We start from the raw sequence: 144,179 nt of genomic DNA on the forward strand, positions 1-144,179 counted from the left end.
CTCATAAGCATATGAATCTCTTTGACTATGCTACTGTTCAATCTGCCTGTTCATAACTCAGCCTCTTATTCCATTATAGTGCTTGAATGATTCACATGCAATGTTTCCAATCCACTTTTCCTATCTTGTGAAACTTTTTAACAAAATGTTAGCATTTGCAGGCACCAGATGTTTTGACATAAGGAGAAGCAATATGTAAATTTTAATCCATGGTAGGAACAATAGCCTGGAGGCATCTTCTTCTTATTACATGAATCATATACTTAACCACAATGTGGTGGATTATATCAAAATCATCACCACCCTGAATATAGAACACTTGTCTTGTGGTTTCCAGTTAATGAAACTGATATATATTTAACTTGATGGGTACCAGTGATTTAACCAATAAGCCTTAGCATACTTCACTGCTGCAGTCTCCTTTATAATTAGACTTTTGATCTGATTATTACCACAACTTCATACATTTTCCCCTAATCTCCCATTGGTTGTCACCACAAATGATGCTGACATTAAATCTGTTTGTCTGTCAGTTGAAAACCTCACTACTTTTATTCAAGAAGTGTTTCACATAGGGCTTTTATAATCTCTGAAATAACTTCTGATTCTATTTTCTGATGTTGTTTATTCAATCATTAAGTGTCTGAGTCCTAAACAGGATAAGCACTGGCTTTCTACAAAGCAAAGGGGGGATCTCAGTCCCTTCACAAAGGAGCTGAGTACCTTTTATGGTCAAATCCTAAGTACATAATAAATATGTAAAAAAGCAAAGCTTCTTTCCATAGATAATCACTGAACTTTAAATAATATTTATAATAATATTCAATTTTAATACTGATGGGGTGTCTTAATGATTTGACAAAATAAAGAGACTGAAGAAAACTTTAGTACAAATAAAATGTTTATCTGATGTACACAAACAATGAGCACTATTTTACATTAAATGATAAACTATTACAAAACTATAGTTTAAATTTATATTACTACTCAACAACTTTTACATCATTTCATGCACAGAAAGTACCAAATATCTTCTAAAGAAGGCAGCACTTTTGATATTAGGAATTCAAAATGAAATCCGAATCCTTACTTACTTCTTTAAGTGAGTATCTTTTAGTGCCAAATGCTACCTAATTATCAGCTTTAAAAAATGTTTTACATCTTAAAATACAATATTCTGTTTATCCTAGATTGTCTGGGGAACATCTAGTACATTAAAAGGTTTTTGTAGAGCTTCTTAGTGATTTAACTGATATCATCATGCCTGCTAGCAATTTTGCAACATTCTGAAACACTTTCCATAAATCAAAGCCTTAGCAGCAGGAATAAGCAGATGGCAGGAGACCATATTAAAGAATGTATCAATTATTTTTATTAATGGGATGCTACTGGATCATGATGTATCATAATGGACTAAATGTTTAGCAGTTGTGAAGTGTTTTGTCTGTTAGGTATCTCAGATGTTATTGGATGTTACTATATTGCCTTTTGGTGGCATTTTTGAGGGTCTGGACAGTGAAGTTCCACAAGGGACATATAAAAAAGATGTTTTCAGTCTTTTAATAATATTCATACAATAAACAATAAATGCCAGCAAGTATAAAATGTAATTTTAAAAAATTGCATATATAGTGTGTAATAAAGTACATTCTGTCTCCATACGACGACTTAGAAAACAAGATACTATATGGTTAACAATGAAAAATAGCAATTATTATAAAAATATTCTACAGTCTCATAGTAGCAATGTAAATGCCTTTACTTATCTAAGAAACTTAACATAATTTTAAATTACAATAATTTTACATCCTCCATTTATATATACAGTTCTATTAAATTCAGGAAGTATTATAATATCAATGTTCTTATTAAGATTAAGCAACTGAATTATATTTAGTTATTTTATTATATAAAGCAACTGTTCCTGTTTGTTAAAACTGTTTGCACTTACGGTAGCTATTCACACTATTCATGCTATGCACAATGAAATAATTTAGTTTTCTTGCCTTAGTATAGCATCTATGTCCATGAATTAAACAGGATGTTAATATTTCAACTCCCTTTCCTTTTGTGTAAGTGCTGTTTTGTGGATTCTGGAGGAATATGTCCACCAGCTTTGAACAGCTGCTACTGAAAACAAGCTGTAACTCCTCAATTAATACATCTTGACAAAAATAGCCAGTTCTTCTACCCCCTGCCCTGCTTGAGGTCAAGATCTGTAAGACTTCAAACTCTTTTCTAGGCTCAGAGCCACAGGCATATTATGGATCTCTTTCATAAGATTTCACTAAATAGTTCTCCGCTAGAAAAAGCTAAAAAGTGTATTTTGCTTGCACCACAACTCAACCAATAAAGCTTGCATAGACAGCAAAGAAATTCTGCCCAACAGAAAATGTCAGAATTTGTCCCTGTAGCTGTGAAATCCCTTTCCTCTGCAGAAGCGGGTAGGACTGGGCTTGCCTCTGCCCTAGAAGTCCTATCAGCTTAACAGCACCATTTCCAAGACTGTGGCGGGAGAGGGAGTGTTTATTCCAGAAAGTTTGGGACGTGACTGCCAGCACATGCATCTCCTAAATACCTTCAATAGCACCTATTAATCCCCAGAATGTCCTAGTCTGTAGGTTTTGTAGTCTGTACCACCATTAAATTTCAAGGGTGAACCTGTAATCTGGGCCATAATTATTAACTGAAATACTAACTGTGATGACTTCCTATTATCAAAAATGCAATGTTGGTGAAATACCAGAAAGATTGATGCATTTATTGTTTTGGGAAAGGGAGCTGGAGGCTTTGTGTGAAGGAGAACAACTTGTGTATTTTTAATGATAGATACAATACAGTGCCTTGCAAAAAGAGCTTTGACTATCTTAAGTTTCTCATGCAAGAAGAGAGAAAAAATCTGGTGTTTTAGACTGAAGAAATTGTCAGAAGAATGAAAATCAACTTTAAAAAAATAATGGATGCACTATAATGTTTTTTTAGAACAGTGCTTATAAAAGTGATTAAATTCAGGATTTTATTTAAAGTCAGTATAGTTCGGAAGTATGGTCTAACTCACATGTAAAAGTTCAATGGGAAAATCATGTAATACATTCATATTTAATTTCTTTTTCTCCATTATGAGCAATCCACACTGGTGTATTTAAAACTAATGTAGTAGAAACTGCAGTACAAGGACAAATGGCATTTGATATCAACCAAATAACCCTTCCTTTCATCAGCTGAAATGGACAATATTCATACTATGCTGGACATAATATGCGCATAAAAGTTACTTTTAATTTATCATGTTTTGTATTCAATGTCAATATTAGCAACTGTCTTTGACAAAACTATGACAAAGTGTTTCCTCTTTTAATTAATCCAATTAAAATGGCGGTCAGTCCTATATCCAGTTATCTTTGGTTAACACTTCTTTGCCTTATTGATATGCTACAAAATCAGAAAATCCCCAACCAACCAAAAAAAAACCCCCAAAAAACCCTAAACAAAACAAACAAACAAACAAACAAACAAAACCACCAAAACAAAACAAAATTACCAGAACCCTGTCTGTTGTAATTTTTTCATACATGAAGTGTGAGTGTATCAAAGCCTATTCTAATGGTCAGGCCTGTGCTACAGGTCACCTTACATCCAAGTAGTCTGCACAAACTCATAGAAAACCTTGAGATTCCTAAAATTATAAATATTCTTGTGAAATTGGACACACCATCATATTACATAGCCATCTGGGTGTGATTTATTATCCAGCTCCTAATTTTCCAATTATGAAACTGTTGTGACACTGCCAAGGCTGGTCAGGCATGTGCTATGGCCTGGTAGGAGCACAAACCTCACAATGACTGTAAGGAGGCCCCAGGTACCAATAACAAAAGAGGCAATAATAAGAAACAATTGCTCTGGTTTTGGATAGTATGTTTTTAAAAACTTAAAATGTTCATGCAAGATGTAATCCACTTTAATGTCTTCTTACTGTTTCCAAACCTGTGACACTTCTGGAGTGAGGCAGGCTCAGTGACAGAAAAATAAATATGCACTTTTGAAACACATTTTGAATCATTACAGAACTCCTATGGTAGCTTCAGCTGGGGTAGAGTTAATTTTCTTGACAGTTGCTAGTAGGAGACTGTGTTTTGGATTTGTGCTGAACACAGTGTTGATAATAGCTGTTTTTGTTGTTGCTGATCTGGGCTTTCACAGAGCCAAGGCCTTTTCTGCATTCATACTGGCACACTGGCAGTGGAGCATGGGAGGTTGGGAGGAGACACAGCCAGAACAGGTATCCCAAACTGACCAAGGGATATTCCACACCACATCAAATCATGCTCAATATATAAAGTGGAGGGAAGAAGGAGGAAGAGGGGACACTTGGAGTGATGGCATTTGACTTTCCAAGTTACCTTTACATGTGATGGGGCTCTGCTCTTTTGGACATGGCTGAACAGCTGCCTGCCCCTGGGAAGCAGTGACTTAATGCCTTGTTTTGCTTCACTTCTGTGCACAGCTTTTGCCTTCCTTATTAAACTGTCTTTATCTCAACCCAAGAGCCTTCCAGATTTTATCCTTCCAATTCTCTCCCTAATCACTCTGGCTAGGCAGCGACCAAATGGCTGAGTGAGGCTTGGTTTCTGCATGGGGTTAAACCATAACAATCCCCTAATGTGATTTTTGGTTTTGATTGAGGAAGAGTTATGAAGAACCTGTTACAGTTTATTTTCACATGTTTTAATATTACAGTTGGAATTATTGCATTTAATGTTCTTCAGGAACGTACATCACTGTCCAGAATTTCACTGTGTATAGGAGTGAATTTTCTGAATGCCCCCTCCTAGCAAGCTGGTTATGAGAGGTAGTGCATCACATCAGTGTTTCTGAATATTCCCTTCAGTTCAACGAATCTTCCTTTCCAGCTTTTCTTCAGGGAATCCAAAGCCAAATATGAAATTAAATTCTGTTGTTTATGGTCTATGCAATGGGAATCTTGTCATTTTCTTCTGCTTCCAAATGGTTCAAAAGCACATGAATGGATAGAGTCCCTTTGGAAAAACCTCAATGTGCTGTCAAAGAACACTGAAAGTGTCACCCAACAGCCCAGTGTTGTATCTGAATTCTAATTTCTTCCACATAAAAAAGGACACAGTTTGAATATTCTTGGAATAAGTAGCTGACATAACACTGTCACAACTAGCGCTTGTTTTAAATTGTGCTAACTTTAACATGGAGTGTCTATACTGTCTTGTATATCCACACAGACTTTCTGCTGCAATGCTGTCTTTTTCTGTCTGAGTTCATTTGAATCACTGTCGTTATGTTAGTTTCCATAAAAAAAATGTTCTTTTTCTACAAATGAAATCAGAAAAACTAATGGAATTCCATGGAAAGCTTAATGGACTTTCTCCTTTTAAAAAGAAGACCACACAGCTTAAACTTCATGCTTACTTGTGTGAAAGCATTACCATTTGACTTTTTTAGATTTTAAAACCTGTAACAACTCCAGAGTTTCCAGCTTAAATAGTTCTCTGTTGCTTCACATTTTGTAGAATTTTTAGTTACAAAAAAAATAAAGAAATTAACAAATTACTAAAACTCATATTTGTAGCAGAGAAAAGTATAAGAAGATTGAAAAGAGTTTGAATACAGTTTTGCAAAATGGATATACCTTTTGTGGTAATGATTTTCATAGTACTATAAAAAGTCACAAAGTGATAGTAAAAATATTCCCAGTGAAGAGAGATTTATGCAAACATCAGCTGTGAACAGAGGGTGAATTTGGGGCAGAGTGATATGAGTTCATGTCCATCTTATTTTCTTGTGAAGTAAGGGCTGATTGAAACCCTTGTCATGTAGTAATTGATTTTTACAGTGTGTCTCCTTATAGGTATTTAGAATAAGAGCAAACACCATGCTTATGTTCAACTCAGTCTTTTAACATATGGTTTAGAGAAGTATGAGACCCTTTCTGCTTTTATAAATCATCTCCATCATCTGTGCTAAAGCTGCTTCTTCTGCTGCTCTCTTTTGATGCAGCTGGAGATGTGGAGGACAAGAGTGGGTCTGTTCCAAATGGTGACACTGTGTCATCCAATAAAATTTCCTCTAGTCGTTGCTCTTCTTTTAAAGCTGCGCTGAAGGACAGATCTGTGAAGTGTGAAAGTGGATCAGAAAAGGCTGTGGATCCATCACAAACATCAGAATTTTGTCCATGTACCAGAGGCATTGGTTGAGAGTAGTCTACAGAGTTCTCCTCTGGGTAAGACTGTTGCTTGATGACCTGTGCAGCTAAATCGACAGCACTGAGTGAAGACATGACTGGAAGGCCATGTGCACGTGCCTGGATCTCCAGTTCCTAACATTTCAAACAAAAATAATTAGACAACAATTCTAAAAGAGAAAACAGTCTCTTCAGAACAACTGCAGAAATATTCAAATCATGTATGAAAATTTATTATACCTGTAGCCCACTTGTGAGATTAAATTTTTAAATATTAATTTTTTACCTAAGAAAATTTGTCACTCAAGTGTTTTTGTATCCCTTTCTGTCATTAAGCAGCTATTCTACAAGAACAGGAGGGGTAGGACAGCCTCTCTAAAACCATTGCATACTGAATCCAATGAAGGTAGCACAAGAATGCTGCAACTTGATAGTTCGTTATAAAGCTGCTATTCAACAAAAAAGAAGATGCTTTACTTGATAATGCTTATATTATGCAGATATATGAGTAAATCAACATATATAAGATGATCAGTTTTATGTCTACCTACCTATCTACCCATCCCATTTCCATAGGTGTATGTCAATACTAGAATCTTTCAAACAATGAAGGGTTATATTCTGCCTCTGTGTCAAAAGCAGATACAACATAAGACACTCTTACTGGGGAGTGTAATGCATTAAATAGTTTGAAAGGGAAAATTAAAATACTGAAGGGAACTTTGTGTCCAGTATTGATTTTTTGGCTGCAGGAATATTCTTATTTCCTTATTATTTTTGTCTTTGTTTCTAACACATGCATCATTAAACAGTTAGTACAAACACTTTATTATTTTTCCACTAGTTACCTTATGTAAGGTACAATTATCAAAGAAATTTCCTAGAAATCTAAAGAATACCCCCTCACCAATATATACAGAAAAAAATGGGCAAAGTCAATTTATTTTTAATAAAGGTCATTTGACAAAAAATTATATAGATGAACAAATTTTGATGGGGGATAAGTACTGAGAAAGCTTTGTAGTTCATGGCAACACTTATACAAACCTGAATTCGGAGTAGAAGTCTTCTGTTAGCATGCTCTAATTTCTTCTGCCTGTGTTCTAATTCTCTGGCTCTCTGTTGTTCTTTTTGTAGCCACTTGATGTACTCTACCGATGCTTTTAAAATAGTTCCTTTGTTCCAGCGCATATCACTGCAGAATGTAGAGATAACCTTTTCACAATTGTGCATGTCAGCAGAATTCATAAGAACTTACAAAATCTTTTACATTAATATGAAATAATGATTTACATGACTATTATTCACTCTTAGATATTATTGCTTCTGAATGGAAATTTTAATAGAATAGTTAAGAAGCCCTTATATAGTAAAATTAATCCCAGAATGAAAATAAGTGTCAAAAGAAAGTAATAAAGTGACTTTTTGTGGGAGAGCTAAATGCAATATCATGATTCTACCATTACAGTTTTTATATTTTTAGTGAAAATTGCTTTTATTATTAACTCTAAGATTAAAATCTATGTGCAGTATTTCTGCATTAATGAACTAGGAAATATACATTACTGAGGACTTAAGCCTAAATTTTTAAAGATCATTTTGAATATACTACTCCTTTTACCTGACTTACTAATGAGGTTGCTTTTATGCTTGTACAGAAAAAAATGATCTGTGCTGAATGCCACTCCTCATTGATGACAGACCAGAAAAATCATGCTTTTATAATCATAATGACTAGGGAATGACAAAAATCATGTTCAAAAATCTTGAAACAATATAAAAAAACCAAGTTAAAATCTACAGCTACATGCAGACCCCAACTCAAAAAAAAAAGCTTCGCAAAGAAATGAGATTAAACCTGCCTATCATTCAGGGAATCATTGTTTGACTTCTAGCTTACAAACAGCCTTACTAGCAACAAAACACTTGTTCAGATGCAATTGTCCGAAGACTTTCCATGTATCCATTTATCAAATTTTCATGCATTCCTTTAAGTAAGGTCTTGGAACAAGAAACAATATTACTGAAAATGTTTTATTTCTAATAAATTTCAGTATTATATGATACAGGATGGGTTCACTGTGTTAAATATACAGATATATGGGCTTTATCCAAACTATTTACTTCACTGCAAGATTGGTTAGGCTGAGTGGGTGGTTAGCCAAGCTTCTGGTCCCAAACACAGCTGTGGGAAAGAAAATCTGTTAAAACAAGAATCTGATGTTGGGAGAAACAAGCATATTTTCAATACCTATTCCAAAGACATATATTTACATGCTATTATTTATGGAGTGAAAAAAAATATAAATTATATGCCCAACTATTATCACTTTCCCTTATTCATAGAATCATAGAACATGCTGAGTTGGAAAGCACCCATCACAATTAGTGAGTCCAACTCCTGGCCTTATACAGGACATCTCAAGGATCACACCATGTGCCTGGGAGCATTGTCCAAACAGTCCTTGAGCTCTGCTAGGCATGGTGCTATGACCACTGCTCTGGAGAACCTGTTTCCAGGGCTCAGCTACCCACTGGGTGAAAACCTTTTCCTCATATCCAGCCTAAAGCTCCCCTGACTCAGCCTCATGTCATTTCCTTGAGTCCTGTTGCTGGTCATGAGAGTGAAGAGATTGGTACTTGCCCCTCCATTTCTCCTCATTAGGCTAAACACAATTAGAGATTTCTTTTTCTTCTGAATGTATAGTGCAAAAGCGATGCAGGTACAGGATTTAGGGATCCAGACCACCCAGATTTCCTGCTGCTGTAATAGGGATAAAATCATATGGAGCTGACAACTTTAAGACACTAAGAAGAATACACAAAATTATTTTTTATAAAGCATCACAGTGTTTAACCATACCATAGAATTTAGATAATTTGCTAGAGATTTGGGAGTAACATTTTTTTGATTCAAGAGTGTTCAAATTCAGATATCAGCTCTTGCTGGACAGCACACAAACTGTGAGGCTCCAGTATACTGGGACCTCCCTTCCTCTCAGTGCTGCAGGCCAGAAATGCACAGCTTTTGGGATTAGAAGGTAAGGAGGTCAGAGAGAAATTAATTGTTATTTACAAGCCTGCTGTCTACAAAGCCAAAACATCTTTGGGTATGTATTCTGATTTAGACACTGCCTGGTTAAAAAAGCTAGAGCAGAGGTGTGACCAGGATCTAAGAGCAGAATAAATCTCCCCCACGATGGCTGAACCATCTATTGGCAGTTCCTCTGCCTTCTCCTTCCTGTACCTCTAGAGCAGGTGGGAGGACAGAATTTCTTGCCAGCATTCCATGGGCGGGCACCCTCCTAGGAGAGGACTTTGTTCTCTCAGATGGCTTACCTATGTTCAAATTGTAATGGGTAAGGAAGCTCTTAGTACAAGTATTTTCTGGACAAATCTTTGACTGCCATCACCATGCCACAATTTCATTTTTGTCACACCTCTTTGGAAAGTCAGGTAAAATACTGAGAGGTCCCTGTTTATGACTAAATTGCGGTGGAGTTTGAAAGACAGTGAAGTTTCTGTCTGCCTATGCCAGACCACTCATGAATAAAGAAGCTAAATAAATAAATAAAGTTATCAGGACAAGAATTTTCAAACTGGGACTCTCCACTGCCATCTCAGATATGAGCTTTGTATGCTATATGGAGAAACACAGTCTACCTTGACAAGAAAGTTAGTCTCTAATAAGTACTAAAAACAAAACTAAGACAGCTTTGATCTGATGGTCTGAATCTAAAGATATAGTACTATGAAATTAAAAACAAAACCATAACTTGAAAATAGAAATAAGTGAGGAAATGTAACAGCAGCAGAAAAATTTCACTATATCATGTATTTAGAAAATATTTCATAGTGTTTTCACCAAAAAAAATCATGTCAGTTATGATATTTTACTAATTCAAATTCAGAAAAAAAAAAATTGGTTGATTTTTCTGATTGACATATGAATAATCATATATTCATGACTGTATTTGAAATATTTTTTTATTAAATTCATTCCTGTTACACTTAATTGTTACACTGAATATCACCTTGTGATATGGCTTTCTTTAAGTTCATGTTTCCTAGATACTTTTAATTTTTATTTCTATGGTAATGATTTTTTTTTCTTAGTTTTAAATAAATCTTCACTGAAAGACTAATTCCTATATTCAAACTGCTGGAGAGATGGACCTGGTCAGCTTTTGCATGAGATACATATTGATAGATATCTCTTATGGTAATATTTACAGATCTGAGGGGCAAAACTCTAATGGAAAGCTAGGACAAAAAGGCAGTGGTTACTCTTGTTTTTTAAGAGACTGCTCTTTAACCTGTGTACATGTATGTGTGTGTGTCTGTGCATGTGTGTGTATCCCACATATGGCTTCTACATCACTTCTCATATGTACATATACTGGTTGGTGTCTTATTAAACGAGGAATATTGAAGTTAAACCATCCCATGCCTGAAGGCAACACAGCAAAGGAACAGCTGATGGCCTTAAAAGTCAACGTGTGTTTCACTTTGTGTCTCTCTTTCCCAGGATCTAACCAAAACACTGGGGGTGTCTGTGCTGATTCTGCATCCCCAGCACTCTCCATTCATTGTAGCCCAGAGCAGCACACAGCAGCCACAGGACAGTGCTGCAGAGAAACCCTGCTCTGTGCAGATGCACGGGGCCGGAAGAGCAACACTGCAGCTGGTGAGGATGAAGGCAAATTTGGGCTGGTGAGATTCCTGCATACCAACTGGCTGAAGTGCATCTAGCTCTACATATCAGGCAGGCAAGCAGATTAATCTATGATGGGAAGGAAAAAACAACTCGGCATTTGAAAATTGATTAACTCAAAGCACAAGAAGCACATAAGAATTCAGAAATTCTCTGATCAGTTATTTTGTTTCTGTTATTTCTCTGAAAACAATAAATTCTAGATAAAACAACCTGAAAAGTTATAAAAATATCACCAGGAAATTGTAGTTTTCACTTTTTAGAGATTTGTGGATTGTGCTTAGAAATAAAAACTGAAATGAAAAGGCCTACAATTACATTTTTAGAAACTTTAAAAACTGAGGAATCACTAGCACTTGTTCATCATTTAACTTGAAGCTTCTGTATAAAAACAGACAAAATACTTGCGCCCTTAACTGTTTTGATCCTAAAAATTTAGATATAGACCTACTGATGTTCAGATATGGCAGGAATTCTCTTCTTCATTTTGATCTTTCAATTCTATTAATTTGCTTTGTTTTTGTTTTTTTTTAATATATTTTTATTTTGCTTTTGTTTTTCTTAGTCTTTATTTTTATTAAATGCATGCATGGCCCCAGCCTGTAAATACTGAAATACATGGGAAATTCTACATCCAAGCCAAGTAATTTGAGAGCGGTAAGATGTTTGTAGGTCTGTTCATCAGAAATGGCCTCTGCAAAGGAGGATTTCTTCTTTTTTTCCTGTGAGTCCATGTGATGGATAAATTAGAAGTTTCTAGCAAGCTACAGATGTGTTAGTGAGTTTAATTAACAGAGGTTTAACAAAAATTACAAGATTTGTATGGAAAATAAAAAAAAAAAAGTAAAAAACACATTAGTCTCTGAATCTTGTCTCCTCCTAACTTTAACATCTGATTCTGTCTACAAAACTCAAATGCCCAGAACAAAGCATGTAACTCTCACCAAGCAGAGCTTCCCACTTTGGAGAAACAAAAAATAGAAAAGAAACTTCAGCTCATTTCCATTAATTTAACTTTGTTGAAGTCAAAGAAGCTTCATTAGCTTACAGAAGTCGAACTCCTGTAGGAAGGATGGGAGCATCTGATCAGCTAAGGTTAGAACTAATTAATAAAAGCAGTGTTTGAAAGAATGTGATAGTTACAGAGTTTGCAAGACACAGATCAGTTACCAATAACAAATACATTTGTAAAGTTAAAACTGTGTTTGCAGAACATTTCTTTCCCTATTTCTGAGAAATTAGCTTTAAACTAAAGAAATTTGCTCAAAGAAGTACTTGGAAGGACTTTGTTTTGAGGATTTGCACCATTGCCAAGTGTATTATTCTGAAAGAGGCAGCAAGTTTTCACTCTATACCAGCATGAGTGTACACAATTTTTCCTTTGCAAGAAGTGTGTCTGTGCTGGCTGCTAGAGGGTCTGTCCACAGAGGTCAGGCACAGATAGATGCAGAGAGTAGAAAGGAGAGAGTGAGAGCAACCCACTGCTTCTGCCAAAATCCTCAGCAGTTCTCTTAACATTCCAGTTCTGTAAAACTACTAGAATTCTTGAAGGAAAGGGCTTTATCTCGCTTAGCTTTCTGGCAATTTAAGCCCGACTACCATTAAACTGTTCTTGTGTAGGCATTGCCAGACTCCATCACAATAAGAAATCCTGTTAGCCACCTAAAAGGCGGATTCTGAAAGGTTGAACACAAATGGAAAGGCGGGTATAATTAAAGGAGCAGGTTATGAGTTTTTCAGCAGAAAGGACTGAGTATTTCTGGCATTTTTAAAATTCTATTTTTGAATTATTCTGTAAAACTGATTTGCATTTCTGAATCATCTAGCACTTGGATATATAAGCATTGAAAATTAAACAAAAGAGTCATAGTTCTTTGTAACTTATCTTCATTTTCTAATGCTGATGAAGTGAACTTAAAACACCCATTCATTTATGTAATGTAATCCACACTTTTCATCATTAAATTAGAAAAAAAAAAATAAAAAATGGAAAGAATAGGGGTTTAATCCAGTCAAAAGAAAGACCCTGCAGAAGCTCTGCAGGAGCCAAACAAGTTCACTATATAACCAACAAAACAAAAGTGAAATAAAAACCCCACACAGCTCTTCTAAGAAATATAAATCACAAAAGGTTTTCAAGTGGCATAAAAAATGTCCTTTTTCTTTTTCTTATTCTGAATGTAATCTTTTTGAAGCAAGCCATCTGGGACAGGCATGCTAACCACAATGGCTTAGTTATAGTAGTATTTGCTCTTCAATGCAGAGGCTGATTTTCTTCACTGTCATTAGACTAAGTATCAGGAAGCTTTCTCCTTTTACAACCAAGTTTCCACTATAAGAAGAATCTTCTAACATCAATATGAGGCAAAAATGCTATGTGTGATAAAAATGTTACAGATAAAGTATTGTAAGCCATGATAAATCTCTTTCTTTCAAAGAAGAGGGGGCAGACCGGGGGCACAGTAAGGTGTTATGAAGTAAAAAGCAGGAACTGAAAGAAAGAATAAGGATGCTGAGTTATGATTTGTCAAAACAAGACCACACCAAAAGGTAATAATAATTTTGACCTCCTCAGCCAACAAAACAATACATTCAAATTATATTTTCCACCTAAAAATACAATTTTTTTAAAAAAAGTGCTTACACTTCTTTGAATTAATTTATCTTTTCACTAAGCTATACCTCAATTATGTTGCAACCTGGTTTTTCAAAAGCCCTGCATGTGTTGATGCCTTTTTTTCCTTAGCACCAACTTAAAAGCTTTTCAGTAGGCCTGCTTTCCAAAGGAGTACTGATTATCAGCCTTTTGAAGACAGCAGTCTTCAGAATGTGAGGTACTTAAGTTCACCTTGTTCTTTTGTAAACATAAACCACTCCGGGTCTGGTCACACGGCTGAATTCAGTCACGGGTTTGCAAACTAAAACAAGATAAGGCAGTGATTTCAGAATCTATACCTGAAACATTTTCATCAGGGTGAAGTCTGTCATCCACTTACTGGAGAAGAGCTGCATGTTCAGGTAAATCATTTTAAGAACAGCTTAAATGATTACTCTAGGGACTAATATTTTGATAGAGTTCACAAAGTCAATCTGAATCCAGACCAAAACATGTAAGTGAAACACCTTTATAGACAATCAAAAAGTGCAGCTGGAATTTGTACCCCATGCTCGTCTCTAATTGCAGCATAACCAGTTCCTATTTTTGCTTTATAGCTGCAAACCAACAGTGCCATCCACTGTTTTTCTGAGAAATCTTTCAATTACTTGCCCAAATGGCATGAATACTGAAAGATGCACAACAAAATTAAAACACTTCTATCAGTTTCTGCTTGCAATGGATCACATGTCTAAAACTTTATTTAGGTCCTTAAAGCACTTTTTTTTCCATATTCAGCTTTAACACCTAATTTCTTATTAATAATAAAAAACATGCCCATTTATCCAATCTTTGGCAGATGCTACAGAAGGAACTGAGTTTGTGAATTCTCTAAAATGGATGCAGTATGTTAACTTTCTGGCCTCACTTCAGGTAAAGCCAACCTTCTACTTGCGTAATTCTCACACAGCTTTTTATTGTTGCAGAAATCCTTAAAGTAATCAAAAGTTTCTTAGTCCTAAGGTTAAAAAAGCTGAAATATCAATAGATGTTTTAATTTGAAGTATCATGCACATCTGTATTGACATGCAAATGATAAAGACAAAATCTTTATAATCAATTTTATGCAAGTCACAATCATGCTGGTGCATTGTATTAAGTCTTCCCTAAGTGACAAGAGAAATCCAAGGCTAAAGTTCTGCATTAAAAATCACTCTGAATTGTTATTGTTAATCTTGCAATGGGCTTTTCTACAAGGCAGCTTTTTTCCTGTTGATGACAAATATAAGCTTTAAGGGAATGCACATATAGTTCAAGCAATATGCATTTTTTGTTTCTGTAAGTATATGCATTAGTATAAAATGATATTATTATAGCAATTATAGCAATTATTACTTTTATCCATGCATTCTAGGACTGGTGCTTTCCCTGCACTAAATTGAATACTTTTGAAAAATGCTCAGTCTACAGACTCTTAAACTGATTGTATTTTTATCTTCATCAAAGGGCAGACAGTGACAACATAAACTTCATGTTATCCCACTAGAGGGCCATGGCAAGAGCTGAAAGCATCACTACTTCCTTCTCCAGAGACACCGCACAATTGTGCTCAGAGACAGAGAGATGGACTTTCTGTTGTTTGGCTTGTCTTCTTTTTTCTTTTTTTTTTTTCTTTTTTTTCTTTTTTGTTTGTTTATTTGTTTGTTTGTTTTCCCTTGACGTGGAAGTCTCTCTTAAACATCCTGAAATTTCTTTCATATTATTATGCTTTCACATAGGATTTTCCAGCAGGCACGAAAAACCTGTCAAGAGTTTTTTACTTCACCAGCCTGATCTGAGCCAGTGACCTGGCATGGAAGTTTGTACCCCATTACTCAATCCTATAGCCAGTATACACAACTGTCTCTTTTTTCCTGTATTAATACTATAAACATTATTATTATTATTAGAAAGACAGTTGAACTCACGGATCATTAGACTTGGGGATGAGTGTGCCAAGCTCCTTGATTCGGTAATTAATATTATACCTTCTTCTTCTCTCAACTGTTAAAAAGAAACAGTTACTATTTTTATGGTGAAATATTTTTGGAGAAATTCAACATAAAACATTTTAATTAATTAAAAGCATGTTAGTCAATATACAGAAAAAAATCTTCCTCAAATAGCAGTCCCAACACGAGCTCCTATCTGTCTCTGATTTGCTCTCAGGACAAACTCTATCATTAGTACTGTCCGTTATCTTACCTTAACTATAGGGTTTTCCTCCATTTACAATTAGATTTCTAGAGAATTAAATAGTCATATATTGTCTAAATGTGAGCTAACATTTTTTTTGTAGTGATGTTTATATATTCTTTCTCCACCGTGCTCCCACAGAACAGAGATTTCAGCTTAGTGGAGTCTTGATGGTGACTTCAACAGGGAGATAAGACAATTCATCCAACAATTGGTATTTTGGCAGAACTCCTGTTGCAGACCACAAAGTAACAGCTTCACTATCCCTTATTTACAATCACCAGCATTTAAACCCAAAGAGCAACCACAACCATATTCCCTCAGTGAAACAGAGCAAGATTATGTCCCAAATGCACTTCATCCCCCTGGATGTCTGTTTCTTTTGGTGATGGACAGCACAAAAAATATTTATGGTAATTTTTAAAACAGAGAAAATGGAAAAAACTCAGCATGGCTTAAACAATCAAATATATTTTTGGATTTAAATTTATGGTTATCCTAGGACAAGCTATGTAGGGTGTCTTGGTTCACTTTGTAGTTTAGTTAGAAGGAAAAAAGAGAAAATAAACCTCTTAAAATTAGTACCCTCTTTATGTGCTCTCAGTTCACTTTATCAGCATTGTACTGATATACAGGCTGATGTATGTCAGAAACTTCACACTTTTCTAGTGGATAGGTACAGAGGATATCTCATTTCTTTGGAGAATTACTTGTATATAATTTTGACCCAGAAAGTGTATTCAGTGAGACTGTAGTCCCATTAGGGTACTGCTGGGTGTCAGAAAACAGCAATCTCTACTGGTGTTCTTCTGGTGTGAGCTCACAATTTGTTTGCTGCCTCCACTTTAATTCAATCCAAATCTCATTGAATAAGCAGGATTCAGACTTTCTCCATCACTAAAATCACACTGAGCTCTGTCTCTTGTCCTCTGCACTTTGGAAGACCTTACCTTGGGCTCAACATGCTCATGCCACTGTACTGTTAGACCAGCCCTGGCCAGCCTAGAACATGAGCAGAATGAATGTGTGTTCTGTGTTTGGAGATGTTCACTTAAAGTCTAATGGCCCAGTTTTGAATATAAATACAAAAAGCCCAGTAGAGCTAAGTTATAAGTGTCCAGCCAATCCTTGTGAGTCTTCCAAGACTGACTTCAATCTTCTCATAGTCATATGAGCATGCCACTTCCAGTCTCAGCCCCACAACCTGGATGATTTTTAGTGCTCTTCTTCCTGTACATAAAATGGTTTGCTTCCTCTCGGTGTGAGGCTCCTAGGTTTGTGCAGCAGTCAGTTATTTCCTCCCTAGCAGATTCAAGCTCCAGGAACAACCTGAGTGTTACTATTTACTCTGATAAAGTACTCTACCTTGGTGGGTTATATTACCTTGTCTTGCTCTCTATAGAAATAGGAATTTCACTTAACAGATTAAAGCATCTCAGGTTTTTTGGTGATGAGTCACATGTTCAGAAGACAGTGTTATAATCCTCCTGAGTGTACTGTTTAGTGAACCCCGACATCACATTGGAATGAATGTGCTGGATCTTGTAGGAGAGCCCAGTGTACAAAGACACGTAACAACTGAAAAATTTCAAAAATATATTTCAGTTGTGTTGGAAAAATGGCAATGCAAACAAAATTGAAGAATATGCTTTAATTATAGTGCTATGGTGTAATAGCTGTTGCTTAATTAATATTTACACTGTGGAAAACTCTGTAAGATATTCATCAAAAAGTAGTCAACTGATCATTAGCTATAAAACAATGCAAAGAAAAAATGATCCTTACAAGTTAACACTTACAGAATTCTTTTTTCTTTATATTTTTGCATTTTTTCCTGCAAAGAAATTTCCAGTGGTTATGTCAATGAGATTGGGGGGGAGATTTTTAAGCTTGGAAACATGTTGCAATAAAACTTTCCTGATGTATGTCTGTAACCTTTCCAGACATATCCTGAGTTATCAGTAATATTTCAAGCATCAAATTTTACATAAGCCAAATCAGAAAATTATTTTTCAAAATGCATGGACAGGATTATGATCCAAAAACTCCAAAGTCAAAAAACATTAAATAATGTTTTAAACTGTCTGTTGCATGAAGGGATTCCACTTCTTAAATCTAAATCCCTTTTAATGGTTTCATTCAATATAGTCTTTCAAAAAGAACTTTTTTCCAGTGCCTATACTACTCCTTGTTATTAGAATGCACAAGAACATTCTCATGAAATGTAAACCTTAGTTCAATCTGAAAATTCAAAGTTTGTATAATTCCAATCAACTTTCAAAAACTGATTTTTCAGACCATCACTAAGAAACCTGATCCTCATAAAAGAGTAAATCACACTGATAAAGCCTTTATATTTGATTCATTATTATGTCCAAGCCTTTAGATAGTAGAGCTATGTCCAGAGAGCCTTTGAGCTCTGTAGCATACATCTGGAGCCAAGCCAAAACAGATGCTGCCTGTCTGCAGTGGTATCTTCACGTCCTTCAGTTTAGTTGCCAGGGGTGAGAGAAAGTTCTCAGGTATTTCTTCTGTGATCACGAAGGACAATGACAAGCCAAAGCAAGCAATGGAGGCAATAGTAAGACCAGGCATCCCTAATGCATCTATGATGAGCCTCTCTTTCCCCATGCAGCTCCAAATAACTAGTACCACCCCCTTTCTTAGTCCAGCAAAACTCCCCATTTCTGCCCTACCAAGACAGATAGCAGCTGAATTGGCATTCCAGAGATCATGTGCTAAAAACATGTCTAAAAATTTCATGGTCTGTCTGTAATCCACAAAAAAATTACAGACAGATATAAGGATGCCTTCTGGAAATTCTAAGTAGCAGAAGATTGTCCACAGTGATTGCTAGCAGACTGTGCCAGTGGATGTATACTTTCAGGTAAGTCAGTTCATGCAAGTAAAGCTATAAATACCTCTGATTATTGGAATAGCCAGACAAATAAGATAGAAGTAAGAGAATAAAGATATAAAAAGTGGCTATTAACTAATTACCAATTTAGGTTTAAATTCATAGAATCATAGAATAATATCTCAAGTTGGAAGTGATTCATAATGATCATTGAATCTAACTCCCATAGTATTTTTGCTGGAAGAACTGGAAAGGAGAACTAGAAAATTGTAACTACTTTATTCAGCACTTTCCAAAGAGTCCTGCAGGCTTTTTGTTTCAAATTATGCTTTAGAGGAAAAATTGTGTAATTTTATAGGCAATTTTCTCCCAGTAATGAAACTTATTTTTTTGTATTCTCTTCTATATAAACTAAAATGTTTTTTTATTTTTGTAATTCTAATACTTGGACACTTAACTATGAATTTCACTGTGCTCTAATACTGTTAATCCAGGACAAACATGCCTCTCATCTGTACATAGCTGCACTCTTGTCCATAAAGGGAACAATTATGGCAGGGGTTATGGGGCTTGTGTGACAGAGTCAGAACACTGGTGAGTCTCACATAGTCCTGCACTGATCTCCTTTCAATAAGGAGCATAATTTCAAAACTTTCAATAACTTTAAGAGGTTAGAAACCACTCAGAAGTTGTCTGATATCCTATGCAAATTTTTTTCTTCCCCTTCACCCATAAGGAGATATAGACTCTTGCTTTGGTGCTTCAGTAAATAATGTGTGAAGACTGGACTTTCACATGGTTGTTTTTCTTATAATCTGCCTCTTTTCTTGTCTGCTTCGCACTGTAATTCTTAGAGAAATCATCAAGTTGCTACCATGAAAAAATAATAGCAGGAGATTATATAGAAATAAATTAATTGCAATATGCAAAGTATTTTGAAAGACAAAAGTCAGAAATTAATTTCAAGAAGGAAAGCTTTATGGTTGTATGTTTGCAGTCTGAGTTCAATTTGATTAACCTGCTGAGATGCTGGTCTAGAAGAAGAGCAGAGATGTGGTAGCTAATGTATAATGGTTTTGCATTCTCCATACATACTATTTAATGAGATGGAAGATGAACATATACTTACTGAGATTGTGGTTATCCTTTTTTTGTCTCTCCTTTGCCATTGCTCTTGTATCTGCTTCTGACAGAAAGTAACATTTATTAAAATATTCCTTAAGATACAATTCCAGTACTTCTTTCATCTTTTGAAAATGGCCTCTTGTCACAAAGACCAGACTTCCAGTCCTTTTACTGCATTACTATTTTTATTATTAAAACAGATCATAGGCAAATCTTTATTCCACCAGTACTAAACTCTGAGCAAGTCTGGCAGGTTGTTTAACATTTTTTTTATGGCACTTTTTTAAATTTAAGAATGTAGAAATGCTGTAGAGGGGTATTTTTCTCCAATTTCCTATATTTTACATCAGGATAAAACTTACAACACACTAAGGTGAATATGGATTTTCTATATCCCATAATGCAAGAGTTAATCAGATTTGTAAGATATTGAATAAACTCACTGTTTCTTCTGAGTGACATTAATAAACTGTACATGATTTTTAGCATTCTTTGGATTAATTGAATGTAACTTTTAAAGTTCTTAATCCACTAATATAGCTTTACCTTGAATAGCCTTATTGTAAGATTTTAAAAGAACTATTTGTTCTACCCTGGAACAAATTCAATAGATGATAATTTATTTATGTTGTTGGTCAGGAGCCGACAAGTGGAAGAATATATTGTTTTCTAAAATGTGACATTTTTTTCAGAAGCATGATGTTCATAAAAACAGGGGGCAAATATGGTTTCTGAATTGCTAAAAAGAACAGAAAGAAAACATTTCTCCTTGATCTTTGTTCGTTTCCTTAAATTAAACCAAAAACTGAAAATTCTCAGGAATTTAATTACGTATATCTTTTTCATGGATAAGATCTATTCAACTTTTAAGACACACACCATCACTTATGCAGTTATATACTAAAATCTGAGAGTTCTTTTACCTGTGAGCTCCCTTTTTACTGGTAGATTAGCTGGGCAAGAAGCATTTGTGAGACCCATATTAGCTGGTGCCATTCCCTGGTCACTGTTATATATATCCAAAATGCTGCTAGATAGCTTGAGGGGTAGGGAAGGAAAGAAGAATAAGGGAAAAAAATATAAAATAAGTAACAGGCTTAAAAGATTAAAAAAAAAGAAAAAAAAGAAAAACCAAAAAACACCATCATGCATGCAACAAGCAAATATCTTTGGATATGAGTCTGAGTCTGGTTTTCTTTAGAAGGAGAGTATGCTCATAAACATAAGGGGAAGGTTTTCTGTTACACAATATTAACTAAAATTGAAAGAAAAGCAAAGGGTCACTAAAATGGGCCTGCTATTTTTCTACAGGTGCCATTTGTGTGGGCTTCAGATCTACAGTGATGACCAGATATGAGCCAGAGTGCCTCTTTCTCAATTGCTTCTACACTATATTTTCTAAATCCAGGGTTTCCATGACTGCACTTCAAATATGCATTAGGTTGAAAGTCAACTTTACTGTGCTGATTTTGACCATACTCCCCTGTATGATTTTTTAACCACAACTCTAAACTCTGAATTGGTACCTCATATAGGGTCTGGTCCAGCAATATACTCAGGGACCTAGTTATATGTAGCAGTTAAAATTAGAGTGGATAGAACATCAGAGAACATGCTTTGAAGAACTGTACTGTTGTCATGATAGAGCAGATAATCTAATGGCTTTAACATGCATAATGTATACCAATATCCTTATTCCCTTAAAAATATAATAAAATATTATTTAAATAAGCCAAAGAATGCACTCTAAGAAAAGTAAGGGTAAAGTATGTGGATTTCAGGTAACTGCACAATTACCTTTACGTGTATAACTATACATCTATGAAAGAACTGTAAAATATGTAAAAGTTTACTGAAGAAATGTGTTGTTACAGATTTCCGCAGCACCTATGGATCCTGAATCAACCTGAATTTTCCAGGCAGGTCATCAAGACACCAACCATAGGTCTGCTGGGAACCAGCTTTTTTCGGACTCTTACAATTTCTCTCTTCGTAGAAACTGAGAACTTCACCACAAGTTACTTTGAATGGAAAAAATTTTCCCAATTACTTGCTCAGTGTGAAGTTGTTCCATGGTAGTGCTTCCTATATTTTATGTTAAAACTAAAATTTTAAATTATTTTATTTTATATTTTGTTTTAAATAATAATTTTATTAAATTAACTAATAATTTTACTGTTATTAGTTAATTCTAGATGACCTAGTTAATTAGAATTAGTTAACTCAGGATGACCTGAGAATCTAGTTTCAGTGAAATTCTCCCAGTTCTATTACATACAATGAAATGAAACAATCAGAATTCTTACTGAGCACTCATAAATAACATGCTCATTTTTAAACTAGAGCTTCATTACTTAGGAAAACTGAAAATTCTTGAATACCATTGGAAATCATAACACCAAGTCAGTTTTGAAAATCTGCTTATATATTTGATCTCTCAATGAAAATACTTTTTAAAAGAACGTTTGGAATTCAGATGAGTATTACTCAGAACAAGCTATGTTTAATATGCAGGATTTGAATGCTAAGAGCATTCTCACGTTAAGTACCTTTGTTTCATTTGAGGGGTAAACTGACAAGTATTACAGAATTTACTGCAGTTTTACCTTTGCATTTTCTTTATTCCAGTGATAGGATAACTACATTACAAGAGTGAACTCATATCAGGTCTAGTCATATTTAATTACTTCTTACATTCATGTAAATGAATTTAGTTTATTCAAATGATATGAAAACAGAATGACATAAAAAATTGAGAATCAATGTGACTCCTACTCTCCTACACGTCCAGGTTCTAGTGCACTTTGGCAAGAATATTATGTGATAGAGGCTACATTTTGTGAAGTGCTAGGAAATAGCAACCACTGAAAATAATATAAACTAATAAATAATCTATCAAATGAGTAATACATATCTGTCATTCATTACATATTTCACACTGCTGTGTATATAAGTTCAATAATTTACATGAAACTGGTGGCAATCTTTAATTTAGTAGATTGTCAATGCCATTAGTGAAAAAAACAAGCTTTACAAGCTTTTTTGGCTGTGTACACCACAATTCGACACGAACATGAGATACTTAGTTGATTACTTCTAATTCTAAACAGAAATTCAAATTTTTCCTTGAAAGAAAGTTAAATTTCTATAGTCCATTCACAAAGGTGTGAATTTAAATTACAATCTCCAAATCAAAGAGAAAGGTTTATGAATGGCCAATTCAGCAGGCAAGGAAAAAATAATACCAACACACATAAAAGTTCAAAATTATGTGATGGTTCAAAAGAGCATGAGTAAATTCAATTTGACATGCTTGGCCCTCCTGGCTGCCAGGGCACTGCTGGCTCAGATTCAGCTTGCCACTGACCAGGACCCTCAGGGCCCTTCCTGTGGCACTGCTTTTCAGCGTCTCATTCCTCACTCACTATATACATGCAAGGTTGCCCCATTCCAGGTGAAGAATCCAAGCCTTGTCTTTGTTAAACTTCATTCAGTGACTGTCCAGCCCAGTAATTTGTCTAATTCTCTTCACAGAGCATCTCTGCCAAATGCCCCATATCATCTTTGTTTCATGCAGATGCTCTCCAGCATTCTGCCGCTAGTCATTTCACCATTTTTATCAGCCATTGAAAATAGAATCACCACTCCATATGTAGATGATGAAAATGAAGCCCAAACCTAAGTCATCCAGCTACTGATGACTAGAATCCTATCAACTCACTCTCAAATAGGGGGTACATAAGTGTTACTCCCAAAGGGATGGGCAGGGAAGAAGAGACAGTGGGGCAGCTCTGCATTTTTGGGAGTGTTTCGATCATCTAGAGCTTAATGATGAGATGATAAGGTTGAATGTTTATGGGTAAGAATCAGAGGGAAGGCCAGCAAGGCAGTTTTCCTAGTTGGACTTTGTTATAGACCACCCAACCAGGATGAAGAGGCAAATGAAGTACTCTATAAGCAGCTGAGAGAAGTCTTGCATTGCTGGCCCTTGTTCCTGAGGGGAACTTCAACTTACCAGATGTCTGGAAGTACAACAGCCTAGAGGAAACAGTGCAGAAGATCCCTGGGTGTGTGACAGCTAACTTCCTGACAGCTGGTGAGAAAACCAGCTAGGGAAGGTGACCGATGGATCTGCTGTTTGTGAACAGACAAGCAGTGCAGAGACGTGACCATTGGTGGCCACCTTGGGCACTGCTATCATGAAAAATTAAAGTTTTTGATTCTTGGGGACGTGAGGAGAGGGGTCATCAAGACTTGGATTTTCAGAGGGCAGATTTTGGCCTGTTTAGGAGGCTGTTGAAAGACTCCCTTGGGAGGCAGTTCTGAAGGGGAAAGGAGTCCAGGAAGTCTGAACCATGAAGATGCAGGAGCAAAAAATGTTCATGTGCGAAAAGATGAGCCAGTGAGGAAGACTAGCCTGGCTGAACAGAGAGCTTTGGCTGGAACTGAGGGGGAAAAAAGCATAGTGGAGGTAAATGCAGGCAACGCAGGAAGACAGCAACAATGTTGGGAGGTTATGCAGGGAGAAAATTAGAAGGTCCAAAACCTAATTAGAACTTAATCTGGCCACTGCTCTAAAAGACAAGTATAAATATTTCTATAAACAAATCAGCAACAAAAAGAGGGGTAAGGAGAATCTCCATGTTTGTATTGGATGCTGAAGAAAACACAGTGACAAAGGATGAGGAAAAGGCTAAAGTACTCAATGCCTTCTTTGCTTCAGTCTTTAATACTACTGGTTCCTTGGGTACCCAGCCATCTGACCTGGGAGACAGAGCAGAATGAAGACATCACAATCCAAGGGAAATGGTCAGTGACCTGCTATACCACTTAGACACGCACAGGTTCATGAGGCCAGACAGAATACACCTGAGTGCCCTGGGGGAGCTGGCACAAGAGCTCAGAGTGCCATCTTTAGTCATTTACCAGAAGTCCTGACTAACTGAGGAGGCTGCAGCTACTGGAGCAAATGCGATGCCCATCTACAAGGTGGAACAAGAAGAGGATGGAAGAACTACAGGCCTGTCATCTTAACCAAGATGACAGGAAATGTTATGGAAAGTTAGTGCCAATTGCACTATCAACTGTGAATTTAGTAGAAATTCTTCTGTGAATTTAGTAGAAATCTCAATTCTATTGTAATGGCCACTATGACAGATAAGCGGCTTTGTGGATACGGTCACTGGTGTCCTTTGGCACACTGTCTTCATTCACAGTTAGCACAAAATATCTACTATGAATTAGGGTGCAAAGAAGAATTCTCAGTGTCAGGATTCAGGATCAGAAGAAATGGAGAGTGATTAATGTGATTTGTTTTGGACACTTGAATGTGTCCAAATGAACTGAATGATCTCTGTCTCTTATTCTTGACTCTGAAGGAAGTTTGGGGTGAATGTTGCAGGCCTCCCATGTGTACCTTCTGAGGAAACCTCACTGGGCTCCTAACGTGAACATTTCCAAAAAAACTCTTATTTTAAAAATCACATTAGAACGATTTCCTTTAAAATTACTCATTTTTCTGATTGCCAGAGACTTTTATAAAATAGTCAAATAATGTGTCAAAGTATTTTGTTGAAACTCTCTACCTGAATTTGCTCTGCATTGATATCAAGCACAGAAAATGCCAAGGAATTTATTTGCAAATGATACTGAGAGCAATCTTATAGTAGAAATTGGCTGATTTTGATACAACATGAGGAAACATACTTTTTGTCTGACAAAACAGGAAGTTCTTTTAGAAATGCAGACATCTGTAAACAACTAATTTTTAAATTATAAAATCAAAATATATAGCACAATATATTATAGAAATTGTGAGTCAAAATACATCTGGCTGTTTGGATGTGTACCAAAATTTCATACATCGTAACAGAATTTATTGTTTATCATGTCATTTAAGCAGGGAAAGTTTTTGCAGTACTGAGGGTTCAAATAGCTTCCAGGCCTACATCAAAAGATACATATATATATATACATAATTTCATAAAATACAACACAATGTTACTGAAAGTACAAATCATTTAAAATAGCACAATTATACAATATGTGTACAATGATGATCTTAAAATTCTGTAGCACTGTGAAACCTGATGAATCCCAAAATGCTTTAAAAATCCAGCTGATTCCACCATATCAAAAGCATGTTCTTGTTTTCAGTTTAGATGTGGAAACACAGACATTTGGGTATGAAAATTCCTCAGGACCAGCAAATCATTTATCTTGCAGGTGTCATATTGGTTCGCACCTTTGTTGTTCTGAGAAATCCTTGTAAGTCACATAATTTCCAAACCTTGCATTCATGATACTTATATTTATGTATATGTATCTAGGAATTTAGATGCAAGTGTCTCATAAGGAATGAGAACATAAATATTAAAAATAGCAGAATATAATACACTATCTTTCCCAGTTCTGAAATACAGCCAGCTTTGGACAAAAGATCAACAACCTTGAGCACAACAAATGGTTAACTGTGAACAACCAGTGACAATGTAGTACAGGAAGAGAATAATACAATTTCTAATTAAAACTGCAAGGAGCATTAAAGAAAGAAGACTGTAATTAACGAAGTTAGCATTTGGCAAGGACATTAGGGTTAACATTCTTCCTTTTGTATAAAGTGTCATGGGATCTTCAATGCCTGTGTGCAAAGACTGGAACATGAGAATTTCCATTCATGGGGCTCAGTCCTAAAAGATACTCAACTTTGAAGCTTAGACCAATTATAAAAGCCATCTTCAGCTGGACTACCTGAGTGAATACACCTCACAGGCGCCTGTGACCTTGTGCTTGCTGACAGTGTCCAAGGGAAGTGCTGTGGAGGTCTCATCAAGAGAAGACTGTTATGTTCAATAACTTGGGTCTGAACTGCTGTGCAGACAGGATTGTGTAGCAAATACTAAGGGTTTATTAACAGCATGGATGACTAGCAATGGACAACTGTGATCACAATTTGCACTCTCTAATACCAAGTTTGAGGAGTTTTATAAAGGAAAACATTACATGAAAGGCATTGCCTTATTAAAGGAAATTATGTGGTATTCCAAATCTTATAGCATGACAGCTGTTGGCAAATATCATGTAATTCTAAGGAAGACTTAAACCAAAAACATTTCCATATCTTCCAAGAGAAGGATTCTGAATGCAGACATAAAAATGTATGAATATAGGTTGTCTGTGTTTATTCACTTGTAGTCCTGAAACAGGTCTATATCACAATAGTATTCACTTGCATGATCACATATTATTTAAGTATTTTTTTCCATTTTGGCAAATCTCTGCATGATGTGTTTGCCTTATAGTAACATTCAAGTCTGTAAGGATCACAGTTGTATCACAATCAGTGTTGCACAGCTAGAAAATATCGGCCCAGCCATTTTCCAAATTCAGCTAGAATTTTCTTAATTTAAGAATTCTGCTGACAATGGTAAGGCCCAGTCTGGACTAGAAAACATTTCCTGAACATTGAGGTCACTTAACATATTACATAATCTAGTTCATGAGCCAATAATACTCTGTCAAAAATCATTAGGTTTCATATTCCAAATATTTTTATTTGGAGTATGTAAAAAATGCTGAATGATTGCAAATTGTTGTTAAAAAGCTTATATTATATTTTCATTTGTAGATAAATTTTATTTTGCTTTGTGTCTCTTTAATGCATATGTCATTGTTTAAGATCCCTGGTGACTATTGGGAGTGAACATGACTCCCTTAAGGCTGTGCTTTGCTAAATTGGACAGGCCATGATTCTTTAGATAGACTTCCCATGTAGTGATACGTTCTAACAAGAGCCTCTCTTTCCTGCTTTGAATTAGTTTTTCTGAAGGGAGGACACCCTTTTTTTGCCTATAGCATTCAAGGAGTTTTGTGCCCAGTGAATCCCACACTGGATATTTCCTCATGTCTCTTGGAAAACAGTCTCATGATGGATACTGAGATCATATTTGTCTCCTTTATGCAGTCCCATCATTTTGATGGCTTATAGTTATCCACTGAACAACTAATGTAACCAGATCTTTTTCTGTCATCTCCAGTTAATGAGCTCTCAGCTTACTGAAGACATTCCTGTTATTAGTATTTAAATGAATGACCTTCCACTCAGTACTATTACATTCCTTCCATTTAGACCATTCTGTCATCACAGTCATATAATTCTTCCTCAATGCTATCCTCATCCTTCTTTGTATTGGCAGTACTTTTTACTTTTGCTACCTCCATAAATTCCATCAGCATAAATGTATTTTCTGTACCAAGATCACTAATGAAAATATAAGTAAACTGAGATCAGGGATTGGTTATTGGTACACTACATTAATATCTTCTTATTTTAAATAAAAACCTTTATTGTCTCTATAGCTTGCTCCTTAGCCTGAAAGGAATTCTGTCAGTTACTTTCTAAAGAACATGTACTGCATTTTATTAAAATGTGTTCATACACAGTTCTCACCAGCAAACCTTGGATATGCAGGACTAGCTAAAAAAAATTAATTCCAGTAGGAAACAGATCTCCATACACCCAAAGGATGCCACTAACAAGGATGATAAAGGGTGTGTCTATCTCTAAAGAGCAGGCACCTGACATATTCTAGTTGTCTAAAATGGCTAAACCCAAGGATATCAAGAGCTCCTCATCAAAAGTATCCAGAGTGTCCTGACAGGTCAGAACAGTTCATCAGCGAGCCTGCTTTCCCTTGGGGAACCTGTAAACAGACAACAGGATAGACTGTCCTGTTATCCAGCTGACATTTCTCCAAGGGGCTTTCTTCCTTACAGGCACACTCACAAGCCCAAGTGCAATTAGAAAGGGCAAGATGTCCACAGAGAAGACAGAGGTCAGCACCACGCAAATTCATTCTTCCTGGACAGAAGTGCTCATGAAAAGAGGCAAGTGGGAAGCAAGTTGAAGGAATAGTCCTGCTAGCAGAAACTTCCTTTGCTACCCTTTTTTCCAGGGTTAATAACTGCAGACAAACAACCCACCAAGTGTGCCTGTTTCCTGCAGTAACGATGTATGGCATGTTTCCACAGCAGCTGCTGTGCCCTACAGACCACTCTGAGCATTGCTGACCCTATTACACAAGGTCAGATCGCCTGTACCGCACCTGCAGACTCGGCAAACTTAACAGGGAGCCACAACACATGCGGCTTGACTTGTCACAAGAAGAGAGAGACTATGCAGCTGCCTAACCTGAAAGGCTGAGTACTGTATCTGCAAGAGAAAATTTGTTTTGGTTCCTGGTAAAAACTGGTACTTTCTCAGACTGCATCTAAAACAAAAGATTAGTGCAGTATTTTATCATTTCCCACTCCTAAATATTAAACATAAATCACATTTTCACAAGCTTAATTTATAACAACACTTCAAAGAACAGTTTTGTAAAATGAGGCTACTTCTCCTTCTTAGCCACAAAAAAATTTAAGCACCCATCTATTTCAAAGTGTTTCTTGCTTATTCATTTTAATTAAAGAAAAAAAGAGAAAAAAATAAAAATGGGAACTTTGCAAAATGTTTACATTATTATCCCATATATGCATCCCAAATAAAAAAACCTCAATATGGATTTGTGTCTACAGTTCATTTTACATATCTTGTAAAAGACTGTGTTTGTGTTACTGGGGTTCCAAACATCAAAACACAGTCAATTGGTTGTCATGCATTTACAATTTATTCATGACAGGTAAACAAAACTTTTTTTCAATCTTTCAAGTTCACAGATTGACATCAAAATGTGCACTGAATTCGTCCAAATAATAAGTTGATTAATAAATGCATATTAACACATATTAACAAATCCATTTTTTAAATAACACCTGGTGTAATGGGTTTTGACAAGGGGAAAACTGAGGCAGCTCTTGTATCTTAAATGTGTGTTTTAATAAGCTGTGACTTTTCATCTTTTCAAATTTATTGCAGACAGGATGCTTAATCTTTTCAATACAAGTGTTGTGTTTGAAAGACTAGGGTTCAGCTTTCTTTTTCAATTGCTGTGCTGCTGGAAGAAAGTTAAACATAAGTTGCATTATTCTTTTTATTTGTAAGGATGTGTTTGCACTATTGATTGCCAAAGAAGTTGTAGTATACTGTTTTTAGAATCTAGAAGATCCCATTTACAGCTAAATTTTTTTGGTCCTTTTGTAATTGCAATACAAAATACCTATATTTGAGTACATATGGTCTTAGCAATAATGATTGAAAAATGTTTCAGTTTATCTTTTTATTATGTAGATACACTAGCAGAAAATACTATCCTTCTCAGATTTGTTTTCATCTGAACAAATTGTATTTCCTTCTATATTTATCTTTAACATGTTTCATAATTACACAATCCTCAACCAGGGACCTAATGTTCAGATATATTATATCAGATATTATATATTATGCATGAAAACTGGTTCATTTTTTATCTTCCAATAATGATCATCAAGATGGTTCATTATTCATCAGAGAAAAATGAACTCTCTTCATATTCCAGTCATAGTACATTTCTGCCCTGATCATATACATAGAAGTCCATTGTCTAGATAAATGTCTAATCAAATATGACCAAGCAAAGGAATTTTCTGGAGAATCAGCCCTTTGCAAGACGTATATGCTCTTTCCAATTTCCACCTTTTAATTGTATGGTTTTAGCTTTTTCTGTCTTTTCTGGTCACAAAATTGATAGACACAGCCCAGAAGTGAAATGATGCGCTGATAACGTCATCATCCAATTTGCAGATGGAAATCAAGTCATGAGAGTACTGCCCACTAAACCCCAGGTTCTGAAAACCAAAGATGACAATTAAATGACAGATCTTTTAGCTGTTTTACTGTTGTTTCACAAGTAACACCAGCCAATGTACTAATTCCTGCTTCCACCTTACTTTAATTTTGTTGGATATGGCGTGTAAATACATATAACAAATCATTCAAATTCTCCCTCTAAAAGCAATGACCAAATGTCAGTACAAAAAAAAAGTGAAGAAACTGAGGCTGGGGGAGAAGTGAAAAACATATTTATTTATATCACATACTCTATGTATTATATGCTTTATATTATGTCCTTTGAGATGTCATCTAACACCTAAGTCTCTGATCATATTGCAGTAAGGTTTCTGTGTTCTAGTGTGTTCATATGGGTGTACCATGCAGAACTTCTTTTTGGCTGAAAACCTTTCTGCAGTGTTTGATTTCAGATAAATACACAAATGCATATTTCTAGTGTAAATATAAATATGTATAAGTATAAATTTAAATAAAGTGTAAATAGTCAGCTACTTCATAAACTACTTTACATATATATTAAAGATCATTGAAAGCCTAGGCTGATGTAAAATTAAGTGCTAAGACAATCAGTTCTACTTTCAGTTTATTTATCAAAATGGACTTCGAGAAATCTTTGTTTTCCACAAGCTTGTTTTGTCTTGCAGTGAAAAACTTGACTGTGCCTAGAGAACAAAGTGGCCACTGTTGCTGCCTCTGAGCTCAAAAGTTCTTTATTCAACCTATGTAAATGCCGCTGTCAGAAATTTGTAAAGTTTCTCTCCAGAAGGCATCATAACCATGCTGCAGACAGCAGTGAGCTTACTATAATCTTCTTTATGGCCTGTCACATTCTGAGTGTCTTGCATTGCTGTATACAGACAACAACACAACATGCAGCAGAGGCTTTGGGATAAAACAGAATCTTCTTGTTGGCCCCAAACAGCAGGAATTTGCTGGCAGATCCTGCTGCACAAGAGCTTAGAATTAATAATAAATGAATATTGGGAAAATTAGAAACTTGTTTTAACTTGTTTTAACATTTATTGTTAAATAAATGTTAAGGTTTGAGATAAAGACCATGTTTGTAAAAGGTATTTGCATACAAACAACTGTATATTTCTGAATAATACTTTAATTTCTGTCTATTTACCTTTTAGAAAGAGAAAACCAGAAAGGAAAAAATAAATTTTCTATTCGTTTCAGAGTTATGGAAACTTTACTACAGTTGCATGAAGGTTGAGTCTTTTGTCTCCCTTTAGCCAGAGAGTTCTATCCCCAAAATAGAAAAGGATTAGTAGACATTGGTCTGTTAGCATAATAGAGACAGAGCTGAACTTTTTGGTCATTTTGCACAGCTTTTGAATGCTGCAGCTATGTAAAAGTAGACCACAGTTCTTCTCCTGACCCAAAGTAATGCATGCTCTGTTCTAGGAAGACCTTTTCTACAGCATGAGGTTAATTGTGCAGGCAAGAGGGCTGTATGTACACTGCCCATTTCCACCTGAAACCACTAAATTGTGAGAAATACCAAAAGCAAACCTTCATCTGACATTCGTATGACATTCAAAACAGCAGTGGCAGTGATAACAAAAGATAGTTCCAGCTGCAGGAAACAGGCCTGAGGAGTTCTGAATTTGTGCTTTTCAGAGTTAGTTTTTTTTGCAACTTGAACAACTGAGAGTCACAATTTCCTACCTAACACTTTTATAGTATTGAAGGAAGGAATTGAAAGAAAATATTTGCTCACCAGTTTTATTTTTGAGGCGTCTATTATTTCATCAATAGCTACTGACTGTTCCTTCTCCTTCATTTTTCTTTTTTGTGAAACTTGTAAATGATACCAGAGAATGCTAGACAGAAGTTTATATACTTAAGTGAACTTTGATTCTTCCTTGGACTTTAAGACTAATCTAGTGTAGAATGTGATTGACAAAGCATTTTCATTGATGTTATGCAGCCTTTTCAAGTTAGCCAACCTAAGCAAATGAGGTTGTTAATGTTTACTCTGGCCCTTTCTCTAAAATGGTTTTGAACTTTAGCAGATTTTATCAACTTACAAGGGTTGCCAAATTACATCAGTATTCACTAAATAAAAAATACTCATGTTTATGCAGCAGGGGGCTGCCTAGATCAGCAGTGCTACATGCACCTCTAAGAGAAAGCTGGGTTTACTTCATGTCTGAATAATTGCAGCTCTTATTGAACTAAATACTTTGGAGCATACCTATTTGAATTTCTTCCTTCTGTATGATTTCTGAGAATGGGACAGACAGCAGCTTTTGCAATCCATCCAGATGGTCACCATCAATATTTAACAAATAATTAATACAAATACAAATTATTAATGTCATGATGAGAAACTGTGCCCTCAAAGACCTTGTAATAGCAATGAGATTTTGCAGACAGAGTGAGTCATGCTTTTACTAATAAATAGTGTCTCCCTAAAAATCAGATGCAGAGTTAACAGATTTAATCAGAACTTTATAGCAGCTGTAGTTAATAGAATCATAAAAATTAAGGAAGAAAACATCTTTCTGTCCTGTCCCAATCTAATTTCTACTCCATACCTGTACAAAACAAGATTTTTTTCCAAATGCCAAAGGAGCAAAACAAATACAAGCAAGCCATGCAGCAACTAAAGATTTTCCCCACAAGCTCTTTTCCTGCAAGAGTGGCAGAAGTGAAGCAATCCCACTGACTTGACTCCCAAGCAGACTGGAAATACACAGTAGCTCCCAACTTTGGTAAATAGTGAACTATGAGTATTTGAAATGAAGTCAAGAAAGTGAAGCAGTGAAGCCTCAGAAGATCCCTGAAGAGGTGACCCATTGCAAGGCACCCCCTTTACAGAGTATTGCCACCTTTTCCCTGCCCAGCCGTTTCCCCAACTCACAGCTGGCACAACCTCTGACTTCTAGCACGCCCAGGTGCTTTGGCCTCCCTTCTCTGGTAGTGATTTAATTATTATTTTCTCAACATTTCATTCAAGGGGATAGTTAAAGAAAACATTTCTTAAATATTACAAATAAATCACAGTATCATAGAATGTTAATGGGTTGGTATGGACCTTAAAGACCATCTAGTCCCAACCCTCCCTGCCGCGGGCAGAGACACCTCCCACCAAACCAGGTTGCTCAAGGCCTTAATCAGCCTGGCCTTAAACACTGCTGGGGTTGGGGCATTCACAACTTCCCAGGACAACCTATTCCAGTGTCTCACCACACTCACAGTAAAGAATTTCTTCCTACATCAGCTTGGAAATATTTTTTTCTTGCCTTTATTTAGTACTGGACATGGAAAAAAAATTCATGGAAAGGTTTCCTATGAAAAAGCTTTCAATTTTCTTCCAAGCAACCTGAAAGGAACTGCTCCATTTAGTTAAGTCATTCAGTATTGACTACTCCAGCAACATGGAGCTGAACTGATTGCACATATCAGCAGCTGGGCCTCTCCTGGTGACTTTTTGAAATCCAATTTCATGGTAGTGCTCCGCCTGCAGCATTGCTCTGCAGCTACTTCTTAGTTCTCATTTCCAGCCATCTAACTGCTAAAGAGCCTCTCTCCCCAGGCTTCTTCAAAAACAGTACTGAAAGCTCAGTTTTCTTGTGCACCAGAAAAAAAGACAACTTAGAATCCTTGAAAATGTTCCCAGGATTATATTATTTTTCCTACCCAGGTCTGTGCAAGAGAGGCTCGTGTCATTGCAGAACATTAACTTCCTCTCACTTCATTCTCATTCTAAGCCAGTCAATCTCCTAATGCTTTGGACATAAGTTTTAGTGGACTGCATGTCAAGTAGAGAGCATTATCCCAGTTGTACAGTGATTATTTGGACTGCAACAGTTATTTCTGAATGAAAGTACTGGTAAATTGCCAACAGCTTTCATACAGATCTCCATTGTAATTGCTAGATTACTGGGTTTACTGGTGAGTCCTAGGGGTGTATATGTATATTATCAAAACAACATTTGGTACAAATAAGTGATTCATAAGATCACACGCTGTTAAATCACACCATGAAAAGAATGGAGATCCTGTTATTTCCTGTTTTTATTCTTTCTTCACTGTGATTAATGCTCTCCACATCTGCTTTAATATGTTTCTTAAATTTCTCCCTTTGCTGATATTAAAAGCAATGTAGAGCAGAGCTTTTTACTATCTGCCCTAAAATATTAATGGTGGTGTAATACACACTTTGTATTAACAGACCTAAACATCTACACTTCCTGTGTTCTGAACATTTGGAAGTATTGATATACTTTAAATTCACTACAGAATGTTAAATAGACTGTGAAGATTTTGAATGAGAATGAACTTATAATAAAAATGAAAAGTATTTACTTTTCAAATGTTTGTCACCATATCTGACTTACATGACAGTAGTTAACTTCTAAAACTCATATAATATTTGTTTAATTTTTTCAATGATTCCTATATGGTCAGGCACAAACCCGTTGCTCCTAATATGATACTTAGAGAAAAAATATTTTCTTATAATAAATAAATACTCTGCTGTCTTTTAATACAAATTTCATAAAACTAAATTATTACAAGGAAAAATTACTTTAAATTGGTGCCATCTTCAAAGGTCCTTTTTTTATTAAATCTTACCTTCTCCATAATGAACAAACAGTTGTCATTAAATGATAGTTATTATTTTATATCAGTTATGCTATATGAACAAAGATATAATTTGATTTACAAATTTCTTCAGGAGAATCAAGACCTCTTTTACGTAGGGAGGACCTTGTCATACATTTTAACTGAACTACTAAAAAAACTGCTATAAAAGGTAAGTTTCTGCCATTAGGGTACTCTGAAGAGCAACAGAAACACAGCCAGAAAATTCCCTAGTTTGAACAATTCATAAGTGACCATTCAAAACCAGAAAGTTTCATGAAATTATAAATTTGGATCCAAACACAATAAAAGCCAGATAATCCACTCCTCAAAAGCTGTAATTATTTTGATGAGAGATGGAGGGATGTTCTTATTTTCACTTCTCTGATTCTACTAATACATAACTGTAATTCATTAATTCAGGGTCAGACAATGAGCCTTTGAGCAATTATTCACATGACTGGTCTCACAGAATTCAATGTCTTCATTTAATGTGCCATTAAAATGGTACATGGGTGCATTTAACTAAAGCAAACATTAGCTCACTGCAACACACAACAGGTTGCACTGTAAAAAGTGGAAATTACTCAGCCACTATCCACTGAGAACACTGAGACAGGAATATGGCATCATGAATTTGACTTTTTTGCTGAAAAAACACCTGAGCCTCTTGCCACATTCTGAAAATGAAGTTGGTCCATTTCAGAATTTCAGACACTACTCTGCACAGTTTGCAAAATCAAGATAATCTCAAGTAAGGAAAGCCTAAGAAGAAATTCCAGAAATTCTTAGGCATTATGCTGGAGAATTTGAAAAGAAAACCAACGCAATATCAGCCAGATACAGAGGCAACTCAGTCTCACCTGTAATCTCACTTGCTCTATGTTTGTGTCAGCCACCACAGCAAGGCACCTTGTGCAGGTGTCAGAGCTACTATGGGTCCTTGCTGAAGTACAGCACAGACTCAGCACATCTTCTCTAATTAGATGTTCGCTCATTCTTGATCGTGCCTCCTAGTCCAATACTCTTGTAATACATATATGTTTGGCTCAGATAAGGAAATTTCATTATGTTTAATGTGATAATGGAAAACTCGATAGAAAAATTATTTTCTACCTGTGCCTCTATCTTTCTCTATTACACAGCTTATGACCAAAACTTTGCTGGGAGATTTAGGATGTTGCCTGAAAGATGGCATAAAACCAAGTGGTATGAGCTAAATGCCTGAGATCATCATCTCCATATACCTAATTCTTCTGTATATTTTTAAAGTACACAATGCTAAAAGAGAAGACAGAAGAAGCAGAGACAATCTCCAATCAATTTCCTCACACAGATGCAGTTTGCATGCCTTGCTGAAGGCAGCCTTTATTTTGCCACAGTACTGAACGGAGAGATTTGGAAATGCGTGCTACCGCCTGGCTTACCTAGCAGCCTGCTGATTTCCTCAGCACAAATGAAAATCCAAATATTATTGCTTGTCCCAGAGGCACTCCAAGAGTCCCAAATCTTTGCAAGTAAAGTGCCATCAAGGTCTAAAAGACTTTGCATATTTCCTTCCTCATCAACAGTAGGGCATTCAAAAAAATTTAGAGACAAATGTCCTTCAAGGCTGAAGATAGAGGCTAATGAACCTGGAATTAGCATAGATTAACATCATCCAGTTTTAAAAGGTTTTGAGGGAGTATAGCTTCAACCCAAAACCCAGAATTCATGCCTCTCATCACCATGCCACACTATCATACCTGAAATTATCCTCCCCTGCCTCACATTAATTTGAGCTAAAATATTAATTCACTCTGTAGGGACCATTCCTTTGCTGTGTTCTGTACTGAGTGAGATATGTGTAATTCAGTCCAGCTGCATTAATTCTGTAGTTGGCATGTAAATGTCAACTACAAGTGTATCAGGTGTTAATTGAAATGATAATTGGCATTAATGATGGACTCTATAGTAGGCAGCATAGAAGAATAAAGAACTTGTCTCCTAAGGTATTTTTGGAGCCAGTGAAGTTCTGTAAATCAGAAAACAGATGTTCCTCCAGGCGGCGATAAAGAGCAAGCACCTGACTGTTCTGAAGTGAGCTTGGTAGAGTGTCAAAGCCTGCGGAAATCCTTCTGCCTTCATCAGGGTGAAGTTCCCCTCTATCGGCGTACAGTTTAAATCCCTGAGGACAAACAGTTCTGGACATAAATTAGGGTAGAGAGGACAACATACACCCTTCTGCAAAGTGCATTACAGTTATTGATATGTATTACTTTCATAAATTACACTTTATGTGTTGTAGTGTCCAGAAGAGCTCCATCCTTCCTCTTCAAAATGTAATATATATGGAAATGTAAATAGTCTTTGTTAGTCCTCTCACATTTATTCACAAACAGACATCACAAAATCGAAGTTTATTACAGTAATCCTTGTGAAGAAGTCACATTCCTCTTATTTGTCCTTGAAATTATTCAACTAAACTCAACTTGTCTGTATGAAAACCCAGAACTAGAGCCTTGCTTCAGGATAAGACAGTGGAGAACTATTACATGGGTAAGTTTTGATTTTTCTTTTTAGTTGAGGTAGATGGATCTTTAAGCAAGGTTTTAAAAGGTTTTCTAGGGTCCAGACACTTTTTATCCTTATTATTTTTAGCACTGCACAGAAATCTGTAATTCCAATGGGTTATGCACCAGATATTTTGCTGGGCTAGAACCCCAAATGCTATTCAGACCACATAAAACACCAGTGTGGTCTCACCACACTGGGGTCCTTTTCTGTAATATTATTGACAAAAAGGCAATCAACTGAAGAGAAAGGAGAACAGTCCACTGATACTATTCCTTAGTCTCTGAACTGTGATGTCCTTGAATCATTCAAAGAAGTTTTCTAGTATAAAAAGCAAGATAAAATTCAACAAAATACTTACAGTTCTTTGCATTAGTAAAGGAGTTTCAGAACAACCTATCACTTCATCATTAAAATTTGATTCCATATTGATTATGTCTTCAATAACTTCTTCCATCTGATAAAATAATATTTTAAGACAAATCACTACAAATAATAATGGAAAAAAAAGTTATTTTTAAAATACAGAGGAATTAATATTGAATATCTTTAACAGCAATGAAACTGAATTTCAGAAGCTTATATCTTAAAATTCAAACAATTCCAACACTTCTATACAATATTCACGGTTTTTTACCTCTTGTGAAAACAGTTGTGGTTTAGATAAGAGAAAGATACATCTTTCTCTAAAACTCCAGCCCATGGTCCTATTTTAACCCCTTATTGCAGCACCACAATCAGGTGTCTGGAGTGCATTGTTAAGCTGTAACTGTGACCTGTCATCTTGATCAAATGTGTCATATCCATAGTGCATTGCTGCATTCCTGCAGGAAGACTGGAAGGAACCTGTGGCTCTGCAATTGTATGAGACACTAGAGGTTTGGTGCTACATGCTTCCCTCTTCTGCAGGTAGAGGTTTTTTTGTTTAACAGTACATGGGATAATTTTCGAGACAGCCTTCTGGTCTCACTTCTGATCTAATCTGAGCCAAAAAATATCAAGGCAGAGGGAATAGGTCAATAATTACTTGGGATGAAAGAATGAATACTTTGAAGGCCTATAGATATATATAGATTTGGACAAAGTACAACATGAGTTTTCAATGATAGTTATGGTCTGGTTTCATTCACAATATAATTTTGGGAGAGATCCCCATGACAAGCATGTCACTTTTAATTCTACTATCTGCAGCTCTTGGGAGCTGAAGGAATTGTAGGTGGTTCTGTGCAATGAAAGTATCACACAGACGTGGGACCTTTCAACACAGACTTTTAGGCCACAAGGCCCAACACAGCTCATGCCTTCCTCTCCCCCTCTAAAACCAAAGTACTGTGCCAGGAAATGTGTTCAGACTTATCTAGGGAAATGCCATCAGGGCCAAAATGATACCAAGAAATGCTGGCAGTTAAACAACATGAAGAAGTGCAGTTTACTGCACCAGCCTGGGTGTTGGCTCTATGTTATTTACTAATATAACTATAGCCTACTCTCAACCACAGGGCACACCCACATTAAGAAATTACACTGTGACAGTCATCCCCCTGAGTCTGAGATGAGATTATCCAAATCATTGCAAAGTTGCCAGGATCTTGCCACTGCCCGCTATCACCCTCCCAGTCTTCACCAGGTGCCCTCTTGCTCACCAGGACAGAGGGTGACACAAGGGCAGATCAGACCCAAAATGCCTGAGAACACTTCCAGAACACTGCACTTTGCCAGCATGGAAGTGGTCACACAGGTGTCCACAAAGGCCATTTAAAATAGCATTTTAAAGTAGCTCCAGTGATCCATAAACCTGATTTTAAATGTCAGTTGTCAATGCCGAAGGAATGGAGAGGCACTGGATGAACTCTCCAAGAAGCTTTATGGGCTCCCTCATGCTTAGCTACATAACACCCAAATGCTCAAATGAGTCATGGTGTATTTGTAAGATTCTTCTGTTCTATTAAAGTCAAAGACATGAACAGCATCTCCATTTCTCATTTCTGTGGGAACTCCCCTTTTACCTAATAAACAGTCCCTTTTGAAATCCATTGAAGTATTAAAAGCCATAATGACCTACATCTCACACTGGCTAAGAATCTGATATTATATTATAGCTGCACCTCTATTAAAATCCATGGTGGCACTAAAGTTGGCTATCTTTGCCAATTTACTCGAGATAACCTATACAAAAATATAACAGTTAACTGAAAAATGAGTGATTGATTTTCTTTCAGTAATATATTTAAGGTAATCAGTGTTTAACTTTTTTATGCAGCTAGATGAATATCTTTAGACAGAAACAACTCCCATCTGAGAAAAGAATGTTTTTCCTTTGCAAACTGCATATTCAGAAAATGTACAGCAACATATGATGCATGTATAAAAAGATGCAATGTTACATTTTATCTGGCAAGAGTCTAAAAGCTTGATCCTGCAGTAAGCTATTCACAGACACACAAGGGAATAACCCACATAATTCAAATGGATACAGAAAGCAAGTGCCATAACCAAAGGCCCCTTGAAAGTTTAAAAAGTCATCTCTTGCCCACTTGTAGTGCAAGGTGGGTCATGTAACATTTTTGTAGAAGTAGACAAAGCCCAGCTCCCCTTTCCTCAACCCAGCTCTGCCCTACCGCATTTTGGTGTTCTCCTCCAAGGGCCAGCAGCTTGGTGACAGGGCTTTCTGGAGCGCCAGTGCTGCTCACTGGAGGCATGTGTGCGTTCCGGAGAATGGAGCTCACTCCCACCGGCTGGATTGTGTGAGAGTGGGACAGGGAGAGTGTCTGGCTGGACAGCTTGGTATCAAGGGTCAGGTACTGCTTCACCTGGTGCCTCTGGCTCTGCTGTATGTGGTATCTAGACTGATTTTCCAAGTGTGTTTGTACCTGGGAAGGAATGGAAATAATTGCTGAAGATTCAAGTTGCTTGTATCAGTATTTATACATGTGCTTACTTAAAAATACTTCAAAACAATAGATTCAACTTTAGTAAGTCTTGGATAGAATTATGATTTTTTTTTTTCAGTTTCACACACACATTTTATATTTGTTTGCCATTTTCCCCTTACACAGCTGAACAAACAGTCTGAATAATTTTAAAGAAAAACAGAATTAGAAAAGATAACCATGATCCTGAGAAAAGACCAGAAATGTGCTACACATTTTTCTCAATTAAAAGTGATCTCTCTTGAGATCCCTGCAATCAAATCTACATGCATATATGTACTGTAAAATTAATATTGACTCTTTTGTACATGAATGAGTAAATAAATGCACAAAGATTTATATCACCAACCAATTTTAAATAATATCAACAGCAGCATTCATTCGCACCTCAATCCACATTTGTCTCACCTTGTAATAAGTACAGTCACTAAAATGAGGCATTGCTGTACTTTTGCAATAGAGTCCAAGCTATAGCTCTGAATTACTGCACACTATCCACAAACTGTGCAGACCTCTTGAAGCACCTCTTGAGGACAGATCACTTTTTTTAGTGGATTTGGCTTTATAAACTGAGTGGTTGTGCCAAAATGGCTGATTTAGACTTTGGGCCATCCTTTGATTACAGAGATTGACAGTTGCTACTTCAAACAGCTCCCAGTTCAGATCAATGTCACATCCCTACAATATAACTACCAGAGGAGCACTGCATACACAAACCTTTCTGTCATTTCAGCCCTGTGGCTCTCTCCTCTTCCTATGGCATGACTGGTCACAAGTGTCTTGTTATAAATTTTTCTCAAGTGGCCTCTGTGTAAGCATGATTAATATTTGTTAAATAATAGCCACACTTGCTTTGAAGACTTTTTCTAAAAGAAATGTAGTCATTTAAGCAAATTAAACAATTTATGCAAACTTCTTTTTGATTCCCCTAAAATATATAAGCAGAGATAGATAGCCATAAAAGCAGTTTTCATTTGAAGTAGTTATATTTTTGTACAATGTTGCAGTACCTAGTTTATTTTTAATCATTATAGTATAATTTTAATTATGTTTCTTTAAACTAATTTTCCATTCATATAAAAAAGACTAAGCCATGCAGTAATGAATATGAGATTAATTATTTTGATGTAAGGCCTAAAGTTATTAAATAATATTCCATTAAAATAATGATAAAATCTTAAATGCACTGTTTGAATTTTCCCCAGGTTTATATTAGGAAGGTATGCATAATATATGAGATTGCAAAAATTACATGTATCTTTGGAATTTACTTGCATCATTATTTGTCTTAACTTAGATTTTTGTGTTAGTTTTAGAAAGTGCATAATGCGCTGTTAGTTTAAGCTCTGATTTATCATGTGTAAGGATACATGTAAAATCATAACAAATAATTCCGATACTTATGCATCTATTTAGTCCTTCATACTTAAGCTCACACTGAAAATTAGATACTCAATATTTTCTTAAATGATAATCCAATTAAATCTATTGCATGTCAGTTTAACCATAGTACTATTTCTGGGCAAAATCAAATCTACTAAGGGAACTGGATGGCTGGAACAGGGATTCTCTGTGTACCCTCATTTCTGCTGCTCTCCCAGTAGCATCCATGGACAAGTCATGATTGGACTCTCACTGACTGAACCCACACAAAGTCACCACTACCCAGAGCCTTCTGGTAGCTAAACTGATGAAGATCTCTTTGCAGTAGTGCAGAACTCTGCACTCAACAGCTTTAAAAAGCACAGATTCTTTATGCGGCATAAATGGGACCAGCAGATAGGCAACAATTGAAATGACTGCATTTCACCCCTACTAATTTTTTATATTAAATGAAGCTGATGAACCCTTTGTAACGTGCAATGAATTTCTGCCTTAGAATTTCTACAGGCCTACCTGAAGCTTAAAATCAAGATTATCTTACAACTTCAAATTAAATGGGAAACATAAGAAAATTTCAGTGCCCAAAATCTATATTATCTTGTTTTAATTTGTTTTTAATAAGGAATTTTTATAGGTCTGCTACAAGAAAACTGCTGAAAAATCAATGGCTTGCTTTTTTTTTTTTTCCTCTGGGCCCCAGATTGCTAGTGGCAGACCAAAATCTCAGTACATCCTGTTTTCTAAGTGAACCACCACAGGGCCATCCCACTGGACAAAGGGAAGATCTTTGAAAGTCATTCAGCTAACTGCTGATGAGGCAAAAAGTAGTTCATCACAAGTGCTTATTTAGTATGATAATTTTTCAGTGATTAGATCCTGTCCTGAATTTACACAGGCAGAAAAAGAATCACAGCTTTGCTGATGTGATCTATGTTGCTGTGGTTTTGGAAACCTTTCCACCCCTTTTCTGTGCCAGCCACAGTCATTACAAAGCAGAATCTTTGAGGTTAAAAATGGATCTATGCCCTGATTTTCATCTTTATACATTCTAAATAAACCTCAGTACTTTAAAAAGTAAAGCGCTTTTTAAAATCAGACCACAATGTAAAGACAAAGCAGAATGTGAAACCTATTTTGTAATCATATTGTTAATGTACAATAAAAGCGAGGTGGGGGAGAGGAAATTCATACTATGAGAAAGAAATACTGAGATTGCAAGTCAAGCTCTCTAAACACAGAACATATTTTTAAAACTGTGCATATAATATGTGTGAACTGGTAGCAAAAACTCAAATCCTTGTAATTTTATAAAACCAGATAGCATGGTGTCTCATTACAAGTATGACTGATTTATTCTCCATTAGGATGTTGCATGACTTCTGTTATCAGTGGTATGAAGGTATGTTTCAACTTAGATTTTCTGAATATTGCAGATGACTTTAATTCTTTTAAGTAAGTATTGCCAAAATTCCAAATGTTAAACTTTGACTTGATTTTGAGCTTCATTTTGATGGTGCACAAGGAGCAGTTAAGCACTGGCACATGTTGCCCTGGGAGGCTATGGAATCTCCAGCCTTGGAGATTCACAACACTTTTCTGGACAAGGCCCTGAGAACCTGAAGAAGCAAAAGAAATCTAAAAACAGACAAGGAAATTTGAGTTGATAATTTACATATAGAAACTGAATAACCATTATCAAGTCTGGTAGAAAAAGGATGGTGTCAGGTTAGGAAGTTCAGTGAAATAAATGCAAAAAGCAGAAGACCTGAAATATCAGTTCCACAAAAAGTAATATCACAAATAAAATAAAATAAAATAAAATAAAATAAGATCAATACAGACTTAGCTGCTTAGAGACCTTAATCATGTGCATGTTTTAGATCTGCAAAACACAATCCTTCTCAAAAAGTACAGGGGGAAAAAAAAAGATTTTCCAGAGTAGAAGAATTTTTATTTTTCCCAATAATCCTAGTGTGGTATCCTCCAGCAGTACTGGGAGACCGATTTTTCAATTCAGAATCTTTTGAGCAATTCCCATAACCTGTGATAATATTTTACTAGAGCCTATGTGGAATTTTATGATTCAGATGTTGATGCTGATATACCTTTTACTGCCATAACAGTCTGAATATAGGGTCGCCTTCCTTTTTTTATCTCTGTGGGACAATGAATATTTAATCCTTTGTTTTAAACTGAAAAGAATGAAGGATTTTCAGGATAGTGCATTCAATAATCTGGCACATCTGTGGAACCTGGATTCTCACCTCTGACAGAAATTAAGCAGTGTAATTTGATAAAGCATATCTCCTAGCTCTCAGCAAACCATTTTCTATTAAATGTCTCGCTGCCATCCAATCGTTTTGTGGGATGGATGACCTTGTTGGCATACCTGATTTCTAGGAATCCCTAGGTTAAAAAATTGGCACTCAGTGACCACCTTATGATCCAAATCCTGACTCAGACAAGCCTCAAACACAGCCCAGGACTCAGTGTTGTTCTACTGGTACATCTGCTCTAGCCCATGGTACAGTCTCTTACCTGGCCCTTCCTGCCACGCGCTCCTGGCACCACATGTACAAAGTGTAACAAGGTGATGGATTTGTGCAGATGAAGTGCTGGTTCTCCTCCCAGACATTCTCTTGCAGCAGCCATCTACTTTAAATGCTATTTATCCCAGATTATTTGAGGAATGAAAGGAAATTAACTCCCTTAATAGGCACTGCTTTTGTTTAATACCTTGCTTTCCTAAACATAGTGAATTTAAAGTATACACAGAACCAGAAGGTTCAAGCATAAAGGGAATCAAAAGCACCCAACACAAATGCAAATATTATAACTCCACCAGTTCCAAAAAGTTGAAACAGAAATGAAAACTTTGAGATGGATTTTGTAATCCAGAAAAAGATCTCAATGCACAGGAAACTGATTGTACCTATTTCTATTTTATATCTCACTGCCAAGCCAGTTCTGGGAACAAGAACATAACAGCCTTTCAGAATTACAGATGCATATTCAGACTTCTTCAATTGCTCCTTCTAATTTGAGCACACATCATCCTGTTGTAACACTGCAGTGCAGTTGTGCAACATCTTTTCCCATATTCACACTAAGTTTGTTTTCATTTTTAATACATTGCACAGTGGCATAGCGAGACTTTCAGTAGTTTATTTACATAAAATGTTTTGCTTCACAATTTGCTGATGGAATTTTTCTTCTGCTAGTAAAACAATATATAGCATGTCAAAATTAGCAAAAAATACCTATTTAGGGGACCTAAAGAAGGAATGAAAAATGCCATTGATATTCCATTAAGCAGCAGTGCTACATCTTTCTTGGTGTTCCACTAAGAGCAAGCAGGTGACATCTGTATTCCCAGGCTGCTCAGCCCAACATCATTCCCGAGAGAAATAATAGGAAAACTGAAAAGAGATTCAATTAATAAATTATTAAAAGATAGGAATATAATTAATGCTAGTCAACATAGCTCTGTGCAAAATAAGCCTTGTCAAACAAATCTACTTCTGCTCTTTGATGAGATTTTAAGTTAGGTTGCCAAAGGTAACGATGTAGGTATAATACACTTCAACTTTTGTGTGCCTTTTGACTTAGTATCATTCAATATTCTAATTAAAAACATAGCACTGCACAGTATCAATAAAGCATGTTTTAACTGGATTAAGCATTGGCTAACGAACATGCATAAGAGAGTGATCAGCAAAGGCTTGGCATCAGAAAGAGGGGCTGTTCAGTCTTGTATTACTGAATTTACTCTATTTTACCATCAGTGATTTGGAACTAATGAAAAATAAACTAAAAAGCATAAATATTTTTAGTTCCCAGTCAGAGTAATACAAATCTGTGTATACTGGAGGTAGAAATACAGGATGCAACAATGATGTGAATACCTTGAGCAATGAGTCTGTAAAAAATTTGGGGTCATAACAAGCCAGCAACTCAGCAGGAGTGTCCCACTCATGTTATAGAAGGAAAGAAAAAATTGCATTAAAAATAGTGAATAGGAGTCTGGCTTTACTTTGCTTTTATTTATAGATCAGGAAAGATCAATAATGGTAGCCTAAAAATATTTCTACCCTAAATATTTTTGAAACATTGTTGAAAAATAGAAAGTGTGTAGAAAAGAGCTATGGAAACAATTGAAAACTGAGAAAAGGGTATTTCAATGAAAGCTTAAAGCTCAGTTATGTTCTTGTTGTCAGTTTGTGAAAAAAAATTGTGAAATTCATGGGACATGCTGAATGTGAAAGCTAGCACAAAGAGCATGTTAAGAGCCACTAGCCACAAGCTGAAGTGAGACACGGAAGAAATTGTGTGCATAAACACTGAAGTACTCAAAAGGAAGTGCTCTAACTACTGTTTTCTTCAAACAAAGGATCAATAAGTTTCTGGGAGAGACAGATTATCCAAATCCAAGGTGTGCTTTTATCAAACATATTCCTGGACTCAAAGCTGAGTACTAAGGTAATAACTGGATGCAATACAAAAGGCAATGACTTTATAGGAATTAGAATGAGGGGTCTAATAACTCTTGCTGTGTTTAAGTTTTATGGGGTTTTGGACCTGAGAGTTGGTTATTTTAATGGCAACCTTTGATGTAAATTCACTCTGAATTTAATAAATGCTTAAATGTCTGCTACAAAACAATAAGCTTAAAGATGACCATAGAATACTCCACAGAACTCAGCAGACTTCACTGAAGTTTGCCATTTATGCTGGATATTACTTTGTTTCAGTGTTTTTAATAGCTTCTGAAGAAATTTTTTTACCCTGATAGGATTGCATCATTTATCATCAGTCCTGAACACAACGCCTCTCTGCAAATGAGTGATGGGACTTCATGTTCTTTTCAGCCACTGTACTAGAAAATAAGCAATTAATTATCCACTCTTAATTATTAAAATGTTCTGTAAGTACCCAGAAATTTTAATTCCATTTTAAGATAAGAAACACAGTCAAAACACAGACTATTTTTACTCTGTATCTGAGGACTTTCAAATGTATTTTAAGGGTTAGGAAAAGAAAGCATTTTTAGTTATGAAATAATCCTTTTTAACATCTATTACAAATAAATATCAGTTGTTTGTTTCTCCTGCTCTCTTTATTAATTGCTTCTGAGGAAAGACTATTTGCAAAATTATTCCATAATAAAATGAAAATTCAATTTAACTTGGGAATTATACACTTCTGTTCTATCCTAAAGACTATCACCAAATACTGTAGTTGCTCACTTTAATGTTTCATTTATAAAAGCATGTGTGATTATGCCAATTAATTACTTAAGCTAAACACAGTAATTAATTTTTAAATGTGAATATTTTTCCTATAGGAACTTTGATCTGACTAGATGAGACCTTCCCATTAATATGCATGAAGAAAGAATACAAAAGACATCTAGTCTGGAAACTTGCATATACCCAACTGTATTTAGTTGATGTCTTACAGTAGCTTTCAGGTTAAGAAAAAATTCTCATATGACTATAATGCACTATTTCTCATCTTATTTAACCTTTGACATCATATCCATCAGGAACTTGTGAATATTCTTTCAAGGGTGGAGGGACTGAAGAAGAAACATTTAAAAGTTCATTGACAAAGACCATGTCTTCAATGATGACTACTTCTTGTATATTTTGGTATCTCAATGTCTAAAAATAGCTGATAAATGTAGGGTAGAGTGGGAGTAATTGGAAATTCTCCATCACACTTTCAAGTATTATGAAAAGCAAGAGGAATGTGGGAGCAAAACAACTGCAAAACAGATTTTCAGAAATCAGTGCTGGGTGAGAAAACATTCTTTGCACAGAATAGGGAGCAAAACAGCATTTCTCTGAGGAGGAGAAAGGCAGCAGAGCTCTCAGGGATGTGGCTAATAGAAGCTAGATCTTACAGCTAACCATTTCCTGACAAATCCCTGTGCAGGCACTGGGATTTTGATAACATTTCCCCATTGTGGTATTCTCTAGCACTCACTGAACATTGATGGAGCTCAGTCCTTTCAGGTATTCCTCTGTGCTAACCTCCTTGTGCAATCAGAAATGACTTGGGGGAAGCCAACTACCTGCACTGAGCAACTACAGAGACATTATCAAAGAGAGCACTTCCATTTGCACCCGTGTACCTGAGACACTCTTGGCTTCTTAATTGAACTCCTGCAGTTAAGATACACACAGCTCTGATGGCTCCTTATCCATCACCAGCTTGACTTCTGAAGAAAGGATCCCTAAGGTCTTAAGGCCAGCTTGTCATGTTTTAAAATAACAATGAGTCTCGATGACTTTATGGTCTTCACTGGTAGAAAAGAATCAAGTTTTTAACATTGCACTATAAAAACATCTTATAAAGTTAAGCAAAGCAAACTACAGGAAGTATTTTTACAAAACCATCCCTTTGATTTAACTTGGAATTTAAGTTGAAAATCTAAACTGTGAATAAAACCAACCACTACAAGTAATAGGCCACACAAGCATAACAATGGTTCACAATCAAATTAAGAAACCCCAGCTAATATCCTTACTTCTACTCTGCACAGTGACCCTGTCCATGCTCTCACTGATTCATGAAATCTGTGAATATAATAAATCTTTACTGTTCCTGTTCCTCTTTATTGTTGGTGTTATTACAGGACAGTGAATATGACTGTTGCATTTCAAGAATGTAAAGAAACTTTTTGTATGGCTAGCTATAATTTAAAGAGCTGGGTCTTGATACCTTTGTTTGACTACTTGTCTCTGCCTCCAGAAGTTATTCAGATTAGGTCAGCTACTAAGTTGCTATTAAATGGAGAAGAGCACACCACAAACAGGCTCAAAAACAATAAGTTTTGAATATAGAAAGCACAATCATCTCCTTTTGAATTAAAAATGTTAGTGTCAGTGAATTTCCATCAGTGTGGGTTGTTCAGTCCTTGCAGGAGAAACTAAATAGCAACATTAAAAGTTCTGTATTTGTCAACTCCAATGACTAGCACACACCCGCAGAAATTAGTTATAGCAGCATGGGAAATCTGTCACCATCAGAATGATGTATTTTATTCAGCAGTTCCAGATTTTCTGGTAAGTGTCATACATCTAAAAGAAATCTGCTCCAAAATATAGGACTCATATAACACAGGCTAATAGAAAACAAGGAAAATTATTGTGGACATAAAAGCTTATATTTTAATTTCAGCATTTTTAACCATTTGACTTCCAATGAAAGAACTCAGACAAGACAACTGTATTTGTCTGTACACCTGTACAACTGACTGTATTATAAATACACATATAGTCTATTTTGTTATTCATCTCTAAAGTTTATAATATGAGTCTAACATTGGAGAAATGCAGCTGGTATGTGTACTACACTTATGTGTAATAATTTCAAAATACTTAGGTTTGTTCTTTGATTTCTAATTTTTTTCATGTGGCAACTATATTTTTTTTCAATTTTGTCTCACTTTAAAGGTTAAGAGAACTCAGAAATGAGTCAGCCTTAAAAAGTATGAAGACGCATCATGAAGTAACAATTTTGTCATTGTTTGCTGTAGACTTTCTCTGGCTCCCCAGAGGAGTATACACTGTGTCATTTGAGATTAAGTGATGGCAGTAATATCCCTCTTGTTCAGTTACATCCCACAAAACAGATCTAAAGCCTTGAAGCTAAACCTGAAAGGTGTATTTTCCTGGTATGCAAAGATACACATCAACTATAACGTGGCAGGAAAGTACTGATGGTAAAACTGTAAGAGTGGCAAACAGCACTTTCACATTTAAATATATATCTGAGGGAGAGGTGTCTTTTTGTCCTTACTTCCTCTTTCCTTTGGACTCTGTTGTTTTGGCAGTGAGAGCTGAAGAAAATTTCAAAGCCTGAACATAGTAAACCTAACTCTGGTGTGCTATTCTTCCACAAAAATAAAGTTTGAAAAGTTTAGTGTTTTGTATCACCGGCTTTGCCTGTTTCTAATATGAAAGCTTCATGAATGTATGCCAAGGGACTATGCCAACATCCTCAATAAAAAAAAAAAAGAAGCTTATTGGTTGGAAAGCATGGTCAGTTTGTTAAAAGTGGTAACAATTTCACCACCAGATGACAGCACTGCTTGTTAGTGCCCCTTTTTTGTGTGTTTCAATCCTCCCTCATTTTGAAAACAAACTAAAGAAATATGCACCCCCCAGCCCATGCACTGCAAGAACAGAGGAAAAACTTGTGCCATAAGGTGGTTTGGTGAGACAGTCACATCAGGGAGGCTAATCTGTGGGACAAGATATTTTAAGACTGTGAAGGGTTATATCTTCTGTAAAGGCACAGACAAAACTAGCTTCAGTCTGAGAAATGTGCTATTTCTATTTCTTCAGTCTCAGAATGATAGAGAGGGCAAGGGGGGAAGCTTTCAAAGTAGGCATCTTAGGTTCAGGTTCACAACATGGTTTTTGTGAAGTCAAGGCAGTAGCATCATTTTAAGCCAGCTTAGGATCTGGCCACAGAGTGTGCTTTCATACAAAGGGAGCAGATTGGGTTAGCTGACAGCAGTAGGTGATGCCTCTGTCAAAAACAGGAATGGCACTTCAAGGGTAGCTATATGAGAAAAAAGTAAAAAAAAAAAAAAATAATTTCATATCAGCTGGCAAAAGCATTTTTTAAAAACCTACCTGGCCTATTTTTGTACCCAAATACGTTTTCTGTCTGTAAGTGGCAATGAGTCTGAGTGTGTTCATGGCCCAAGGATGCTGCTGACATGCTGTTCATGGGGCTGGCAAATATTACCTTCATTACCTGAACATCAGCCAGAAATCTGTGTACTCTGGCAATCTGTGTACTTCGGCAATAAACATCCACTTATGGACTGAGAGTAGTAGCAGTTTATTTAAAATGCATTAAGCACATGGCCCTTGAAATATTTTAATAACTTCAAAGAATTTGTGTGTCACTATTCTTAAAAATAAGAGTTAAATAAAGAGCCTAGCTGTAAGTGAAAAAATACATAATATTACCAGAAATTATCATGAATATAAAAGCTAGCCTAAAAATTTGTAATTGATTTTGAGGAATATTTTCTGAACTATAATTTTGTGTATCTGAGTCAGAAAACATCCATTTCAGACTAACACTGATGAGCATCTGCTGAAGACAAGGCAAGCAAAAAATTTATTCAGGGAGCACTTACAACATACAAAGCTCCAAACACTTAAGTTTTGCTGCACTCTGCAGCTGATGGGAAAGCTCACAAAAATAGCATAATTGGTACTTTCAGTACTGAACTGAGAAAGCAGTCTCGCCTTTTGATGTGTACTAAAACTAATCTTAGTTCACAATATGTTCCACAGTACTAACTCATTTAGTAAAGAAAAGTTAATACCATTTCTGATATGCAAAGATCAAAATTCAGCCTTAACATTCTGAAATCAGCCTTTAAAAAAAACTTAGAACCAGAACTGCTGAAAAACCACCATAAATAGAATCAAAAGTCAGCCTAGCAGAAACAAGCACATGTTCTTCAGTATTAGAGTTGTACTCTGCAGAATTTCCGTCTCAATTTAGGTACAACAAACCTTTTTGCACTCACTAGACACTATAGAATTGGAGTTGTAGGAGTGATATTAGGCTAAGCTCAAACTACTTAACAGTTTCCACCTAATAGCCACTAAATAAAAACATTAATTAACAAAAGATGATTGATTTTACTGGGATTAATCAAGAGAAACTCCCACTTAGTTTAAATGAGAGTTCTGTGTGAATATGGAATTAAAGCTTTCTACTGGTAAGCCATTATTAAGAGCATTATTTATAAGCTGTATTGTACAGAACAAGTCTTTCAAATTAAACGATCCTAATGTGGAAAGGAATGTTCAACTTAAAAAGAAGTTGTTAGGGTTGCCTAGAAAAATTATTGTGATATCTATGTATCTGTGTGAAGTACTTTTGATTGAAAGAAAGAATATTTAATAACAATAGGTATTTTAAAGAATCCTCTAGTATTTTTCCACAGAACTTTCAGCAGGAAAACGTCACAGTCTTTGGTTTGTGCTGCAACAAAATGGTGTACTGTGAATGTTAACGCTATGATTCAGTAAGGGTGTTTATCAGTATTAACAAATTTATTTAATTATCAAGTGAGTTAATTAGCGTTTTGCTGCATAATGGCTAGGCCATGTTACAGAGAGAAGGCAAATGCTAGTCTCTGTGGTCTAGCTTAAGAAGCTGGCAGATAAAACAGTGATTCCATCACATGTGCAGAATAAAGTATGAATCAGTTAGCCTTATTTCCATCAGAAAGCTAAAAACACAGAATTATTGATTGGTCAGCATCATCACCTACCTGCAGTGCCTGGACTTCTATCAGTTTTATCACCTCTACACAACAGCACTGCCCCAGAGCCTGGGTACCCAAACACAGAAGGGCAAACAAGAAAAGACTAGTACAAATCTGGCCATGAATAATGCATGTCTATCTATATCCAGTCGGTTGGAGGGGAAGAAAGAAGAAACTATTCATAAGGGCATTTCCTTAACTCTGGCTGGAATTTCAGCTAAAGAATAAGTGATATGGAACATTTAAGGAAATAAACTTCTTATCTGTGTCTTAAATGCGTTATTAACTGAACAGTATGTGCCATAAGAAATCAATAGCGTAACAGTATGGCTGTGTTAGTAGTTTCCTTCAATCTTTTTTTTGTCATTCTGTCATCACTGTTGCCATTCAAAAGACCACAATGCCTAAATGGTTTGTGACACAGAACTCTTCCTATTGTAGTTTTTTGTTATTATTGTTGTCTGGAATGAGATAATTATCTTCAACATAAAACACTAGGGTTATTCTCAACCCAGTTCACAATCACAGTTTATTCAGCACTGTCTCAAAGTAGTTTAACAACACAGTTCACTGAGATTTACTCAGGCTCATCACACTTCTGTTAGCTGGATGCAGAGCATATACCTAAGACAATTAAATTTTGGTAATGCTCTTATTTTTCTCACTCAAGTCCAGATTTATCCTTACATTAGTGGCCCTCAGGACTCTCCCACTGAATTAACAGATGGATAAGTGCTTGTCAATGGGAGGAAGGCTTTCTTACAGAAAATTAACACAAAGTACAGCATAGGTAAACATGGTTTCAGACTATAGCTGTGCTGATCTCTGAGATTTTCTTTCCTTTTTCCTCCTTCTTTGACCACACATGCATGAGTGCACAGCCTACAGTTAGTCAGGATGATCTCTTCATTAGGCAGGAGTATCCTCCTCTAAAGATTACAAAATCCCACTACTTGAAGTGCAAAATTGATGCCGTCCCGCTTCGTGGCTGGATTTTCAGCCGAAGAATTTAGCTTGTCACATTAATCTCTGAGTCTCCAGCCAAGCTAATTTAACCTACATTTTCAATTCTTGAAGCAAGATTTTCATGGAGAGTACTGAACATTCATATTCACTTCTGAAAATTTTAAATTATTGTAGATTTTCTCTCTTCAAAAATATTTAGAGTGCAGTTCAGTGGAAATTTACATTTAACAAGGTAAATGAAAACGTCTTTTTCATTTATGTCAGCAAGCCCCTTTTCCCTGGTAAAGTCACTGTAAACCTTGAATGAGAAACTAACCACAGTATCAACAAAGAATACTCAAGTCACCTCAGATTTGCAGATGGCATTATCCTTCTATTTACTGGAAAGCTTTGAGGCAAAGTTCAGAGTAGCTGGAAGAAGAGGATATGCTGACACAGGATGAGTAGCCACAAAACAAGAACTGGGTTTAGTACAATTTCAAAAGAGGAAAACACTATGACAAATTAAAAATAGAAAATGTAGATGATCTAGATTAAGCTGATAAAGTAAGCATTAAAAAATGGGCCTTGAAAAGAAAGCTATCAGAATACAAAGCAATAGGAAAAACATTAAGATCACTTCCTACTTAGAGGGCATTTTGGGTCTCCCTCTATTCGTAACTGTAACACTTGAGGGGAAAGAAAAGCCCTTGAAAAGAAAACAAGTAGAATAAAACTAAAGTCCTGGCTGAGATAATTTTCTTCTCAGTAGCTGGTACAGTGCTGTGTGTTGGGTTAAGTATGAGGATAATGTTGATAATACACAGATATTGTTCCTAAGTTGTAGCTACTGTAAGTCAGGGACTTTTCAGTGACTCGTGCTCTGCAAGTGAGGAGTTGCCCAAGAAGCTGGGAGGGAGTATGGCCAGGACAGCTGACATTAAATGGCCAAAAGAATATTCCTCACCACAAAACAACATGCCCAGTATTGCTCTTCCCATCTCTAACCAACAACTCCTTAATGTAATATAAATAAGGGAAGATTTACCTGCAGGGGAGAGCCAGTTGTGGCTCAGAGACAACATCATTGAGCAGGTGATGAGAAACTGTATTGTGCATCACTTGTTTATCTCCCTCTCTCCCTCTCCTTTCTACGACAATTATTAGAAGTAGTATCAGAACTGTCGTCCTTGTTATGGTTATTATCTTTTATTTGCTTCAATTATTAAATTTCTTTATGTCAACCCATGAGTTGTATTTTTTTTTCTTTTCTTCCTGATTTTTCTCCCCTTCACATCACTGGGTGGAGAGGAAGGGGAAGGAGAAGTGAGCAAGCAGCTGTGTGGTATTTAGTTGCCTGCTGGGGTTAAACCACAGCAACTGTAAAGGAAAAGACAGATTAGTCTGTCATCATAATGAAAACTTAAACAAGCCTTAACAGAATTAAAGGAAAACTGGAGCAGAGAAGACTTCTGTGTATTTTTACAGAACAAAGTGTCATGATGTTAGATATGAAGCTCAAGACACCACAGGAGTATATCAGCCAGAAAGTTCTTTGCCAGCATGAGCTGGGAATCATACAAAAGACTAGCAGCAAAATAAGAAACAGTCATACTCCCAGCAGGAGTTTTGATCATCTTATGGATCCAAACAATATGTAGGTTTTTTGTTGCTAAGCTTTTCTTCAAGGTGGTAAATTTTGGACAGACAGAGGATAGGCAGGTAAATAATTTAAAGCTTTTATTGCTTCATTAAAGTAAATTTCAGCCTATTTCACAAACAAGAAGACAGTACCAGCAGCATGGTTTCACTGTTAAGAGGATGCACACAGAAACTTTCTTGAAACAGTTTTTATGTTAAAGTGTGAAAGGTGTGTGTCCACTGTGTAAAAACTACTGTGGGTTGGACGGGAATAGTGTCTCATGGAAGAGAAGTCCTGGGCAGAAATTAATTTTTTTACTAACTATACTTCAAATACTGAGCAGTAAGGGACCTGCAAATTTTTATATTTTTTTTGGCTGAGGAGTCATTAAGAGTCACAGAAAATTCCAGTTAACATTTTTAATCTTGATTCCTCTTTGCAGATCTCAGTTTCAGTATATGGGGTGTCCTGTAGTCCTAGGATTTAGAATACAGTGAAGAGTGTTTAGAAGATTGATGAACATGGATATTAATTTCCTAAACCTACTTTTAAAGTCCACCATTTGGGGGGTCTGATATAAGGCACTCTGGGGTTCCCTTGATGTGACAGGTAGAGAAAAAAGTCTGCACAGAAGCAAGACAAGTTAAAAGGATTCATGGTGCTCATGGCTGCTGTAGAGTAAAATTCTAAATCATTTCACTGTAGGCTTCAGATCTGGACATTGTCTCTGAAGATAATGTGTGGAGGGTAAGCAAAAGAGAAAGGCTGGTAAGCAGGTGTCCTACACAGCCACCGGAAATAGAAATCTACATATAATCCTTGACATATAGAGATTGTTTACAGCCTGATAAATGAAACATATTACAGATTCTGTTTTATAGCTGAACAGTAAAATCAATCAGTATTAAAATAGCATATATAGAATATTGCAGATGAAAAATGGGGTGTGGTTTTAGTGGTTCTCTACTAGTGATCAACAGATGTTGACCTCCTCGGGCCACATCTCCTTCCTCCTATGTCTGAACTTTCGCTTTAGCAACACAGAGAACACAGAAGGTGGACACAAAAGCAGTAAATTATTTGTAGAAGGGTAAGAAGTAAATGTATTTAATAAATATTAATTCTCAATTTTTCCGTCCATTTTTCTGTTCCTCTAGAACTTTTTATAATTGAATAGTTTTTGATTCCACAGATAAATAGAAGGGGGGTTTTACCCACTTATTTCCAATTCCCAGATTTCCCTGTTAAGTAGCAAGGAAATTATTTCCCTTTATTTTAATTATTTTATTTCCATCCATCTCATTGGAGGTGTGATGGTGAAAGTGTTTGTTTTGGTTTTATCATTGCTTATAAGTTCAAGATGTCCTTATCCTTGCTAATACTTTTCTTCCCCTGATGCTGCAACTATCTATAGTTTTCCATTGTATCCTGAGAAGGGCTTTCACTGATTTCAGGGAAAATAGTCATACGGACAATTGCTTGTAGGACTGCAGCTTTAATCAGTAATTGTCCACAGCATCCTGCATTAGTGAGCTATGAAAAAAGTCTTTAAGAAGTATGCCATGCTTCATTTGTGTGAAAAAGAAGGAATATACTATCCCTATTTGCATGAAATTCTATCCCTATTGAACATGAAACTTGGAATAGCCAAACGATATGTATGTCTTGGAAGACATAAGACAACTAACTGGCTTTTTTGGCTTGAGTTAACATTTTTTAATCACCAGACCATGATGTGGCTCCACTACACTAGGTTCTTCTTGAATGCAGCAAAACAATCATGCCATTCACAGGAAAATCACTCTTTCCACAATACTTGCCAGTAATTTAAATTACAGTGGATTGGCACTCAAGAATGCTGTGTTCCCTGCCCTTGCTACATCTTCCCTGTACAGCCTTGTGCAAGACTTTGAATCTATTTTCCTTGATAAGTTTGAACAACAGTGTCTATTTATCACTATTAGTATATCTTTTTCATCTTGGAAAATTCTGAGGGCAACAATTATTCCAGTCCCCTTGGGACAATGTCACCACCTCTTCACTGGGATCTTGAATTGATACATTTCTTCTTCTACTACTATTACTACCACCACCAATAATAATAATAATGCCTTACTTATTTGCAGTAGAAAAAACCAAACAGATTAAGCAACTTTATTTTTAACAATACAATGTAAGACTTTGAGGCTAAATATAAAAATTCCGTCTTTTCTCTTGGATAATAAACTATAAATCCCTGTTAAGAAATTGTTAGTTTATAGACAAGAACAGACAGTAAAATACTTTCTTGCCACTGTAAGATTTATTTTTCCAGTTTATTAGAAAATTAATTGTTACTTCACAAGAAAATTTATGGCAGCCAAGATTAGTTTTTCTTCTTTAACTAATGAAATATTATATTTTCTCTAATATATTTAGAAATTTTCATCTATAAGGGCTTCAAAAGAGTATATAAAACTCTAGATATAGCTTCTCATTTTATCTTTTTATTGATAGAACTTGATGTTTCTATCCTTAACTAGAAATGTCTTGTCTGTTCATGTTTATGCAAAACAGATTTTTTGGAAGAGAAGAAAAAAAAGGTACTGTAACATCAGAAGGAAACATCAAAGGACTAGTGGCAACATCTTAAGGCTTTTATCAAAGTAGTGAGAGAATGCATTAAAGCAACAATATACGTAGCGTACAAATGATAGGTCTATCAAATTCAGCAGTATGTCTGATGAATATAGAGGACACATTTTTACATGCATTCTTTGTTTTAAAAGAAAGAGTTTATCAGTGGGTTTCTTTTCAAAACTATGAGAGAAAAAAGAATATTTATACATGGGTCTTTAGGTTGTGTCATTTAATGCAGCTGCAGTGGAACCACAGGCAGCCAAGCCCACTTACACCTGATGACAAGTTACACTTCTTATATTTTTCAAAGCCAGCATCTTCAACACACACAAAAAACGTATTTTGGGCTTTTTATTCCCTTTCATTTTTGTACCTCTACGAGAGCTGTGAAACAAGATACTGGGACTTGGCCTAATGAAAAAGAAGTGTAGCTCTTGTTCTCTGTAGTTCTAGTAGCTCAAAACAAGTCTGTTATGAAATGGTGCAGCATGTCCATAAAAAACCTTTCTGTTAATTGTTTCCCAAAAATGTTTCAAGAGTCTCTAAGTTGGCTTCACTTACTAGGGAAATGTTGTTCTTTTTTTCCTGCTTTACTCTACAACTTAAATTTAAAAGCTTTGTTTACACAAGTAGCACCACCACATGATAAATTCCACAAATAAATTATAGCCTCACCTTGACCCCTAACCTCTGTGTGGAGAACAGCTGCCTGTTTTGTTCTAATTCATATGTTTTTCAGCCTACTGTAGGAAAAAATGTATGCTATGAATCTACCCCAGGAAGATATGACTCCACTTACAATCCTTGCGGTAGTAGTCAGCTTCAAGTCCTAGATAAGTCCAGCACCCAACACCGCAGCTTTTGGTCCCAGCAGGCCCATCAAATGCTCCTAATATTTCAATAATGCTGCCATTACTATGCAAAAATGCTTAGTGCATTGATAGATAGCAAACATTCACAAGTTTTGCAACTAAAATAACTGAGAGTTCCTGCACAGCTAGTTCAGACACTAAGATTAAACCCTAGTTCTATGCGTGTGTGTGTGCACACTATTACATACATAGATATATATGCAACTGTGTATGAATGTATGTATTTTAAAAGCCTAATCTGACTCACAGTATCAAGAATTTAGGATTAAGCCTTCCCTTCATAGCAGCAACAGCAGCAAGACAATATACAGGGAGACAGGAGAACAAATAATTTCCTCAATAAGAGGAGTTTCCTTGTCCATTTAGTTTATGTCCATGTAAAAAATGTTCTAGGTCTAGTTCTGGCAAATTACTCCTGCTGGATCATCATAACCACAGTTACGTTTTCTAAGTATCCTTGAACCCCTGGTCAAAAACCAGGAATAGCTAACAAATGATCAGCATCCCTAAACTCCCTCTGCATGTCTGCTTGACCCCCCCAGTGATGTGCCATGAGTGAGTTGCTCTGGATAGGGTGCTAAGCAGCTATTTCTATTGATTTGCAGCTCTTGCAACTCATTCTATGGATCTGTAGGCTGAAAGTTCACAGACAGATGCTAGTCTACATGGAGGTGAAAAGCAGTGGATAAAAATTATCGTAGGGACTTGGAAAGCACAAACCTCAACTGCTGGAGTTTTACTGAAAATTATATAATTAAAAAAACAATCTGATGATTCATCTTCACTGTGTTATTTTTATTTTCTTTTAATAAGGACAGTCTCTTTTTCATTATAGGATGTGACAGAGTTAGGGTGTATTTGAGGCTGGCAGCAGTGCCTGTATAGCCAGATACCAGAAGGTTTTTCTGGGGTAAGAGGCTAAAATTCAGGAATTAGTTATTATTCTTGAAAGCATAACTGAAGTTCATGGGAAAATCAGAATATTTGCTTATATGCATTAGATATCCAGACTGACGAATGCTCACAACAGCAGGGATTTATGGACCTCCCTTTCTCATACTTTTGTGAGTGCAATACAGGATGATTTTTGCACTTCAACACTCATCATAAGTTCTCTACCCATTTATAATACTTCAAAATATCAGCAGGCAAAATCTGTCCATTGCAGTTTATTATTATTTATGTATTGCCTTATAGAAACACAAAGCAGTAGTGGAGCACATGAAAGGAATGGAATGTGGTTCCAACCCATCATATACTTACTTTCAGGCATCCAGTATCTGTCACCTCCTTGATCCATACAGCTGCACCCTTCAGTAGCCCTATTATTCCTAAAATCCCATGGTACATCAGTAGCCCTTCACACTATATATTTTGCAAGCTTGGAAGAGAATTTCAGGCTCTGTGCCATGTCACAAGTTTCCCAGGAGGAATAATCAGCCAATAGTTATAAACACCTTGCGGTTGTACTACAACGTGTCAGATTTCCTGATTTTTTAAATATACTGGAATATTAGGGGCTCCTATAGTGAAATTCTAATTTTGGAATACATTCTGAAACTTGTTTCTGTAATACTGGTAAAAAATCCTTTTATATAAAAACCTCTTTGTTAAAACTGAGGAACTCAAAAGGGATGAGAAATTTAACACCCATTTCTGTCTTTTGGAGTGCTTGATTGGGTCCTTACACATTTATGAAAGATGTAAAAATCAATACAACTCTGAACTAACAAGAGAACAGAAATAGTCTGGGAATACACGTTCCATGCCTATTAATTGCCTTGCTATATGGTCCTCCATGCTTGTGGGAAGTCATGTTTTAGAAACATTCATGGAGATATCCAGCAGAGAACATGATACTCTTTTCAGTAGGCTTACTTGTAGACCAGCAACAGCTAATGAAATAATGTCAACCTTTTAAGAATATTCAGAGCTCTTTTTTTAATGAAAAAAAGGAGGCACTATAATAGCCAGACATTATGTAGGCTGGTACCAACTGCTTAACTTTTCTAACAGAAAAAATAATATTGTGCAAAATTGTTGTGCTCATGAAAGTGAGACAGATGTGGGAGGAGGTCAGACAGACACTACAACATCTGCATCCCACCTCAGGCTCCACCTGGAACACCAGTTATTCAATTAGCAGAGCTGACCTCTACAGTCCCCACAACCTTATGCAGCTTTGCACTGTAGGGTTTCCTGGATAATGGTTAACATAGGTAGACAATTTTCAAAACTACAGCACAGGTTTGTACACCTGCATCTTTCAATGTAGGAATGTTGAAAAAATAGTACTCAATAAGGCTGAGACTAAATAAAAACTAATATTGCCCATTTATGGACTAGTTTAGATTCAAAATTTTATGTGAAGTTTTGCACTCCCAGAACAAGTATATCAACAAGTTTTTGGTTTCTAAATGTATCTAAGAGGCATGGTAAACATACAAAGAACACAAGGATTCCTACTTAAGTGTGGCTTCCCCTCTTCTAGAAAGAGGAGTGGATAAGTTGCTGATGTGCAAAAAAGCTGTCTCTGTCTACTTTCCCTGCAAAAAGTGATTTTCATTTTTAGATGAGGGAATTCTTAATTTGCATACATAAATGGATGTAGTTGTCTTACAGCTGATCAGGCAGTGCCTAACTTGAAGATATCTGCTACTCCTTTTCCTCACCTTCCTGTTTTGCAAAGGAGAGCTCTGTCCCTGAGCACAGAGCAAACACGATAGACATTTAGAGCATTCAAATATTTAATTTAATTTTTTATTCTAACCAAAAGTTAGTAGTGGTAAAATAGGAAGTTCTAAATAAGAGTTCTCTGAATTCATTTTACTTTAACATTTCATAACATTCAGTTATGAATATCCCTCACTTGCACAAATTCTGCACATCTATATGCATATTAAGTGAAGCTCAAAAAACTTGAATAACAATATTTATATGATATTTTTTATTTCCTTGATGCTTCTCCTTGTACTATGTGACAAAAATGAGCAAAACAACAATGGTGCACCCAGGCTTTCAGTAGCTGCTAAATAAGTATATATTTGAAGCTATCTTATTGAATTTCATTTAATAAATTTGTTGACATTTTACAGATATTAAATCATTCCTGTCCTCGCTGACATGCATGTTTTTTGGCAGGTTCTGGCACAGTTTGCTAACATAAAAAATGTAACATAGCTCAAAATAAAATCAAATTGAAATAGTATGAATTCAGAAATAACAATGTGGAGAAAAATAATGAACCACTGGAATTAACTCAAAAGATCTTTAAACATAAAGTCCTTTGAAAAAAACTGATAGAAAAATGTTTGTGCATAAAAAATAGTCAGCTTAAGCAATATTCAAACAAACAGAAAATAAATTGTTTCAATTATTTTCTGACATAAGTAATTATGGTAATTCCAAAAATTGAATTTACAAGAATAAAGTTTTATCATTATGTATGAAGAAGTTACATTATTAAATATAACAGGAAATCTACAATTTGACTTTAACCCTGTGGAAAGGCTTTTTATCATTTAAATATGATTTGAAGGAGGGGGAGGTTATCCTGCATGTTTCTGTGTTCTATTTCATCTTTAATTTAACCCTTTGAGCATTTTGCAGAAACAACAGGATTCATGTGCATCAAAGAAAAAGATAGCTTTGATTAATTAAGTTTGGTTTAAAAAGTAGGAGTATTTTAACATGTTATTATGTTAGCAACTATAAAGATAAGATAAATTCTTGTTGGTGCTTATAACTGGTTGGACATCTGTTTTCGAAGACTTCACTGTAAGGTAAGAGAAGCTGCAGACCTCATCAAACATCTGTAGGCACTAAGGTAACACATGCACTTCCTTTACCTGTGGGAGCACAGGCTCTCTCAAAATTCTTTATTCCTAGGAGGAGAAAGACAATATTTTGGCTCTGTCTGTTCTCAGGGCTCATTTTCAGAAAAATCAATTTTTTTCCAGCTGTTGAACAGCTCATGGGTGCCCTGAACAGCAACCAGATCATCCACTGTGAGGGGGAGCAGAAAGCACCCCAGAGACATTAGACAGGCATGTGCAGAGTCAATATCAGTTGTCTGTAGTTCCCTAAAGAGAACAGGAAACTCTCACTGTGTGTCAGCTTCACCCACCTCAAGACATTACTACTTGAGGGGGTCTTGAGTGACCAGATATCAGCAGCAGGAATTATGTTACCCCAAAGGTCCTGAAACATTTCTGGGAAAAGAACTTGAAAATTTCCCACACTGCAGTGGAAAGGTTTTGTTTTGTCATCGTTACATATATTAATGCTGTTGAGCTACAAATTGTATGGTTCTGGAATTATCTCATATGAGTAAGGTAAATGACCACCCTTTTTTTGTATGCTGGTCACATTGGCTGAGATCATGACATATTATAACTCATTTCATTAAATAGTGAGATATAGCAGCTGAGTATCTGCACCTCTTTAATTAAAGTTTCTATGGCATCATAATTTATACAACAAAAATTGCGCCTGTCTTTACCGAAGTTCTGCCAGAACGATAGCTTAGTATTAGAAACTAAAACTGAACAGAGTCCATCCTTAGTTTGAGATAACAGTGGACTCTAAGAAAAAGTAGTCTGAGTCATGCTGTTATTGCTCAAAGTCATTATACTTCACTTTCCTATTTTTAGTCCTTTTTTTAAAATAGATGTCAAGCCCAGAGACTGAAGATTTAGGAACATTGAAATTAAAAAGAAGATTGACTTCTTTTATTAGAAGATTCAGTTTAGAACAGGGAGGTAACATGTATTTGATTCACAGGTTAAATTTTGTGTAAGTAAACATCTGGACTACAGATGTTTATAAATTTTACTAACATCTTTGTTTTTTATTTCATTCACCACATCAGTCCTAGCTCTCATCTTTTAAGTCTGCCATCTCATTCATATTTCTGTCAGGTGATGAACTTCCTGGTTTTCAATCTATTCTCATATTATTTCTGCACTCCCTTCTTTTTCCCCCCAGTGTGAAACACATTTCATGTTGAATACTGTCAGTATAGTCCACTGACAGCTTGTATTTACATTTACATATTGTTCATAATGCTGCTAAAGCTATTGCATTTCTGCAAAAAACAGCAGAAATTATAAAATAATATTTCATGGTTCTCAGACATATTGATTACATTTATGGAATTTGTGAAGAGAAAGGGTTGTTATGTTGTTAACAGAATGGAAGATGTGAAAAGTGTGAAGTGATATCAAAGATATTTCCACATTTTCAATCCACAAATTATGTGGTAGAGATTCTGAATTTACACTTACAGTGCTGTCATGATCAGTTCATATAATAATCAGAAAAAATCCAAATTTTCCTGTTTATTTTCATATCCTGGGCATTTTCATATCAGTACAACTGAAAGCATATGTGGTAAAATCTATTGCTGAACTGGTTCACAGTGGAATTGTGTTTGGCTCCCTACTTCCCTTAAACAGTGTCTGAAATTGGTTGTAAAACAAACCGAAAGTTTGTTTTGGTTTTTCTTGGGGTTTTTTTGAAGGCCTGATTATCTTGCAAAATGTCCTGCTCTTCCTTTTCCAGAAAAGCCCTTCCCCATCCCAAACCTTCAGCTGTTGCTTAAGACTGACTCAAGAAGGAAGTTCAGAGGAGTATGACAAAATCAGTAACACACAATTAAAATTGATCCAAGATATATGATGAAGAATTTTATCTTAGGACAGTGAGGGTGTATTCCCATGCAATGACTGAGGGACTGGATCCTTTTGGAAGATGAAGTGCCTCTAACACAGCTTGTGTAGCCATTTAGACTTAATAAATCTCTAAGTAAAGTTTTATTTGAGTTTGGTTGGACTTACATTAATTGAACAGAATTACTCTTCATTTCAATGTCACAAGTCATTAAACACCCAAAAAAGGGGAAAATTATTTTGCACTACAATATTTCACTTCATCCCCTAAAGATAATCCAGCCATTGCAGGGAGTTGAAGAGGGGGATCCCACTTATGGAAAGGCAAACCACTCGATTGAACATTCTCTGAAGAAGTGAGGCTTTGAAACATCATGTGAAACTGGGGAAAACAATTAGTACCTCCTACAAGATGTCTAGCCTGACACTTAAGAAGCAGCTTCCCCTATCCTAGCTTAACTTTTCCTGAAATAAACATCAAACCAACAGGTTTTGAACACACCTATATAGTCTCTGCCAAGATGAAAAGTTAATAGATCCCAACGGGTACGGCTGTTTGATCAGTAAGGTTATTTTGTGCTTCACTCCACTGGGCTTTGCAAGTGCTCCTTTACTGAACCATGGTATAATTATTGCTTGCAGAAAAGAGTTTGTTCAGTTCCCAGTCTTGTGCTGACAACAGCCTGTAGGCCTGTGCTTTCACAGCTCAGCAGAATCTGTCCCATTGGAACAAGGCCAGTGACAGGCAGATGTAACCACAATATTGACCAGCCCTGCTTACATATCATCTAGATGGGCAACGTACTGGTACAGTACTGGTACAGTACTGGTACAGTTCCAAGAAGCTTCCCAAAGTAAAAGAATGACTGTGAGACAAATCCTGTATCCCTGCTCACTTGCTCCTCGCTTACTGCTCCAAGGTAGCTTCGCAGCACAACCCTACTACACCTTTTTGCCAAAGGATCCTCGCGGTGCTCCTGTAGCTTTTGGTGCAGGGAAAACAACTGTTTGGGAACATTCACTGTCTCATGTACTGGCAGGACAACTCTATCAAAGTGAAGCAGCTTAGAGTGGTGGATTAAAACAAAACACACCAGGAAAACACACAGCTCAAGGGAAATTTTGCCTTTTACCAACCTGATTTACACCTTTGTTTCCTTAAACACATTACATTTACAATTATGTATACCCTCACCCCAGCATTCACCCAACAGTTACCCTGGAGAGTATGGAAGTGTGTTTCTAGTCAGCAAGTGTTATTCCTCACAGCTCCTGGTCACATTTGTCACCTCCCCCTCAGCAGAGGTGTTGGGTGTTCCTGACCTTGGGGAACAGGTAGCATGTCAACATGAAGAGAAACAATGGATTCAAATATAGCATTGTTACTTTTTACTTTTCTTTTACTTTTTTTTTTTTGCTATGTTTCTTTCTTACAAATTCATGCAAGTTTTGTATTTTAAAATAAATTAGGAATTGTGTCCTGATTATGTCTAAAATAGGCAGGTGAATTGGTCTGTGTTACATCTTGCTTGTCCACAACAACTGGCTCAGCTCATATGTCAATCCTTTAAAATGATACAGATAAGATGAGCTAACTAGAAGCAGCTTTATTTTATTATTTGAGATAAATAACTGTGGAATATTTAAGTTAACCTTGATTTAAAATTAGGCATCTAAATTAGTACTTAATCCTGTAAGTTGCCACGGTAGTGCCAGAATATCTTTATGTATAGCTCTCCAAAAATCAGTTGCACTGCTCAGCATTTCAGGGAGCATACTGACTTTGATATGAAAGTATATATTCAGGATATTCTTGTGAGAACCACAAAAGTGACTAAAGAATGTCAGTCTCCACTGATCTTATCAAGGACCATGCTCTTAAATCACTCTCAGGCTTTGAAAATTCATTTACATATTGGACATCCAAATTTGAGAGATTTGTCCATGGCTGTGGAGGCAAAAAGACCAAATATCATTAAATTCTTTAGATACCAAATTGTAATTATAGGTTAGGAGGACAGAGGGCCATTATTAGGGTTTTTTTAGATCACTGGGTTTTATTTTCCTTTCCCTTGAGGACAAATCACCTGTACTTAACATCGAGTTTTTATGGTGGAGAGTTTAGTTGTGAATGAATATAGCTGTCTATACATCCATAAACATGGACTTAACATCTGTACATGCCATCATTAAAGTCACTATAGTTCTAAAAATTATTTAATAATCAAATATAAAATGGATCAGTGAAAGCAGTAAACTGAACAGTGAAAAAATGTGCTGTCATGCGAATATTGTTTGAATAGAGTCTTGCTCTGAATTAATCGGCAAAGCTTCCACTGAACTCCACAGAAGATCTGTGTAAATAAGCAGTAAAAATCATTTACTCTTTTCTGTAGTACAAGTTTAATTTTATAGAACAGTGAAATCAAATCTTCTTTTCTCCTCAGAAAGCAGTTTATTAAGTTAATGGTCTAACATAAACCCCATTAGCTGTGGAGCAACACTATGGCTATAGAAGTACAATATTTTAATTGTAATGTGGTCTGAATAGAGAAGGCATTGAAATAGCTTTTTAACCAACCAGTTCCTTCCACAAAAATATACTGCAGCTTCAATGGCAATTAAAATACAAGCATTAAAATTGATTGTTAATGACTACACAGTTGAGCCCTGTTGTGCAGTTGCTGCTCTCACACGCACTCGCTCAACAGCCTGGTGCTGCCTGCCAGGCTTGAAGAGATTCTCGGGCCCTCCTCAGAGCTGCCACCACCACTGCAAGGTCCTGCATCCTCTCCTGCAGTCCCTGAATCCAGGTTACTTCCTGCTAGCTGGTTTTCCCCAACACTAAGAAGTAGAATAATCCCTAGAAGCAAATAGTTGTCTCTCCCAGTACTCACCCGAGCTCCTCAGCCATAGCACGGGTGGCAGACATGACCACACAGCTGGAGGTCAGTAATGCCAAGAGAAGCAAGCACGGGGGTTTCACAGCCCCCACTTCCCTTCCCATGAAGGGTGGGGACAAAGTTTGCTTCTTAAGGAACCACTAGAAATTTGCTTCTCTATTTGATTTTCAAAGGCTGTTATAGACAGGACAAAGCTTGCATAAAACCACCCTCTTCTCACAAACACATTTTTTTGCAGAGAGGTGGAAGGTTTGAGTATTACTTTAACAGTTTAAAATTCTCAAAAATATATGAGGAAACCTTCCCCAGAAGCTATAGCATAATAATATTCATAATATATACATATCTAGACAAAATTAATACAAGATGAGATAACACTTTCATCACAGCAAGGAGACTCAAGAAAAGAACTTGAATATGGATCAAGGCTTTCTTTATTTAATAGGAGAACTCAGGTCTATGTTGTGTTGAAGACGTGATTACCTCAGATTGAGATTAAAAAATTCTGTGGTCAGGATAGCCTCATATAATGCAATTAATTCCTCCAAATTAGGAATCACTAGAAATCACGCTAAGACCCCTAAGATTTTTTTTTTTAATTATTATCCTTACAGTAGTAGGTATATATTACAGCCTTAAAGGAGGTATGTTCACCTCTTTAAAGCCTAGTTTTAACACTGCTGTAAGTGCTATGGACATATTTGAATCTTCATATTCAAATACTTTCAAAGGTGGGAGCTTCATCCACAAATTTTGTTTGGGGAACATGCATTTTTTCACACACTGTATTATTCTCAGTGTAATATTAAAGGATTCATCTAACCCTTCATGAGAGGCAAGTATTGGAGGACACCAGTAATGACAAATGAGCTACAATTAACATGGCATTTTCCTGGTTTAATTGTTCTCTACTTACTTGAAAGCTACAAAAATACTTTGAAATTTCTCACAAACAAGTTTTTATTGCATTGCACAAAACCAAATGCAAGGAGGCAGGGGTTCAAACAGCAGTTTACAATTTTTAGCAACAATACTGGGAAAAGTTAATAGTGCTTCTGATATCAGGCAAGCAAGGAAGAGATCCAATATACCAAAAGTTTTTCAGGGACAAAAACTTCAGACAGATAAAACACTTGGGCATTGAAACAGAGATGCCTTCTTAAGTGCTGAAGATGTCACTGCTATCCTCACAGCATTGCAAAACTTAAAAAGAGATAGTAGGACATGCACTTGCCTTCCCCTGAGCTCTACTCCTGACAGGGACAGCCTAGCTCCCCACAGAGCACTTGAAAATCTTAGATGGATTCAAAGGTCTACAAACAAGACAACATTCACAGAAGTTTATTTTTTTTTCATGAGAAAACTCGTTTGAACTTCCAGCCAGAAAAATTCTGGCAAGTGATATAAAAGCCATCATGGCAGAGACCAGGAGGCAAAGGGCACAAAAAATTGAAGGCCTGGCCCTAGGGGAGAGGGGAGAGATGGGTTAGTCACACTCTTCTTGGCTGGGCAAGACATGTTAGCTTAGATATAATATCTAAAACATTCAGCTCAGCTCTTCCCTGTTTCTGTCCTCCACCTCAATAATTTCCACGAGAAGTGGCTGGTCAGGATTCTTTTTTCATCTTCCTTGTGCCCTTTCACATCCTGCCATTCTTTTCCCTAACATCTAGACATGATTTCTTATTCTTTTGTATAAATAACACACTTTGCAAGGGGGTACAAACATTATTGATCACAGAAGTCAGCTCCCTCCCAAAACTATGAACATTTCCTTTAATCACTTTTAGAGAAATAATTAAATTTAAATACCATTATCATATTATTTTCCTACTATATAAACCTTTCACCTATTAAACTCAGAGGGCTTTGTCATGGTGAATATTGTTATCTTTGGAAGACTTGGTAATAAATTTGGTATATGAAAGTTTAGGAATAAAGCTTAGAAACACAGATTCTCCCTGAGTCTAGTTACTGACATCCTATGTTTTTCCCTTTCTGATACCTAAAAATTTGAGAAAAAAAAAATTATTTTCTCTCCTAGACCATTTCAGCCCATATTTTGCTGATAGTTCCTGTAAGGCATTGTGCAGTAGATATCAGGCCAAATGAAACCATACCAAGTTAAGATAAAAAAATTACAGCAAAGACTAATTCGGATTTTGCAAAGTTTACAGCCTTTGAGATTTTCAAGCACATAATATCAGCCAAATGAAGACCCTGCTTCAGAAAGTATCTGGATCTTAGTCAAAGACACCTAAGGTTGCACTGAAATGCTTTTTCTTTCAGGGAACAGTGATTTGAACGGAAGCTCAGCTCTTCCCTGACCGCAGGCCAGCATGAATCCAGCCCCTGGGTCCCTTCCTATGGGAACACTAGGCAGAGAGACCCTTTTCAAAGGAGGTCAGCCTTTGAAACACGAGCTGACCTTCAGCAACCAAGACTCCCTTCTCTTTTGCAGGCTTTGTGCACTCTCTATTAGAAAGCAATGCAATGAGTTATATTTTAATTCTGAACCGCTAAACGTCCTTAAAAGTCTCAAGTTGTTCCTGTTCTCACTTAAAGACAGGAACTGAGCATGTTTGAGAGATACAACTGTCCCTCGGCCCCTCTTCCTCCTCATTTCCCATTTACAGTTAGTTCTGCTACCAGACAAAATCCATTTTTAGTGCATAAAAGTAATTTTGATAATCACGAGAAGATCCCTGAGTGTTTCAGGGAAATTTTCTTTGGTCCAAAAGGATCCAGTCTGCTGCACAATCACATGCAGCTTTCTACCATTCCTCTGGAGTGCCATTACTTGCAGGAGAGAGAGAGTGGGGAATAGGCTTCTACTGTTGTCAAACTACTACTTCCATCAGAGAGTAGAAAAGCAGAGGGTACCTGATGGAAAGAATGCCCTCAAAGGGGTAGAGGTCCCACAGTCTGGCCTAGGATCCAGACTTATCCAGCTGCTACAGTGAAAACTCCAACCCTAAATAAAGATAGTCTGTCTTTCCTAGTCACATAAAGGGGAGCTGTTTAGTTAAGCCCCACATCATAAACGTGTTGTGATATCTGAACTGAGAATAACACTTTTCCCTGCAAGAGCACCTCCTTTTTTTATGGAGGCTGGTAGGTGAGAAAATGGAGAAGTTTTACATTTCACTTAAAATTGAGTGGCAGAGCTTTCTAAATCAATATTGGTGCTCTCAAATCTCAGACAAAAAAATCTGTCAAAGGAAGAGAATGACTGTATTCATCATTCTAACCATCAAAGTTATTTTGATCAAGTCTGTGTGTATTTTTAATAACGATTTTCCTTCTCTCCCAAAGTCTTGTTATTCACTTGAAGGCAAAATTATACAAAAAGAGGAGCAACTTTCTGAAAAAGTGTAAGAACCTCTGAGACAAGATCAATCAGTATTTTGTCAACTCAGGATCTTGAAATATATATGTGACAGATGGCACTTGGAGCATGGCTCTTCACAATACAAGTGGTTTTTAAATATTTATTTTAACAACATATAACGGTGGCAAGACTAAAAATCACAGTTTACTCTTTATTTGCCATCCTGAAGTTATTATTGTGAATATATATATATTCATGGCATTCATGTCCTGGTGTGAACAAATGGAAAAGACTTCCTCAGTGCTATGAAAAGCCTCAGAAAGAACTACATTTTGAACTTAACAATTCTGAAATACTCTCAAAGTGTTTCATATATCATCTAAGTCATGCTGAGATTTTCACAAGAAACCTCTGCCGAAACCACTTGGAATCACAAAGAGCAGAGAGCAAACGTTCTGACTAACAGCCTTGTCACACCAGGCTTGGAGCACTGCTCCCAGTGTTAAGCAGTGTTTTAAAACAAACATTTAAAATCTTAAAATTCTAAGAAATGTTGCTTAGAATTTATCAGAAGATAGCTGTTCAGTTTAGAATACACACAAATAAAGCCTTTCCAAAACTGCAGTACTTTTGCCTACAGCACAAGTAAAGCTATTGATAAGGCATGTGTTCTGATGGAGGAACAGCTGCAATAGAAGACAACAACAAAAACAGCTACACACAGATCAGTGACATCATTATTTCAATTTCATTATTTCAGTATGACTGCACTTATAGGGTTGAGGCTGTTGGTCATGCATCGCATAATTGTATTTATAGCTGCATTTATACACTGGTAATTCATATATGCATTTGAATATTTAATACATAGTTGCTATTCTCTGAAATATGACTAAAATAAAAATGAAATACGACAGGTTGTATCAGAAACTTTTTATCTAGCTTTATAATTACTCAATATTCTATTGTATGATTTCACAATCATAAAATGTAGTTGTCTTGAAATGAAATTCTGCATAAAGTTCACTCAAGCTCTTTCAGATCAACAGTGGTATAATGGAGATCAGAATCTGATCTGTAAGACTTAGACAGAAAATAGTTGCACCAGCAGCTACCTCCTCACAGACTGTCAAAGGAAATGGGAAGTTTTTATATTGCTATATATTATATGAGAATAAGGAGCACAGTTTGCTATTTAAAACACTTACACCACTTTGTGTGTTTGCTAGGAACCTAAATTTAGAATAACACCATTAACCAAGAAGAAAAATAATTTTACACCCATTTTTGCTTATAAACAAGCTCATAAATTTAAACCACTTCTCACATTTCTCAAATACTACATCAAATGGGCAATTTTTAGCTATAGTCATACAGATAGCCATACAGATTTTAACCATAAATGCAACTGTATTTACTACAATAGTTAGAAAATAACAATATTTACTAGCGAAAAATGACAATGGCAAAATGACAGCAGAGAAAAAAATACACATCATTCACGCTTTGAAGATGACTGCTGTAATATCCTGCTTCTTCTTCTTCTGTTCTTTATCAAAAGCCATTCTAATTAATTATCTCCTCAACAGTTATATGAATGTTTTACAACAACATTTACACTAGAAACAAACAGAAGAGTGGATATTCCATTTCTGATTTCAGAGAGAAAAAAAGCCAAAAAACAAAACAAAACCCTCAAGTAAAATTTTGCAGATCAGAAATATATTTTATGTATTCAAAAGAATAAATTTTCCCTTTACTGCAATGCCACCAAAATAGAGAGAGAAAAGTCTCTAAACTGTCTCCACTAGTATGCAAATAATGTCAAGTACATGTGACACATGATGTCAGGAATTCTATTTCATTTCTTACGGCTGAAGGAACAGAATATAGATGCTGCCACTACAATAGCGTTTGAAGTGGAGTTATACATACCTGCCCATACCAACTGTATTCCAGCATTGTAACCTCGGCGGACACCAAGTCTTAGAAAACTCGGAGCAAATTCGTGAATACCAACAGTTTCATGTAAGACAAAGCCGGTGACTATGCTGCTACTTTCCCTTTCAAGGGAGTGTGCTACACTCTACAACTTTTGCTTAGCCACCAGCACTGCTACAATCATAGCTTTGTTGAAGTGTTGTGCTCTTGCAGCTAAAACCTGTTGATAATGAACCTGAACCCATTATTTTGAGTCAATGAATTGAAAGAAATAGGGCAAAGAATGAAAGCCACAGGGCCAATTACCAGCATTCTTTGATGTATTACTTGCTAGCACCCACCAAATCACTTTGTGTCTTTGTCTTGATCCCCTCTGTTATTCATTAATTATTCTGGAAGGGTTAGAGTTCAGATAGCTAATTGCACAGACAGTCTTACTTGGTGGGGATTCTCCCTACACTGACACTTTCCCCAGCTGTGCCCAGCCACCTTGCATTATGCCAATTAATCCAATTCTTGGCATTTTTGTACAGTCCTCCAGGTTCTTTTAAAGCTTTGCCTAAAATGTTTTTCTTAAGCTTGTAAACAGAGACTGAAGAAGGTTTGTGAACTGGACAGATAATGTTTACAACTGACTTGTTCATTCTTTGTGGAGGTCACTGGCCCTAGTGACCCTCTTTTCCTCCCCCCGTCCCTGTGGCTTTATTTACAAGCATGGTGTCTAGTACTCTTTTTGCATTTGTAGAAATAAGAATTATTTTACAATATTGAATTTTCATTTTCAGTTTTTTCCCTGTCCTTACTCATTCTTCACTTTTTTCAGAAGTGGTCTTTGTTAAATTGAGAGGTAGATATAACTTTACATATTAAGAGACAATTTCTGGGAGAATAGTCTTCTAGTTAACAAAAGGAAAATACCTGATTTCTTTGTTGGTCTTAGTGCTAGGAATATTTCCATACAAAATTTTGTAACAAAGAAGGAATGAATTTTAATAAAGAGAATACAAAAAAGGGAACTAAAAGCTTCTATTCTTTGAGGTCAAAGCACAAGTTCCTGTTCACAAATTCAGAACTGTTGATGGGCTTCAAATTCCAGAAAAATGCAACTTAGGACTCTTCATTTTCACCCAATGGGGGGAAAGATTATGTCTATTTCCTTGGTTTGGCCACTCATTATATATTTGTTATTCTCCTGCACATATACCCACTTTCCTTCTCCTACAGCCCTAGAAAATTTTTAAGTTGGGAGCACAAATCAGAAGGGACAGAGTTATGAGACCAAGCCTATTCACAATTAGATATACCCTATTTTTTACGTAGTTACACTGCAGGCAATTTTAGGTCCTCATAGACACTTCCATGTGTCTGGGAGCTGTGTAATCAATGGCTTTACCTGAAAAGTTGAATTGTAAAGAAAAGAGGTAAAACTAGGTCTTCAGAGAGTACTATGAGATGAAGTATGCACAGACAAGAAGTCCTTTAAGAAAGCAGTCACTGAAATAATAAGGAAACAGCAGCAACAGAGAACACCCTCTAATTATTTTAAATTATTATTAGCAGTACCCAAGTAATTATCTAATTATGTAATTACTCTTTTTCAGAGATGCCAGTTAGCTAATAAAATTGTACTGGTGACCTTAAAGAGCATACTAAAAATTTATCCCAGGAATGTCATCCTCAAATTACCCTGAACAGATAATACAATGAGTTAAATGTGAATGCTGAAGTCCAAGGTAGGGAGAAAAACTAAGGTCTTGTAATAAATCTGTTTTAAAAAAATTAGCAGTGTTTTAGCACTTTGGGTGATCTGAATGCTAATCTCCATTTGCAGATAAGAGAAATCCAATATCCTTCATGCAACCAGGTCAAAAGAACAGTTCAATAATTACAGGAGCCTTACATTAGAATCTGTAAAACACCCAGGAGCATAGGTTAGTTGAGGAAGATTAAAGAAAGAAAGTTTGTTTATAGATTTAATTTTTCTGCCACAAGAATCTAAATAAGCTTAAAATGGTGCCTCTTCCCCTGTACAAGGTCCAAAAAGAAAGTTGTTAATCACAGTTCTGTGTGACAACTTATACTTCGCATATATATTCAGAACCACTCAAGCTCCATCTTCAGGTGAAAAATGTGCAAAATATTTCTGTTAGTCTAAACAAAATACAGCCTCCGACCACGCTCCATAGACTGACCTGTTGACTGGACTAATACAAAACTCATCATCCATGAATTCAGACTTAGTAAGTGTTCCATTTAAACCTGGTTTTCATTAGCTCTTTTAGCATCAAAACTAAAAACCAGAGAGGTCTGTGAAGGAATTTATTTTTTATAGTTGTGTCCATGCAGAAAATATGGAACTTTCACACTCCATGACTTGACTTTTTCCACATTAAATATAGCCTGAGCATAAGGTTTTGTCTCATTAATATGTAATTCAGGTACAGCAGATATGAATTCATTTCTCTTTGAAAAACTGTAATTTTTAACATATGAAAATTAAGATAGTTCATACAAATAGGAGAATGCTATCTTACTCTAAATCAGAAAAGATGGTGCAGAGTTGGGCTTGTGATACTATAGTCAAAATTTCAACAGACTAAAACATTCCCAAATAATCATTCATTGAAAGAGAGATTTATGCTAAATCCATAAACCACCAGAATTTGTTTTGTAAAATCCAGCCTCCAAATTCTGAATCCTTTGATAATGCTGAATATATCACATAAATGGGGGAGCCACCATACATGGTGCTGCCAAGAGCTGTGCTGAGGAGCATTTCCACCAGGAAGAGGAGGATAGGAAGACTTTGTTCCTCTGGCCTCTTACCTCAGAATGCTGCTCACAGAAGACCAGACACATTCCAGCACGTGGCTGCTGTCTCCCAGTAGTTTCTTCTCTCTCACTTGAAAAATGTATCTGGTACAAGTACTCACAATGCTGTTAAACTGGGACAATATTTGCAGGGGCATCTGACCACACACATCACTCAGCTGGAACCCATCACAGCATTTAAAGCTGAGATGAAAAAACCTGTTCTGAGCAAGACAGTGGAGAATTTGCAGTTCCAGTGCACAAGATAGTTTCTATGTGTCAATTTTCTATACTTAAAAGTATAGAAATGCTTTTCTACACTAAAGAAGCCAATTAAATTTACTTTGTACAGAGTCCAAATTTTTCAGGTAGATTACATTTTTACAGGAACATTTCAGAACTTTCCAGAACCTCCAACCCCACTCATTTAAGTGATCCCCAGAGCCAAGAACAGACATTTATTTCAGAGAACTGAGAATTTTTTTTGTCTCAGTTCCAACTATTTTTTTAATGCAGAAAAGTAAAATATCAGCAACAGTATTTAAACCAGCATACTACTTCAGTATCTGCATTAAATGATTACTGCTATCCTTTCCACCTTTTTTCTATACTGCTGGATTTGACACTGAAACTTTTAAAGTTTAAGATGTGCTTTCTGTCCATAAGTCTTTTAAAGCTGTAAGGCCCTTAAGTGGTTCACTGTATAATGTTTTGCACACTGGGGCACTGATCTGGTGGAAAAAAACAGAACTATCCAATAACTTCTGACTACAACCTGTTTCAGTCACAGTAGAGGCTTCTGAAAATGCTCTGTTACTGAGGTCAATATCAATTCCCTACAACTTCCACAGGAGCAGCCCAGTGCAAAGGTCTGTCAGAAGCCCTGTATCATGCGTGGTAGCTTAGTCTGAAAGTCTTCTAGATTCCTTCCTCCATGTCCAAACTTATATGAAATGTAAATTATTTTCTCCCTGAGTAATCAGGAGGAACAGGAATTCATACTATCACAATTTACAGATTAACATTCAACTTCTACATCAGAACGCTAATAAAAGGCCACCAAGAACCAAGACCTAAGATGAACTGCACTAGATATGGAATACAGCAGGGAACAGAAATAGGAGTTTATTGCCTACAAGAACAATTGATTTGAGCTTGAAAAAGAGTGCAAACAGCAAAAAAAAACTGCTTAGAGAAAAAGTAGTTATTCTTAACTAGATTCTTAACTGTATGTAAAATATGTTGTCCAGGCAGACTTAAACCTGAGTGTCTGAACCCTATAAGAACCTTATCATTAAGCCGAAAACCACCTGTTTTTCAAAAATGGAAACAAGTTAGATCTCTTGTCAGTAATGTGATAAAATACATAAAGGGTCCTACCAAACTACTTCTTAATTTCATTTAAAATGCTCCACTCCAAGGCCAGCTGTGTTAAATACAGCAAGACTGATTCTGAAATTAGTCACATTAATTCATCTTTTTACTTCCAGTAACACAATTCAGAAATTGAGCTTTTTCCCTGGAAATTGCATCTTCTTTTAGATCCTCTCTCTTTTCTACTAAGCAAGATATCTTTTTTAAACAGTAAAAAAGCCCATTGTTCTCATTTTAAATTATTGGTATTGATTAGGAGCTGTGCCTAAATAATAAGTACAGAAATCATCATCATCATCATCATCATCATCATCATCATCATCATCATCATCATCATCAATTTTATACATTTTCCATGACATTTTCTGCACTGCACATGACTTCACTGAAGTAGATAAGGGACCTCAAGTGTTCAGATGAAAGGGGTATCTATTTTCAGATGTGGAACATTGTAAGATTAGCAAAAAAAAAATACAAAGCCTGGTTCAATATTCAACACACCAGTCAAAAGCATTGATTTGTTACACTACCTTAAAAACCTGTGGAGAAGAAATAGAAACAGAGGCACAGCCCCAAAATGAGTGTGAGCTGAAGAAGTATGATAAATAAAATATTGCAGTAGTGTCTCTTATCATGAGAATTTTACATATACACAGTATAATCTGAATGTTTCAGATGAACAAGCTCTTCCATAAATAGTGAAACTGATAAACTGCTGTTTCCTGTAGATTTCTGTTATATTTCCCTTAAAGCTTTCTCTCCCAAGACTCCAAGTTACCCAGTTTTAGATTATTTTTCATGATCACTGCACTGCGCCTTCCAAGAGGTGATCACATCTCCTGCCAGAGGAGGAACCTTTCAGCACACAGGCTCCTGAGCCCGAATAAACCTGAGTGTCCCCACTCATCTGCTGCCCTTGCTCGTTACTCTGTGGGCTCATTAAGAGTTATCTTTTCCCACTGCACAGTTTATGCTTTTTACCTCAGGTGCCCATGGATTTCCGTGACACCTCAAGGCAGTTCTATTGAACCTGGACTGCAGGATCAAAGTCATTGAGATGGAATGAAGGGAGGGTTTATGAGGAGCAAACAGATAGCAACTGCCATCAAAACATGCCACATTTCTTTAAGAAGCTGTCCTAGAAACGATCAAATATTGCTGCCTTGGGAAAGTGATGGATGTCACTTTGAAACTGAACTTCCTGGAACACTGCTTCACTCTGAAGCATATCCAAAAGGTTTTTATTTATTGAATACAGAACAACCCAAGGAAGCACTGACCCTCTAAGAGATAACAAAAAAATCTGTATTTCTACAGTATACCTCCTTATTAAAACAAAAATCAAATATAGTTATTGAATCTGAGTTTGCAGGAATTTTAGGAGGTTTTACCCAAAATCCAAAACTCTCAACTGATTTCAGAGAAGTTACAAAGTCACAATGGTATCCTTTGAATTCTAGAAAAACTACATGTTGCATCTACAATGGTATAAAGACAAGACAATACAGAAGGAACAATGCTCTTGCTCTTTCAGTAAATATTATTTTTTTAAAATATTGTATTTTCTCATAATGTGAAGACCTCTTGTGAAATAACTCTCCAATTTTAATATTGACTGAAAGGTAAAAAACAGATATTATAGGGAATATAACTTCATTTGGTTTAATATATAGTAAATAGCACATATCAGAGATAGAAAAGGATTTAGGCAAGGGCCCGTACATGATAAAAAATCTGATGCAGTAAAACTAATATTAAAAATACTGGAGGGGAAAAAAAGAAATATAAAAACCTCTTGAAAATCAGACCTGAATCAGTCTACGCTAAAGTGGATTTCAAGCAGGTGAGCAGAAGCTCCAATCTTTCTTTTAAGTTTCTGAAGTCTTATGATTTTCTCGAATTATACCATCCTGTATGATCTAGTTTCTGACTAATATCTAATAATTGAAATTGCAGTGACTTGCATACTGAAAGACATTGAATTAAAAATGTATATTGTATTGATTGAAGTCTTGAAGAGCACCATTTAATATTTCACCTGGGCACATTCCCTTTTCAGTGAGTATTTCAGAAATACTTTCTCAAAGAACTAACACACATTATGAACTTAAGAGCCACAAAGTAATCCACTGAACTGAAGCACTGCAGACTGCCAACATTGGCAGCAAGGAAGCTGCATAAAAGAATATGATTATATTTAGAGGAACACCATGCAGCTATAAAGAAAATCCACATTTATCTTCCAACTGTGAAAAAAGCAATTGTAGAAAAAATAATTGGGAGTGTACTTCAGGTTAAGTAGATTAATATTATTGACATTTTGGAGAGTTTTGGTATTACTGATGAAAAGAAGAAATTATATATTCACCTGTTTTCTATATAATTTGGCACTCACTAATTAACTGCAATCATGGAGGCTGCATTTCCCAGTCATAAAGGCATTTTTGGGAATATCAGCCTAATGTGCCTCATCTAAGCTCCTGATCTAGCACAAATGTAATAAATAGTGTATCACAACTACCTCAACAGCAATCATAGGCTGCTTGTCTCTTTGATTACCAGGTGCTTATTTCTGCAATGAAACTGTTGATCCATTATGAATAGCAAGCAATTAGACTCTTAGGGAGCAAGCATTTGGGAGCACAGTGCTGATATGCATATTTATGGTGTTATATTCAGTGGAGTGACAATGGACCACTCCTCACAGCTTTTGACCGTTGTATACACTTCCACACATACATATAGAATATCTTTTAAGCAGGTATATCTATACTTACAGGGAGTCATAGGTATATTTATATATTAAGTATACCAAATTATCAAGGGGAAAAGGGATTGAAAAGAACATACTCCTTATAGTAGATTCTCTTATTATTTTTAAGAATAAAGTCCACTTATGCCTCATTTACCCCAAGTCTCTGTTCAACAGATAAGGTTTTTAGTATGTTTGTTTTTTTTTTTAATCAATGGACATTATGCAGAAGATGTTTCTATCTGCAGCAGATTATCACATTTTTAGAAGCAATACCGTTACTATCACAAGAGTGGCCCATTAACTGGAGCACAGCAGTGAGGGAATCACTTCTGAAATGTCATCAGCAGTTCTTTTGGTAGAAACTGTGCTTAAAATAGCCCTGTACACGCTGAGGCCTGACTTGATATAAAGATTTCAAATAAGAGCACAGAAAAGGTTCATGGATTTGTTTGGAGGTTTTTTGCTTTACATGTGTTCAATTTTATTCAAAAAGACACACGGCTTTAAAGAGCTGAATTCTCCTTAAGTTTTATTGCCTATGATCTAAAATAATACCTTCCATAGCATGTTTTTTTAGTAACATTTTAAGCACAAATCAGTGGAGTGTCTGGTCAGACGAAGTCTCTTGGAAGTATCACTGCCTGGAATGTTTTCAAAATGTTTACACAACTATTTTTCTGTCTGAACACAAAATGATTCTTCATGTAACCCTAAAAATTCTGCTTTTGTAGACTGAAAGTAAAGCTCAATAAAGTAAAAAGCCATCAGTGGGTTTTGAAATTGGTCCTAGGTCTTTTGGCTTGCAGGTAGCAATCCTTAGCCAGCCTGCAGGAAAGTGATATTTGTTTTACAGCAGAACTGCTGTAGAAAATTTTTACATTATGGATATTCCAGATAGTTAACACACATCTAATATGAAATATTTTGTGTTAGATATCAGAAGACATCAAATTACCAATTCATCTTGTCCTACTTCTACCACTGGTCAATGTAAGATGAGCACAATGTCAGGCAGGTCATAAAAGTTGTCTGTATCACTATCCTGAAAGATGCTTTGGCTTCTCACAGTCATTTGTAGAGCAGTATTTGTTGTAATCCTGCTGTGAAAGAATGAAATGCACATTACTGACTTGAAGGGGAGAAAAGACTTCAAGCTTCACTTGTCTACAAGTGGATTCAGTCTCTAGAGGGAGATCATCTGGGTTGCAAGGAGAATAGCTCAGTGGTTACCTGTTACACAAAGACATTAAAGACTCAGGTGCAATTTTCTACCTGAACTTGAGTCCCTGGATAATTTTGAGCATTCATCACAACTGAAATTCATCTCTAAGAGGTGGTTTTCTAGTCTACATTATGAAAAAGTCCATCTTTTGGACAATAGCAAAAGAAAGTATCTCCAAAAAGTGAATTACTTTCTGATACCCTGGGAGACTTCATATAAAAGCAGGAATTTTTTTCTTCTTTTTTTTTTTTTTCTCCTCTTACCTCTGGACATGCTCCATTCTTTTGGTTCATGACAGGAGACTTGGGCAACTAACTTTAATTAGATGCCTATTATTTACATGACTTAAAAGCTGGAACCATTTAGGATAGGTAGGCATTTATGGAAGGTAAACCTTATACTATGAGGAAATGAATTTGTGTCCCTGCATCTTAAATTTTTTACCTGCAACATGTGACACCATCCTCACAATTGGACTGTGGGGGGTGAAATATTACAATTTATATGATATTGTCAAAATGTCAGTGGAGACCAGAAAATTGCTTAACATAAATATATAGAAAAGGAGCCTGGAGTCAATGACCCCCAGCCTTCAAAAGGTATGAACTGAATGCTTGTATTCAAATCTTGTTGGCATTTTTACTAACTGAAGAAAAAAATCTAGAGAGAGAAGTAATCTTGGAGTTTGAATGAACTCGATGATTCTTCAAGAACTATGTATTAAATATATTTTAACTATCAATATTATCACTTAAGACACGAAATTCACATTTTCAATAGTGCAAAGTGGATGACATTGCTTATTTGTATTCAGTTCCATTGAATTTTTCAAGGCGAAATCCTCACTAAGGCAGTTGGAGGTTGTAGTAGCAACATTTTTTTTTCATTCTCTGTGTGTTAGATACCATAGCTTATCTCAAGACCTAATGCAATCTATTTTTTAATTATTCACACCCTTTATTCTGTAACTATAGTCTGCCTCTTTCAATATGAAAAAGGCAGGATACGGTTCACTTATTAATGACCCAGAGATGAACAAAAAGTGGAGTTTGTTCTTTAGAAATATATTTATTATTTGGAGCAGCACTAATGAAAGTTGTAAGCTTATATTTATCATGTAGTCCAACCCAGTATTAGTTTCATGATCTTTTTCCAGGAAAAAAATATAACAAAATAGCAAAACCTTTTGTTTGCTTTAGAAAGCAGTTGGGTTTTCTTCTGCATAAGGAAGTGACTGCAACTACAGTTGTGTCAACGCACCTCAAAAAGTTACCAGCCCTTCATGGAGCCACTTTCAGTCTGAACTTGCAAGGTCTATGAATGTAACAAACTCTGAAGTCAATATAAAATATTAATGGAAAAATTTTCAAGTAAATAAACAAAGCTTTGTCTGTGCATTTGTCTGAAATCACAGCGCAAGTGTTTAGACTCAAACACCTCACTTTGGAACCAGATTTGCTACCATTGCTAGTTAGACATTTTGGTCAAATGACTGGTTTAGACTATCTTCAATGTTCATATGATGGAAAATATTTCAATATAAAAAAAATAATTTATTGTTATCAAAATTTTTCCTCTCTAATGTAAAGTGAGTGGTGGAAAAGCAGTATTTCAAGCTGTTTCCACTTTGCTTTGCTATTTTCAGTGTTGCTTTCCCTAATTTTTCATCCCTTCTTTGCTTTTTTTCCCAAGTTTTGATCCCTTTTCTTGTTTACTCTGACTTCCAGAATTACCTCTGATCATTTTTTCTCCTCTCAAGCACCCTTTTTTTCCCCTGTTATTTTTGTGATATTTCAACAAGATAAAGTTCTAAAATGATTCCTGCATTCTGGTTTCCATCCAGTTTGATCTCAAATGATTGATTATAGCAGTCCCATAGTGAACATGCCCTATAGGTATGGTCAAAGGAAAAGCCTGTAATTCCCAATGCATAAAACACAGAAAAATAGACAAAATAAAACATGGAGAAATTCTTCATTAACTGCTAACAAGTCAGTGGCCATTTTTCTTTTCATTTCTTTGACCTTTGAAAAAATTCACTATTTGTGTGTTTGAATGGATGTACAAATAAATGTACTTGATCAGGGATCTTATATCAAAGGGATCATCTTTGTCCTGGGTGGTCTTTGTCTTTATTTTCCATCATAAGCAATTAATCCACCATTGTGTGCATATCTTATGAGATGTTTTGCTTTAAAAGCACAGTCATTTAAAAAGTACTCAAATTCAAAACATCATCTAAAACTACAGTTATCTGCAAAAGGCTAAATGGAAGATTTGGAGCTAAATAGCTCCTGGGTTAGAATCTTGTATGCTGTATTAGCCTTGAGCAAAATTTAACAGTGCAGGTACTTAACCTACAAGGAAAAATTCGTAATGGGAATACTCAGAAACCTGTGGCTATAACCAGTACTACTGGGCCCCAGTATAATATTTCATTTACATTTCTTACAAAGCAATTTTTGTCAATCTTGCTGCATGAATGAAAAATCTCATCCCATAGTCTCCAATTCACTACCCTCATGAACTCATAAAAAGGTCTTTTAACCACTGCTGTGATTTTCAAGTGGAAATAATAAAATGGCAAGAGTTAAATATTAATATTCAGTTCTTGCACTGTGTCTTTCTTTGATACCAATTACAACTTGAACTTCACCTAACTCAAAAAGACTGCAGACTTCTCTCAATTAGCAGTAATAGGATTAATACATAGCTTTGGAATTGAAGATTTAAATAGCAAAAAAAAAAAATCTTGGCAAACGTACACTACATGTACCAAATTAATCTCAAAATAAATATGCAGCCTTGGGTGAAATAAGTGGAATGTGGAATGTTAGAGATGTGGGGGTTATTGTGTTTTTTCTGCTCTCTTGACAACCCCTGGAGGTAGCATTGCTTTGAAAACAATCATGGCTGTAGAATAACAGTACCTTTTCTTCCTTATGTTTATGGACACTAGAAAGTTGCTGCCATTAGCAACAGGTTTTCTCCTTTGTAGAGCACCAAAGCTACTTCTGTTTATTACACTTTTCTCCATTACCAATTTCTATAGTTTGCAGCTTTGTGAGTTTTAAGCAACCTCACAGATTCAAATTATTGCATTCAAATAGCTGTCTCCTGAGAAAGGATAAAATATCAGGTGAAAAATTCTAGGTGGACAAAAGTGGTTCCATGCTACAGAAGTGAACAGGCAACTGAATTTGTGGAAGATAATTCTTGTGGTTCTTTATTCATGTTGAGTTGTTTGTGGTTTATTTTGTATTTGCATTTGATGGGCAATGATTGTCTTCATTTTCCTTGCATTTTGAATAACTACCTCTACATCATACATGATACAATGGCCCAAACTGATGACTCTGGTTTTAGGTGTACATTTGACTTCTGAAAAAAAAATTGTAACATCCTAAAATTCCCTGTCAAATCAAAAAATGCTGATGTCAGTTATAAAGAGCTGTTTATATTGTTTTCTCAGAGGAAAATATGAGATATTGAATCATGTTTTACTGATCAAAGCTCATACGGCAGAACACTTGAAGTGTAACTAAACCAATAGAGAACCAGCTGTGAGTCAGGACAGATGGAAGTGACAAGTTTAGTTTTTTATTTTCTTCCAACTAGTGGAGAAATCAAGACCAAGGTTAACCACAGGTTTCTGTTGACAGTAACCATGTTCTTCATTTCTGGAAAATGCACTTCAGGAAATACCAGAGAATGACTAGAAGCTCCTTTTCAAAATAGTACAGGGAGATGCTACAGAGATTTTACATGAGGATCAGTTGCTGCATTTTTCAAAAATGTGGCCCTAGAATAATGACTGATCACAAAAAAAGAAGAGTAATACCTTCCTGGGTAAAGTTGATCAAGAGGATTGCTCTATATTTAAGTTCACTAAGAAAAAAATTTCCTGGGAGTGAATATAGCAGCAATCATTATGAGGAAAGACTGTAGTCAAGATCACAACAGAGATCAACAAGTGTTTAGAAGAAGGATGGCAATAAAAAGAGCAGAAACACCATGATGGGAAAAGTGTGAGATCTCTTAAATCCTATCGGTGTCAGCCTCTCTTGTTTTGCTGGACTTGCAGGTAATCACAGACAAATCACAACATCTTGACACTATTGCAATCATATTTCAGTTTGATTTCAACTACCTGTAAAGGCTATCTGGAGCTTCCATACATTTCAATATGTTTGCCTCTCACTCCAACGAAAGAAATTAACCCAAAATCAATTGTTCTATACATTTTAAGGATTCAATCTTCTATTTGTAGCTCAAACTTTTAATGTTCTTCCTCTGAAAAAAAATATTACTTTCCCAAGTTTTGAAGCACTGGTCTCCACAAGTTCTAGACCTTTTCTCAGAAAGAAATAATGTATGGAAGCCAATTCAGTTATAGTATAATACAGCTATTATCTAACCTCATCTTATTTGGTGCTGCTCAGAAAAGAGACAGGATCATTGCCTCATGGTAAATACATAGTGAACTTTGAGAGATGGTTGGAAATAATCTTGAGAGAATGTATGAGATGCATTGCCATTGTTGCAGAGCTAGTAAATGGAAGCTGAGATAAGTAAAATTCTCCCTTTACACAGATGGATCACAACATAGCCCAGAGGTCTCCAGCATAGCCAAAATAAAAATCTCACTAAATTATTCCTAGAGTTTGATTTAAAATTTGCCTAATTTCCCCTTTATAAAGCAGAGAATCAGCTATTAACATATCTGTCCAGATACAGCAATGGCCAAAACATTAAAAATATGGACTGTAGAAGTTGATCTGGACAGAATTGAAACAAATAAATTGCACTTTGATGAGGATCAGAGAAGGATGGGATGAGTGTACAGGCTCTAGCCATTTAGAGATGGTTGTCATTCTTTATGAAGATTAAGGACTTGTAGCTTTGCATTCCTATATTAATCCAAAGGCCAGCCATTGTACACAAGCTGCCAGAGTATAGACTTCCAGACACTGCACTTTTGATCAGAGCCTTGAGCAAAATAAACTCCCATTCTACACTGCATTTTTCTGGCTTTACTCTGTTAATATTACATGGCAGGTATACAAAACTGACTTCGAATTTCTCTAGAAAACATTTGAGAACCAAAAGTACAATAATGAGCACAGATGAAGAGGACTCTTTTGTGTGGCCAGTAGTCAGTTTACTTGTATATTGAAAGAAAATAATTATAAGAATCACTTTAAAACTAAGAAAACTCTAATAGTAAAAGGCAGGAGTCATGCACATATGATTTGCTTAAGATCTACACAGGTTTAAAAGCAAATGAAGACTCACAGAATAGTGCATGAGGGATTTTTTTATATGTTGAATAAAAAAAAAAATAATGCTGATTTTTCTAGGGAGGTAAAGGAACCATAAACCTTACAGGGAATTTTAGCTTAGTATCCAGTGATTTACATATTTTTTTATAAAATTCAGTGTTGGTTTGAAGTCAAAAGTAGATCAACCATTGTTAAAATTATAACTTTTTCCCTGTTATGTCCAGGTCTGATCCATGTCATCAGATTCTCACTTCTATGACTAATATAAAATTCAGACACAATTTCCAGTTAAAAAGGAAACTATTTCTGCCATGTCTTCTTCCCTTATTTTTTAACTCAGTGACAATTCTGATATCCAAAGTGGCAACTAATTGCCTTGACAATTAAATGGTATTGCCACAGCACAGCCTTTATGCATTTGTCCTAATAAATGTCAGAAGAAGCTCAACTGCTCACTTCAGCAGATGCTAATTTAAACTGAATACTACCAGCTATTCAGAGAGAGAATTTTTGCTTTAAATAAGATTAATCTCAGAAATTAAGCATGGGATTCCCTCTTATAAAAAAGGCCATTGGTTATTCATTAAATCTGAATTACTGGTTTAACAAACACTTGTATAAGAATCATTATTAATATCTGTTATGTAATTACTAATGCAGTGTATAATACTTAATATCTCAACAGTCAGGTCTCTTCAAGATTCAATTAGTATAGCCCTTGTCATCGAAACTAGCACTGCTCCCTCAAAGCTCCTTTTTTCCCTAGTGACCCTTCAGCTTGACTACTTCTTCCTCAGCTGCCATTTGTCAGTTCAGGAACAGTATGACTGTCAAGTCAAGTGTAGATTTATATTGGAATCATAATTCCAATATTGGTCCTCACCTTTCCACTGAAGTCAGTAGGAAGTGGGAATCCTGTTATGCTTTTAATCCTGGGCCAGCACTTCAAAAAATGCTGATCTTCTTTGCAAGATTGTGGAGCTTTTCTTTGCTGCAGGTGACAAGAAACTGAGTCTCCTTTCATTAACACTGGAAAAGCCTGAACAGCCTCAAGGTAGCAACAGCAGCATTTGCAGTATTATTCTTTACTTTACAATTGTAAAATCTTTGTTAATTCTGTTCATACTCTTCATGAAAAAAAAAAAAGCTTATCTCTTGCAAATGGGTTCCTCCCCTATTTGCACCACCCATTTTGAAATACACATTAAGCAGCACATGGTTGTCAAAGGAAAAGTTTTACAGGGCCCTCTCAAGTTATAATTTTATTCATAAAATTGATACACGTAGGAATGGTGGTGGACACTGAGCCCAGAAGTCATGGAAGAGTTCATGTTTTTTTCATTGGAGCCATTGACAACCAGAAGAATTCAGCTGTTTGCAAAATGCTGATTATGAGCTGTCCCAGGACCCTGTAACTTTCAAGCCTCACTGAGGAGCAGCATTCATAGGCATAGGCTAAAACTGTGCCGGGGACTGTCCTAACAGTAGGACTGCCTGGACGTGTCCTAGGCATAGTTAAATGTACAAGAGTGGATAGACAGCTCACTACTGTTCAGGGTTCTGAGCTGAGAATAAATACATGGGAAGAAATCAGGACATCCTGTGATTAAGCCATGACTGGCTCCCTTCTTACATCTGTCTTCCACACTTTGCCTCCCTCATATCAAGAATCACATCAGACTTTAAAAAGAACCACACGTACAGTAGACTGTTTCAAGCCTTTAAAAGATTGTTACCTGTAATTCTAATTTTGAAACAACAATCAAATTTTGATTCAGCTCTAATGCTCTCTTCTGCTACTGAAGGCAATGGACCTGCTGAACTTACTCTTTGAGTCGCAGTGACATCAGTGATTTCCATACCACAGGAATCATCAAACAAAAGTGGGTTAATAGCTGTGCTCAGATGTGCAGAGGTGTGTGCAAGAATAGACATAGCAAAAATAAAAATGTCTGAAAAACTGAAAAAAATGATGAGGTATATGGGAGAAAGAATAGAGACTGTGGACTTTAGACACTGTAAGGTTAAAAAGATGAAGTCTGTGAAGTTTGAAAAAGAGAAAAAAAGAAGATATATTATGAAAGTCTACAAAATAATGAGTGAGCCTGAGGATCTTACACAGATCTCTGTATTTATTTCCCACTTACTCATCTCTTTTGGTCTCCATTCTGCTCCTCCTCTTTCTAGATCTTCCAAAATGTATTTTGCTCTTTCTCCCAATTCCCTTTTCCCTCTTATTTATGAACCCCTTCAAGTAATTTTCAACCCTTCCTCTTTTCTATATACTTGTTCTCATGATAGAAACAGTGATACAAAATCTAAGTATTTTCTTAATATTCATAAATGTAAGTATTATTTTTAAAAATAAAATTTTTATCATGCATAAAACTAAAAAGTAACATATTTTAAGTGACTGCCATGAAACAATCTGCAGACACAGACAGCCCTGCTGCTACGAACTGCTTCAGCAGAAAGTCTAGGAAGACTTAAAACATAACAACCTCAATTACTTTGGTTGTGGTAATTTAACATAAAATTAAATTTTAACCCTCAAGCATCATCTCATAAGCTAATTCGAAGTGGAATCAAGAAGTTTTGAGAATTCAAATAACATAGAGGTGGAATTTATTTGACTGTGTTTATGACAAAATGTAGATGCTTACATACAAGCTAATTATTTAGACTTATTTTTCAGTCAACAGGGAGAAAAATATCACTTTGAGGGTGCAATCCATCTTACTTCAAAGTACATACTTAAAATAAGCCAGATAAATTGGATCTTAAATGGATCCACTTGCCCCACTGGCTACAAAAATTGCTAAAGAATCTAGTTCAGATGCAGACACTTGTTTCATAGATAGGCAAAAGCCCAGTGAAGGTATTCTGAAACAGATTATTAAGCTTTATGGACAGCTGATCTATTCTAGCTGAAGTATTCTTGTGCTTCTGTGGGCTGCTACTACGTCATTTACACAGCAGTTGTGGCCTGGAGCAAAGCCCTATAATGGTATTAGAGATGCTATGGAGGCAGATGGGATATGTACGCAAATCTGAAATGGTTCTTCTTGGGCACAGAGTGCATTTTTGGGCTTTTAAATGATATATTTTTTGCAGGAGTAGTAAGACACCGCTGTTCTCCCTTTCACAGTGTCTCCTAATCCTTCAAATTATGTGCCTATCCACCAAGAAAACTGTATCAGTTTAAGAAAGGGTTTGCATTATTGTATGAAGTGTGGGAGTTGATGCAATCAAGTTGCTGCAATCAAGAGCGCACACCTTAAAAAGAAGCTGGAAAGATGCCAGTGTAGCAGACACTGGACAAATTAAACTCCCTACATGGGAGATATAAGCACAGGACATTAAAGGTATTTGTGACTTTCAGAGTACTTTTAAAAAGCCATGACTTCTCCCCTAGCAATGTCTGGACTGGACCTGTTCTGTCTTTAAATACAAAATTTTCCTGCAGAAAAGTTTCAAAAGAGAAAGTATGAAAATTAAGCCCCAGCAGCCTAAAACAATTATTTCCAAAAAAACCACAGCCATTTACAGGCAGAAATGTTTGTGAGAAGCTTATCTTCAAGCTTCCTGAGTGCCCCAGGTCACTGCAACAATATTATTTTTCCCAACCACTCATTGAGAAAATAGTAGTAGAGTGGGGACTTCAAAGTGGCTAACTGGCAGACTCTTACACAGAGCTTTTCCCAGTATATGCAGTAAATCATTGCTCTTAAGTAGTTACTCATTACTCAGGTGCCTGAGATTAACTTCCAATCACTGTCGGAGGTATACCTTTGCTGGGTATATTGGAGAGTGTGTTCTCAGTGTTTTGGTATCTCTTAGCTGTTGAGAGGTGTTTCTGCAAGTTGCCTTTAAATTCTGTTTTGCACTAGTTAAACAGATAATGTTCCCAAAATCTTTCATGGTAATTTATATCTTTTTTATAATTTAATGATTTACTGGTCTCTGGCTAGTCCTCACCTTCCTACCAGTTTCCTACTGGATCTGTGGTAGTATTAATTTACACAGCATCCAGCAATGGTCAGCCCCAAACGCACAGCTAAATCAGTATCCCTAGTCCTACTCAATGATTATTTATTTATTTATATGCATTTTTAATGTGGAGAATTTGTTTGGGTTTTTTTTGCTGCAATGTTGCTCATTTCCAATTGATCAAGGTCTCTGACTCATGTCTTTGACAAAGTTACAGGTTTCAAGCATAAAGAACTCCAGGAAGAAAAGAGTAAATGGCCTCAAGTTGCTCCAGGGAAGATTTAGGTTTGGTATTAGGAAAAATTTCTTTGCAGAAAGTGTTGTCATGCACTGGAAAACACTGCCTAGGGAAGTGGCAAAGTCACCGTTCCTGGAGGTATCTAGAAAAGGTGTAAATGTGGTACTTAGGCACAAGGTTTTTTGGTGGACTTGGCAGTGTTAGGTTAACAGTAGACTTGATGTTCTCTAAGGTCCTTTCCATCCTAAACTGTTCTGTTCTATTCTATTCTATTCTATTCTATTCTATTCTATTCTATTCTATTCTATTCTATTCTATTCTATTCTATTCTATTCTATTCTATTCTATTCTATTCTATTCTATTCTATTCTATTCTATTCTATTCTATTCTATTCCATTCTATTCCATTCTATTCCATTCTGTTCCATTCTGTTCCATTCTATTATTCCATTCTATTCCGTTCTATTCCGTTCCATTCCATTCCATTCTATTCCATTCTATTCTATTCCATTCTATTCTATTCTATTCCATTCTATTCCATTCTATTCCATTCTATTCCATTCTATTCCATTCTATTCCATTCCATTCTATTCCATTTTATTCTATCTTGTTAGTTTGTTTTAAGTGATTGCTTGAAAAAAAAAAGATACTAAAATTTCCACCAAAACTAATATTTGACAAAAACTGCTCCTAGAGAAAACAAATTTTCCTTCAAAGGATGTTCCTAGTCAGTATTTAAGGTGAACTTTCATTAATATAGTGGAACACTCCTGAGGAAAGGGCAGCAAGGTATAAACTTTAACCCAGTGACTGATGGATGGTATTCCTCATAACATACTGACTTTCACCTTATCAGGCAACAGAGTTCAAGAGCACAAACCACTTTTTGAGTTAAAAATGGCATCCTACTTTCATCTGGGTTTTCTTTCAAAACCTCCAATCAGGATGTTTGCTAAAGCCAAAGCTTCTTACTTTATAGAGCTTACAAATACTGCAGAGGAAAATCTGGTGGCTCTTTTACTGCCTTGGGTATTTCTATAGGTTAACCTGCCTTCCTGGAGAGCACTTCCCTTGATCAACACAGAAATTAATCTGAATCAAGATTTTATGTTACAAAGAGAGGTCTCATTCTTCAAACTCTTTCTTGGTACTTTGCTACTCTTTTTTCTAAAGTACCAAACTAACTCTTTCTTGCTACTTCACAGATTCTTGATCTCAAAGATGCGCTCTCAATGGCATTCTATGGTAAATTTCACTCAAGATGGATTCCCCAATAGTGCTCGTTCTGGGCAACGAAAAACTGCTTTAAGATATTTTGATCACTTGACTGCCATGCAAACATGCTACATCTGTGAACACAAGAACTTCTGGGCAAAGAAAATTTAAGACTTGACAAAAGGTACAAGTCTCCCTCCTTACTTATGCTGTTAACCCCAAGATCTCACTTTGCTTGTTATTTCCCCTCAGAGATTTGTATTTCCTCCATTCTTCTCAACAAATCCCTTTTCTCCTTCCAAACAGCCAACAAAGACTTTACTGAGAAACCTCCAGTAGAAAATTTTCTCAGTAGTAAGTCTTGCTATAAGGCAATGACAGAGTCCTTAAGGGCATACTGGCACCCCATAAAGGTGAAAAGGAATCATGTCTAGAAGTCAAGCTATCTATATGTATATAACTTAAAACACTACTACTTAATTATGGATTGGACACAATTTCTTGTTTAAATCCTGAAACCTGCCCTGAAAAATACTTCCAGTCTCCTGATCATCTCTGAGTTCTTCTGGAGGTTCTGCTTCCTGTCTCCCTGATTTGGGTACAGGAATATTTTTGGCTTTCTCTTTTTTTTTCCTTTGAGTCTTTCTCTCTAGTAATATGTGACTTTCCACATTTTTTTTTTATTTTTACTTCTTTATCTTTTTTTCTCCTCTTATTTGTTTACTCAACATTTTTTTCTCAGCCCCTCCAGTTTCCTCATCTCCTATTTCTTTCACCATTTCTCTCTCCTAATCCCCCTTGCTTTAAGTTTCCTCAGTCCCCTCTTCTCCATCTTTTCCCATGTCTATTTGCATCATGATTTCCGACCTGCAAAGAAATGCTATCCCCACAGGCTCTGCAGCACCCTTTGATCACCCTCTAGCCTTTGCAAGGAATCTCCTCCAGCAGCTGCACGTGCTCCAGCTAACCCAGAGACTCCAACGAGGTTGAGAGGGACTTGAGGAGGGAACCAGAGGAGGGTTAGCGCTGCCCTGACAGGTGAAGCAGAGAGGGTCAGTTTGCCAAAGCAGAGATATTGGCAAAAAGACATGGTGCCAGCCACACGCTGCCTCATTCGTGCTCCCCCAATTAAAGCAGCCTGTAGGGAAAGTAGCGTGCCACTGTAGTGCACTGGTGTACTGACCCCTCCGAGTGCTTGTTAGTGCTCACCATACTCAGCATTTCCTCTCCCTGATTGATAGGACGATATGTGTGTGTATGGCAGAGAGCAGATTCATTACAGCACATTAGCCAGACAGGCAGACAAATGCCCACAGGGGCAGAAAAGCTGTAAGGAATAAATAAAAACTTTATTATTTTTCTAAAACTTCTTTTCCCCAGGCTACAGTGAGGAATACTGGAGGAACAGGAGAGTGGAGAGAGCCCAGAAGAGAAAGGGAGTGGTGAAAACTGGAAGAAAATTTTATTAGCAGTCAAAGAAAGGTTTAAAATATTCATTGTTGGATTCGGAGTTTGAATCTCTATTTATATTTTTATTTTCGGTCCCACTGTCAGCTAAGAAAGGTTCAGTGCACTAGATACCAAGTCATCAGAACATTCCTGATGTAACATGTCTGAAATGTCTGAAACCTGGCTGCTCCACTTACTGAAAGTTATAATTCCTCAGTTTTAAAAATGAAAAACAAACTAGTACCAGCCTTTATCAGCAGCTGCCACCGTGTGGTATTTGAAATACCACAGTTACTTCCAAATATAAAGAAATATGGTGGCATCATCTGATGTGTTCAGTGACGGGTTTTTAGCTTCCACTCTGTAACTCGCAGCTCATAAGAGGTGATGTGGCTGTGGGGCAGCTCTGCACCCCTTCCAAGGAGCAGATAGACTGTGCAAAATTGTCCTGGACACCACAGCCACTGTACCAAACCACTTGTCCATCACACATTCTTGGAGATGGGGGACTAGATTATGGTCCAGAACTGCCCCAGGCTGTCAACAACAGTGCACGAAAAAAGTGTATTCCAAAATGGCTGGTGCTAAAGCCTTTACCAGGGTGCAGCATCCTCCCTCCCTCTGTCATGAGATGCTGCCTGCTCTGACACAGGGCAAGAAAGCAAACATGGAGCTGCTCGATTTTGTTCTCACTGCCCTCTGGCTGGATCTTAGCTTGTCTGCTGCCTGGAAGTACATTGTGGTGTTGAAAGGAAACTCCAGGGACATTCCACTATCCAAAAGGAAGATAGAGTGCAAATTGTCAGCCCTGGACCATTAGAGAGTTGATCCAAAGTTAATGATTTAAAGAACATGTTTTGAGGCAGCACAGGGACAAGACCTACTTAAATACCTTGGTATTTGCTTGCTTGAGCCCTATTTATTTTTTAGAACATGTTAATTTCAGCAGCTTCATCCTCACCTCTCTCTCCTGCTTCCATTTAAGTGCACTCCGAAATGAGATAATGTGTTACAATTAAGAATAGCTTTCAGCAGTTAACACAGCATTCTGAAATCTGCTTTGTAAATATCTACTGGTAATACAGGTACCTCTGAGATTGCTGGAGCTTTGTCTGATGAAAAGTGTGTTCCCATTGGAAAAAATCCATTGAACGCAGTATACTGTGAAACTGGCATATGACACTGTGAATAATGTGCATGGGCTTCTTCTCGAGGGTGCTTGTCTGGCCACTTTTGATCCTGTAACTTTCCTCTGAGCTGAAACTGTAGTCCAGTAAGTGCCTGCAGCATTGCTTTATTTCTTCCTTCCCACTATTCGCAGAGCTGAAAAAAATCACTATAAAATACACACACAAAATAGAAGCAGCAATTTAATTTCTTGAACAATGTACATCTACTATTAAAAAAAAAAAGAAAAAAGAAAAAAAAAACAGTTTCAGTATAAACTCAAATTAATATTATGGTTATAGGGCACCCATAAGAACACAATTCCTAACAGAGTACTGGAAAAAAAAAAAAAAAGAAAAAAAAAAAAAAAGATGAGAAGAAACAGTTGGCATTCAGTTAACAATCATGTTTGGAGGTTTGTGACTGACTTTGTTATTCCAAGGGAAGCCAGGTACCAGGCTCTTGGGATTAGGTACAAAGGCAAGAAAAAAGTGGACACGTATGAATCTCAAAGGTGACTGCTGGGTTAATAAAACAGTCTGTTTTCTGTTCACCCACTTTTCCTCTCAGTGTGCAAGTACATTAAAATATGTCAAAAGGAAAGCCATTTGCTGGGGAAAAATAATTCAGCTAAAAGTCAAAATTTCCAGCTGGTGTGTTGCCTTGGTGTGTGCAAGTGCGCTAACAAAGTGATCCACACATTTCACTGGATGAAAGTTGGTATCCTCATTAAAGTAGAAACAAACACTTGAAAACAGGAACAACTGCCAGTTAGAAAAAGGACCACAATTGAAATGAGAAGCCTTCATTTTTCCCCATTCTGTTTCCTACTTGCTATATAGTACTATCTATCTATCTATCTATCTATCTATCTATCTATCTATCTATCTATCTATCTATCTATCTATCTATTTATCTATCTACATATATATTTAAGTAACTGCTTGAAAAGTAATGAAAGAAAAACTGATTTTGTATGCAGTAACCATTCCCATTTGCTGGAGGAATTGCATTGCTAACAACCATCCACATTATCATTATATGTTTAGAAGAAGAAATATTTTCACAGTCCAGTTTCTAAACTGCCACATACAACACAACAATTGGTTCCTGCAAAGAGTCACCCTTTCAAAAGTGAGTAGCTCTGGGGAAGAAAACCTTGTATCAGAATTTCTCACATTAGAAAGTGATTGTAGGATCAACCTCCAGCCCTTTAAAATAAAAGCACGTTTATAGTGGCATATACTGCCTTTGCCCCAGGAAACACAATGAGACTTGAACACAATCACTAATTCACTGCAGTGTGAACATTTTTTGTAATATGAACAGCACGAGACATTAGATCTTCCTTGGCCCAGGCCCTGACAAAAAGCTCTATTAGATAAACAGAAAGCAAAATGAGGGAAGTGGTACACCACAGTGTGAGCAGCCTTTTGTTTATTGATGATATGATTTTCCCTGGGGGTGAAAAGAAAAAGAAAAAAAAGGAGTAAAGAAGTATTCCAAAATCTCTGATGACCTCAGCAGAGTTTATTATGATGAACCACAGAATCCCCTCATGGGTGAGGTTGGAAAGACCTCTGGGGATCTTCTAGTCAAACTGCTCTGCTCAAAGCAGGATCAGCCACAGTATGTCGCTCAGGGCCATGATGAATTTTAAGTATTGTCAAGGACAGAGATTACACAGCCTCCCCAAGCAAACTATTCCAGTGTTTGATCATGTATACACTAAAAAAAAATAATTTTCTTATGAGGAATTGAAATTTCACCCTTTTCAGTTTGTGCCTATTGTCTCTTGGCCTATCACTGGGCACCACCAAGGCCCTAGTTTCACCTTTTTTCCTCCCTATCCAGCGGGTGCTTACACTCATGAAGGTCATCCTGAGCCTTCTGTTCACCAGGCTGAACAATGGTAGCTCTCACCCTCTCACAGCTTACAAGTTCCAAGCCCTTCAGCATCTTTGTGGCCCCTTGCTGACTCCAGTACATCCGTGTCCCTTTTGTATTAGGCAGTTCAGAACTGGACCCAGCACTCCAGCTGTAACCTCTCCAGCTGAGAGGAAAAGAATCACCCTTAATGCAGTCATGCAGTGTGGTTTCTGATGCACCCAAGGAGAGGCTGTTGGACTTTCTTGTTGAAAAATAGCCTACCAGTCTCCAGGGCCTTCTCTGCAAAGCTGCTTCCCAGATGGCCACAGATAGAACAAGGGTCTGACTTTTTTCTTTCAGTGTACCTTCAGGCTCTGATGTGACATACACCACAAAAACTACAGCACCGCTTCTCACTGCAGCTTCTTCTAATAGATACAAGTATGAGGGAAAGCTGAGGAACAGTCTAGCTAACAGATATGTGCTGATTCAAAAGTAAATGAAATGAAGTACTATACCTCCTAACTGCTGATGTCATTCCTTAGCCACAGAGAACTCTTTCGTACAGACTTTGATCCATTGTGCCTGCATTATTTACCAGCCCTACAGGTACATTCATAGTCAGCTCCAGACTAAAGCTCAGCAAAAACTGAAGACTTTCTATGTGCCCAGAAAGTCACCTTGCTCTTGTGCCAGCGCATCAGGCTGCCTTAACCATGGGGTTAGCTGGTGTTGCTTCCCAGCTGTTCTGCAGTGTGAACAATTTCTCCTCCTTACCTCCCTTGCCTCTCTCCTATTTTGGAGAGACTACTTCAATGTGAATACCTGTAAAGTTCTGAAATATGAAAAATGAGAAGGTGACTCTGCCTGCCCCTTCCTGGTCACCACAGTCTTATCATGCCTGTTTGGTGGTCACACTTGCATAATAAAAACCTAATCTTGCAGTCTTTTTGCAAACTATACTCCCCATTGACTGATACGTCTTTGTATTAAAAAATTTACTGGATATGCAGAGCAGCAGTTCTGAACAAAGGAATTTAGTCATTTTTCTTTTAGTTTTCCCTTCCAAAAATGCCCTAAGGCAGTCATTTCAGTCATCTATTTCAGTCAATGGAAGGCTGAAAATGTTCAATCAAAAAAAAATCTATTTTTGCACAACAGAAATATAAAAGACATCTAAAAGACACAAACATTATTTTTGTACACATTGAGAACCAGATGTCTTCACATTTCATTGACCTTTTTGTTAACTCTTTACTTGCCAATTTTTTGCCTGGAGCTACTTTTGACAGTGAAGGAATATGTATTTATTAAGGAATACATACTTATTATATTTTAGTTATATTATTGGGGAAAGAGAAGGACAGTTACATATACAAACATTAAGTATAAAAGACATACAGAAACTTAAAACATGCTTCCATTTTTAAAATATTAATTTATTTAAGCAATTTTACAATTTAAAAAATATTTTTATATTGTTAAAATAATATTTTGAAGCTGAAATCCAAATTAAATTATATGGTTTGCACAATATCTTACAAGTAAGCAAAGTAAATAGTAAATACTATTAATTTCTACAGTAATTTTAAATACAATTTGCTTTATTCAGAAGAGGTCAAGCAGTACCAGAAAATTATTTAAAAATCATGCAATAGCTTTTTCTTTTATCCTTTATAGTTTTGGCCTTTCAAAATTTTCTAGTCAAACCATCAAGTCAAAGAATTCCAACAGAAACAAATAATTGAAAGCTCTGTTAAAATTAAAACTATGTATGAATTATTTCAAAGTAAAAAATATCATAAAAAATTTGCATGAAAGTTAGCTTCAAGTGAAAAGTAAACATATACTGGTTTGGAAATATTCAAATAAAATCCATTATAGCCTTAACTCTGATCTGTAGCAACGACAAGCAATAAACGTGTATTTATGTTGGTAGCAGTTTAGTCCTTGCCACTCCAGTAAAAATAAATTGACGTCTAAAAATTCAATACACTTTATGTTACGCAAAGTCTGGCTGCTGTTGTTTTTGTTTTGTACTTTTTTAATTTCCAGTTTGAGTAAAATATAAGATGCAGAAATTCTGAAAAAAAAAAAAGAAGTTTTACACTCTACAAAGGGCGAAATAAATAGGATGGGTTCAAATACTAAGTGATGAAGATAATGAGCAAGTTGGTTTTCTTGAGAACTGGAAAGACAATTAACTAAAACAGAATTTCAGCAGTGTGGAAAAGGTATCCTGGTGCAATAAAAGAGAGGAATGAGAACTGGCCAGCTGCATTAAGTTAAAAGGGAGGATGCTGAGGAGATTTGGAAATACACATCCAGATGAATCACAACGTGACTCAGAAAAAGCCCTGCTGTGGAACACTAACACCTGAGAATCACACCTAGAATAATCTAATGAGCAATATATGCCTTTTTGAGCAGCCTGTACCAGAAAGATTAATAAAAGAAAGGAAATTAAATGAAAGTAAAGAGCAAGTATTAATTGTATTAATTAAGTATTAATTAAGGGACTTAAGATCTGAGCTATGAAGAAAGCTGAGAAGGATTACATGACAAATAATTCTAACATATATATTAACATATATAATTCTAACATATATATGTGCTTCTAACATAAATATTATATCTATAATAAAATATATATAATTATTATGTGTGTTAAAATATATATTAAAAACATGCATGCCAAGAAAGAAACAAACATTACAAGAAGAAAATATGCAATTCTTGGAATTATGGTGATATTAGAAGTATTAAGTAGAATATTGAAACAATTTTTCATAGAAAATATGGAAAAACAGAGATATATTGCTCCCAAGGAAAAAAAAAAAAAGTGATATAATCCCCACCACTTGATTTGTTTAAATTGAGACTTGGCAAAACATTAGTGAAGTTTTTGTACAGTAGGTCATGATCCTGTATTGGCAGGGGATGGACAAAATGACCTAGCAGGTCTTTTCCCTCTCAATCTTCTTTGATTCTAAAAGGCTCTAAGTCAGATGCTTCCATCATTTGTCTACAAGATCAGCAGAGCTAGGGCTACCACAGGGAGACCAGTAAGGGTGAGGGTGAATGTAGACTGGCTAATAAAATATCAGAAGCCCATAAAAGTCAAGAAATTCTTTCTCTTTTATTGTTATAAATATATATGTATCTTCTTTTCAGGGTTCAGTGTGAATGACTGCACAGAAAACTAAACTTTAAGACACTGAAAAGCAAAATGCAGAGGGATCAGGCTGGACTAGCAGCAAAGAAAATGTGCAGACCCCTGCCATCAACTTTTTTGAAAATTCAAGTCTCAAAGTTAAGGCAGTAGCATGATTTCATGCACAAACTTTTTTTTCTGATTACCATTCTCATAGAGATCAGTTTTTGAAGAAAAGCTCCTACCAATGGTTTCATTGATGCCTGTCTATGCTACTTCCAGCTCATCTTTAGCAATCAAAAGTATTAGAAAAAAATGTTTGAGAAATAACCTAGAACCAAAGAAATCTATTCTATGTGAGGATGTCCAGGAAAAACCTGATAACCCTGGTGGCAATTAGGGTTCCTTGTAATGAAAGCAGGAGGTGGTGACACTCAATTGCAGCCCCTGGTTATTAAGATCTGTTGTGGCCTGGGTCTGTGGTGAACACAGAGTCTGAGCACCAGCCCTGGAGTTCCTTGAGGGCTTCCAACTTCACTCTAGGTCAGAAGTGTGTTCAGCTGTGTTGGGTGTCAGGCTTACAACATGTGAACGGGACAGCTAAATATTATATGGGACTGCTACATATAAATATGGGGCTGCTTACATCCCCACTAAGGTTGTGTATCACCTCTGCAGGAGTGTCCAGCCTAATGTACAAGTGTAAAAAGACATAGAGAAAAGGCAGCATCAGTAAGTCTCCAGCTAATGATGCTCCGAAGCGGGGCTGTCTGTGCATGTAGCCACCCTTTTCTGCCTCCTTCTGAAGTGGAACCAAGGCCCTGTAATTTGCTGTTAGCTTCATCTGAGGTCACTTAAAACATTCATATGAGGAAACAAAGAGCATGTCTGGGGAGACAATATGGAAAGGAGTACATAGGATAAAGTAACGAAGTCTTCTGTAAGGTAACACCTATTTTTTTCTCTTTTCCAATGTATAACAACTAGATATTGTCACCTTTGTAGCATTATCTTAATGAGAAATAATCTACACCCTCTGGTATTCTATGATATTGCTGGTTTTAACTTTCTGCTGTGTTTTTTGAATGTGTACATACACACTCATGTAAACACAAGTATATTTTCTACCCAGACTAAAATGCACCAGAGCCACCATCAATTTATGATCTAAATTTATTAGCTGATATATTCTTGTGGTGTAATTCTAATGAGTGTTTATGTAACACAAGTCCCGTGGCCTATTGGAAGGGCATGTGCTCTTCATAGCAAGGGGGTCTGAAAATTCCTCTTCAGTGCAACTTCCTGCCTTCAGCATCAGAGGTAGATTCAGGAATGCAGGATATAAAATCCCAATAATTCATTAAATGAATATTTCATCACAATAACAGACATCAGAGACTATAATACAATTAACAGAGAACCTTGGATCACCAGCTCTAGATGACCTCAGCTGTCACAGCACTTTCCAGTCTGGAAGGTGCTCCTTGCAGTATTTGTCCCGGGGTCCTTAATATTAATCCATTCACCAGACTACCAAAAAAGGGGAATATTTTCTGTTTTTTGAATCAAAGACCATTCAGCCTCTTATACTGAAAAGCAAACTGAATTGTCAATATTTCTTTTTTTAAAAAAATACTATTTTATCTAATTTTTTTAATAGTATTTCTGCATATATGGTAATTTTGCAATAATTTGGTTAATTACTCCCTGGTATCTTACAGATACAGATACAGATACAGATTAACAACAATCCACAGTTCATGGCTGCAATACATTGCCTTACAGCACTCAAAGTGGAAATCAGAACTGCACATGGCCAAGTAGTGTATTCAAATGCTGATTAGTACTGTTAATTTTGTTAATGAGAACATTACAGACTATGAATACTATGTATAGGCATCTCTTTAAAAATAGTACATTTGCTAAATGATCAGTCTGGATATTGACATAGAATGTGTAGTTTGATTTGGAAAGCTCCTTTTCAGCTTGGGACAACTCTGTTTATATGCTGAGATTTAGGTTTCCAGCTCACAGAGCCAAAACCAGATGTGGTAATTACCAGCACAGTGGCAACTCTTCTGTGTGAGGGCTTCTGGGAGCAGATGATCCCACTGTGCTGGGCAGTTCAGCCCTGAGGAAGGGGGTCCTAATGGATCCAGGAGGGAAACAAACTTCACCATCAATCTGGAGTCAAGATGAACAATGTAACTTTGCAATTTAGGTGGGGTTATTTTGTTCCATTTAGATGACCCACTAATCAATACAACTAATGGTGTCCGAAAAGATAAAATCATGAACTTTTATAATACATTATATTATGTTATAAAACATAATACATTAATAATACAGCCTATAAGGATACATGCTTGAAGCACTGTGTAACTCCATAAAAGAAATTAATACTTTTCACCACCAACAATAAAGAAATAAACACAAAATCCTTTGATTGGTTTATTTTATATTGTCCAGACACAAGAATCCTGTCCACCCCAAACAGATGGAAGAAGTAACCTCTCTTTGTCACACCGCATTTGTGCCACCACATCATGAAGTTCATGTCTCAGTGAAGCAGCAGGATTAGTTTACATTAAATGCCTGGGATTGTATATGGACTAGAGATGCCCAGGAAGGCTCCATACAGCCCTCTCCATTCCCAGAGCTTCCCTCACAAGGTACACCACTTTGCTGACAGTCCACAGACATCCTGATCAAAACCAGGTGCACTGCGAGCACAGTGACACAGGCACAGGGCCATCTCACCAGTCAAAAGGCACAACTGTGGTACACTCCTTTCCACTTCCACCCAAAAACTTCAGCACCCACCTCAGGCTGCTTCCTCACTGGGCCTTCTGCAGAGTCCTTCAGTGTCCCTTCAGTAAGAGCCTTAGTACCCCCTAGGCAATGCAGTGCAATGTTCTCCATGACCTTTGATAGAATATTTGTCTTTCAGATGAATGAAGAACAAATTCAATTTCCATGGACCCTCTAATGAAAATACATTCTATCCTGTATGGAATGCAAATTCAGATCAGATAAGTTTGACATTCTCTCCTTATGCAAAGTATATCTAAAGCAGTGTTATGAACCCATTGAGTTCAATCAATGTACAAAAAGCATGCTATTTCATGAAATTAATTTTTTAAAAACATTGTTTTGGTTTAAGGTTCTTAACTATTCAGGTTTTTTTCAGTATCAGAAGAGCCAAAAGCTTTTATTTTTGAAAGGTAGAATGTATGAGACATTATTGTATTCACAAAATTTGAGGGAGTATGACATTAAGGAAAAAAGCACATAATACTAACAAAATATCTTCATTGTATGTACAATCACAATACTTGTTACGGGCTGCATATCAGAAGAATACATCTGGTTGTATTTTTACTCCAAGTATTAAACTTTTTAAGCTGACAAAATAATATATTGCATAAATGGGTATTTCAGATTTATATCTGAAAAAAGCTGCCAATGACATTAATACGCATGTCATGATGTTCCAAGGAGGCTTGCACTCTAATACATGAAGTGTGACCTTTCTATTGGAAAAAAATACCAGGTCCTCATGCTCTAGACTTTGGGCTAGCAGCCACCCACAGAAATTGAGAGCAAGGCATAATCCTGTCAGTCTTACATTTTCCCTGAGAAGTCTATAACAATGTGTGCAGCAGCCCTGTTACCAGAAGCACAGTTACTACATATTAAATCAGATGAAGAGCACAGAAATTCCTCCACAGACAGCCTGAACACACAAGTATTCACAGAGAATGTGAATACCTGCTGGCCAGTTTCAAGTTCCTGATATTTCTCAACTTTTTAATAGGAGACTTTCCTGCTTTTGTGTTCTTCTCCATCTCCCTGTCCCTGTACCAAGGGGAGTCCTGGAAATGAAGACGAGGTATCTCTTTGATCTTCATGTTGTGACCTTCAGCAGGCAAAAGAGCAGCTGCACAAATTTTTTTTCTCAATCTCTGCAAATATATGCTGCACCAATGCTCAAGAGATTTGTTGCTATAGTTTAATTAATCCCAAGAAATTATATGCAATCTACAACTATTGAATCTAATAATATGATATGATGATGATGTCTATCATCATCATCATCGTCATTATGTTTTACATACATAAGATTTTTCTGATCCGCAGTAGCCTGCAGAGCAAAGTATCATTTTTACCTCATGGTAGCACAATTGTTTTTCCAGCAGAAAACTGTAAGTAGTTTCAATGTTGGCCTAGCGTATTTTGTCCATTACCTTGCTCTCAGAGGTGCTTTCTGTACAGAAACATGCACACAAAAATTTGCTGGGGCTGTGTCCAGGAATGAGAATGTTTCAACTAAAATAGCCAATAGCTCAGAAAAAATTATATGGTTAACAAGTTAGAGAGTCTAAATAATAGATGCTTCTGTCAGGTTTACCAGAATACACAGATATTTTCAAAAATCTTTTCAAGCAGCCCAAGTATTCCCTCCTGTAGGTTTCAGGATAATTTTCATTCTAACGCAATAACTTCAGTCTTTAAGCATCACTCTTTAAGTGTGTCCCGTGCTGAAAAATATATTTACTTGTTACGCCTTGCTTGCTTGCTCTTCATAGTAGGTGCTGGTATGGTGAGGAACAGATGGATAATCTCAGTGCTAAGTTATGTTATCAAGTAAGTGCTGATATATACGTCCTACTTTCAGACCTCGCTTCTCAGGACAATTGATCTCACATAATTCTCTTTCAATCTATGATGTTGTAAAAATTATATATGCAATTGTGCAGCTTCCTCAGTTAGAAGATCTGCAAAAACTGTCAAATTTTAACCTAGGCAAGATTATAAATTACCATTTTGTAACTACAGAAGCAGCCTTAGAGGGAGAAAAACCTGATAGTTTTGCATGCGAAACACACATGCTTCATTTTTGCCTTCTCAGTTCTAGAAGACTCATGGAATATGAATAGAAATGCCTATCTCCATGGAGCTGAAAGGACTTCGGGATTGTGGACTCCAGACTTATTTTTTTATCACTCATATTCAAAACAAGGGTTTACATGCAAGGAAGTTTTAAAACTAGAATATGTGTCTGCAAGTCTGAGAGAAAGAGAAACAGAAAAGTGTCTGAAACCCTTTTTCTTGTATAAGTAGGAAAAATATATTGCAGAAGATTGGAAAGAAATATGAGCAAATGTCACCTGACTTCTCATGTTGGGTGCTTGATATGATATGTGCATGGTACCAGGTAGAACTTCTCTCAACTCATCAACAATCATGAAGTGAAACCCAAAGTGCTAGAGAAAGGGATCAAAGTCTCTGCCTGCCCATAGTTATAATATTTAAATTAGTCCTGAGTCCTAAGATTAGGATTTTAAATCTCCTTGATTAAGCTTTGATAAATATCACCACAGGTACATTGATAGTACATTTAAGCTACAAATTTGGGTATGAAATTTGCAGCATCAAGCTAATAATACCAGTTATGAGTATCTTGTGCATTTTTTTTCTCTCTCTGTTTGCCTTCCCTCTAGGTCTTTCTCTTCTCACTTATTCTCCCTGAGTAATATTTTTCTGTGCTGGACTTGCAGGGATAACAGGCCAATACTTTTTACTCAGGCAGTTCCTTTCCTGTTCCTCTTCTGGGATACAGTTTCTTTTCTCATGACTGCCACAAAATGGAAGTTTGGCCTCCTAAATTACTGGATCTTAATGATAAGGCCATTTACCTTCACATATCAGGGCTCCTTCAAGCAATGTGCTGCCCTTGCCTCACTATACTGTGACTGTCTATTAGGTTGCTTCTGTGAAATTTCTGAAAGATTTTCTCCTCTTCTCTTTCACCTTTCAGTCTTTGAGCATGAACCTGCAGGGCTGCATGGAAGGAATGCACAGAGGGCCCTGAGGACAAGAAGAATTACTCTCAAGGGAAGACTAAATGCCATCCCAACCATTCTCTGCTGACAGAACCAGAGATCAGTGCTCCTGTCTTGGCACGCTTGAAACCTTGGACCTAATTAAGTTATTGATTACATACGCACTGTTTATATACATATATATATATATATATATGTGCATGTGTGTGTGTGTGTGTGTGTGTGTATAACACTGCTGAAAGAAATATCAGTTATAGAGTTCTTGAGAATTATTCTTTTTTAATTACAGCTGCTACCTTTTCCAGAATCTTATGATTTAGGATCCTCCCTGTTTATCAGCCTCAAGGTACTCATTACTAATGTGTTTTTCGTGTAAACACATTTATAAATGGCCTCTCCCATTTAAGTACAAAGAATTTCCTTCTAAGAAGGTGTCATGGTTTAACATGTTTTAGTTTGGTTTTAGTTTGTTTTTTAGTTAAGGAAAAACCCAGGAGCTATAGAAGTGATTCCCTGTAAGGACTTTGGCAGCTTCCTTTGGACCTGACAGAACAACCACGACAGAAGGCTGTAACCCATGACACACGACAGCTTTTTAAAAGATAGAAGCAGAACCATATAATAGTATATGATGTGAGAAACTCCATGGATGTGTTGAACCTAACAAATTCATCTGGAAATCAGTTAGGGTATATTTCAGCATTCCTCATCCTGCTAAAAGTACCTTGGAATGTGTGGTGATTGCAATGAAACCCAGTGTTAGGGGTTTTTTCGTTCAAACAACAACTCAGCAATGTAAAATATCTCACAGCTCCCTATGGCAACAGTGCTACTTTATTACAGTCAGCTAATCATTTTATTCAAATATTTCCATAGTGGTGTACAGTACCTAGACTGTCCCTCTGTATGTCTCACACTCATTAAATAACTTTCTAAGGTCCTGACAAGATCACAAAGCATGCAGAACATAATAATATGGTATACAATGATAGATAGATCTTGGCATCTTCTTGCCAAGGACCCATAAGATATAGCTCATTAGAATGTTCTGTTTGCACTGAATTAACATTTTAGTGATAAAATACAGAAAGATGTACTGTATTTAATTCTGCAATATTAAAACGTGGGTGTAGCTACATTGCTACCAACAGACATTTCCTGTAGTACCAGTAGATATTTAGAGTAGCTTCTTAATAGAAAATTCTGTGTTAAAACACCATTTTCTACAATAGAAAAGGCCTGAGAAACCTTTTCTGTTTTATAGTGACTGACCTCTCTTGTTTTCAAGATCTGCTATAATACTTTGCCCAAAATAGCACATAAGTCCACTTCAAAAATATTGCAGACTTTTGTTGACTAAAAAAAAGCTCACACTGAGAGCCAAATCTATATGAAATAGTTGCAAAATTAATTTTGATACAGAAATCAATTCCTTTTCTGTAGAATTGATGTTTGATAAATATTCAGAAGAGTTATATAAATATATGAATTTTACAAAAATATTACTAAAACTTTTAAACAATATGTTTATGTAAGCAAATCAAATATGTTTGAAGATGCTCAAATCAAACTACAGTTCATACATTGTGATTAAAAAGATAAAATATATGCATGAAAACCACTAAAAGAACTACAAGTAAATACTCAACTAATGTCACATAATGTTATTCACATATAGCATGATGCTTCCATAATCTTAAAGATATTTTAGTTTATGGATCATTCCATTTTGAAGATATATATTTGCCATTTAATGAATAACATCACTGTATGTAAACAAAAAAAAACAACTTAAAAACTTGTTTTGTATGTTGCTATGTGTTTTGTTTGTTGTTGTGTATTTTGCTTATTTTCTTTACCGAGAAACCATTTTAATAGAAGACTGGTAGTTCAAGCTCTGATTACAGAAAAAAAAATTATATATACAGATATGTAACAGATATATTTTTTTTCTGGATTATACCCTTTATTTTATACCTCTCTCTAAATGTGGAGGGCTTTTGCAAAACTTACATCTTTATGTTGCAAGAAGAACTCAGATATCTGTTGCAGTCAATGAAGTTAATGGCATTAAGTTTAGGCACAATCAGTAGTCTTGTTTTGTGACAGTTACATGAAAGTTTCCAAGAGCTGCCCACATTTGTTATGAAAGAACCCTAAAATACTTTTGCTTTAGTCAGAGAATCATTGATACTCTAATTATAAAAGCATGCTTACTAGTCAAACTGCTGCAGGATTTCTACATCACAGCTTATTCACTGAATCAAAGAGTCTTTTCTCCTATCATGTTGATTTGTAAAATTTACACTTGTCATTACTGCTCTAGATGTAGTTTGGGATAATTGAAAGCAAAATTCAGAAATTCAGAATCTCCTTTTCCTCCCCTCTCTTTTAAAACATTTATTTTTCAATGCTTTGCTTACAGTCCTGTAACAAATACTGCTACCATGCTGGTTAAAATCTCTATGCATAACAGCTAATTGGCTATCTAAGACATCTTCTTTCAATGAGCAATGGTCATTGAATAGAATACAGTGGTATTCTTGGAAAGGGAAAAAAAAATAAAAGAATAATGGGCGCTAGAATGACCATACAAAAAGAGGAGAAATCTCAGATTAGCCCAAACTCCCAGGCCCTAATCACTGACAGGAGAATCTGGTAAATCAAGGAAAAAGACATCAATCCATTCAAACAGGATTAAAGGTTTAAACTGAAAACCAACAAACTCGTTAGCTGTTAGTCTCTGTGGGAAAAATTTGCATCAGGATTTTTTAGATATGAAACAGACAACTAAAATATTTCCAACTGCCTATTTATACATAAAAGACAAGAAAACAATACCACGGAATATAAAATCAATGCCTAAGTAAACTGATTCATGTGAGAATTTTGCTGAGTGCAATGAGCAGGCAATAATTAATATCTGAAGCTGTAAGATTATTGGCATAAAAGTAAATATTTATTAGTAAAATATATATTTTTTAATGAGAGCACACCTTTGTTAACAATTAGATATATGGGGTTTTCTTAGACTTCAGGTTAGAATTACATATTTCATGTGGTGGACATTTACTAGTGGTCTGGAAAAAACTGAGAGAAACTGCTACGATAGAAATTTTCTTTCTGACTACAGAAGGTAGCTACCAAATTTGTTTTACACCTTTAGTGAAAAAATAAAAGACAGGTGTTGTTCATTATGGTTTATGTTCTCCTTAACTCTCTTGCCAGAGTGACTATAATTTAAAAGGGCATGCAACAAAAGCATGGAAATAAAATTTCTGTTACCATCTATACTAGCTTTATATCATTGTTGCTGATGCTTTTCCAAATGAAATCTTATTTCAATCATTCTAAAAATAGGAAGGCCTGTAATACAAATTTTTCTGTTTTAATGAATAGATAAGTCAATTTAGCCAAATTTTTAACTATAGTATCTGCTTCATGATTATTTTACATATATTTGTATTCTTTCTCACTGTTAGAAACCTTTGAAAAGGAGGGTTAGAAATCATTATTTTAATATCTATTTCTTTCACAGGAGCAATTGTTTATCAGGACTAAAAACTCCTGTCAGTTGCTATTTATTTCCTTTTTTCAATAATTATTGGCAACCCTGATGCCATTCCAGTTGTGAGATACCCATAACTTAGAATAATTATTTGATTTATCAGTATCTTCTCTTTGCTAATAGTCTAAATATCTTTAAGGAAGCCTCTTTTACAATAAATGCATGGTAGTACACATGTTATTTATTAAATTTTCAGAGGACTTCTTCAATCCCAGTCATCATATACAATATGCCAGAAATTTAAATAATGATGTTCTATGTGAAACTTGTTATTGTCCTGGGAATATTTGGCCTGGAATGCCATTAACTTATCTTATACATTTTAAAATCATGTTTAAAATGCTGCAAAACTAAGATTGTAGTGAATTTAATTTCAAAGTCATTTTGGATGTCCTTTCAAACTGTATGTGGTAATCCTTGATTTTTGCACTGATGCTAAATGTTAATGAACAGAGCCACAGTGTACCATTTCACCTAGAGCAATGAAAACATTAAAATCTCTTTAGAAGACTGAATAAAACTTTATTTTATAAATATAATCCTTGTTGAAGCTCTATCATTTCACTGTACTTTTGAAATAAGAGCACATGGAAAATATGGAAGAGTTCCTTTGAGATAGCTAACTAAAGCTACAAAATGAGCACGGTACAGTATTTCCAAGGAACACGGTTCAAAAGTTGTACGATTACTACTAAGGTTGTTTTATTCTTTACCACATTTGGAACAGGAAGTCTGTGTTGTTCTTGAAGAATTCTGAAAAGCAATGTCACAGTCTGATGACCTCTTCTCCTCATTAAAACGTTCCCAAAGACAGCTCTCTGCATGATGTTTTGTAGCTTCAGCAGCCATGAACTAATTTGTACCTCTTATTTTGATCATGCACTGGTGAAAGAACCAAACAATATTTTTCTTTAAACACAGAGAGGTCTTTCAACAGCTCAGCATGCACTTCTACCCTCTTTTTAATCTTGGAGCACCTATTTATTTGCTCTTTTCACCACTAAATCTTCTTTGCTCCTTTCTGCCCCCCTGCAAAGCTGCTAGTTAAAATCTTCAGTGTTTTTTCTTCATAGGCTTAAACCATTAGAAGGGTATTACCATAAAAAGGGAGACAAGGACTCAGAGACATGGTGCACCAGAATTTGCATTTCTAATTTTTAATCCAATTAAACTAAAAAAATATTTATTTAGCTACAACCTTTCTATAATGGGTATAAATCCACTAAAGCTAATGGAAAATTTTCTTCCTGGAGGAAATTAGTTATAGGTGTTCTCTGTGATAACTGATTGGTTCTGCATACTGAGTGTCTCCAGATTTTGCATATATGTAATTAGTATTCAGCTAGTTGATGTGTTTATTTTGCACACCTTCCTTTTTCTGCATGTGCAATTCATTATGCAAGTCATTTTTTTGCTCCACATAGTGGATTCTGTACATGCAAATTGTTAGAGTGTCTAAGGGCAAGAGTTTTTAATACATACCTGGAAAGAAAGGCTGCATGTGTCGGCGTATTTGCATTACAACCAAGTGTTGTTTCTTCAGACAGCTATTGAATAAAAGCTTATGGCATTATTACTTGTATTTCCTTTCCAATCAGTACATTTTAATCAGCAATGTATACTTGGTGTACAAAGTATGCCTTTTTGTAAATCCAAACCATCCAAACTCACAGAGAACCTCATTCTACTCCTACTGATTTTGGCTCAAGTAATGAAGACAGGTTTATAGCTTCTCACGTTTTTAAGTAAGGAGAGAGGACAGGAAGCACTTGGAGAGAAAGTACTAAATCTTACCTTTTAAGGGGAGAAAAACTCAGTGCTCTGACTCATGAGGCCCAGTATTGCTGCAAAATGGGAAATGCCTTTCCCCTGCACTCCAGTCGCTAGGCACATGTCCACAAGGACCCACCCCATGTGCCCAGGGACTGCCAGCATGCTGCCCCTGGAGACTGCACACTGGCATCGGGAAAGATATCCCCTCCTCTTGTCTGACATAAATCACCACTCCTGCACAGGTGCATGAGACTCAGTAGCACTAAGTATCATTTTTGAGGCCTCTCTTGATTATATTTCCTAGAAGAAAGAAAATGTCAACCTCAAAGATGGGCAAGAGAATGATACAGGGGTAAAACTTACACACAGGCTTACTGAGGTAGAAAGAAAGAAGACCATCAAGATGATGAGACAAGTGAAGAGGCTGAAAGGGCTGGGACTAGTCAGCCTAGAGAAGTCTAAATCCCTGATGGCAGCGAGTAAAACAAGAGCCAGACTTCTTGTAGTAGTGCACAAGGACAGGCCCAAGAGACATTGGGCAGAAATTTAAATACAAGAAATTACAGTTAAATGTAAGAAAAAGACATTATTTTACTGTTCAAACACAGAAGCAGGTTGCCTGAGAAGGTTGTGAAGTTACCATCCTTGGAGATATTCAAAAGTAAACTGCACACATCTATGGGCAGTGTATAGTAGCTCACCTTGTTCTGAGCAGGGAAGGTGGACTAGGTGATTGCCAGAGGTCCTTTAAATTAACCATTCAGTGATTCTGTGTTTTTTCAGGGCAAGTGAATCAAAGACACCATGAATAACTTCTGACACAGGGATAAATGCTGTGAATTTGTCTCTATAATTATGCAATAATCCCAGGGAAGCTCTGTAGCTGTCATCCCTTGTTGTTTGAATTTAAACTATTTACAAGACAGGGAGAGCTTGTATTTTCCATCATGGAATTATTAAAAGCCCTTGAAGTGTTGGGAAAGATGATGTCAGGAATGGTGTGGCTTCTTCATAGCAATCCAAATAACCACTACTAGGTTAGAGAGAGGCACCAATTTTATGAAGATATCTGTAGCTTTGGGAATAAATTTGCTCACAGCTAAAAAGAGCCTACTGCTGAAGGAATAGGATGGAATTTTTAAAGGAAAAATCAATCCCACTCTGCTGGAAAATTCCCATGCCTTCCTCACCTAAAATCTGGTGTTTATAATACAATCCCTGTTTCTTATAAGATCTTCTGACCAGATCCAGACCAGTAAGGTCTAGATTTAAGGATGGAATATTCACCACAATTGTGTATGGTAATAATTAAAGTGGTTTTTTGCTCCATAAACTAATTTTCCAACAAGACTCAAGTTTGTTGAAGCCTTTTCTTCTGATGGAAAAACACGCATAAGTGTATGACAAAACTGAGGAACTTTCTAAAATCTTCTTTTCCCTAGAACTACTGGAGATACTGAGGTAGCTATTGAACATGACACAGAAACAGTCCCAGTTGGACTAAGCAGCTGCCTGTGATTTCACTGCTGTGTAATGCTTATGTTTCCATGCTGTTTCCTCTAGTGCTGGGATAAAGGAGTAGACCTTGTCGAGAAAGACAGGCTCTAAGGAAAAAGAAGTAGATGCCACGCTGTACATCAAAAGTGTAGATCCTTGCTCAGCTGCCAGAAGAGGTGAAGAGGTGCATTGATTATCTCAAGGAGAAAGGTTAAAGTGAATAAATAAATAAATAAATAAATAAATAAAGGAAATGTCATAATATGGATATGATAGAAATAACCTAATCAGGAGGACATAGAAGAGTGGGGCTCAGCGCATTTTGGGGTAGGCTATTTTTTTTTTCTATGCAAACATCCAAAGGGCGTCCTCTTACTTATGGGAGACTTGAACAATACACAGAAAAGTGCTGCAAAATAATGTCAGGATGAAGAAAATCTAGTAGGCTTTCAGAAAATATTGAGGACAACTTTCTTTTAGGAAAATGGGAGAAGGTACTAAGAACTTTTCAGCTGTTTTGTGACTCATTCTGACTAATAGGGAGGATCTGGGTGAGAAGTTTGAGGTAGAAAGTGATCCTGGTTAAAGCGATTGGAAAACTATGAAGTTCACAAATCTAAAAAAGGGAGGAATCAGAGCAGCTGAGTAAGAACAGTGGAGTCCAAAAAAAGCAGAATTCATCAGATTGATGAAACTGGAAGGTACAGTCTCTAGGGAAGTTACTTTAAGAGGGGGAAAAAAAGACTGCAAAAGAATACACAGCTACTAAAAGGGAATATACTAAAGGTACAATGGTAGACACTCATGATGTAAAAGGAACATGGAGCACAGGAAGAGAGCAAGATGGCTCCGTTAGAAGCTCTTTAAGAAATAATAAAAGAAAAAGGAAAGCAGAAAAATATAAATAAAAATAAAAATACAATGAGAAATACACAAGCAGGAGCAAGGACCTACAAGCATAGCTGTAAGACTATAAAAGAATAACATGCAGTATAGATCAAAATGAATATGAATTTCATCTAACAAGAAACATAAAATGCAACAAGAAAACCAGTTTAGGAATAGGAGGACATAAAGAAAAAGAATGTCTATTACTTAACAAGGAAGGAAAGAGAGCAGCAGGTAGTAAAGGCTGAAAAGTTAGTATAATCTTTGCTTCAGCACTCACAAAGGGTGAGATTTGATCAGGTATTTGTAAACAGTATATTTAGTAATGCTATTGTCAATGTTTTAAATATCATTCTTGCTCACAAAATACAGAAATACAGAGTACAAATTGGTGAACTTTGGTAAAGAGGTGTGTTACTACCTAGGAAAAAGCACTCACAAGGTAGCTGTTGAAAGTTATCTGCCCAGTTGTGAGAAGAAAACAGGCGACAGGCTGCAGACATCCACTGCACGCTGCATTCAGTAATTTCCTCAATGTCTGGGATGACTGACTAGAGAACGTATTTGTCACATTTGAAGAGCTGTTCAAAGTAGAACAGGTTACAAATGTTCAGCAGAACTTGGTTTAAATGTTTTTGGTAATGTTAATAAACAAAAGGCACATCTTGACATCAACATGGTAAAATTCAGTATAGGCTCAGTTGAGTGCTAGGTAAGGATTATTCAATTGAAAAATACAATAGGGAAATAGTTGACTATTTAGCCATACTGAAAAAAGGCCTTGGGCTTTCAGCGGATCAGACATTTGATTTAAACCAAGAATGTGATACCACTGTAAAAAGGCATTCAAGGACATACTTTGAGGAGCATCACATACAAGACATAATAATTGTTTAGGGTAGGAGACATCACCTAGAGTGTAGTGTTCATTTTTGGGTACTCTAATGTAATACAGAGATTACTTCTCCTTTGGGAAACAGCCCAGTAGTTAACAATATAAGAGACAGAAGATATTACCTCCAAGGCCTGTTAAAAGAAATATTCCATTTTATTACAAACAAACAAAAAAAAGGAAATGGGAATATTCTTTCAATATATGAAAGGGCTTTACAGATAGTATGAAACACACTGTCCTTCATGCCCTCTGCAGATTTGATAAAAGCTAAAAGGATTAAGATTTGCTATCAATAGGAACATTTTAAATTTTAAGATGGTAAGTATTTGAACAGGCTGCTTGTAAACATTCCATTAGAGGTGTTCGTTTTGATAAAGAGAATGGCAGGGCTGAAAAATCCCCAGTACACTATCTCAATGATTTTCCCAGTATTGTCCTATGCTATTTACTCTATCTTGATTTATTTAAGCAAGATTTCGCTAGACTGCTGTTTCATTTATTCTTGTAAAATCTATGCAGCATCTCCAAGAGCACTCGATGACATGAGGAACATGAAGAAATTTGCAGTAACGATGGTCAGATTTTTCAAATCAAGTAGCTAGAATACTAGAAGTGAGTGTTTCAAACAGAACAGGGTAAAAAAATAGACAAAAATATTGTCAGGTTTTCCACATTTTAAGAATTAAAAAATGCAGGGCCCTCTTTTTCAACAGTTGCAAGTAACTTTCTTGTCAAGCAAGATTTTTCTTATTTTTCCAAGTACACAATTGATTATCTCCTTTGCCTCACAGCACTCTGCCACAGCTGAGTACTTTAATAAATCTGTGGCTGAGAAATGTCTGGATGTTTAGTCAAAATCTGAATTTAGATGACATGGACTTTTATGCTGTGCTACTCATATTGTCATTTTAAAACTTTTCACATTAATGAGTTTGGAAAATGTTAGTTTTTTTATTGCCTAAGGCAGCCATTTTTAAAAAGGGCACAGATCTCCCATACAGTTCCAGTGTTTTAAAAGGGGACAGGCTCGCCCCTGGGATAAGCACCTCACCTCAGTAAATCCCACCTATCCTACACGTGGCTTTATATCATTGTGTGCCACTTTGGTAAACCAGTCCTAAAAAACTCACTTTATATTTTTCAGTTTTTCTGCAATCAGCACCTGATCTTGAATGTGATCCAAGCCACCCTTACCCCGGGGAATATATTTTTCTTTTGCTCGATAGAAATAAGATGCTGTTGATGTATCATTGGACAAATACCTTCATTCTCTGCAATGAGCTGGTTCACATAATGCTGAAACTGAGTCTAGAAGGCTATAGCACTTAATTAACTTTCTTCCATAAAGAAGAATGCACTGTGCAGCTTGTCTAGAATCTCATCAGTCTGAGAGTGAGAATTTAAGCATTTCTGTTTTCACAAAGACCCATTAGTCTTGAGTCCTTGTAACACTAGCAGGGGAGTGAACAGCTTGTTTAGCCTCTACCTTCACAATGTCTCCAATTTCATGGGCAGTTTCCCCAGTAACTCAGACAAGAGTTAGAAAGTCTGACCTTGGACATCACCCAGAGACAACCACCTGCTTACAGGACTGACTTCTGTTCCCTTTGATTTACTGGAAGGACAGACTCTTCTATTAAAGAGGTCAACTGATCCAAGAGGGACTCTGCTTACAGCCAGGAAAAAATCTCTGGTGCGGTTTTGTCTAACAGAGGATGAATTTTTTCTTTTCTAATCCATTCACACACATGCCCACACTATTTTCAGTTCAAATGTAGTTTCATCAGAGCTACAAATTAAACTCTCTCTGATGTGAAACATCTGAAAAAGGTCCCCAAAAGTATTTGTACCCATAGTACCCAATACCCATAGTATTTGGCTTGTTAGTGATGCCAGGGGACTGTTTCTCACTGGAGTAAGAGTTGGACTTCAGGATTGTATGACTAACAATATGATGCAGAATCTTGGAAAATCTTACATTTCTCTTAGGCTTAAAATCTAATTCAAATAACTGTTCATTACTGATTCTTCCTCCAAAGATGCTTTTACTATTTACCCAGGGCCTATTAAAAGAAGGATGCAAAAGGGAAGAGTTCAAAGGACAATTCCTGTAAACCAATAGCAGATAAAGGAACAGTTCATCACAAACCCATAGATTCCAATACACAAAAAGTTGAGTCTCTTCTTTTGCTGATCTTACAATAGAACTCCATAGGAGCAGTGTCTGACCACACATAGTTGTCACTAGTCTCTGGAAAACAGTAGTCAGGACTTTTCAGAACCTGGTTAGCGTAATCCAGTTTGTGGGAGAAAGAAGTATTATGAGATTTATCTGGAGAGAGGAAGGACACTCTTCTACAGTTTTAAGGCAGTAAATTTTACTCCTGCTTATGGATAGCCTGCATGCTCCTGCTTATGGACTCCCTCAATCTACTTGCTTTCTTGAAGACTGCTTTTTAGAATAACTCCCAATGGGTAAGGCTCAGAGTTCATGTACATTTATTTGACTTTTCCCCTTCAGAATTTTGCCATTCTGAAGAATGACCTCAAAAACGCAATGCTAAACTAAAAATCTGTAGCACCTTTCCCTTCATCAAAAGATCTTTTGATGTACTGAGAATAATATAGCATAGACTGAGCAGAATAGCTTGAATATAACCTCTGAGAAGCTACTGTTTCCTGATTCTCTCAGATTTCAGACTCAGAGTAGCCCAGTTCTTCCTTAAAGTGGTTGTCACACAAGCTGTGTTTCCCTGCTTCTTTACAGAGGCATTACTATGTGTCCCTGTCTGAAACCACTGCTGCTATTGGCCAAAAATACAACACTCTTGCACCAACAAAAATGTAAATCAACACATATTGGTGGTGTACTACTTCCCTACAGCTCAGTTTAGCTGCATCCCATATTATGGTTTTCTACATGGCAGGGCAATTGTAATCAGCAGATCATTAAAGGTCCCTTGCAACCCAAACCTTTCCAGAATTCTAAGATTATAACACAACACCTGGTCTTCCATGTTTTCCACTCTGAAACTTGGCTTGGAACTAGGTGGTTTCCTTGGCTTTGGCTCCTGAAATCACTCTCAGACTGCTTTCATAAGAAGTGATTTAGTATATTAGAAGCCCAACTCTACATACTTGTGTTGGTTTCTTTCTAAGTGAATTGAGTATATAAGTGCAGTAAGATAGAAAGGAGGGTGGTTATTGTGTTTATTAAATATTATTTGGCCTGTCTACAATCATAATGGCTTGTCAGTAATTGTCGTGATGCTACTCCCAGGTTGGCTCTAAAACCTGCAGGCTCCTTTGATTGGCCAGTCTCAAGGAACACCTCTCTCACTGGTGTCCTTGTAAGACAACATCCCACTTCCCAAAGATTTAAAATTGCCCTGAGAAGGACTCAGGATTCTGAATCTATGTTTGAGGTAGTCAAAGTAAGCATTTTTCTTGCTAGTATGACAGTACAGTTCCAAAACCAAGTTGAGTTGTAAGGTCATACATAAAATGTCAAAGATGAAATGTAATGACATTGGTAGTATTAGTCATACAAATCCACTTAATTGACTGCTTTAATTCTGAAAAGTCTGAATTCTATGATTCTGTTTCAAGAAAGGAATGTTTGAGCTAGCTGTACTTAACTGCTTATAGCATCTTCCATCCAAACATCCCAAAATTAATAAAATAGTTGGCAACAATTATTTGGCAAACATTATCTTTGTTTTATGTTAGGCAAGGAATCTGAAATAAATTTAATTTATTTTCCCAACAAATTAAAAAATAGAAAAAAAAAAAACCAAACAAAAAAAAACCAGAAAATAAACTCCCACATCCATAATGAAATTAAATTAATTATAATGTATTATTTAAGACAACTATGAAGATACAATTTAATCTTCTACAAATAGGAAACTATTTTATTTTGTCCAGAAACATTTAATTTAGGGTTTAAAGAAAGCTAGTTTCTGCTCACTCGTGCAAATCCTGATTTTGATTTTAGGGCAACAGCATTTTAGTTCCTGGAATATTTAGTATTTTACTTTTTCTCCACTAGATGTCCCCAGCCAGTCACAGTACAGTTGGCTTTCGCTGATGGGATATTCGTTATCTAAAAGGGAAGACATTTCCTTTGAAGTGCATGTTATTAAGATATCATGATTAATGATTTCATTCTAGAGTTCATTTTATCTGGAAGATTAGCAAGACACTGATGCTGAAGAAGAGCACAACGATTTAATTCTCTGCTTAAGAAATAGCAGTTTCCCAGTTTAGGGAGAAATTAAGAATCATGTATGCTTTCTTCTCTGAAAATATTTAAGTAATCAATGTCTTAAAACAAATGAAAAACCTTGTTGTACAAATCCTTCTATATCAAAAGGGAAGCCTTAGCAGGTTTTCTTTTCCTGTTACTCAGTTACTTTCAAAGGATGGGTAACAGCTTCAGAGAGCCCTTCACAGCTGACTGAGCTAACAGCAGGAGTCTTGCTTAATTTGAGTTTTAATGGATTTTTAAAGCAAAACGAGACCAAAGTCTGGAATGACCATAAATATCATTTTAAGCCTTTCCCACCTCCCCAAAATGTAGGAGGTTGGAAACAAAACTTTCATATTAGACTTTGGAGACAGGTAAACTGAGCTACAACTAATTTTGCCTTTTCTGACACACAGCGAGCTCTATGAGGCTTTTGGGCTTTGCAAACCCCAGCTGCAAGCACAGATACAGCAGAGCAGTGCCCTGGACTGCTGTGCCTCTTATTTTGAGGGATGCAATAAGGATTTGTAAAAGGCAACAGGGGGCCTTCACTAGAACCATTTAGCAGCCTGTTTCTGACTCTCAGGGGATTAGCTAAAATGTTAGTGCTGTCTAGATGAGCAGCTTCTGTACCAGAGAGGAAAAAATAACCCAAAGCAAGTACTCTGCAACTCACTCATTCCCTGTAATGATGATAAACACCGACTAGGGCCCACGACCTTCCAGTGATTTCATCAGCAGAGCCACCAGCATCCACAGTGACAATAAAAGGCATAATTTTGCCAATACAAACAATGACAAGATGTGAGAAGCAGTGAAACAAAGCCCAGTGCTCTTGTTTCCATCCATCTGTTACAGTTAGTTAGATAACTTTGTTACTTCCAGAACTGAAGTCAGATACTCTTTGCTACCAGGGGACTTTCTCTGGGGTTTTTCTTTTGTGTAAAAGATTTGAAAGAATCTTACAGTGGAAAAAAATGGGAGTCTTAAAGGTGAATTGGCTGAGAAGGCTGCTGAGAGGCTTTTTTACTTTTTTATGACAGGAATCTTGCAAGTTTGTGTAGGGTTTGATTTTGGAAAGAAAATTTTCAGGTGATTCCTCTCAAAGATTTTTTTCTCTGTAGCCCTGATGATCAGTACTTTCTCAAAAAAAGAGATGGTGAAACAACAGTGTTGCAGGACCCAGGGAAGCAAACAGGGAAGCAGTAAAAATAGTTTAAAAGAGAATAGAGAGAAATATTTTCAAAACTTTCTGTTGTTTTCTTTCTCTTCATGGAGAAAAGCAACAAAAGAATTCCCCTATGCCAGGGGAATGACCCCATTGCAGAAGCTTTCCTGTCCCCTTCTGAGCGTCTGGCCCACAAGGAGTTCCCGACTGCTGTCACCTGCAGCAGCTTGTGCCCAGAGTTTGCTACCAAAGCCTCGGGAGTCAGCCTGAATTTTCACAGCTGGGAATCTTTCCCACACCTCCCACCTACACACTTCTGTGGCTTGTGGCTCTGGGCCGTGCAGGGCCCTGGCAGGGCTGGGGGCTGGCATGTTTTCAGTGTGTGAGGACAGATCAGAACTGCCCTGGCTGGGCTGCCAGGCCATGGGAAATGTCTGGGGCGGCTGGGACCCTCCAGCTGCCCTCGCTCCCACACAGCAACACAAATACACCGCGAGCAGAGCTGCTCCTGCTCTGCTTGCCCTGCCTCACCAAATGGTTTCTCCCTCCCGCAGCAACACAAAGCCTCAGTTGCCTCTTGCTTGGGCAGAGAAATCAGAGGAACATGGGTGTCGCAAATATCTTAGAAAAGGTAGCCACCCTGGCTAAACATAGGCCAGATGAGATTTCCTGTTCTTTTTCTTTCAATCTTTTGTGACTTTAACAACTGGAGCATCCTCTTCTACATACGACTAGCTGCAGTCAGCACTTTGTGAAACTACGTCAATTTGATGCTTCTTCACTTGGGCCTCAAGCAAATTAAGCCAAACAAATTGCAATAAATGGCTTGGGCATTAGTCCAAAAGTCAGCAACACAGTTTTACTGCTGGCTTCCTGTGTTACCTTCAGGTCCCCGAAGAGCTGCCTCTCTGAGCACCCCTGACTGCAAAGTAGACATAATATGCAACCATCCTAATTCTGTGTTAGTCTGTGAGAGAGTATCAGCTTCTAGGAACTAATCTTTTTTATACAGCCTGCATGCTCACTGCATCTTCTATTGACTAACAAACAGAATGAAGTAAGTTACCACAGAGTTAAGGCTTCCCTGAATAATGTGCAAGGGTTGACTTTTACCTTCTCTGTACTCTAAAATTCATAGAAGCATCCCAAAACTTCCAAAACTGAGAGCTGAGGTCTTTGATTGTCTGGAATTTTTCCAAAACTAGGGCAGAGTATCTGAATTAACACAGTGCAAAATTTCTGTGACTTTTTTTTTGTGGTAGAAATAGTGTTCAGAGTGTTCAAAATGTAACTTGCACACAAGGGATGTTTGACAATGTAAAAGGAGAACATTTCCTCCCTGAAGTTCACGTGGTAGGCTGACTAAAGCTCTCTGGGGGTTCCCCTTCTGCAGACATCAAGCGGGGGAAATATTGCCAAATATATCAGATCGTCTCTTTTCTTCTACCCTTTCCTGTCTGCAGACAGAACTCCCCTTTGATACCCCATAGAGTTTATCTGGTGGACAAGGTAAAAACCTCAGCTTTTCTTTTTGTCATATGCTACACTCATACATTTTTCCCTCCACATTCCCAACTTCTCTGCTTTGTCTACTTCCTATCAGAAAACCATATGCTTTCTCAGTGGTTCAAGTGTCCTGATACCATAAAGAAGGGAAAGTTCATTGACTACATAAGCCCACTTATTATCCTCTTCTACAGAGTTGAGCTCTGCTTTATTTATCCTTCTCATCTTTTTCCAGACTACATTCATCTTGCTGAAAGTTCATGTGTGGTCTAAGCTCGCCATCTAGGCTTCTTAATAGAGACATAGAAAGTGATTCATTTCATGTCTGTTTTAAAACTTTGGAGGATAAAATTACTCACCTCGGGAGGAGTTCTTCTATTTCTTATCCCCCATCCTCTCAAGAGGAAGTCTAGACAAAAGTTTAGACTGAATGTGCTTTGATGAAAATTAGATAGGATGACTTTAAGTCCCACTCACCAAAACCTTCCCCTTAAGTAGTTGCTCTGCTCCTCCATTCACTAGTAGCTTGGAAATTGCAGAGGCATCTCAAGGAGCCTCAAAAGGAAGGAGGCATGTCATGATTTATAAAACTTGCAAAGTAGTGGATCTGCTGAGCCAAAAACAGACTGGAAATACTATACAAATATTGGAAAAGGTTAGTGTTGCCTGTCATGCCTGTGCCTCCGCAAGATGTGATGTCTGGAGAAGGGGGATACATTACTTCCAAGAACCTCCACCATCTCACCACTTCACTGCTCAAAAATTACATATTGCATATCTTGGTTAGAAGCCAAGAAAACACAAAGCTAAATTGCACCCTAGAAAAAGACATTCAGATTGCCAGAACCCATGACTCCATTCCCAGGCCAATTAACTAACACTGTATTGAGTTTAAAGTCATCCACAGATTGACGTACATATACAGCTCCAGGATCCTGGATGAGGAACTTCCAAAGTGAGTCTATTTTGTATAAATATGTGACACACAGTTGCATATAGACCTAAGGCCTTTCCTGCAGGAAACTCATAGAATGGTTTACTTGATCCAGAGCTCATGAAACAGGAGAAGGTGCTCTTTCCTAACAATTGCTGAATAGGAAGAATTTTTGTACTTATATACAGGCAGTTGGGAATATCACTTACCATTTGTGATTTTTAATTTCCCATCTTGAAACAGCATAAGCAGATGAAATAAACATCTTAAATTTATCTATATATAATATAATGTAAAAATACATGAAAATGTAAAGAAGGTGATAAATACTTTATATCTTTTTTGTAATAAGTGGTATTTTGTGGATATGTTCAGTATAAATACTTGTAGAGAGGGTGTTTTAAAAATTCCCAACTATAATAATATGTTGTATTTTTTAATAAAGCTTCCTAATGACACTCTTGTGGTTAAAACAGTATTATTTCATGATATTATGAGGCATTAAAGTGTATTATGGCATGGAGTTCAGATGGAATTGAGTGGGTTTCCCTTGAGACTTCACAGTTCTATTTTATCTTTTTATACTCTATAACTCCTATGTTCTTTTAAGATGAAACTCAAAAATTCTTGCTGGCATAGGATTTTCATGAAGTTTTCAGAAAAAAAAATATTTTTATTAACACAACCTGATAGATGGTCTGAACCAACACTCTTTCTGCTGTCAGATGTAATACTCTTCCAGAACAGACCATGTCTTGGTCATGGATGTAATAAGCTCAGATTCAGGAACATTCTTCATGAGTTGTACAGAAGTTTGTAAAGTTTTTGTGTCACTTGCACTGTCACTCATAGGTATATGTTTAAGTGCTGGGGAAACTGAAGGATTTGGAATTTTTTTTTCTGGAAAACATATTATTTTAAATTAGCTTAGGCTTAAAAGAATCATATTGCCCTTGAAAGTTTAATTTTAACAGCTGTTAGTTACCTTGCTAGGAGTTCCTTCCAAATGTAATTCTCTTTTCTAAGATAAAATCTGCCAGACCATCAGATGTTCTGCTAGACCTCAGGCAGGCCTCAGACCCTGCATTACATCATTACAATCTAGGAACACCTTAAAAAGATGTCCATTTCACTCTTTTTTTTTGATAGAGATTAAAATATTCTCAAGAATTAAAAGCAGTGAAGAAGAAATGACAGTAACCATTGGGAGCTCCTAAAAAACATCCTCAAAGACAAAACAAATGCTCTTTTTTGAAAGGCATAGCACAGAGAAAATCCTTATGATGCTTAGAAATATAATTGCACATTTTAAGGAATGCAACACAAAAAATCCCCCAGGAATATTGCTAAAATCTGCAAAGTGCAACAGATCAGAATAATAATAATTTTAACAACTGAAATAATAATAAAAATAATAAAATAAAAATAGAATACTAATAATAATAACTTAATATTAACTTCTGAGATGTACAAAATCAAATTTGGAAAAGACACTGCTGACATTTTATCTGAGGGAGCACCAACCTTCCAGCACAGTCCCACATATTTTATATTTGTTGTTGACTAAAAGAACGAAGGGAGTAGAGATCAGGTTTTCCTAATGATCAAAGAAGACAGAATGACAGTGATCCCTTATCTCAGTACTGAAATACAGATCTGCCCAATTACTGTCACATAGCACTTCTAGGAGAATTGCTGGTAGAGTGGAATAGAAAAATTCTTATCATTGAACATTTTATCATGCATAGAATTCTACTCACTACTGAAAAATCTTTACTGAACTCTGAAGAGTATAAAGTAGCCATCAGTACAATCATAAAATAAAATGTAAAAACATGTGTTCATCTACTTTTACATCAGACCATACAGACTAAAATGCACTGCTACAGAAGTAATTCAGGTAATAACTGTCCAAAAATCATGTATATCAAGAGGACTCTTCGGCTGAGGTTCAAGATTAAGAGACACCAGTTTGAGTTCCTCTATGTAGAAATCCTCACTTCATTAGGTACCCAAGCTTCCATTACAGCCAGCTATTTCAAGGCAGCAACACAAGAGTAATTCAGTTCCCATTGGAGAGGCTGGTCAGTTGAATCACTCTCCAGGCAGTTCTGATCGTATTGACCAGATATCCATGGAGGTCAAGTGAGTTTAGACAGCTAGCTCACAGGGGACACAAGGCTGTCTGAATCCAGGGCAAATCCTATCTCTTTAAAGGATTTTAAAGCATGATATTATGGAACTTCATGAGTAAAGCATAGCTTCATTCTGTTCCATCTGCTTCCACTAAGAATCAGCCTGGACCCTGTCTTGGAAAAACAACTTTAATGCTGTATGCAATTGATCTTCTGCCCTTTGAGTATGAGACACAATATGTTATTTAATTGCAATATCATATCATTTTCTCTCAAGACCCTATTTGAGAACAGAAACAACCTGATGGGACACACAGTAAGAGAATTTCAGGCATAGAAGTAGACACTGCACACTTGTTTGAGATCTCCTTCTATGGTTCTCATATGCTTTACAGAATCTACTTGGGAGTATTTATCCTGTTCTTTGCTATTGTATTCCTCAATGAATACTTCTCTCTCTCTCTTTGAATGTCTCTTTCTCCACTTCTCATTATTTTTTGTAGGCAAGTGATTTTTTTTTTCCCCTCTGATTCTAATTCAAATCATCTGAGAAACAATTTACATGCAGAAGCTGGTTACCGCAGTTCAGCCAAAACACTATGAAAAACAGACAGGAGGGAACTGATCTGTGATGCATTCTTAGACTTAGAAATCATTTGCTTCAATGAAAAATGATGGTAATCACATTGAGAGAAGTACAAAAAAGTCTTTAGAAGTGATTTCTTATAGTAAGATGATATTGTGGTGCTCCAGCAACTGTTCAGGACCTCCTCAGGCTGCTGAGGCTGAAACCACCAGCCCGTTACTTCCCAGGAGATTGCCCTAACCACACCACAAATTTTCATCCCATGCTTTACACTAAGATAGAGCTCAGCCAGGCCCAGTGATGAACACTGTGAGAAGGAGAGATAGAGGTCTTGGGACCCAACTCAAGAGCCGGCTTCTGCATCATGAATTAAAACATTTGTGGAGAAAATGTTCAATTGGCTTGCTTAGCAAGAACTAGCCATTGTTGCTGTCAGGAAAAAAACCAGACCTCTGAAGCCCAGTCTGCTCTTACATCATTTATAAGCACATTTCACTCCTACTCTAAAGTACTTCAGTAGCTTCTGCCATTTCAGAATGATTTCATATAATTTTTTAATCCCTTTTTCCAGTAAATGAACACAAAGACCTATAAATAAGTTTTAAATTACTGTCTCTATCACACACTGCTGTGGAGGACATAAAATCTCCTGGGAGTTTGATCTGTGTTAATTAAATCGAAAAAAAAAAAAATCTCCATAAGGTCTAAAGCATGCTTAATGAATTAACATGGAGGCCCCATTGAGCAAAAGCCTTTTAAACTCCAGTGAAACAAATCAACCCACATTTTATTATTATCCACTTAACAAATTTAATCTGTTGCTTTATATCATGTGAGACCAGTTTTTCATAAATGCTAATTAAGACCATTAAAAATGGAAATCTTCTTCTAAGGGGCTTATGCAAAGTGTGAATATTGATGCAAAGAGATAGGCCTGTTTGTCGTTCTGAAAGATAGATAGTGCCTCTGCTGTAACCAGCTGTGCTTGGGAAATCTGCTGGGACTAAGCATAGACACCCAGAGCAATTTGAAGCACAAAGGGGCTACAAAAAGCTCCACTTAAAGGAAGCTGGTATTGCCATTTCACTGACAGGGTAACACCAGTTTTGATGAATGCCATCACACTTGAACCACAGAAAACTGGAGTGAGGAAAACAAACTATAACAAAAAATAAAGCACCTCCTGCTTTGAATCCTTAGAGCGCATACATATTGAAGGCAATTTAGTGGCACTCTGTAACTTGGCCCATTGACTGATCAATGTATGGGAGAAGTGATGCTTATAGAAAAGACTGGAACTGAGTGGGTTGGATGCTCACAGCATCCCAGAGAATAACCCTCCCAGAAAGTAGCAGGAAGTTAGAGAATTCACAGGCACACAGTTCTTCTTTAGCAACTGGTTTTAATCTGCAAGATTTTTTTTCCCAAGCATGCAATGAGGAGCACATGCATATGATTGCTGCCAGATTTTCTTCTGTTAGATCCTAAACAAGATGGTAGATTTGTAGGTAAAAAATGCAAAGAATATGAAAAGTTCAGTTTAAAAATCTGCATAAAGTTCACGTAAGCAGACTTTAAATCTTGCTTTCTTTATACAAACATCTGACCTTTTTGTTTGTCTTGCACATGCGGTCATTTTTCTATTTTTTTAAGCTCTTCTGACTAATTAATTTTCAAACACTTCAACAAAAATCTGAAACATTAGAGCATCATTCACAAAAACATGGAAAATAACAACTCATCATAACAAAATCATCTCCTCCTTTCCCCAGATTTATAACATAAAAATTATCCTGGCTATTTAATTTTATTAGGCAAATACATCTCTCTATTAGAAACAGTATGTGTTTTTTAGAAGCTGCACATCATGATTTTAAGACAGTGGTTATCTTCTTTTAGTCCCAACTATTCTAACAGCATGAAGACCTCCAAACAATATTATTCATCTATAAATTATACTTGCTGTCTTACTTTATATTAACACATGCCACAATATAGAATAAATAAGTTTACCAAAAAGGGCTAGCACATATTACTGGTAAATGTGATGATATTTTATTCAATTGAAGAAAGACAGCTCTGAGTCATTCTCACTCACATGATGTTCAAGTGCTCACATACAAAAGATACTACACACAACTTTTTACCCCAGAGACTTTATACCACAAACGTCTTAGATCTGCACTTTCACTCTAGTTTCACTTTTTGTCAACATAACTCTCTGAGAATAAAATTTTGCCAACCTAGAATCCTGCCCTCAAAGCAAGAGACATCAAGTTGGCTCAGCCATTCCAACAGAAGATTTTTCCTCCATCAGGGGATTCCTCATGTACTTTTAAATAAGGTTATTGTCTTCCCCTTTTCACTAAAACTTAGTTGGAATGGGAAAATAAAAAAAAACAAAGGAGTGCTACTGTGATAGCTGCAGTTGCAAAAAGTTTCTGGTGAATGGGCCATATCCAGGACCCTGAAAGTGTGACAAAATGCCACCTTTATCACATCTTTCTGATTCTGTGTCATAAGCAGGTGAGAAATCTGAGAAGACAGAAAAACTCATAGCAGTAAAACTGATGTAATCAGGAGAGGAGAAAACTGAGTCATTTCTGAAAAGCCAGTACTCAAGTTCCGTCTTATTTTCAGTAGGACTGTTTGGAAGAAGGGAAAAAATTAAATAACTATAAATTAGCATTTGGCATCACTAATAATGTTGCAAAAAGGAAAAATAAGGTCAAGCTAAAGGAAAAAAATGGGGAATTTTCATCTTAAAAATTTAACTATGGCAATATTAATTTCAAAAAAAGCCAACAGGAGTATTTAGGCAATATCATGACACTGACCCCTGAAATGGCAGAATGACATGAAAGTGTCAGAGTGAAAGATAGCCACAAGTCAGTGCAAACAGAGACAACACCCTTAAGCTCTACTAATAAAATAAAACTGTCATAGATATTTCTCTATTATTAACTAGAGACTGGTTTCTGATCAGTAAACAGCTGTTCCATTTGGGCTACAGCATTCACAGCATGGAAGAACGGCAGTCAGTTTTCACATTGGGTAGGAGGCACATGTTTGGGACCTAACAGAGTAACTTAGAATTCTGAGATCAGTTGAACAAAATACATAGAAATACAAAAAAATAAAGAAAAACTTGTATTTCATCAGCAAATAAAATGATCTGTAAATACCAGGCTAAAAGCTTTACATAAGGAAATTATACTTATCTTTTTTGTTGCTATTTATTTATATACCTTTATTTATGAAAACTGAGCGTAAAATTAAGCTTAAGCAAATGGTAATGTTAAAATCTATGACATAAGGTAAACATATGTACATATTCACAGTTTATCATGATACTATTATACTGCATAAGTCAGGCAGCACCTATGCATAAAATAACTTTTTTCCTAGCTTTTCTTCTACCTTCCAGACTCTTTATGTCTTTCACTTTACTATCTTTTCCTTATATTACCTTACCACACAAAAACCTTAGTCTAACAAAGAACACAGCATCTTATTTCTTTACACATTCTCAAATAAGCAACATAAATAGAGAAACTTACTGTGTCAGATTGCAATAGTTAGAATGAAAAGGATCACAAAGATCCCAAAACAAGGGTGAGTCATTCAAACACAACATATAGACAATCTTATGGAAAAGCTTACTGACAAAAATGTGGTCAAGAAAAAAAATATATTGCACATAAAAATAGCAAGGAAAAAAATACTATTTTGGAATTCAAATACATGACATTAAGAGAGCTTCTTAAATCTATCTCATGCTTGATTTTTAAATTAGCTGGTTACCATCCAGCCCTGCAATAATCTCTTGTCCTACCAACAGCAGAGATTTTCAGGTAAATGCATACATAACCCTTCTTCCTTCTTACACCATAAGGACAAGGCTCCTGATCACTGAGGGTGAGCAAACAGAAAAAATGGGATTCATTACACTTCTCACCCAAAGCTACTTTCAAAGCCATAGAGAGCTGGATGTGCTGCACCATATACACATATGGAGATGAGTAGAAGTATTCTGTGCCTGTACACCTATATATTGCCTATTCCTGTGTATGCAGTGCCAGGTACTCAATCTACATCACAAGCTGGGTGACACTGAGCTCAGTCCTGGCATGATGTGCACATGCACAAAGCATGCACAAAAAGGGCAGAGAGCACAATGGATAAGCACAGGATAAACCTCTGTGGCCATGGCACACAGGTGGAGGGGCATCTTCTCTCTGGGAAAATCAAACCCTTGGATGAAAGACAGATATTTCCTTTTTGAAGGCCAAGTCCTCACTCTAGACTCCAAGACTTGTTTCCCCAATAGGAATTGGCAGAGAATCATAACTACATTTAGGATCAGTTTTAAAAGGGCATGTTTAAACATCACATGTTTTGCAGTATGTTGAAAGAATTTAGACCCCCCTTTCTTTATGCCTAAAAATATGCAGTGACATTTGAAAGAAGGAAGTGTAGTCCAAATATAGATGTGGGAGATTTCAGTATTGTCATCTTGTGCTGCTAAAAACTGTGATAAAATAACCAAACACCCATTGTTCCATATACAGAGAGCCATTACCAGAAACTGAGCAATTACAGAACACTGCATATTTTCCACATATTCAGGGCATGATTTTGATGTCTTTTTTCATGGTTAACAGTGCTTCACTTCTTGAGTAGCTCCACTTATGTCAGCAACAGCATTCATGCAATATGAATAAACATAACCTAAAGTTGCATTGGTTTTTAAAATTCCTCCACTGTTCTTTTAAAACATACATAGATATAAATACATCCTTCTATTTTTATGAGTTTACTTTGGAAGAAGTTTCCTTTCAATGATAAATAAACTGAAACAATCACTGATAAATTTTTAGCAGAGTAAAATAATAAAATCACTGCTTTGAATCTCAGGTGTGTCATGGAAAGGTAGTGATTTTCAGATGCATTGAGAAGCTAAGATTTTTTTCTATTAATTATGGCTATTATGAAAAATATATCCTAAGTAGTTTGGAAAATATGAAGGAAGGGACTGCTATTAGGAAAGGAAAAACATCTCAGATTTTTGAAAGCAATTCTAGCATTTCATGATAAATTGTTGAACATGCATATTTTTAGGAGACATTCAGTTTTAAGGACACTGAGGGCAGTAGAACATTAATAGGCTTCCTGCCTCTGTCAGATTTGCAGAACCTGAATGCCAATAAAACATCAGGTTTGGGTTTGTGGTGGGGGGAGAGGGAGGATGGGGTTGGGTTTGTTTTTTTTTTAATAAAGGACTTTGAGATTAAATTGACCAAAGAAAAATCAGGATATCATTACTTCCTCTGCATCAGAGGTTTTATAGAATATACTTTCATTTGATTTTTTTTCTCTGTCTTTTTTCTAGCTTCACTTCTCTCAGCCTGAGAAATTTCTGACAGTTTGATATGACTTTCATACTACCTTGTATCCAGGCCAGCTACTAGAAGTAGTAAATAACTCTGTGTCTATCATTACACCATTCTAAAACTTCTGACCAACTTCAGCATCAATGATGCAACTTTGTGTCCCCTGGCATTTTTACCTACTACTTCTAGCCAAGAGGTGAGAGCAAGTCAGTGTGGCAGAGCCTGAGTATAAAATTGTTACATCAGATCTTTCAAATCCCATAGCAGATTGGCTGTTCCTTCATCAAAAGCACAAAAAAAACCCCAAAAACAAAAACAAAACAAAACAAAACAAAACAAAAAAAAAAACAACAAAAAAAAAAAATAAGGCTGATTAACTATCTTTTCACCTGCACACAGTAAGTTTGATGTTGCTGGAAATCTTTCCTCCAGAAAAACTCATTTGGAGAAGCGCAGCCCCAAAGAGAGCACCAGAGTTTACAGAATCATAGAATGGTGTGGATTGGAAGGCATCTGAGAGTTCATCTAGCTCCAACCTCCCTGCCCTGAGCAGGACACCTTGCACTAGACCAGGTTGCTCAAAGCTCCATTCAACCTGGCTTGAATATTCTGGGGATAGGACATCCACAGCTTCTCAGGGCAGTTTGTGCCAGCATCTCATCATCCTCACAGTAAACAATTTTTTCCTAATATCTAATCTAAAGCAACTCTGTGTAAATGTAAAGCCAGTCCCGCTTCTTCTATCACTACATTTCCTCATAACAGCTTGAAGAGGATTGAGCCATCAGCCTTGATCCGTCTGCGGAATGCACCGGGACGGGAGCAGCCGCGGCTCGTTCCCTCGTTGCTCTTCCCTTTTCCCACCCTCAGCACAGACTGGGACACAGAGCTGGACTGAGGACAAGAAGCTGACTCAGGCCTCAGCATCAGCCAGCACCAAGTACTGAAGAGTGCACCTGCACACACTGCTGCAACTGTGATTTCTAGCAGCACACATCTGAGAATGTGATTCAGCCAGGAAAACCAGACCTGTGTCTGAACACCAACCTTTTGAAACACTACAATAGCCATGTAGTAACACCAATGTACTCAGTATATCACATGGAAAAATTATACATAATGCAGAACTTCACAGCATCTTCATAAAACTGATAAACACATTGGTGGTAAACATTACTCTCTCCTCTAACACATTAGTTTTCTCACTTCATTAGCCCCTTAAACTATGATACAAAGCATTTTATGGCAATGAAATTTCTTTTCCTGCTTATCCAATACAATTACCTCATGCCTATTCAGAACACCTCTGGACATCACTGTAATATAAACACACAACTGAAAAACATTTTAGTTGCCAGAGTTTGCTGCACTGAATTTATCTCTATTGATTTTAATCAAAAAGTACTATATTTCAATCATTAATATCTGTTTTCTTGTTCCTATTCCTTCAAGAAATATTCTGAAAAATATTACCTTCAGTAATGATGCAGGCATGTTATTTGCTGTATGCATTTTCTGTATTGGCTTTTCAGATACAGAGCATGTTCTCTTTCAGTTCTAAATGAATGTCTTTCTCTCCTCTTAGACAAGGTCATGCTATATAAACCAAAGTTGCTTCCTCTTTTTTACAGAAAACTTGTTCCCTATTTATTAAACAGAGATGTTAAGTGATGACTAATATATGTGTAACTATTTTGACTACTGCCAGCCTCTCAAAGAAATATCAGGATATTACTTTGAGTTTAGAAATAAGAAACATTTATAAAATGCTACTCCTCTAACATAATTCCACTAAAGAGGCCATGAAAATTAGCACAGTATCTTTTAACAACACTGGATATGATAAAAAACCAAATACATGTGTTAGTCTAACAAATAGGAATGCTATTCAATACCAAAGTCTAAACTAAAAGGAATATAGCTGATGACTATTTCCTTACAAGATCTACGGTATTTAGAAAAAATTAAAATGTGAATATTTAAACATAATTTTAAATTATTGTATTATTTCTCTTTAATCACTTTAAGTGTTGCAGCAAATCAACACTTCATGTTATTTTGCAAACAATAATATTTTATCAATTTTTCAGTAAAAACATGGGTATGCTCAACAAGCATTTTGATGGTTAGATCCAGAAAATTACATTTGCAATTACATTATTAAAACTCCGCATGCAAAACATATTTCCTGCTCTGCAAATGGCTCCAAATCCAATTTTTTCTCTATTGCATTTGGTGATGAAATATATTTTTTGTCTATATGAGTTTACATGTTCTTCTAACCAACTCAGGAGCTTTCAGAAATAAACTCTTTATGTCAAGTCTCATTTATTCACTTATCTTAAGTGTACCGTACACAAAAAAGTCATCACTGATTAGAAAAGGACTAATCACTCCATGGAGGTTTACAAACCATTTCTCTGAGTTTGTGGCAACTTTTCAAAAGGTTTCATGCATATGCTTTTTCCTCAGGCATGTTATCATTTCCATAAGGAAACATTTTTCAGGACAAAATTTTCACAAAATATTTTCCTTTGTTTAGAACTTGATATAGGCTTCAACATATTCAAAATGTAGTCTGGATATTTCTGAAGTATGCGGGTTTCTTAGAAATATCAGATGTAGTATGATCAGGGCCAATTAATTCATATCTGCAAAATATGCTGTCACATTAGAAAATGTCAGGATATGTAGTTGTAGAAGCCTATCACCTGCCAGTATTTCAGTGCTCTTCAGAAACTTCTGTTTCATAACTTCTGAGTTTTTAGAGCATGCTTATAAGAAGAAATGTATCTGTCAGGGAAATTCCCTACTTAAGTGCTTCTATTCTTCCCCTAAATACAGATCAACATGTTTTTACACTTGAACAATTTTGTAGGTTTTCACACCTACCAACAACATCCAAATCCAAAGGTCAAGAGACCATAACCACATATTTGGTTTCTAAATCCTTTGCTATACCCAGTTTTCTCACTGTTTCAGAGTTTTAACATTGAGAGCAAATGAACAATATTGACACTGACAACTGACAAATTTTTTGTGGTGCTGTTGGTCAGGCCAAAGCCACAGCCTTTCCACCAGCCACAAAAGGGCCAGACTGGGACCCCACGAGTGTACAGGAACCACATGGGTTCCTCCAACCCTTGCTGAGAGGGCACTGGAGGCCACATTCCCATCTTAACATTAGACATAACAAAATCTGATAGAATGTGAGTTACGGACCCCCAGGATGGCGTGTTAGTTGATTTCCATCCATGCTACTCTTCTCTACTCTCATGGTTTTGTTATATTGCTTCACCTGAAAACTCCCTGACTAGATACCTAACTCCCCAGCCACACATACAAATACTGTGCCTCAAGATGCCACTTGGCTTGCACACTCTTGTAAAGGAACTGTAATAGGGAGCATTCCCCCAACCTCAAATCTCCCTTTTCTATAGTTTAAGCTCGCTGCAAAGTAAATCCTCACACTATAATAGCTATCAAAAAAAGCTGAAAAAGATTATCAGCAAATGCCAGAAACTGAGGACACTGTTAATAGTGCCTGATAGTTTTCTTCTTCGTAACATATCTGGTTTTGTGTCCAATCCTTCATACAACATCATCATGTATTGTAAGCCTTTACAGATGAGCCAGAACTTCTAGTTTGAAATATTACATAGTGGCTGCGGTGACAGGACATTCTAGAGCATTCTCTGAGAGACAAACCTTCTGACTATTTTGTCTCCTTCTCCAGAACTTTCTATTGTCTCAGGAGCCATATTGAAGTAGGAAGAAGGAAATATTATGGACATTTTAGTTACTACCTATTTTGTTGTAGGAATTTTTTCTATTCTTCCCCACCTGACTTACTGGTTACTTCCTCTTTATTCAATATGACTGATGTATAAACAGATGACAATCTAGTTCTTGTTAGAAACTCCCAAGAGGTGCTGCTGTAGCAGATGGTGGGATTTAACTGCTGAGTCATTGTGCCATCTGATTATGTAAAAAGCTACTTCCAAATTTACAGGTTTATATCAAAATTAAAACAAATCACTAGACACTTGTAAAATGCTTTATTCTGGATCTATATTTGTACAAAAAAAGCACTCAGGATTAAGAAAATATGCTGCAGACCTTTACAGAGAAGTGGAATGTTTAGTAGGATGAAGTGTCTCAATGTCCTAGCCACTACTTGGTGGGACTGTGTGTGCCTGTCTCTCCAGAAGAGACCTTATGCTAGAAAATAGCATTTCTAAAACTTAAGAAGAAAGAAAATCCAAGATGTGTAGTCTTAAATAACAGTTCTCAATGTAGAGAACATAGGTGATACAACACTTCTTGGCATTGCTTTCATTAGCAATGTATGGAGACAGATTTGCTTATTTTTAAAAACATTCATTTTTAAATCAAATGCACAATAACGACGGCAAATAGAATAATGGAAATAAAGAGAAGAAAAAAAAATATGATTACCATAACCAAAGTATCCATGACCCCTGTCTCTCCAAAATTATCTTCAAGAATACAGAAACTCTATACAGACCCTGCAGGCTGGGTACTGCCACAGGCTCTATTGTCAGGATGGAGACAGGCAGAGGCGAATGCAAGATTGAGAGCACTTCCTAGAGATTGTCTGTCTAGGGAATAAAGAGAAGCAGGAATGTCGCTTGCAATAGCTGGACATTTCCAGTATGTACCTACCAGTCCATGCTGATTATATGCCTGCTTTAAGTAAACTAATTGTCCCACTTCTTCCTTCAAAGATGGAAACCTAATTTCAGCAAAAAAATTCTAAGCCTAATGTCCTATATAGGTTCCCTTGACTAATACATGCCCCACATGTACCTCGTCTTAAAAAAAGATTTCTATGTACTCTCCACTGATTGCCAAATTATCCTAGTCTTGGAGGAGAAGGAAAAAGAATTATAAAGGAAGAATTAGTCATGTTGCACTCAGGCAGTTCTATCTTGGGTCATGTATTGACAAGGAAATGACAAATTAATCACAAATAAGTTATTTCTTGTTGATAAATAACTGCATATTATGCTGGAAGAGGAACAATAATTATTTCTTAGAGATTGTTAGAGTGAAGTTTATACAGTGACATACATGTTACCATATTTTGCCTTGCAATGTTATTCAAGAGACTCATCAGTTAAACTCCCTGAAAGGAAAAAAAATGTTCCTGAAATTCATGCAGCTGAAGTATAGCTGTAAACAAACCACCCACTTCAACACACCTTCCTTCCAGGTAAAGATATGGAAGAGCATTAGATAGAAGAATATATTTCTATAACTAGCTTGAAGTCCATGATCCTTTCACCTCTTTGGGTGTATTTAACATGGGCCATATTTAGTGAGATTTTGGCAGATTTGCCCTAGAAAAAGCAAACTCCACTGCTCCCTAACACCTCTGTCCCCACCAGACACAACCTGCTGCAGGGGACAGTGAAAATACTGGGTGAAGTGTCGCTCTGTTGGGAACGGCAAGAAGAACAACACGGACTCTCTTGTGAGTTGAACAGGAGAGCAAAGTTTATTATTCTTGATCTTCTTTTATAGACATGTTCGAGAAAGTCGAGAGGTAAAGCTCTCATTGGTCATTAAAGAAAAACATCTACCATCATTGGTTATAAGTGCAACATCACCCTTTGACTGTTTTCCTAAACAACACCTGCAAAGATTGCTGTCCTTTAACAAGGACGGTTTAGATTCTTTCTCATGCTTTCTCAGGCCAAAATGAGAAGCTTGAGATTTAGTTTCGCACAGGCTCTGTTCCCTTCTTTTTGCATTTAGTATCCACAGGTGAAGGGCTCTGGCTTCGGTGGGGAGCTCACCCGGGATATTTCGGAGCAATCCCGCTGCTCTAAGTGTGCGCTGCTCTAAACACGGCCAGCAGCCAGCCCTGCCCCGCAGTCTGCCACTAGAGGGAACGCGGACATGCTGCAACTGGGAACCTACGAGAATCACACGCCTGCATTTTCTTCTTGATGTCCCTTTTAGAATTCTTTTATCAAAATTGTCACCTAATGTTTCTGAAATGTGCTCTACTTGTCCATTTCAAGCCAGAAAAAGCACAGTAATAAGCTTTTAAGTGTGACAGGGAAATCTTTTGAAGTGAAAAAAAGTCACCTGTAATTCAAATTTTGCAATCCCATCTACCCCGTTTTCTTTCAGATTTGCAGAAAAGCCCGGAAATATCACTACCTTGTTTTAAAGTTAATCTGAGCAAGAACTTTTCAGGGAAAGCAGCCCAACAGAAAACACTGACTCACTACAGAACTATCTTCATCCCCCCCCCCCACTCCCCCCACCCCACTCCCCCCCCCCCCCCCGAAAAACACCCTGTATTTAAATATAGTAAGTTTTTTATTTCTGCTTCGATGGAAAATTTATGCAAAACAGAAGTGTAAATTGCATTACCAGAGAAGTCTTTCTTTCAAACTTTCTTGCATCTTAGGTGAGAGGCACAATCAAGTAGTGCTCGCACAACATTGACTTGATCTGTTTTTCAGAAGCTGTTTCTGCTTCCATAAACAAATGAGAAACCTGTTGAAGCAGGAGTTCTTTCCTTATTAGTTCAATGCACTTAACTAGGAGCACATTTACTCTTCTGGAATCTCTTTCTCCAAGATATTTGTACTTTCTAGTTTATTCTAAGACAACATAGAACACTTCAAGATCAGAAAAATCTGTATAACAGAAAATCTTTTCCATATTCTGTTCAAAAACAACCCCCCATCAGCTGTCAAAAACAGTAGCGTGTTTCAGGTTTGTTGTCTTTAATGGGAAGCACACTTACAGAAATGTATTAATTCAGTTCTGCTTGCAGTTGATATTTCTTCCCCTGTATTAAAAAAGTCTGTAAAATTAAGTCTGAGATTGTTTGATTCATGATTTCAACTGGACCAGTTACTCATATGTTGAAAGACATGGAAAAACCTTATTACTTAATATAAGCATTTGCTTAGAATGTGAAAAAAGTTTTACATGGTCTTGACCCCTGCTGAGAGAAGGTCATTCCCTATGGATGGCACTCCAAAGCACATGGCAAGACCAATACATCTTCAGAAGATATAGAAGCTATATCAAGATATATAGGAGATATATCAACAGATAAACCTACACATGTAAAGCAGTATAGAGGGTAGGAAGTTAAAAGTCTGTCATCCAAATTGCTAACAGGGTTTTAAAAATACTAATTTAATATCTTAAAATAATTTCCACAAAATAATTAATAGTTTCCATAACATACAAAAATACACATAATTGAAATTAATAAAAGTTAAAAATATGTTTTTGGGTCTTAATTCCTACTGAAAAGATTAAGCTTTAAAGCACCAAATGAGGCAGTTTTTAATAAAAATAATTTAGACTTTAAAATTAAAAAATAAAATAGACTCTAGATAAGACAGGCTCTTTAAAGACCATCTATGGATTAAGGAAAATAATTTGAAGAATTTTCATAATAGTGCTGCACTACTTTTAGGAAAATAAATACTCCAAAAGCCCATAAGGTGGCAGCAAACTCCTTTTTAATTGAGAGCAGTAACTGTCCGCTCTTTTGCACAGTCGACGTGATTAACGTTTTAATACCACCTCTTCATCGTCCAATTAAAATAAAAAAGTGGCACACCAGTAGCATATGTACTCCTCTTATTTAAAAGTCATTATTTCTCACTATGTAAATCAGATGCTTTAATATTTAATAAAGTAAAACTAAATTATATTTAGAACCTCGGGGTTAAAAATAAAAAAAAAATTTAAAAAAAGAGAAACCTCCCACAATGAAGGGACAGAATGTGTCCCACTGTGAACTGATTGGTAACTTCTTTTCGAGGTACATCAACTGACCTCAGTGCTCTGGCTATTGAATGAGCAGAACTAACAAAATGGCTTATGTAACAGTTTATTGCAACAAAATCCCCTTCCCGAAGTTTTCACATTACTGAGCCCCACGCCTTTTTCATACTCAGTATCTCCAGAATGCATGTATTTTTAAGCAGCTTGGAAAATGTTTTCACAGATATGTTTACAGCTAAGAAATCTGTCCATCTGCATGCTAGATGTGAACTGTCAGAAAAGAGCAAGCTGAATTGTATATGAAATATTGTCATTGTCATTGCTTCTACAGCTCTATGGTTGAAACACGGTATCTGTGGCACTGACAAGTCTGTACAAGTGTCATCTACCAGCCCTGTCCTGTTTTTCAGATCTGGTTGATGCTGGAAACAAAGATAGATAGATAGATAGATAGATAGATAGATAGATAGATAGATAGATAGATAGATAGATAGATAGATAGCCGGTTTCCCGGCTATATTTAATCTTTTTGCACTGAAAACATGTCCAGGCAGAGTGAGTGGTACTGTACATTTGTAAAGAATTGCAAATCACAGGGTAATGGCTAGACTTCTGGCCTCACACAGATCCCAGATACTTAGAGAATCACAGAAACATTTAGGTTTGAAAAGACCTTTAGGATCAGTGAGTCCAACCATTAACCCAGCACTCAAGTCACTAAACCATGTCTTCAAGCAGCACATCCACGTGTTTTGAACAATTCCAGAGACAGTGATTCCACTGCTTCACTGGGAAGCCTGTTCTAATGCTTGACCTCCCTCTCAGTAAAGAAATTTTTCATTATATCCAACCTAAACCTTCCCTGGTAAAACTTGAGGCTATTTTCTCTTGTCCTGGCCCTTTTTATGAGCAGAGACCAGCCCCAACCTGTCCACAATGTCCTTTCAGGAAGTTGTAGGGAGAAATACTAAACTCAGTACACATATAGTTCACCTGGTACTTCTGCAAGCGTTTGATTCACTGAATCTGTATTGCACTAATATTTCCATAGTTTCATCATACTTTCTGATCCTGTACAAATACTAGCCCATAGCACCCACTGTTCATAGACCACACTAACACACACACAGAAACACACACAAAACTTACGTGTTTATAGCAGATATTTAATTTTTGTCATAGTATACACTAGACTAACCACATTACTGGACTTTATATTTAACAGCAAGGTCTTGTTTCTTCAGTTTCCAAATAAAGATGATTTTTATGCCTGCTATCTGGCAATCTAAACCCGGAGTTTTGCAAATCAAGTTATGGTAGAAGCTGCTCAGCTTGTAAAACAATGCAAGGCAGAAGACTTGTATTTATGGGTTGTCAGAGCCTTCCTTGGCTTCATCAACAAACCAATGAATGAACAAGTTGTGGGCATCCATTAACAGTAAGACAAATCAGACAGTGGAAGTAGACCTGAACTAGATCACATTGTTTCATAGTCCACAGGGTTTACAGACACAACTTTAACAACTGTCACCATTCCCTTGCCTGTGAATGAGTGAGGAGCATTGAATTTACTGTTTCCTGACTTTCTCACAGGTGTTTCCTATTCCCAGGCCTCTCCTTAGTTCTTGTACACTTCAGTAGGCACTGTTTTCCCTGTTTCTGCTTCTATAAACAATCACTGAATGTTGCATTTTGTCAGCTGAGACAAAAGACATCAATGCACACTACATTGACAAAGAAACACAGTGTCAGGATATTCCTTTGAGCTTCAAATTCAACATCTTTTTTTATATACATTTCATGTATTACTGTGAGCTGTCTGGTTTTACAATTTCCTGATTCAGTAAGATTGTACCTTACTTCGTCATAATTAATGCACCAATATTAATGACTATACATTACTTTAAATTAAAATAGTAAAAGTAATTAAACAAGTCCCACATCAGTTCATTAAATACAATACCAGAAACTTGTCAGAAAACTGAGCTGATTCAGCCAAGAAGATTTATCAACAGAGCTTCCACACAGAAGAACTCTGACCTTTAGCTAGTACTATAATTTTTTTCTTTGGACTTTGTTCAAGACATAATCTAACCTTGTCTCTTATGGCAAAGCAAAATAAGCAATAAAATGTCTTCTTTATATAACCAAGAATAATTCTTCAGGTGACTGGAAGATATTCATGCTTTAACACATACATATTTTGGGAATGGTTTAATAAAACCTAAAAAAATACAGTGGTCTCATACTGAATGGTTTTATAAATTGAATACTGAGATATTTATACATGTAATAAAATCATGACATGAGGAAGACATATCTTTATTCAGCACTCCTATGAATCAATGACAGAAATAAATGCTATGATGTCATATAGTTACTCAGCTGCTGCAGAGCTAGAAACAGATCTTTGGATTGCCTTTTTGGGAATCGAAAACATGGTTGTTTCATAGTACTACGTTTTATATCAGTGGCTCCTTCATACCTCTCCCTTTTCCCTACAGGAGGTGTAACAATCTCAAGTTGTTTACAAAGTAAAGCCTTAGGAAAATTGAGCTATTTAAGCAAGGCACATCTTGGAGCTTTTATTTGCATGCAATTTCAAATGAAATGGATAGTACAATTCTAGAACAAAGAACAGCACTGCCAGAGCTGGATTTCTTACCCTTATAAGAAGTTATCACCCTCTTTCATTCCACCTGCTAACACCAAGTTTGATCAGAGACAAGTAATGTGAAAAGGAAAGTGCAAAGGGGCAGTGTTTCACTGGAAACAAGTCTGAGGCTTTCAGAAGAAGGTGGCTTGAGGTGAGGAGTACCATTAGTCATGACCTTACAAAATTTAAACTGGTGAGCTGGGCAGGTTTGGAGACCAATAACTAACTGCAAGTGACTAACCAATGCCTGTGATACTCTTAATTTGTTTTTCTGCTTCACATAAAATCCCATATTCTGCTTCACATTAAATCCCAATTTTACTCCATTATTTTGTCTAAGCCAAATACAACTTCTTAGTATTATAAAAGGGCAAAGAACTGTAATATTCAATAAAAGATTCAACCATTGATAAAAATTGCTGGAGAAGAGTTGAGCAGGATGGATTGGAGAGAAAAGAAGCAAAGAAACCAAAGCTATCCACATAAGATGAAACCTGCGGGCAAAACTCCTTTGCATTATGCCAAGGCTAGGTAAATCAAAATGACTCAGCACCCAGATTGTCTTTGGGTCCTATGAGTAATTAGGTTGAACTATTTGGTTAGGTTTCTACAATCCAAAGGAGCTATCAAAGTTACTTTCTTCTGAGCATCTACAAATAATTTTGCTTTTGATGAAAATGAAAAACTCTAAGAAAAAGTTGTATGCCTAATAATAGCTGAGATAGACAAACTAAACAGCATTTCCTGGAACCTTATTTAATGGTTACTCCAGTGGAGATGTGCATTCATATTGTCCTACTGCCACCTTTGCTTGGCTCCAGTAAATTTCCAGAGAGCTTTCCAAGCTCAGCTGTTCTGTTCTTCTGTAAAAATAAATTAAACTATTCTGGTCTCAAGGCTGCAGATACTCACCAAGCAAAGGGTGATCTGAAAAGAACCAGTGTAATTAACTATAAATGAAAGATACAAAGAAATAGCTGTCTCTAAAGGATGAATCACATCACCCTAAGACTGGTGTGTGAGTAAGCCAGATGAAGCACACAGTAGCAGTACTTATTTCTTTCCATAGATTTTAAAGACAGCTCAGAGGGATTAGCTGTGACTCAAACATTTAACTCCTACACATGTAAAACCAAATGATAAAAAGCTCTCACTGAATAATGACAGACAACTGCATACAGGGAATACAGGAAGTTGTAGACTACCCTACAACCTGCCTTGACCCCTGAACAATAATGATGATTGGATAGAATTCTACTGAGCAATGACCTGTAGTAAAAGTAGGTATTGTTACCACCAGCACGGCTTTTACACCACTCACATTGTAGCTCTCTTCTCACCAGTAACCCAGATTTGGCCTTTTAGTTACTTTGGTGTTGGTTCTGTTTATTATTTTTCTTCAGATTGTGCTTCTTGTCACTTCTATAAACACCCACAGATAACAGTGCCTTTCTGACTGAGGTTTTTTCTAGACTGGTTCAGGATTAGGTATTCCCTGCCTCTTTAGTCACTAGCTTTCTGCTGATCCAGGACAACCTGCTGTTCCTGCATGGTGGGGATACATATTTAGCTGCTGGCTAGAAATTCAGCAAAGAGTTTGACAGAGATAGATAGTAGAGTAGTTTGTTCAGAGATGCTTAAAGAAACGTGCTCTTGGTTGCTGTGCAGCAATGCTGGCAATGAGCTGAGTGATGCGGTCTCTGCCACCAGCTGGTGAAAGCACACAAAAGACCTCAATCCTGATGACAGCCTGGAGGGCAAGTGAACACGTTGTGGCGTTGTGGCCGGGTGACAGGCTGAAAGGAGTCTGGGCTGGGGTTAATGGTGGCCTCGTCTGTGGGAGGTGTGCTTTGTCGAGGCTGCCAGGTGAAGGGGTTGGGAGGCAAGGTGACTACACTCTATCATGGAGAAGGAAGAAAAGAGCACCGGGTCTTCCTGACACCTTACAGAGGCAACAGCCTGAGCCACACCATGAGTAAGCATGGCATGAAACCATGCTTGAACCCATGGTGGATGGAGACCTCTCCAAAGGGAAAAACTGCAAGCTTATGCCTTCCGACACCAAGAGAATGGGTCCTCCTCTGCCTTCAGATCTGAGCTTAGAGTGCCCTGGTAGTCAAAAAATGGGCACAAGCTTCACTGGGGAGACTCTGGAGCCTGAAATATGCATTAGCACCAAGATGAAATAGCAATGAATATGCTGTGTTGATTAAGGAAATGTGGAGAAACTGCTGGGGCTTATTGTGTCCTCAGACTAATATTTCTCATTGCTTATCCACATGGGCACTGAGGGAGACCTGGAGCAACTCTAGAGAGTCTACTTTGCTGGATTGGATGAGGTGATAGACATGGGAATCCAAGAATTTTCCACAATCCTACAAATGAAAGGGAATGGCCAGGCAGGATTGAACATACACTAATTTACCAGGTGGTTGCATGGCCAGTTGTGTGGACTAGTACTTTTGTTTTTATGACCATGTTGTAAATTCCTTTTTCCATGATGGGGGAACAATTCAGAGGCAAGTGAACAATTTGTTGGGTGCATAAGATTCTTGGAGGGAAGACAGACAAGGACAGATGATCACAAAGATATTCCAGATTGATCATAAGATGTTCTCAGCACCAAAATTGAGAGAGGGAGGTTGATGGGGGCAGTTGGTGGGGTCAGTTGGTGGTGAGCAATTGGGTTTTTTCACATTGTTATGAAATATTCTTGGATTTTATTTTCCTTTCTCTTTGTTTGGGTTTTTTCCTTACTTTTTCCCTTTGTCTATCTTACTTATTATATGGCTTTTATTTCACTCATGAGTTTTCCTCAGTTTTACCCTTCTGATTCCAGAGCATTGAGGGGGAGTGAGTGAGCAACTGCATGGGGCTTTGTTGCTACCTGGGGTTAAACCACAATGGGCTAAAAAATACATGTGTGATTCTTCAGGCTAACTGCATCCTGGGTTGTAAAGGAAAAAAAAAGACTGCGGCTACTAAGTCAGGGGAAGTGATCAATCACCTCAACTTGGCCCTTGTTAAATCACTTTGAGAGGGGCTCCCCACATTCAGTCTGGGGCCCTCAGTACATTAAAAACATTGACCAGCTGGTGAGATTCAGAAAAGGGCCACCAAGATCATCAATGACTGAAGCATTTGCCTTGTGAAAAGATGCTGAGGGTGCTGAGCTTATTTATCTTGTTCAGAAGAGACAGCTGCACTGGAACTTCGGGACTATAAAGAAGTCAGGCTCTTTCCTAAGGTGCAGTGGGAAAATGAGAAACAGTGTCCATAAACTCAAAAGATGGGACATCTTGACTATACAAGGAAAACATTATAATTAAACACTGGAGTAGTTTGCCCAGAGGAGTTGCATGAACTCCATCTTTGGAGGTGTTCAAGACCCAAGAGGACAAAGCCCTGAGCAATACTCTCTGATTGTTTATACTGCTCTGGCCAGGAGGCTGGGGTAGATGAGCATGAGCACCCTTCCAATCTGAATGATTCTGTGAAATATTCTTTTCCCATCAATTGTATGCTGTGACAAATCATGGGTAACTATGAATAACTGCAAATCCCACTCTAATCCATGCAGCAGCAGCTCTGAAAGTCTGATCTGGCTTTCCAAATTCAATTCTTACTTTCTTTATAGGTGAGAACCTTAAAAATATTTACAAAAAATAATCATTTTGAGAACAGTATCACTTTCCCTTTGCTGACCCCTGAAGTATGCCAAGATTACAATGTGTGTAATTCTAAGATCCTGCTGTAGTTGGTAGTTAAATGATCTGCTTCGCACCAGGTCCACTTACCCTTCAAAAAAGAAAAAATCATTAATTAATACTCTGACAAAAAAAAAAAAAAAAATAAATAAAATAAAAAACCCACAAAATTGTGATGGCAGTCTTGGTAGAATTATTATCCTTAGTTATATTAAAATCTCAAAGAAGAAGGTATATTCAGGCTATACTACATAGAGTAACGCAGAGTTTACAGTTTAAATCATAATTATCTCTGAAAGCTAATTTAAAATCACTGGCATTTCATAATGATCATGCAAAGACACAGAAGTCTTTAAAGCATCTAGAGCTTTCAGGCTTTATAGCAAGACTACTTTTAATGTAATTATAGCAATTAAGACCCTTCTATTAATAACTTTCTTTTCAGATTACTAAGCCACTTATGTAGTACAATATAAAGAGGCTTCTAATTACAGTGACAACATTGTGATTTCTGAAAACTGCTTAATAATGTGTGATAAGCGACTGCCAACTTGCATTAAGATGTTTTAGGAATCCTGCATGAACCTGATGTTTGATAATCCTGTTTTGAAGACATGATTTGAATTGCAAATTGAATTTAAAGGAAAATTCAGCATTCTTCTGCCAAAACCAGTGGAATATGTATTTGCAGGGCTGAGCAGACCTTTAAAAACATAGCAGCGCTTGATAAAAAAACTTCTTGTTGTTTGATGTAGCTGGCCATCAGATGCAAGGCACACTGGTGACAGAAAAACTTCTCATAATTATCTCAGTGGATCAAAATCTTAAATGAATTATCTGGTTTAAACAAGGCATCCCC

General features: G+C 36.5%; 1 protein-coding gene across 3 annotated transcripts; it reads right to left on the reverse strand.

The window, feature by feature from the left end:
* Positions 1 to 3,531: 3,531 nt before the first annotated feature.
* On the reverse strand, positions 3,532 to 66,965 carry LOC131592458 (transcription factor EC-like). Of its 3 annotated transcripts, XM_058863983.1 has the most exons (8): positions 66,928 to 66,965; positions 40,280 to 40,531; positions 38,023 to 38,118; positions 20,665 to 20,779; positions 19,746 to 19,802; positions 15,492 to 15,567; positions 7,262 to 7,409; positions 3,532 to 6,349 (listed from the first exon to the last, which is right to left on the reverse strand). In XM_058863983.1, exons 2-8 carry the CDS (start codon positions 40,358 to 40,360, stop codon positions 5,969 to 5,971), a joined length of 954 nt encoding a protein of 317 aa, XP_058719966.1. In that variant the 5' UTR covers positions 40,361 to 40,531; positions 66,928 to 66,965; the 3' UTR covers positions 3,532 to 5,968. The 3 variants fall into 3 exon arrangements, with proteins under 3 accessions (XP_058719966.1, XP_058719968.1, XP_058719967.1); XM_058863985.1 differs by lacking the exons at positions 38,023 to 38,118; positions 40,280 to 40,531; positions 66,928 to 66,965 and adding an exon at positions 32,236 to 32,315 and having other exon boundaries at positions 19,746 to 19,799; XM_058863984.1 differs by lacking the exons at positions 38,023 to 38,118; positions 40,280 to 40,531; positions 66,928 to 66,965 and adding an exon at positions 32,236 to 32,315.
* Between the last annotated feature and the right edge of the window lie 77,214 nt (positions 66,966 to 144,179).

Source organism: Poecile atricapillus, chromosome W, assembly GCF_030490865.1.
Source record: "Poecile atricapillus isolate bPoeAtr1 chromosome W, bPoeAtr1.hap1, whole genome shotgun sequence".
Classification (NCBI taxonomy): domain Eukaryota; kingdom Metazoa; phylum Chordata; class Aves; order Passeriformes; family Paridae; genus Poecile; species Poecile atricapillus.

What these genes read in the sequence shown, in the direction of transcription:
- LOC131592458 (XM_058863983.1), bottom strand. Translation starts at nt 40,360, where the DNA reads ATGCCTCCAGTGAGCAGCACTGGCGCTCCAGAAAGCCCTGTCACCAAG. An exon ending in CTTTACTAATGCAAAGAACT is followed by an intron (nt 20,780 to 38,022) that starts GTAAGTATTTTG and finishes CTACCCCTCAAG; the next exon opens with CTATCTAGCAGCATTTTGGA. An exon ending in AGTAAAAAGGGAGCTCACAG is followed by an intron (nt 19,803 to 20,664) that starts GTAAAAGAACTC and finishes ACTTTCTGTCAG; the next exon opens with AAGCAGATACAAGAGCAATG.